This window comes from Cyprinodon tularosa, unplaced genomic scaffold (genome assembly GCF_016077235.1).
Source record: "Cyprinodon tularosa strain WSP-4 unplaced genomic scaffold, ASM1607723v1 ctg5, whole genome shotgun sequence".
Classification (NCBI taxonomy): Eukaryota; Metazoa; Chordata; class Actinopteri; order Cyprinodontiformes; family Cyprinodontidae; genus Cyprinodon; species Cyprinodon tularosa.
This window is the reverse complement of record NW_024039229.1, coordinates 66,685-210,863: the sequence shown is the minus strand read 5'-3', so window position 1 is coordinate 210,863 and position 144,179 is coordinate 66,685. Positions and strand designations below refer to the sequence as shown.

The following is a 144,179-nucleotide window of genomic DNA, read 5'->3' as shown; positions in this document are numbered from 1 at the left end:
AAGATACAAGGGACGTTCAATAAGTAATGTCCCTGGCCCACTTCCAGATATTTGATCGAGCTGAAATTCTGCATGTGAAATATTTTAAATCTCTATAGATTAAATAGCAAATTACAGCTCTGAAATAAATGTGGTTTCTGATTTACTGGTGTTAAAACTGAGTGAAGTCTGAGTTTTTGCATTTGAAATGACCCACACAATGGGAGACTTTTGATCAAATAAAAGTAACTTATAGTGATAATGTCCCATAATATAACCTTGTAAAACATTTTGCAAGGTCATATAACAGGCATCATGGGGGAGCCGTGGGTGAGCGGTTAGGGTGTCAGACTTGGATCCCAAAGGTTACCGGTTCGACTCCTGACCCGCCAGGTTGGTGGGGGGAGTAATTAATCAGCCCTCTCCCCCATCCTCCTCCATGACTGAGGTACCCTGAGCATGGTACCGTCCCGCCACACTGCTCCCTTGGGGCGCCATTGAGGGCTGCCCCCTTGCACGGGTGAGGCATAAATGCAATTTCATGGTGTGCAGTGTTCACTTGTGTGTGCTGTGTCACAATGACAATGGGAGTTGGAGGAGTTTCCCAAAGGGCTTTCACATCATCATCATTTTAAATTCATCAAAAGTCTCCCGTGGTGTGAGTCCTTTCCAATAGAAAAACCAGATCACTGCTCGACGCTCAACAGGCTACATTTCAGACTTTACTCAGTTCAAACACCTGCACGTCAGAAACCACAAATAGTTCAGAGTTGTAATTTGCTATTTAATCTATAAAGATTTAATTAACGTCACAGGCAAAATTTCAGCTCGATCAAACATCTAGAAGTGGGTCAGGGGCATTACTTATTGAACACACCTCGTAAAGAGGCTCCTGTATGCACCTTGATGCTCTATCTCTCCAGTTCTTTTCCCTGAAATGATATCACTCAGGACAAACTCTTTAAATAACACTTCAAAACTTATATGTATTAAATAACCAGGGGACATGACAACAGATTCTGAAATAAATTGTAATCTTACTCAGATCTCAAATTCAAACTATATTTCCCTACTTTTCAAAAGGAACTCTGCCACCTTTTCTTATCTCTAAAATTCACGGACAAAGAACAAGATGCAGAACTATATAATATGATAAACATTTTGGAACTGATGAGACATTTCTAATGAGTTTTTTTTATTTTTTTATTTTTTTCAGGTGTTTTTTTTTGTTCTGTTCTTCTTGTTTTGTTCTTTCATCCTTTCTGTAAATATGGAAGCAACCTGGGTCAGCTTTTCCAGGTTTTTCAGGTTTCTGATGCCGATACCATGTCTGTTGTATATGATGGTTGTTATAAAAAATAAAAAATTACAAAATATAAGGTCTGATGATTTGGTCTTTTCCTGGGAATTGAAAATCTGACTTTTCCATTTAAAAATTCAAACTTAAAGAGGTCAAAGGTCCCCTTAAGAAGGTCTTTATTCTTTAGCTCTACTTGGAAATATTAATGTCATCTACTTGTTTCTTATAATATGCACTGAGTCTTCATTTTTGCATTTTTTGGTTAGGGATTAAATCTTTAAATTGAGCGACTTCAAATCAAAGGGATAATGTCCATATTTCTGCAATAGATTTGTATTTTAAGTTAGAGCTAATATCATGTAGTGACACAACACTGAATATTTCAAATTGATTTCCTCAGTGTTCTGTGCTCTTTCTGCTTGTATGTAGGATATTCCAAGTTTATAGACAGAAATAGAACAGTAATGCCCCCTAAAGTTGGAAATTTGACACTCAATGTTGCATTCGGGCCCCTAGGTTCAGTGCGTAACGTGTTTTTATGTTTTACATAAAATATAAAAGCATCTTTATATGTTTGCATGTAATTCATTTATTATATATATTTTTTTCTTGAAACTCTGACACGTCATATTTGCATCTGTTCCTTTGGCAGATGAGCTCCTAAAAGTGAGGGAATTACCTTGTTAAAGGATGATAATTGTCACATCTCGCTGATTTTCCAGCTAGCTGCTGAAATGTTATCATATATATATCCCATGTGTCTTTTTCTTCCTTTGGCACATTCTTCTTCTTTGACTATTTGAGCTGATGTAACAAGTAAACTGTGAGATCAATAAATGCAATCAATCAATCACAGATCCAAACTCCAAAAAAAAAAAAAAAGAAAATTGTTTTTCTTTCTTGTTTACCTATGTATTTATTTTTAAATGAAACATTTATGTGCCCTAGTTAGAGTTCATTGTTATACTGCTATATTCCCTTATGTGTAGAAAGAGCGACCATTTGAGGTTTCAGAAGCACAACTGATCTTTTCTTTCTTTTTATTGGATCAAACGAACTGCAGTGGTGTAGGAAGCAAGATGTCATCCTGCAACCAGACCTTCACCGGTTGGTCTGTGTCTCTTGTTGTATCCTTGGGTGAGACACTTTATCCACATTGCCTACTAACTGGGGTCAGAGGGCCCCGTGGCACCTGTAAATTGCAGCCTTTTTCTGTTTCTGTCAGCATACCAGCATAGCAGACAATCTCCTGCAGTTCAAACCGAGCACCAGTATGGGGAAGAAAGGTGATTTGTAAAGTGCCTTGAGATGACATGTGTTGTGAATTTGGCGCTATATAAATAAACTGAATTGAATTGAATTTGAGTGACTTTGAACGTGGCATGATTGTTGGTGCCTGAAGGGCTGGTCTGAGTATTTCAGAAACTGCTTATCTACTGGGATTTTCACGCACAACCATCTCTAGGGTTTACAGAGAATGGTCCGAAAAAGAAAAAACATCCTGTGAGCGGCAGTTCTGTGGCCGGAAATGCCTTGTTGATGCCAGAGGTCAGAGGAGAATGGCCAGACTGGTTCGAGCTGATAGAAGGGCAACAGTGACTCAAATAACCACCCGTTACAACCAAGGTGGGCAGAAGAGCATCTCTGAACGCACAGTACGTCGAACTTTGAGGCAGATGGGCTACAGCAGCAGAAGACCACACCGGGTGCCACTCCTTTCAGCTAAGAACAGGAAACTGATGCTACAATTTGCACAAGCTCATCGAAATTGGACAATAGAAGATTGGAAAAACGTTGCCTGGTCTGATGAGTCTCGATTTCTGCTGCCACATTCGGATGGTAGGGTCAGAATTTGGCGTCTACAACATGAAAGCATGGATCCATCCTGCCTTGTATCAACGGTTCAGGCTGGTGGTGGTGGTATCATGGTGTGGCGAATATTTTCTTGGCACTCTTTGGGCCCCTTGGTACCAATTGAGCATCGTTGCAACGCCACAGCCTACTTGAGTATTGTTGCTGACCATGTCCATCCCTTTATGACCACAATGTACCCAACTTCTGACTTTCAGCAGGATAATGCGCCATGTCATAAAGCTGGAATCATCTCAGACTGGTTTCTTGAACATGACAATGAGTTCACTGTACTCAAATGGCCTCCACAGTCACCAGATCTCAATCCAATAGAGCATCTTTGGGATGTGGTGGAACTGGAGATTCGCACCATGGATGTGCAGCCAACAAATCTGCGGCAACTGTGTGATGCCATCATGTCAATATGGACCAAACTCCCTGAGGAATGCTTCCAGCACCTTGTTGAATCTATGCCACGAAGAATTGAGGCAGTTCTGAAGGCAAAAGGGGGTCCAACCCGTTACTGGCATGGGGTACCTAATAAAGTGGCCGGTGAGTGTAGTTTAAAACACTTTGAGGTCCTTGGACTTAATAAAGAGCTATACAAGTACCATTTACCATCTGCTTTAGCTAATAGCTAAATAAGCTGAAAGATAACATCCTAATGACTGAAGACAATGTGCGCCCAGTAAGGGTTAATATGTCTCAATATTTATTTTGAATCATTCTCATTAATTTCCTAGAAAATGTCTTCTTTCCTGATCTAAAAACATGCAATGAATCATCACAGACAAGGTTCAGTTGGATACATTTTTTATTGTTATCATTTAAACAGTATGATTTCTACAAATGCAAGAATTGATCACCAATAACAAAAGGGTTGCACATCTGTGAGACCTTTGTTGGGATATTCTTGGAAATAGACATATAAGGGAATGTTATAAATAATTTATCATACAGTTTGAGGTATGCAGAGTAGCTTTGAGAATACAAATATGCCCATGCCCCCCTCCCCAACCCTGGGTTAACACACTCACACATACATACAGGCACACAGCTTCATTAAGGGAACCATTAACTCAACATGGATTACAACAACAGTAAAAGACCTCTGAAGGGATGAGGAGACATGAGTTAGACTTCAAAAAATTTCATAAAGTTTCAACATCTTCTTTTTTTCTCCTCCTAGTTCATTAAAAACAAGTAAGGCAAGCAACAACATATTTTCAGCAACAACGTTTGTTGCGTCAAAACATGAAATCTATGTTTGATGCCCCCTGCAAGTACCACAACTTTTCCGACTTCTTTACCCCTAAAACTCTTTTCAAAATGAGCACAGATGAATAAGCTGCATTAAAAATCGAATCAAACATCAGCGACACAAACTGATGAACCATGCCATAAATCAATGCACTCAGTTCTTTAAAACTACTAAAACTTGTCACCATATAAGTCTTTAAAAATGTACAATTTGAAATGTTTAGAAAATTCCTTGCTTTGGTGAAAAAATTTCAAATTGAAGTGGCATGAGTTATAAACGTCCCTCCTAGAAAAATCGAAAAAATAAAAGTGGTAAAAGTGGAAGACAAAAAAACGAACTGGTTGATATGAACGATAATTGTAGCTTGGGTCGAAGTATCGCCTTCGATTTTAGTCAAAATAAAGGTTCAGCATTCCTATAATGAAGAAAGACCAGGATTTGAACACACAGGGACACAAATTTTAAACAGACTCATGTACAATAAGACACATACACGCCGTGACATCATAAGTCAGCATGACATCTCTAACACTGGCTTCTGACATCATCATGCGGCCTGTCTTTTCTTCATGATTGCATTAACTCTTTTTATTCCCATGAATAAATCGGTTTCCCATGTGTCTTTTTAATTATTTTTTTTATCTCCACTATAAAGTTGCAAAGTTGAAATTTCAGGCATATACATTAAAATTCACAGAGTTTAAAAAAATAAATGTTTAAATGAGGAGATCATGATAAGAGTGCTCACTGTGTCTCATTTGGGGCGGTCGGGTTTTTTCATCAAACCGATAACACAAGACTACACAAAATCAAATAAAAAAAACTACAAATGGCTGGCAGGAAGCATCACTCAATAATCAGTCATATCAGTCTTTATCAAACTGTACTATGAAAGAAAAAATCCAGCCAGCATGGCCAGGAGGTCCATCTCATCAGCAGAGAAACAAAAATTCCAAAAATATGACATCTTAGTGAAAACCTCCAAGCCCCACAACAATATTCAACAAAATTTGTATTTTTGCAGAATTCCCCTGCATTTTTCTTTTCTCTTTACACATAAAAAAAAGAATAAATCGGTGGAAATAAGCACTAGCATGCCTCCCAACAGATAAAAAAAATTAAAATGAGAAGCAGACACCGTGTAAAGCACAGACACACAAAGATAAATTCAGTATAGCCCTTAGTGTGATGTGTCCATTGTTCCCCCGGCTCAAACCCGTCTGCCTCCCTTCCCTTCGTGCGAGGTGAGCAGCTGAACTTGCAGGAAGCGTGTGGCGTCGTGGACGAACGGAACGCGAGGGTCTCTTCAATGCCAGTGTGCTGCAATAAGAAGCCCTAAACTTTACCAGGTACTCTTGAAAGGTCTGAAAAATTGCCGGGGGGGGTGTTTATTCACAGATTGGTTGCTTTTAATGAGAGAGGTCTAATTCCAAACATTCTCACTAATACGTTTGATAAATTTACACTCAGTAGAATCAACTGTACAAGGCTTTAAGTTTGCTTAAAAAGTGATTACGTACTGAAAGTTCATTTTATGGCCCAGCCACACAAGCGTCACCGAGTTTCTACTGATAAATATTAATTTAGATCATTGTTATTATTATCAGGCTCTATGCCACTGCAGATACCTAATTTGAAACAGTGGAAAAAAGTATTTTTTGTTTGTTTGTTTGTTTTTTTATATAGTCCACAAAATTTAACTTATCAAGGAAAATCCCAAAGTAGGCCAATAGGTGGCAGCATTGTTTACATAAAAAAACAAACATGTCAAAATGCAAATACAACAAAAAAAGATTAGTTCTGGTCATTTTGCAACCTTGCCATTTTTTATTTTTTGTCGTTTCATACCCGACCTTTTCATATTAAATAAATATATATGCCAGGATAATTTCATTACGAATTGGATTCATCATGCTGCAGAGGATAGACGCAGAACTGCATTAATGATGAATGTTCTACCGTCATTATGTCCTACCTTAGTTAAATATAAATGTTTTTCTTAGATGACTACCTGTAACTTTGGTTTGATCTCAGGTCGTGTTTAAAAAATATTTTTATAAAAGCAAGCTTGGTCAAATAGGTTTTTTTCTCCCCGTAATTCCTTAAGGCTCCCACATAATTACGAGAACACTTTAGCCTTTATAGTCAAGTGTGTCAATTTCTAAAGTTCTCAAGACAAATGCCTTTATTTTGCACATTTCCATGGTATCATTTGATGAGTTTAAACATTTAAGTGTAAATACTTGATCCTGGTGAGAAATACTGTGCACAAATTTGGCTTTGCACAGATGTATGTTGGGGCTTTTAAACTACAAATGAAAGAAAATATATAATTAGCTGTTACATGGATTTAAGCAATTAGAAAAGTGGCAAATCAACCATTGAGTTCAGCTTTGAGGTTGGCTGGACATTCTCCACTTCTCCAAGACATTTAAAGGCTCATTGCCTTAAACTTTTTCACCAATCAATTCTGCAGCCAGTTTTCCTCCTTGATTGTTTTCCTCATTGTTTTACCAGTGTTTAATTGTTTATATTTTAAAGAATACAAGCTTGTCTCATTTTTGGGTAATAACAGCAAAACTGAGAGCTCAAAAATAAACAGTATGTGTAATGCTGCTGTAAAGTTTATGTTTAGACCTTTTTCCTCTATAATTATTTTTTTCTAATATTTAGAATGTTTGTTATAGTTTACATTAAATTATTGATTATATTTCTGAAAAAGAACTGCTTGATTGTCAAGTCTGAGCTCAATGAAAACGGGGAATCGGCATCGGCCGGTCAAAGCCTGATCAGTGCATTTGAGAGAACAAGCCTAACATATGATAAAACACCACAGAAACAACTTCTTATTTTCCTCATATCTCCATCAAATATTAACACGATATATTTTATTTGGAAAACTACATCCAATTGTTTTTTTTTTGTGTTTAAGGCTTTGAGTAAATGGGTAAAAATGCCCTCCTTCATGCCAGAATTGGAAGAAATCTAACAAAATGGCGGTGGGTTATTTAATTGGACCTCTGACTTGGTTTTCTTGTGGAGTGCTGGTGTGACTGGGCCTTTATGGCAGCAGTATGAGGTGGCATTGGTGTTGTTTTCCTCCTAAATCTTTCATTTTAAATCTTTAATTATTGAAGCCGTAAAGCCAACAGATGACAGTTAACTGCACTTGGCTGGAGTGAATCAGCAGTTTGACATAAATAGTCCAATCACATCTACAGAAAGCGATGATCGTCTAATTCAGCCATTAAGTTACAAACCGGCTGGGTTTGAGGATAAATATGTTTTCAACTAAGTATACACGAAATCCTACAGGGCTCAGTCATGTTATAATCAATATCAAGTTATTTTCATACAAAAGTAACTTGTTTGGTTCTAAATATCATTATAAATACAACAACAAGCAAACCTGTCTCTCTCCAGGCTCGGTGCTCTTCACCATCCACAGTGGATTCAACGACAGATGAATTTCTGTCAGAGCACTCGAGGACTCAGAGGACAGTGCAATAAAACTCAAGGATGATTCAACAACTCAGCGGATATCCTTCAATAAAAGTCACAGCGAATACCCAGCAGCCTCTGAGCTGCATTCTTTTTTGCTCTTTTTATGAGGAATTTTTTTCTTCCTTTTGCAAAGAATGGCTGAATATTCTCTTTTTCAAAACATAAAGTGACAAGAATAGCATCGATTGGGTTTACTAACAAGACATAAATGTTGTATTCAACCACATTTTTTGTTGTTTTTCTTTAAAGGGGGAGCAGCCAGCTGGGGTAAAACTCGTTTCTCTTCTTTACGTTCCTTCTCCTCATTGTTTGACTGTGCGTCTCTCTTCCTCCCGCTCTCACACCGTCACCTCGTTCTTACTGCCAGTCCGCAACGTCTGCCCTCCTCCTCCAGGGATGAAGTGCAGCTGTTCGATGGTGTTCTGCCTTTTGGTGGCGAAGGCCATGCGTCGGGCACTGGGGTGGCCTCCGCCCGTCCCTGCTCCTCCTCCACCGTGGCCCCCGTGGGAGTCCCAGGCGTGCATCCCCATGACGGGCAGAGCTGCGGAGCTGCGCTCGTGATCATGGCCTGATGTCGGGTGGGAGTTCATCTTGATCATGTGGTGTCGGTCCATGGACGGCGTGGCGCATATGTTCTGCTGCGACTGGGCCTTCTGGTGGTGGCTCAGTCGGCCCATAGTGGGAACCATCCCGCTTACCGCCCCTCTCTCCATCGTTCCCATCGGCAGACCCATCGTCATCAAACGATCTTCCAGGCGGTCGGGTGAAACCAGGAGACGCTCATGAGACCTGAAAGCAGAAATGCATTTCCTCTGACTTCCTCTGCTTTATAAACATGCTCTGGACACAAACAGTTGGAGGGAATTTTACTTTCTAAATTGCAAAATATCAAAATAAAACCTGATTTTGGCATGAAAACATATCAAAGAAAATATTTGTAAAAACTGAGAGGTGACCTGTGATAGGATTTGATGTAATTACCCCTAGAACTCCAGACTGATATGAGATATTTGAAGGTTTCCTGTTATTTTTAGGTTTCAACAGTAAAAAATGGTTGTACACAGTGGTTCTGTGCTATTAAATGATCCATCCTGTTTATTCCACTTTTTCTTCAGACGGCACTTTATTTTGAAATTGAATATGGACAGTAAAACCTTAAAGACTGTTATCTTTGTGGTGTGCAGGTCCAAATTGTATGAATGGAAATCCAGAATTAACTACCGGTATTTTCATTTTGGTAAAAAAAAAAATTCTACAAAAATTCATACTAAAAAAACAAATGTTATCACAGAAACAAAAAAAAACTGCAACACAGGAAGTAAAAAGTAAAGTAAATCTAGAGTAAAAATAGGGGGGGAAGAATTATCAGTACTTGCATCAATGTCTGGCATCCTGTAGGTAAAACATAAACAAACTGAATATTTCCATCTTTTTCTGTTTCTGTAGGGTGGTGCACTGGAAAAACAATCTAGAAATAAGTAAAAAATTCTTAAATTAGGTGTATTTACCCTCAATTTGAGTAGGTAAATAATATAGTTTTCCAATGGAATGAGTATTTTTACTCTTGAAATAAGATAATTAGATAAAATGCACTTGAAATAAGACAATGCAATTCTGTTTTCTTATTTTAAGTGTAAATTGTCTTGTTCTATTGGCAAAATGTCTCTTACCTCCTCAATCCAAGAACAAATGCACTTGTTTTAAGAAAAATGGACTTATCTAGATTTTGTAGTGCGTATCTAGATTTTGATTTTTTTCTAGTGTGGGTGGCTTTTTTGTTTTGCATGGGACAGTTACTCTGAATGTTACACTAAATATTGGATTTTATTATTGCCACATATTTTAAGCTCTAGTTTCAAAGCATTATAACACCCTAATAGATGGCTTTCAAAAGCAAAAAAGCAGCCGGTGCAACATTACAAGTGAAACCACAGTGCAACTTTAATTATATTTCAAACTTCTGTGGTTAAAGTAATTATAGCTAAGTGAAAGATGTCAAAGGATGTATAAACAATTATTTCATCCTTTGTTATTAAATCAAAGAAATTTTACAGTCAAGATAAAAAGTATACAACTGGGAGGTTACATAAATGGGTTCTTTTAGTTTACAGCTGACATTATTTATATTTCCCATGTACCAAAGATGAAATTTGTTGTCTTTTGGTTTGGATAATATCCTTGTTTTTGATTGTGTTCCTTTGCCATATTAATTAATTTCTTTGTGTTTAGCTTCTTTTCTCCTTGATTTTTCTATTTTTTGTTATTTAGTTCAGCTTGATTCATCTTAATCAGCATCAGTCTCCTTACTGTCCTTCTGAATCAGCTGCTTCTCCTATTGCCCTGTTCAACATGTCTGCATCCATCATCATTCTCCACTCCTCCCTCAGTATGTAAGCTTACTGGTTATCATAGTGACAAAATTATTTTTAAATCAGAATTTTTCTTTTTCAAACACAGATGCAAATATTATTCATTGCTGATAAAACATTAAAGGAAACTGAGTAATACGAATACATATTATAAAGTGACTTGCTATCTGTAACCCTGGTGATCAGAAATATTTACTAATCAATCTTATGCCATTTTTTTTGCTGTGCACAGTGACATCTGAGTGCTTTCTTTATCTATGCTTGATAAAAATAGAGAAAACTTTTTATAAATTATTATTTTTTTAAACAGAACAGAAACTCTTTCACTAAAATTGAAAAGTTTTTTAACTTGTCAGACTTTTTTAAAACTTGAATGAAATTGTCTCAGTCCTGATTTATTTATGAACGACTGACTCCCTTTGCTTCCCTTCCTCAAGCTCTTTTGGATCACATGTTTTGATCCATTTTAATTCTTCTCTGACTTAATTTCTCTCCTTTTCCCATTCCTGCTAGTCATAACTAATTTTTCTTGATGTCATGGCTCTGGACTAACCTGCGGAGTGTCTGTGATGTGGAGCTCCTGCTGGTACTCATCATGGCTTTGTAGTACTGGTGCTGCTGGTTCTTGGACAAGCGGGACAGGGTGTTACCCTCCCCGAGGGCCAGCAGCTGGTCCTGGGAGCGAACGCGGCGAGGCGGCCTATCGAAGGTGGAGCTGGTGTACGGCGTCTGGGAGGGGAGTGGGTAGGGGTTTGGTGTGGAAGCCGGGATGTGGAGATGTGGGCGGGAGCCGTGGAGCGGCAGAGTGCCCTTGGATCCCAGTGTATAGTCACCCCCCCAGGGCAGGTGGTGCTGTGAGGAGTGGAAGGAGGGCGGGGCGTTGTTGGAACGTCGTTTGGAGGTGTAATAACCCGAGTATTCGTCAAGCTCTTTCTCTGTTTCACAAAAAAGAAAAGAGTGATTTTTAAAATATAAAAAGGAATACACAATAAGATAAGCTAATCAGATTAGTTAACTATCTTCTGAATATAGACCAGCTGAATAGAATTGCTTTACAACATGTGTCAAACTCCTGGGGGGAGGATTTAAACAGAGCATGCATGAGGAGAAATAGGCTTGTGCACGCTCCTGCACGCGTATAATAGGTATTCCCTCTCAGGTACAGGGTTGTGCATGTGCATTTTTTTTTTTTTAAGTGAAGAGTGCAGGTCTTTACAAAAATTTGCAAAAATCCTCAACTATACCTTTAAGAACTTCTCAGAAACAAAGTCATTAACAGCCATCAGTCTGAATTAAAAGGTAATTTTTAAAGCTTTAAAACCATAAATAGAAAGAAACATTAAACATGGAAGTGGACAACCCATCAGAATTACTCAGAGAGGGCTCAGTAATTCTGAACATCTTAAGTGCTGCAGGCTACAGTTAAGGTCCATAGTCATGATCAAAACTAGTAATCCCTGAAGACCTTTATGACGAAGAAAACCACCGCTGATTAACAGGAACAAAGTGATCTTCAATCAAATAAACAGAAACATCCTGATGGTCTCTGAGATTTCTGGGAAAGTATTCTCTTGACTAGTAAGACATGACTAAAACTTTCTGAAAGGTGTTTGCTGATTCATCTTTAATTAAAATTACCCTTAATATCACATCAAAAAATAGTGATTGTAGCTGCTTTTCTGTGTCTGATGCTGAAGGGTTCATTGTAACTGATGGAACAACGAATTTCTGCTGTCTTAAATAACATTTCAATGTCGGCCAACACTCCTTCCCATCGACATACAAAAAGGCCCCTTGCCAGTTATCTCAAATGCTTCATCATAGTTATTCTTGCCAAAAGTGGCACGGCAGTAATTAGGCTTAGAGAGCAATTATATTTTCAGGTTGGTTTGGATTGCTTTAATCATTAATGACTGAAAAAAAATGACTTTCTGCATTTACTCAGGTCAGATTAGTTTAATTTGAAATATGGTCTGAAATGTGTGTTTAACATCCAGCCAGCCTACTGTGAGAAAAGCAGCTAAAATGAAGTTTTCTTTCAAATAATTTATTCAGTGTGCAAGAAAGGACAACCTGACAGGAAATACAAAAAGTGGAAATTTAAACAAAGGGTAAACATTAAGAGCAGAAATTAAGATGGGGAAACAGAAGGGAAGACAATAAAAGCATAAAACATGAGAAAGGAAGATGTGGGAAAAACCCAAAGTAACAGAGACTGGATGAAGTAGGACAACAGAGAAGAAAGTGTTCATTAATTTTGAAAGAAACGGCATTTATGTGCTTTCTGCTCCATAGCCTCAGTCTGCTTTAATCTTCAAAGTATTTCCATGGAAGCAGCTCCCCATGAGCCAATTTAAAACCTGACCTTTAACCAGCCACCTCTCTACCTCTTCCGCCCCTCTTGTCTTTTTTTCCTCTCTCCTTCTCAGGTCTCTTCCTTTCCATTTCTTCTTCTTCCTTCACTGTTCTCCATCTTCCCTTAATTTCCGCCAAATCTAGATGTTTTCTATCAACCTCTCATTTTCCTCATTTCCCTTTTTATTCTCACTGAGCTCATGTCCTCACCTTGTCCTCCCTCTTTTCTCCACCATGGCTTTGTTTAAGGCCAAATTATCTCAAGGTTTTTGTTGTATTTTTTTTTCTGCCTGGCTGCAGACAAAGAAGCCTTTATCGATGGCATTTCTGCAGGGAAGCACATCAAAAGCAGCAGGTTTCATTCAGCAGCGGCTGAGAGAGCATTTTCTCCTTCGCTCTGTGTCATACTGACATTTCACTACCGCCTTGATACATTTGCTTCATAGAAACTGTTTTATGAAGGTATGTTTTTATTTATTTTCTTTTAAATAATGCTTTAATTCAAATAGTAAAAGAGTTGTTGGGGCAGCCAAGTGTATAGATCAAATAAATATTTATCCTCAATCCATTCTCATGTCCAATAGTACAAAAAAAAAGCTATTTATAATCACTTATAAAATAGAAAGTATAATAATAATACAATAACAAAACATTAAGCTGTATGGACAGATCGGCTGCTTTGGAACATTTGGACAAAGATAAGGCATTTACTTAAACTTCTGTAGATGTATAAATGGATGCAAATGTGGGTATTAAAACTCAAGAACTTTACAGTATGAACGCTTCTTAAGGAAATCCGAAAGAGCTCATAAATGAAACCATCTAAAATCGTTTTGCATTGGAATTAGGTTTATTTCTATAGCGCCAATTCAATGCATATCCTCTCCTGGCACTTTACAGAGACAATTCAATCCGATCATCCAGTCAGCTGATCATGTGCAGTCATTGACTTTGCAACAATTCCTCACACAGAGCATGCATGCAGTGACAGTGGAGAGGAAAACTCCCATTTTTACAGGAGGAAACCTCCAGCACCAGGCTTATTGTGAGCCCCATTCTGCCAGGGCTGAATAGCTGAGTAGGGGTTCAGATATCTGAGTTTCATTCAGAATTGTTAGACTGGAGCCATTTTGTTTAAAAAAAAGGGAAATTAGATTTAGGGAAAAAGTGGATAAAAGTGAAGCAGGAGCTTGATATTCATATGGGCTCAACCCAAATACCTCTAATCGGTGAGGACACTTAAGCCACTGCAGAAGTGCATCTGCAATCGCGATAAAAACTGCAATCTAAATAGTTATGGCAGTAAATAAGGAGGAAGCAGGCGCTTTATGGTTTCCCACAATCCTTTGTGTGACAGGACTCATAGACAGAGCCTACCTCACAGAGCTTTACATAAATACTTAATTTTTTCACATTTAGTCTTTATTTCATGTGACACATGCTAATCTACACACCTTAATAATATGGAGAATGTCAGCCGTTCATTGCGTTTGTATGACTTTGTTTTTATTTGTAGTACTATTCCAAAAAGTAGTCCATTCATGACATCCGTAATCTTTTTAAATACCTTCATATTAACGACCTCTATCAATATTTTTAGCTGTGACACGACAATGTAAGGGCCTCAATATCCCAAAATAAAGGCTCTTAGAAAATCAAACGGTAAAATTGCCCCTCAAAAGCCAGGTTGGAATAATTTGACAATTTTGTGTCATTTACAGTCCGAGTGGAGCGTGAGGTGCAATTTTTGTGGTTAGTTATAATGAAAAACAAAAACAGCTGTAAACAAATATAGTTTAAATTTAGTGAGAGATATTTAAGGGTAAATCAAGTCCACGTGACTAACCCCAGCACTGAAATATCACCAATATAACTTTACCTGTTCATATGCAGGTTTAATGACCTGAAGTCACAATTTGATCCAACCTCTACAGAGCTTCATCAGCAGTCATCAGAAAAGAGACAGCAACTTCAGCATAAACCAGCATACCCCCCCCATGAGAAACAACCCAACAGTGGCGTCGGATGTAGGAGTTTGCCCTGAAATCGAAGGATTGACGGTTCAATGTTTCATTGTCGTTGTGTCCTTGGGCAAGACACTTCACCTGCATTGTCTTCTGATGGTGGTCAGAGGGCCCGGTGGCGCCAGTGTACGGCAGTCCCGCTTCTGTCAGTGAGCCCCAGGGCAGCTGTGGTTACAATGTAGCTATCCGCAATCAGTGTGTGACTGTGTGAGTGAATGGGTGAATGACTGAATGTAGTGTAAAGCACTTTGGTCAAGTCTCCTGACTTGAAAAAGTGCTATATAAGTACAGGTTAGCAGCTTTTAGAATTAAAGTCGTAGGGAAGCGACTGTTCCAACGGTTGCATTTCCGAATTCTCCCGATTGGTGTCCGACTTTACATGAGTGAATAAAGTAAATGTGATTGGTCATTGCAAGCAAATTTGTTTGTGGCCGGTGTCTCTGAAGCATCTTGCTAACCAGTTAGCAACTTAGTGCTAGTAGGTTCCCAAATGGAAATTCCATTGGGACCAAGTAGCACTAAATTGGTGACTTAGAAACGACGCTGTCAAGGAACACTATGGACAGCGGAAACATGCAAGAGCAGGAGAGTTTTGTATCAGAGGTCGTGGATGAGTCTCCTACATCATACATTTTTTATTTAGAGGAGGAAAGTGGAGCCGAAGTTGTTGTGGAAGAGGACGCAAGGGCGGCAGAAGCTTTGTTTGGTGTAGAAGGCTTACAGCCGTACAAGTTTGAGCCCTTGCCTCGCAACGCTGCCAGTTCTGTTAGCTCTACGCCTGCCGAAGACACAGACGTCCATCCCCGTGAACACTGGGACGGAACTCAATGGGAAAGTAAATTATACTTATTTCTTATTTCGACAGTTGCGTATATTAGCTATGACATATGAATCAAGATGCTATGTTCGAAAACATTTGATTGACAGATGATCGTTGACATATGATTGGCCGAATTTAGGTGTGCAAGCTGACCTATAACTATCTGGCCTGCATAAAACAAAAAAAATCCCCCACAGATTTTAAGACAAGGTTTTTTTCTATAGAAATGTTCTACCTTTTGGGACAATATCATCTGATAAAGATTACATTTATATACATGTTTAAGCCAGAATTCCCTGTGACTTTAAGTCCTCATTCAAATTCTCATACCTCTCCTGATTGAGATCTCTGCTTGTTGGGATTAATTTGGGATTTCGGGATCCAAAATAAATATTTTTTGAATTAATGTGAACAGCAGGAAAAATGCATGACAGGAATCTTATTCTTTCTGTATTATTTAGCCAAGAGTCAGGTCTTCTGCTGCTTGACACAGAAGAGATCTTTTACCTTACTGAACTGCCGTATCTATACGAGATTTTCTCCTTTTGATTAATTTGAAATAATAAAGCGCCTCGTATGGATTCTGCCTGACAGTTTTCCCTCCATGCAGAGCCAAGATGGTTGCACACATCCTCCGCTGGTCTGCAGAGAACCTCCCCTCCCCCCGCAGTCCTCAGCCATCACAGAGTGAGTGAAGTAAAGGCAGCAGTCACTGCCTGGAAAATCATTTCCTCCTCATTGAAAGCAGCCAAGCCTCTGCAGACCTGCACCCCCCTTATCTCTTTCCACAAGTGCCTTCTTTCACTCTGCTTTTTCCCCGACTGGCTCCCTTGACCTCTGCATCAGCATCCTCCTTTATCTTCTACCTTCATGCCGGATCGTTATTCATCCTGTCAGCTCCTTTAACATTCCTCTCTGTCTTTCGATCAATCCTTCTCTTTAAATTCACTCGTTCATCCACTCCTATCCTGCTCATCTCTGCCACTCCCTGTCGTCCGCTTTATGCTGCTGCTTTTCTTTACCACTTTCAGTCAAGCTTTCTGTCACTTCTCCACACAAATCTCCCTCAAATGATCCACAATAAATGCAGCAGATTTTTTATCAGGATGATAAACACAGCTGCTGACCCAAGGTAAATGGGACTTTTATATAACCTGTTTTGCATCTATAAAACAGAAAATTTATAGTACAGATCTGCCCCCAGTCCTGCCAAATAATGCAGAACATTATACCAGCAAGCAAAAAATGAAGCAAAAGCGCCCACATAGCTCTTTTCCCCTTTCTCTGACAGGTTAAACTCAGCATTACGGTCAGTCTGACTGATTTTGACATTTCTGCTCCCGCATTCAAATCCTCTGCATGTCTAAAAGAAACAAAATCTCAGAACAACCGTCGTATACATTTCTGCCTGTCTGAATTCTAGGAGGTGATTCTGCGACTTTGCACTTTTTGTCACTAATCCTTCAACAGAGAGAATAATGAGGGGGGAAAAAGGCGTACATAAGGGTAAGGTATCTTTAACCCCCCAACAGAACCCAACACCTCAAATACTTTTTTTTTAATCTTTCATTTATTTTAAGTAAAAAAAAAATTAAAAAATCACAGAACACAACAGAATTTAGAGTGACAGAGAGCACCAGTAAAGCAAAAATAAATAAATAAAAATCAGTGTTTGTTGCGTTGGCCACTATTATCAAAAGTAAATGTACTATTCAAGGTAATGTCTTGATATTGCAGAACAAGACAACTTAGAGTACTTGAGTATTCCAGATCCAGATGCTTAAATCTCTAAATTCCATCATTGCATCAAAGGAAGGATATTGCAAATAACTTCAATGCCTCTAATTGTTTTCTGTCATGGAGGAGGAAAAAAGATTAAAATGACCTGCATATTAAAATATCTGAGCTTTGTCTGAATAAATGTTTGCAACAAGAGGGAAACGTTTAAGGGATGTTCAAAACATGCAGACAGAGAGACTTAATAATCACACATGAAACCTTGTGATGTTCAGAATAAAAGCAGCAGGTTTATGAACCAGGGAAACAACTTTTAGTTTTATCCACAGAGGATTTCCTGAATGGACAGAATAATGATAAATCTTCACCAACAGGTAAAAGTCATTGTTGGCCTAGCACTTTGACAGCGTACTCTGCATATAAATATCTCTACTACAATATTTCTGAATCATTTTTTATAGCAGACCGAGTTAAAAACAAGTAAAAACTAAACACTTTTTATAAAATGCAAATTTCTTTTATCAAGGATAGAAAAGAAAACCTGCAAACTTTTCTTCTATGAAAAATTAATCACCCCCAAAACCCAGAGCTGTGCCTCCCCTGGCCAGACACTTAAAGGTTTATACCAATACGTATCGGAGTCCCAGAGAGCGCCGGTTATCATTTGTGGAGGATAGCTCTCATGATGGTACATATTAATCCCAAAGCACTAGATGCACTGCAAAAACGATTTAGAAATTAGGCATTTCTAAAATTAAGTGTATTTACAATTAATTTCCGTAGGTAAATAAGATGATTTGCAAATGGAATTATAATTTTAATTTTTATTTTATTATTCTTAAAATAAGAAAATTAGATAATATGCACTTGAAATGAGACAATGCCAAAGTATTTAAGTGTTTCACTTACCACCTCAATTCAAGAACAAATGCACTTATTTGAAGAAAAAAAATAATATTAATTGATTATGAATATATATATCTATATATATATAGATATAGATATCTATATTGATACATATATCTATATATCAATATACCTATATATATCTATATGTCTCTGTCTGTCTGTCTCTCTCTCTCTCTATATATATATATATAGATATATACAGTATGTATCTATATCTATATATATATATATATATATATATATATATATATATATATTAGTGCTGTCAAAATTATCGCGTTATTATCGCGTTAACGCGAGGCCATTTTAATGGCGATAATTTTTTTAACGTGAGATTAACGCTATGTGGTTTTATGGTACAATTTTCCAAGTACATCCCGCTGCAGCCTGCGGGAAGGCGGGGCTATTTTCCCCCAGTCTATGCATTTTCCATAGGCTTCGAGAGCGGAGCTCCTCAAGGAAAAAAGACGCTCATACACTGGGTGACGCTAGTGCCTTTTCTTTAAGCCCCACCACCAACAAACAAGTTGAGTGTCTGGTAACTAGTAGCAACCTGAAATACGCTGAGAAAACTGATTACTGAGGTGAAATGGAATCTGCTACGGCACTCTTGCTGTCTGTGTACGCCACAGGTCAGTATCGTGTGTGTGTGTGTGTGTGTGTGTGTGTGGGTGGGTGTGTGTGTGTGTGTGTGTGTGTTCTCATTTTTGTTAAGAGGCTGAAAAGTAACTTTCTAGAGCATAGACTACCTCCATCTAGTGATGTCGGTCTATTGATTTTGATGTATTGATTGAAAATTGTTTATTATTACCTTGGTTAATTGACATCTAATGTTAACTCTACTACATTTTATAGCAGTAGGGTAAAATGCTTGTCTTTGTTCAAAAGACTGTATTAATTGTAAAGACTGTCTTTTACATCAGCCTGTTTTCAGGGCCTTTTTTTTGGCTACATATTTGTTATTTTTTGCTACATGCCTCCCCATCTTCTTGCCATATGTTTCTATGGCATAAATCAGTGTCTGTGACCTGTTTTCATTTAAAAAAAAGAACATTGGCACAAACCTTGCCTGTATGTATTTTTTGTATGTCATCGAGAGTATTTAAATGATTTTCAATCAGAAAAAAAATGTGTGATTAAAATGCGATTAATCGCGAATTAACTTAGACATTGATGCGATTAATCGCGATAAAAAAAATTAATCGATTGACAGCACTAATGACACACCAGTGCGTTGTTTTGTTACACAATGTTTAAATCAGGTCAGAATCCATTGCTTTTTAAGGTATTTTTGCCTACTTCGTCTTGTCATACAGGTTCAGTTTAATTGATTTCTTTATTCTGCAGAACAGGTCAGAGAGTGAGCAGGTATGAGTGTCACCATTAATACTGAACCAAATGTGCAGTGAATCAAATTGGACTAATTGTTATATTTAGGACGTAATTATACTTTCAGACAGATCAAAATATCATTTTTTTCCTTATCAAACTAAAAACGTTTTATATTTACTCTTTCTTTACTTCATATTCAAACAAAAAATTATGAAGAAATTTCCAAAAAACAGAGGAACTCTGTTGTTTTCAAACCCGTTTTATTTGGTAATAGATGTTGAGAACTAAAGTATGATTAGAAAAATGACAGCTCCTCTCCTGCTCTAGTTAAGGCTGCACTGAAACAGCTTATTATCTCACAGAAACTGACTGGGGGGAAAAGAAAAGATTTTACATTTTAAAGATCATCATTGCCGAGAGAAAGCTGACATTCTATGGAAAAAAAGTAGTTTTCATTTCATTTTAACACTAAGCCTCCATATCAGGAAATAAACGCTCTATTTTCTAATGTCTTGGACCGGAACATGTGAAAAAAGATCCTGACACTCCTAATATAAACATTTTCCACATTTGGGGCAACAGATGGTGCTGAAACAAACAGGTTTTAAGTCTGTCGGCATATGTTAACTGGTAGGACTAACTGGAATGATGCAGCTTTATGTCTGTGGAGGAGGTGATGGAACATGTCAGGTGAACAAGGACATGCAGCTTATGGCTCTGAGCAATATTCACTGCAAACAGTTGGCGTTTTAAAGAGTCTTAAAGAAAAAAGGATAAAATGCTGCCTTAAGGTATTTGACCCTTGGTTACATGTGCGATTTTTCTGATGATCTGTGAGCCTCAATAAAATCAGCGGAGCCTTACCCAGTTTTTTCAGGGAGCTGTAGCGGCTGAGCTCAGGTTTCATGGCCGCTTCGTAGGACGGCGGCAGCTGGGCCAGGTTGTGGAAGGAGTGGGAGAAAGACGGGTGGCTGCTGTTGTGCCTCATGCTCCCGCTTAGGATGCCACCGACGCCAACCCCTCCTGTGCCTTTACCGCTTCCTGAAATCAGGGTAGCTCCAGACGGCAGCTGGGAGGTGTTGTTCATACGGGGTCCACGCTCTGAGGATTGAGGAAGAAAAATGCAGCGAATTAGAAATTAAAAATGGAGGGACTGGATGTGAATAAAAAAAACATGAAAGATGTTGGTAACAGAAGGAGAAAAAATAAAAAGGAAGGTAGATCCTAAAAAAGTAAAACCATTGGAAGTAATTATGTTACAAACACAAACTCCTGAGTCTTTTATTGGGTTTTTAGATAAGAGAAACACAGATGTTCTCTATTCATCCTCTGACATGGGAGCTGCCTCAGAGCTCGCCTTTCTGGCAGTTTGTTTCCTGGACAGGGCCGCCTTTTACAGTTGCTTTTTGTATCTCTGCTTCTTTCTGTGTGTCTACTTCTGTCTCCTTGAACCCCAGTCGGCATCTGCAGATGGCCGCTCACCCTGAGCCTGGTTCTGCTGGAGGTTTCTTCCTGTTAAAAGGGAGTTTTTCCTCTCCACTGTCGCTACAAGCATGCTTAGTGTGAGGGATTGCCTTCGAGTCAATGAGTTGATGCAATCAACTGGTTTTCCTTAGAAAGAATGCTTTGAATCAATTTCACTGTATGACCTAGTCGAATTATCTCTGTTAAGTGCCTTGAGATTATATGTGTTGTGAATTAGCACTATATAAATAAACTGAATTGAATTACTGTCTAACTATGAAGCAGAGGGGAAAACACTCATTTTAGGAGGGCTATAATGTACTTTAATCCTATAAAATATCAATGCCTCATGGTTTGTTGTTTAATCAGCCAATCAGCTCTCAGCAGACAAGTTAGGCAAGCCAGTCCTTACTAAAAAGAAGCAAGTAGGAAATATTTTTTATAGTTGATCAGAAACCATGTAAGAGACGCAGCAAATATGAGAACAAAGACGCTCAAGCTACCGACTGGGAAATACCAGAAACAGCTAACATTCATGTTCAGAATGGCCCAAGTCAAAGTCCAGACGATTGATTATGATTATCTATGGAAAAATCCTCTGTTCTCCATCCAACAATAAATAAACAAATGTACAACTTCAATCTAAACTCATGCAAAGATTTTCCACACATACCTCAGACCTGCAGCTGCAACCGCAGCCAAAATTGGCTCTGAATCATTCACCTCAACAGGGAGGAAAACAAATACACAGCATACTTTATTTTATGAAACTCACATCATCTTTCTCCTTCACAATTACTACTTTGTGTTTGTCTTTCATAAAAGCCCAATAAAATTCACTGGTTGTAACGTGATCAAATTTCCAACTGATCAAACGGAAAAGGCGACGTCTAAAGGGAGAAGGTGAGGGCAAATAATATGTTTTAAAGGTAAAGAAAAGAAAACAGGAGGAAGTGAACGGGAGTAAAGAAAAAAAAATTTAGACAATGCAAAAAGGAAAGAAAAAGGCTGAACAAAGGAAGAATCAACAAGCTGGGTAACTATCAGTGAACACAGGAAGTGTCTCTTAGCTCCATGGCGACCATCTATAAATACAACCCAGTGTTGTTCATCTAAGGCTGGAACACCAACATATCAGCCACATATAAATACAGAAAAAACACGGAAAAATTGTGGAGGAATCTCAGCGCACATACAGTCACATATATGCAAAGTGCAAAAGCAGCACATGGATCAGAACACAGATGTGATTGTTTTTCTTTATATACTGTTAGCAAGGGAGGGAGGGGGGGGGGCACAGACACCTGCTTTGCAACATGTATACTGATATCAGTTACATCATAGGGTATACATACACACTGATAAATGCTGCAAAATGCAGAGAGACAGAGCTGTAAATGAGCCAGCATGTGGGTGCACTCAGCAGGGGCTCCACATGTGGATCAGAAAGGAGCTGTTTAGTCATGATCATCAGAAATGTTACGTCTATGAAAGCAAACAAAGAGCAGCTCCGCCTCTGTGAGTGAGAGCGGCTAAGAATCCAGAGCAACAATTAAAGGTTGTGTAACTGTGGCCATTTACTGTTTCCTGTCTTCAGCACAGACACCAGAAGAGTTCATCCAGGGTGGGAGCGGTTATGGGCTGCCATCTTGTTAAGATAACTGCAGGACATATACTGGTCATTGACCATTGACAGTAATGGGCTGTAATGGCCAATGATGTCTCTGTTAAGTGCCACCCAGGGAACACACACCACATCGACCTCTGTACTTTTAACACATACACACACAGTGGGGGGAAAAAAGCAATGCTAGTTCTGAGATAGTTTTGCTTTAACAGCTTGAAGCGATGAAGGCAGTTAGAAAAACACACACAGAGCATCAACAACTGAACATAAAGCCCTGAGTTTATCTACAAGCAAACACCTGGAATTGACTGGTGAGCATAATCAATGTGAAGAGAATCCGAATGGAGATGTTCTCAGAGATGTTCAATTATGTGATGATTTTACACTGTAAGAAAGAGTGTCACTGAACTCACATCCACCCAGCCTCCTTTTTAACTCTCATAGTTCCAATAAAGATGAACGGGATCAGGATCCCTGTTTTAGGGTTAACTATCAAAACATGTGCAAAAAAGGAGAGCGATCTCGTACAATGGTACAATGGCAAGACATATTTTTAAGCAACTATTCCAAAAGGACATTAGAGGATTCAGAGGTTGAATATGGGGCTTTTTCATCAATTACCTCAGAGGGACACCATGACTTTTTGTGTCAACATGTCTAATCATAACAGAGAAACACTCACAATTCTTAACAGATATCCTATCGTTATTTTTTATGTTCCAGATATGTTTACATGCTCACAGAGTCTCCTTCTATCCTCCTCCTTTGTTGCAAGAAGGGCAGTTTCCACCTGACTTTTAGAAAGGGGTGAGTGGGAAACCCCACATTCATATCTACAGGTAACACAGAGTACATGTCAGACTTAATAATATTACTTTAGCGATAGTTTCAAGGTGTTGCTTTATTGTATGTCTCGTACCATGTCTTTCAGTTGTGCTGTTCTTTTTTCATCTCGTTACAGGTGATGAAGCAGACTGAAAATGTTTTGTCATTGTCTCCTTTCTATCTCTTCTTTCTTTCATCTTTTCTTTTCTTTTTTCCTTTTCTTCTTCTGTTTTTCTGCACTATTTACATTGCAGTGTCCATATAAACTGTAAAACTCCCTGCATAACTATAATAAAGCAATTTATATGCATGAAACAAGTGGAGCAGTATGGCAATTGCCATACTGCTCCACTTGTGAAAGCAAAATCTGTTGGGCTCTTTTTGGCATCAAGAAAACTATTCTTATTGCCATATTGCCAGACAGGACACTTAAAAAAAAAAAAAAGAAAGGGGTGAGTATTTGCATGGGTGTTGCGATATCTGTCACGATACTTGTGTCAAGATACATTGCGATATCACTATATACTGCAATGTCGAGATTAAATCGGATTAAATCGGTATATTGCCAAAACGATATATATTAGAAGTACCAAAAAAAAGCAGCAGTACAATTTCTGATCTGCTGTGGATATCTGTGCATGTTTACAGTTGTTTATTCTCCATAAATTTGTGTTTAGTCATTAGAATGTGATGTGCATATTGCTGAAGGCACGCATAAAACAATGGTTTGCACACTGTTTGCAAAAGCAAATCACTATGCAGCTTCTTTCAGGATCTCGTATGTGCGTGCAAACACATCTGCACCTATTTAAGGATGCAAAACGTCTAAAGATCAGGTCCTAAGTGTTATAATATTAAACTTGATTACTTTACAAATATGTGTTAAAGCTTGGAATTAGTTGCATTTTATATAAAGATCACCGCCTATAAGGGATAACTTAATTAAAAGCTAATTTTTGAAAGTGAGTTATGTAATTACCTTTAATTACCTTAACTGTAATTTAAGTTAGAAAAATAATACTTCAATCATTAAAGTTTTAACTTCGTGAACGGTCTTACCAGGTTTGACATTCCTCACAGGTTGCCTAATGGCGAATTTGTAATTAAAACGTCAATCAAGGCCATTGCCTTTAGGTCAAATCACATCATACAATTAATTGAAATAGGGAAAAGGTTCAGTAAAAATGTGTCAGTTAAAATGGGAACATAAACATGAAGCCATTAAGCAGAAAAAAGAGAGTAGAGCACATGTGGTGGAAAATGGGAGAAACAGGAGAAAAGGTTCAATAAAAGTTTAAAAGCTCCGGAACCAAACATGGCCGCCGATCATTACAGGACATTAATGAGCTAAAATCAGGAATGTGAACATCTCTGAAAGATTTTTCTCTTAATCTCAGCATCCCTTCCTGTAATCCATTAGCCTAAATTAAAGCATGGAGAACAAATAAAGCTGTCCTGAAACCTCAATCTACAAACACTTGATGAAACATCTGGACTCTGAGGTGCTTCTAATCACTGCAGCTGTCTTCTTGTGTAATTCATTCCAGAGGAAACGCATGTAGGTGTAGATGCTCAGAATAACTCTCTAAAACTTAAAAAGTTCAGTGGAAATCACTCTGATCTCGTTATCATCAGATCTCCATGGTAACCACATCCTGCAGAACCTTCATCGGCATTACTTTACATTCAGGGGAGGTTTGCTGCACTTCATGGATGGAACATAGATAAACCTGTTTTTAGATAAATGACTAGCATTGCTTTTTGTTTTCTTGATGCAAAGCCTGGGAAAACGGACTGGGGTTAGAGAGCCGATCCGCTCACAGCGGGACCTTCTCTCTCGTCCGGCCTCAGCTGTAAGCGCACTCGCATGTCACTGTGACACAGAGGGATAAAATAGAGGAACAAGCAGGCTTGTGGTGCTGTGTGACGGGAGGAAGGGGGGCAGACAGACTTTAAGCTCAGGCTCTGATGAACAACCGGCCAATTTCAACACAGCTTCCACACAGAAGCTACAGACACACACAGTGTTGAGACTGGCGCAGCTGGTTTCAGAAAGCGTTCCGACAGGCCGAACACCGACAAAGACAGACGGACAGGGAGGTGGGGAGCCGGGGGTCCGGCAGGCAGCTCGCCAACGCCCGGGCTGGACTCGTGCTGCTAACCACGAGGCTTACCGATGGTAGCAGAGTGTTTGGGGCTGGAAGCAGACCCCTGCTGGTTAAAAGGGTGGTGGAAGTTCCCCGCTGCAAAGAGAGGAAAGCCAACAAACTGATGGACGACACCTCCAGAGACACAGAGACGTGTGTCGCGTAAGCATTTGTGTCAGCAGAGAGACAGAGAAGGGACAGCAGCAGAGAGAGAAATGGACAGGAAGACGAAAACAGGTTTCCCTCCAGGAATTCGATTTCTGTCCGTTTCATTGGTCACAATGTTTCACTGAATCGCATCAAACTGCTAAATCAGCAGAATATACAAACAAAATGACTTATAGGCTGTTTAGCTTCAGAGATAAAAGATACAGAGCTAATGTGAACAAGTGTTTTCTGGAGAACAAACCAAATCCTGGAGAGAAGGAAAGAAAATCAGCAGAAGAAGAAAAGAAGAAAATGTGTTTTCATTGTGAGCTTAGTTCACCTCCACTGATTCCCACCAGAAAACAAAATCACCAACCTGGTGAAGTTTACCTAATTCTAAAATCTGTGCATTTCCTTTAAAAACTGGTAAGAATGCATGGTCAATATGTCAAACTCACAACACAGAGTATTCTGATGATTTTCATGTTTTAATCTTTACAGCAAATAAGAGCTTTAAGAGAAAAAAGATTCAAGCAAAAATATTAACATGTCTATTTTGTAGCAAATTTTTATCTTATTTAAAGTCTTTTGCAAAATAGCTGTTTGTTTTTTATTATAATTCTTTAAAACAATAAATAAAAACTTGATGCAACAAAAATATTTATGGTTATTTACGAGGTTTTGGGAATGAAGTTCATATTTTTAGGTAGTAAAAGGAACTTTTTAACTTATCTTATTACCCAACTGCCACTTTAATTCAAAATCACTTGTGTTGTTTAGTCTTGAAATGAAATTATTTTTATTTTATTTTCCTGTCAAACGGCATATAAGCCCTAGCAAAATCGTTTCCACCTCAAGTGCAAATTGTGTGACTGCAGCTGAGTTTGAAGTGAGATCTTAGAAGCAGGAGAGCAGCAGTGATAATGAGCCTCCCTGTCAGCAGGGACACGGCGAGCAGGCCTGACTCCAAGGCTTGTGTAACCTGAATATGACACCGCTGCTTTGCGTTTTCACCTCCAGAAAGGTGTGAATACGTTCGGCTTGACTCGAACCGCTTTGTCACTTACTGCGGTTGTCTTTCATTTGCAGGACCGGGGTGTAGAGGTTTTTGGATGTGCGCCCGTCAGACGTGGTGGTGGTCAGCATGGCGGCGTTGTTCCTCTCTCCCTGTTGCCCGGGGCTCGATTGGTGACGTAAAATGTCCACCAGGGATCTGACACAGCAGAGGAAAGATGAGAAGATCAGAGCAGGGAGAGGTGAAGAGAGGCCATCATTTAACATATGCTTCTTTTTCTATTTAATTGCCTTATTTCAAGCTGTTTCATTTATTAATATAAAAAAAGTAAAAAAAAAAAGGATGTGTTTGTTTTCTGTTTTTTTAGACTACATTACAGCAGCTGCCCTCTTTCATATGTGACGTTAATGTTACCTCTCAATTACTAGTTTGGAATTCAAATATAAATATAGCCCTAAATGTAAGGAAATGAATTTCGTCTTTGTTTAAAATAAATGTTTCTCGTTTAACCAGCAGTGATATGTGTTATTCCCATGCACAATTTGACTAATCCACTCCGCCAATCCCACAGTCTTTAACCTAATTGGTGTTTATTAACTGAAATGTTATGTCTTTAGTTCTGTGGCTCTTTAATTTGCTATGGTACGGCAAGCATTGTTGGATTTAATCAGGCCTTTCCAGCCGCTCCTCTCCAAGAATTTGGAGATTTTCTTGGTAGTTGTAGTCATCAGTGTTGGACAGTAACTCTGTTAGTTTGGTCAAGTAATACTTTTAAAGCTTTTGTATTTACATTTTTAGGGGATGTTTTTTTTCCCCAGCCTATCACTGCTGTAACTGGCTAAGCTAAATTTGGCCTAAAGAGCAGTGATGGACGCCTCCTGGGTTCCTTGGAGCCCCAGGATGGACTGTGTGTGAATTTGTCTGAGATCTCTTTGGTAGAGAATTATTGAATTGCTGATATGAACTATATGTTAATATATTAATATTAATATGTTATTTTGATTTTTTTGTGCTATATATATATATATTCTTTATAAAATTGTAATTGCGACAGCGAGTCGCTACAAACACTAATGTTGCTCTTAAAAACACTTATTTTGAAAAACCAGGTAGTTAAACAATGTGTTTTTATCATTACTAAACTACTCAAAACTACTCAAAAGAACCACATGAAATATATATTTTTGTAAATATACTAACATTTATTGATGCTGTCATTAAACCAACAATGGAGTATATAATAGGCAGGGCAAAGCAATAACATTCTTTCCAAATATCGTTTTTTAGCAACCTATCCTCTTGAAAAATCAAGTATCATGTTGGGATATTTTTTTGCATTTGAGGTGTTTTCGTTATAAATGTGTGCAAACCTTCTTGATATTATAAAAAAACAACCCAATTTCACAATTGCTTTTTCCCCAATAAATTTGAATTGCAATTAAAATCACAGGCAAATAAGTTTGTTCATAATAATTACTGCCTCCTGATGTCTTCTTCACCTTTTTTGCAAGTCGTAAAATCTGGTAGTTGATCATGTTAATCGGGAAGTGAATTAAAGTGTTTTCCTGTTGCTCTTCTCTGCTCTCTACTCTCATTTGATTAGTGCCAAACTTAACGAAATCCAAGTGCAAATACTTTAATCAAAAACACACTTTTTTTTTTCCCCGCTGTGTTTTCGTAATTACAATTTTAGGATGAATGGAAACACAGCTAGTCAAGGAGCCTTCGGACCGTTTTTCCTGCGAGTCTTAAATGTAAATGTGTAGAAAACTACAGTTCTGAAGGGCTGACAGGGTGAGACCCCTGGTGTGACATCTGCCCTTTTTCTCCTCCGTTCTAGAGAACTGTTTAGTTTGGAGAAGGTACCAAGGGTTACTTTAGATAACCCTGCAATGTGGCTTTGTGGAACAGCAGTTTGAAGTTCCTCTAAGTCATAAATTGGAACAGGATATTATATGTAATATTAAAGAGTAAAAATTATTATAAAATGTTACAGCAAAGATATACAAAAAAAAAGAAACACCAAGTTTTATCATTCTAAGGTAATATTCTTTGTATAAGATAATTTAGGAGCATCAGTCCTGTCTGAAGGAGCTCAGACACCTAAACAAGCTGCTAGAGGAAAAATAAAGCTTAAAAATCATTGTTCAGAAAAAAAAAGAAACTATAAGAGCATGAAGAGGAAACCTGCTGACTGCTGCAAGTGAAGCTTATGTTTATGTAAATCAACAGCATAATAAACAGAGTGGGTTTTTTCCTGTCGTCAGTTATAGCCATTTCTTCCTCATTGTTAACTTTCCTTTAGGGCAAACTTTAATTAAATGAAATGTGATCGTAGTAAACAACAATTCCCTGATCCATCGCCTCAGTAATTACTACCACAAATCACCCACTCTGTTCTAAAAGCGGTGGGTGCTGGAAAACAAATTCAGTCCAGAACACGGGCTGAAAATTGTAATCCATCATTTTTTTTTTTTTTTTTATTTTGACTAGAAAAAGTCCCCAAACAAACTTTGAGGCAACTCTTTACGGGGACAGACTCACCTGGGCATGTTGACCTCTCTGTTGCGTGGTCGACGCGCCACCTTGCTGAAGGCGACCCTGACACCCACAGCCACCACCAGCGTGAAGGAGATGACCCCTCCGATCACATAACCAGTGCTGGGGACAAACAAACAGGAAGTCACTCAGAAAAGTAAACAGAGACACAGAGAGAAAAAGTGTTGCTTTTAGTTTAATGTTCTGAACTCTGTGCGTTAAAGAAGCAGCTTCAACGAAGCAGCAACACAAACGGCTCAGCTAAACACTTTAAATCACTGATTTCATACAAAACAAGAATCTGGGCCAGCCTACTATTAAAATATGACACATAAAGAGGGGATGTTAAACTTTTGACATCAGCTGTCAGAGGATAAAGATGTTACATTTATATGTTATTACAATGGACAGCAGAGGCTATATGACGGAGCCACTTAATAGCTAAAAATATTAAGTATTCAAGCTTTATCCAAACAGGTTGTAAAGTACTTTAGACATGCTTACCTGGACTAGATCAAGTTTAACAGAGCTAATATTTTGGATTGGAATAAGGGAGATTGTTTCCGCAGTGTTGAATGTGACTTTGGCTCAGTACTAGATCCTCTTTGTTAGTGGGAGCTCCATCCCTCCCCATGAGGTAAAGCGTACACCTCCCTACCCAGACAGGTGTTTGGTAAGACCACCAGGGTTCATTTGAATCCTAAAGTCAGTCTGACACATCAACATATTCTGTTTCTCTGGAGATCCTCTACAGTTTGTCTGTTTCTCTGGAGATTACCTCAGCAGTTGCCGGACATTACAGTTTCTCCACCAGTGACTGAATCACTAAAGCCTTTTGCTTCTGTTTTAGAGCAATCAGCTCTAAAAGCTCTAACAGATATTTTCATTCAAATGTTTCACACACCATCCCACTGTCTGTAACTGTTATTCTGAAGGCCATTTCTTACATTTCTATACCTTACACTGATAAACATGTTATTTGTTTGTATTTGATGTTCAGTAAGGCAGGCTTTCTAATCAGTTCTTATAGTGGGAGTTATTTATCAATTCTTTTTTTTATGTTACAAAAAAGAATTGATATTTTGATGGGAAAGACTTTTATCAGTGTAATAGTGGGTAAGTGCATTTGTTCTTGAATTGAGGCGATAAAAGAGACATTTTGCAAATGGAACAAGACAATTTAGATTTAGAATAAGTATGGATTGTCTTATTTCGAGTGCATATTGTCGAACTATCTTATTTTAAGAGTAAACGTACTAATTTACCAATTCAACTCAAGGGTAAATAGACTTAATTTAAGAAATTTTTACTTCTTTCTAGATAATTTTTCTAGTGTAGGTAATATATAATTCAAGGTCACGTCTAATTGGTCAAATACCAAAATAAGATGTACAGCCAAGTAGCAGTATCTTTGCTGAATGGCTGGATATAGATCTTGTGCTTCTAGACCTCACTGAGGGATGGGGGGACTCCATTTGTTAGTGGTATGCAAGTGATGAAAAACAGTAACTTTCCCTATAAAGGGTTAAATATAAAATTAAAAATTTTATTATAGGAAATACAAAATTGAAAAAGAAAAAACCTAAACAAAAAAAACGAAAGTTACCCTGAAAACTTTGTTTTATCATGACATTTTTAAAAATGTCATGCAATTCTTTTAATTTCTACTAACAGAATGTGCTTGTAACAATTATGGAACAAAATTCACTCCATACTGTTAGCCTAAAGAGTAGCATACAGTAGATGATGATCAACTACAGGGTACCTGTCTGGGTTTTCCTGGACATTTTGGCACCTGTCTGCAGTCCTGAAATTAATCTATTGTGCAAATCTTTATAAAGTTATTGAGGGTCTAAGAAGATTACAAAAATATATCAGTGATCTAAACTAATTAATAATATATATATATATATATTTTGGTTCCAGTTGGCAAACATGTTCCAACCCTGACCTGCTGCTCTGCTGCTGCAGAGTCTCAAAGTCGGGGTCGTGCTTGTTGCCAGAGGAAACAGTGACGGGGACCTGCGGGTCGGCCCACTGTGGGGAATTGTAGTTGGTGCAGGTTTCCTGGTCCAGTCGGTTCCTCCGGTGCTCGCAGCAGAACCGGTAATGGCAGGTACCGCAGCAGTAGACGTACGTATCCTTGGAGCAGTTGAATGTATTGTCAAAGTGCCCCATGACGTCGAAGTAGCCCCTGGGGAAAAAGTTTGAGATCATAAGATTCAATTAACAGAAATCCTGAAGAAAAAAAATGAAGAAGAGACAAGAAGTTGAAGCTAATGAATTCTTTATCTCTGTGATGGTCTTCTTCCCTCTTTCTCTGCTTCTGGCTGCCTGAATGTGGTCGCAGTGTGTGGCCTGCCAACAGACAACTGATTTAGAGCTGATTATGTGTTGCTCAGCAACAGCGAGACGCCTCTCAGTGCAGCATATGAGCTTTGGTGGGATCAAGATGAGAGCTGCAGGAGAATCATGATGTTCTTCTATTTTATGGCATTCAGTGAGATGAACACATTAAAGGCCGAAGGAGGAAGCTGGAGTCGCTCCAAGCGTCACTGCTGCAAACATGGCCTGTTTTAAACAGTTTTCTTCACTGTTTCAATAAAAAACAATAAATTTAAACAATAAAACAAATAAAATGTTTTTTAGATTAGATTTTTCTGCATTTTCAATCCCTACTGTTTTAGGATTAAGCTTTATTGGCTCTAATTTCTCAGTGTGAGGGATTGCTGCCGAGTCAATGCAGCTGTTTTTTCTACTGTGAACGAATCTGACTGGGTGATCTGGGTGGATTAAAGTGCCTTGAGCTGATGTGTTGTGAACTGGAGCTATATAATTGAACTACATTGAGTTGAATTTTTAAAAAGTACAATTTCTTGTGCATCTTTGCACTGTTGGCCAGCTGGCTGAAAGACAAAATGCCAGAATGTTTATGATTCATTCATAACTTTTCAAGTTTTCCTGCTAACATACAAACATAACCTCCTTAGCAGAGATATAGATATAATTAATTATAAATTAACGGTTATTTCTTCAAAAGGACATGACTATGTGTGGGCCAACCTAACTATGTGATCTCCTTTCCTTTGAGAATACTCAGGGAAATAGGTTCAAATTAGAGCTTAGAGGTCACTGGACTTTATTTGGATGCTTCAAATTGTTCATCAGCTTCACTCTGAGATGATGGTTAACAAACCCTAATAGGACTAACTAATTATTTTAGACCTTTCAACAGTTTTATTTTTGTCTATTAATTTACATGTGTTTGATATGTTTTTCAATGTGCAATGATATCAAATTTGACATCAATTAAAATAACTACACCACAGGACGTTTGTACCTGCAAACTTCCCCCTCCACCAGTGGGGGTGCCACCTGGGCCCCACTGAGCGGAGGCCTCAGTGGGTTCTCCGTCACGTCCCGTGGGTACATCCTCTGTGGGAGGGGCTTCGGAGGGAGTTCAGCCACCGCAGGCGGATCATCATCGTCCTCCATCTCGGCTGCTTTCAGTGCCCCTTCGGATCCTCCAGAGGGTGCGGCCTTGTAGCCCGTCAAAAGGAACAAGGTGCTGCTCGTTTTACCAGCGGACCCTTTGGTGCTATCGAGCGTACTTTGGTCGCCGTCGCCACCTCGTCGCTTCACGGTAATTGTTAGGGGGAAAACGGGGAGGCAGAGTAGAAGCAGCAGGATGACACAGGAGGAAATCCTCCTTTTTGACAGCGTGGGTTTCATTGTTCTGGGTTTAGGTTCTTCAGTCGGGATTCAGAAAAAAAAAATCAGAGTCCAACTCCAAGATGGCAGCCCTCTAAAGTGTTAAAACCTTTAAGATGAACAATTTTTCAGTTCAGATGCACAGCGTCGGGGTGCCGTTCAGCAGCTGATCCATGAATGTGTTTGGCATTTTACTCGTTCATCAGAATGTAAACATTTCTATGCAAACAAACCGATCCAATAGCAGCTTGTGTAAACATTGAGGTTCATCAGGGGTGTAGGCCCTGTAACCAGTCAACGTTAACAACACAATGCCACTTTGTCATTGGCACTGGGGTCTGGATAATCAGTTCGAGTCCCTCAGCTCTCAGAGTGGCATTTTCTTCCTCTTGGCCAAAACTCAGACTGTTTCAGAGTGGCAGTATTTACACGTTTACTGTAAACAAAAAAGAGTTTGAGGAAAACTGTAAACTCTGAACAGAATGACCGACGAGGACGCCGCTTCTAGAAGCTCTGTTTGGCACGTAAGAAGCTGCTATGGAAACAGTGGACTGTAAACATTTAGCGTCGTATGTAAACTTCAAATCGCTCCAACCAAATGATGCTGGATCTGTTCTTCCGAGAGTTTGGCACTTCTGTTATCCAACGAAAATATACTAATCAGACACGGAAAGAAAACAATGTAGCTTCAGGCTGTGAGTCTGTAAACAACAGTGGTGGCAGCTTCAGAGATCGAATTTGGCACAAGCTTCTTCAGTTTGTGGGTTTTCTACATCACTCTTTCAATCTCCATAGTAAGCTCTACTAAAGAACTTGGAGAATGAGGTTCAGTAAAGGTGTGTATGCTTAGAGGTTTGGTCTAAACACGGGATTTAAAAAGCAGTGAGCTCTGATGGTGCTAAATGAAAATAAGGTAAAGGAACAGCATTAAGCAGCTTCAAGACTTTCAGGAAAGACGTTCTGGAAGAAGCAGATCAGTCCGTTAAACTGACATGTCTAATCGTTCAGAATGGAAGCAGGTGACCACTTAGAGGGACCGAAGAAACAGAAAAAAAAAAACCGCAGATCTATGTGCGTTCAGTTCCTTTGCGCGAGTGTCTCTGCTCTGAGTTTAGCTTGGCCCAACAGAAGAGAACAAAGGAGGGCTTGGGCCCGGTTCTAGCAGGGCAGCGAGGTTCTGCCCACAGAACAGACATGAAACTGTCTGGATTCATCCGTCAATGCATAGGAACACGCCACGTAGAAGGGGAACTAGACGTGGTCACCGTGGCTGCCACGATTCAAAGCCGCAGACTAGAAAAAATGCCTTAGAAAAAAACACGAATCACAGAGGCTCCTCTTTCATCCCAACGGAGGAACCAACAGTTTCCTCATGGATTTCCTGAACGTGTGTCTGCGTGCACCAAGATGACGAAGATCACTTTGTTATAAAACGAAAAGCTAAAATGCTGTGAGGAGTTTTGCAAATGTTAAAGTTATCTGTATGGCTGGTGTTCTTCAGTATGGCTTCAGGTTTGGCTCTTTTTTTTTTTTTGCTTAAAAAATTGTTTTTCTTTTATCTAGAAAGACGAGTAGAGTGAAAGGTTTTAAATTGCATTATTTTCCTAAAGTAAACAGGAGAGTAGTCAAGAGCTCACTGGGACTTGATAAAGGGGGCTTAAACGTCGCTAATCGAGCTCAACATATGGAAGAAACAAGACGACAATGGCTGAGAGGCCTCTCTGATGTAAGCAACTGGAAGAAGGAGATAGGCAAAGTGTTTCACAGCGCAGACTGAGAGGACAGTGTACGTCTAAGCTTCTCAGATAGCAGCAGCGGCGATGATGATGGCGGTCGTGGATTTATCTGGTCAAACGTGGCTCGTGTTAAACGTCTGTCAAAACGCAGTTCTGATTAAAAATAAAATCTTCAGACGGAGTCAGAGAATTATCGCTGCTCAACACACGCTTCCTCTGTCACTGGGTTTATAAAGCACTTTGAACCAATAATGCACTGATTATGGTCTTGGCAGGAGAAATCACGCAGTTTTAGCACTAAGAGAAGCGAACACTGCGCAGTCAGAAGCAAATAAATATGATGTCAGAGGTTGTAAAGGGAGGATGACTTAAAGGTTTATGTTGGTAAATAAATCAGGAGCTGAGGCTGGTTTGACTAAATACTTGATTATGTAGAGAAAAGTTTTTCCATTAGATGTTTTTTTTTGCTTTCTCTTTCAACACAGTCAGTTTGGCATCTGCTTTTGGTCTTTTTGGCAAAGAAAGAGAGGAAGATAAAGAAAAAAAAACAGAAATCTTCATCCAGGCCATTAAAATAAAAGAAAAAAAATGAGCAATTAGTAAAAGGAAATGTGAAACAGGAGTGGGAGATTTGAAAGAAGGGAAGTTGGGAAAATTTCCCCCAATAGATGCGATGAGATGGTTCTGATCAGACGGTTCACTCTGGGTAGGCCGCAGCTTCAGCAGTTTTCATGCTGCAAAACAAGAAAAAATACATTATGTTAGAAATGAGACAGTTATCGCAGAGATGAATATAGATTTTGTGTTTCTTTTCAATAGGTTTGCTATGGTGGAAAAATTTATCCAACATGGGTCAGTTTGTAGATCAGTAGCAGATCACATTTAATAAGATATTTGATTTTTTATTTATTTATCATTAATGCTAAAATAACAAATTTAAGAAATGTGAACCAGACACTGATTCAGCATTATCGATTGAAAAACAAGGCAGTTGAAGGGGTTAAAAACAGTAATAATGAAGTAATAAAGTATTAATATTTAGATTTTCGTGTTCATGTTCATGTTGAAAATTATACCATTAGCAAACAAATGTTATCTCTAAAACATAAGATTTAAAGAAACTTAAGAGCATGATGGTCGACAAAAGGTCTGTTAAGCAGCTGATAACAGATCCCCAATATCTGGTTTTGAAATGTTCTTAAACCAACAAAACACCAGAAAGATTCAAATCAGGGAAAAGTTTTGTTTGGAAAAATCATACATTTTCTATCTGCCTACAGAACTGGATTAGCATGAGACAAAAAAAAATTAAGATATATAAATGTTATTATTATTATTTATTTATTATAAGTATTATTTATGATTGCAGATTCTTTGAAACACAGCTTGTTGCTCGTCTCCAGATCTCTGTCAAGCCAGTCAGCTTTGCTTCTGCTTGCTCCTCTGTCCATCCTATTTCTTTAGAGGAAACCCATCTTTTGGAAGGGCAATAAAAGTCATGGCATATTTTGTTTTACAGATTCACCTGATAAAATACACTGGCACTAAACCAGACAACACTGATTAATCTGCAACAATGTGCTTTAATTGTTACAGATGCACTGACCCCCGGTAAACAGGAAGCAATGCTGAAGAGAAAATTATGCCTACACACAGCTGGAGCTCAACAACTAAGAATGAAGTTCATCCCTCATGTAGCTAAACAGCTTAAACACATTTTCTGTGCATTAAATGTAGAAAATATGTTTCCCAAGCTCAAAATATCTAAACAAAACAAAAATAATTTTGATCGCATCAACTGTGGCGTTTTATTGCATAGCAACGCTACCGCCTTGATGGAGCGCATGAACTCCTTTCTCTGAACCCACTGACACCTGAAAAAATAAAAAATGAGCGGACAGATGAGACTGGATCTGACTAGGATAGAGGTAACAGGGGATGTAAGAGACTCATCTGATGGAGGGAGAAATGGATCACAGATGTGTGGATGTGTTCTGTTTGCAGAGAGAGGCCTTCAGTACCAGGAGCATGAATGCGCTCAAAAGACCTAATTATTCCTAAAACACAATTAATGTCACTAAAATTGTACTAAAGAATATGTCATTAGCCATCCATGACAGAGAGGAAATATTTAAGAAGAAAACCATCTGAGTATGTAAAGTAATAAAGAGATATTGCAGGATAAGGGTCAGGGTCTTTAAGCTTTGGGTTTAAAACAAACGTTTTGGATCAACTTCTTTTTTTTTTTTTTACTATAGGCCTGATGTAACTTCTCCACTCTGAGATCAATAAAGTCAATCAATCAAAATCAAAGATTTTTTCCTTCCACCCAAGATTCAAAATGAGATCACCATGAGGACAATATTCATCTCCTCAAGCAACCTTCCACCAGCTGAGAGCAGTCAGAGCAACACCTCCAAAAAAAAAAAAAAAACACACAACAAGGCAGCAAGGAAGGAAGCTCTTCACTTCTATCATGAAATAAATGATAGAAGTGAAGAGGAATCTGTTAGAACAGGATGTTCTGAGGTTAGGGTCAGAGCTGACGGGAACTATATGCTGAATCACAATAACCTAAATAGGCCGGTCCTCCGCTCTGCTGGAAAGTTCTGGGCGCTCTGCTGCCCTGACAGCTTGGCTTCACATCAGTGTGTCTCGACCCTCCGGGGGCTTTTCCGACCCGCTTCCTCAGATGTCGTAATTAAGAAGCCCCCGCTGACAAATAGCTGAACCTCCACTGGCTTTCTAGGCGGCAAGTGTAATGATTCAATAAAAACTGGGAAGATGTGCGCGTGTACAACAGTATGGCTTAAACAGATCAACTTTGAAGTTAAAACTATTAAGCTCTGCAGAAGGTTTTTCATTTATTATAAATGTTGGTATATTCTTTATCAAATAATCTGTGCAGTTTGGTAACATTTGTAGATCTTTAATGGCAAACGAAATCTAGATAAGTCCTTTTTTCTAAAAAATAAGTGCATTTGTTCTTGGATTCAGGAGGTAAAAGAGACATTTTGCCAATGGAACAAGACAATTTACACTTAAAGGCACACTATGCAACATTTTTCAGTTAATTAATGTGTTCCATATCGTTTTGGATGATTAAATGAGTCATTTCAGGTTGAACAAAGGTATTCTCGGCCGCCCTGGTGGTCTGTGGGGGAAATACCGCACTTGCAATTGCAGGAGCACCGACCCGCACCCACAGGCTCAGAAGTCTCACGAGAGTCGGTCTTGCTTTACGGCGAGAACTGCTACACACCCCCAGTTAAAAGCATTCTCGTTGCTAGCACAGTGGCGATCTTTGTGCAGTTATGCTACGTTCACGCAGCAAAAGCAGCAAAATCGCGTCTGCTGCTTCATTTTTGCTGCTTATACCAGTTAGTTCTGACGCGCAGCTGAAGCAGCTTTGCTGCTCTGGCTGCGCGGTGCAAAAGTGTGTCTGACGCGCGTTGGGCGGAGCTTCACTATCCTTTCTCTGCCTTGCAGCTATATTTGCTGTGATCAGTGGGAATAAAGTAGTTTTAATATGTGTTTAAGTGAGAAAATACACCTGAAAACGTAATCAGTGCCGTCAGTTCATTCAGATTATTATCCTGCCTTCAATATTTTTTCTGTCGGAGCCGCTCAGACCCCCACATACCAGCGGTGCGCGACAGTAGGAATTCCTTCATCAGCAGCCTCGGCAGCTGGTAGGTGTTTTTCATCTAAATAATCCAAACTGCATATTCTGCCGGCAGATTTCTGCATTTTAAGTCAATTTAGGCGTCAATAAACTGTTTAAGAGAAGTGATCATAGCCTCTGATCATCAGCGCTGTGTCTCTCTCCCTGTGTCAGATGATTAAACGCGCCCGACGCGCTGCTTCATGCTGAGTTCACACCGGGGGCAGCTGGCCGTCCGGTCTGAACGTGGCATCAGCTGCTCAGACGCGCTGCGCCTGCTGCTCAAAACGCGCCGCGGGACCTTTTGCTGGTCCCTTGACGCGCGTCAACCATTGACTTTGCATGTAAACTCGCTGCTTCTGTCGCGCCAGCTGCGGTGTGAACGCAGCATTAGTCATTTGTTGCGTTTGCCTGTCTGCTAAGCTCAAAACAACTGCGCCTGGCTTGACGGAGAAACCAGGAGAACAGCTGTGCATATTTACGACAGTGCACTTTTACTTTCGCCCTTTGGGGGGAGCCTCGCTGGAAAATCAACACCGGTTGCATAGTGTACCTTTAAAATAAGGAAACACAATCGCATTGTCTTATTTCAATTGCATATCATCTATATATCTTATTTTAAGGATAAAAATACTAATTACATAGGCAAATTATCTCATTTACCTACTCAAATTAAGGGTAAATACACATAATTTAAGAAATTTTTACTTATTTCTAGATAATTTTTCCAGTGAAAGGAAACCAGAATAATTTTGGGGGAGGAGTGAGAAGATAGCAGTGGTTTTTAAAGCATTACATTCATTTTATGATAGAATCTAAACGCTGATCTGTATTGCCATGACCTGGTGAACATGCCTGTGTGCCTGCATGTAAAGCCCTGCTATTATCCCTCTGTCTTCCTGCCTCTTCTTTCTTCCGGCTTGCTGTGATATGCGACACACAAGCATGAATTTGCCCTGCTGACTCCCCGCCAGCATCATGTACTGGGAAACTGGTCTACTTCACCCTGCTATCAGCAGCATGAGTGTGTATAAAGACTCTATTATTGTTTTATTATTACTATATTATATATAAGATAAGTGCTTGTTGCCTTAGCTTTGTCTTTTCCCAGATGAATAATTTCTTCCACCGCAGCTTCAGTCAAGAGAACAAAGATATTAAGGCACCTGAAAGATTAAAATTTTCTGAAAAACACTCATATTTTTCAAATATTTTGTAATTTGCAGAGAAAATGTAAAGGGATTTGAAAAATCACCATGTATTGCAAATGTTGTGTTTAAAAGTGTGATGAAGAGTCTGGATTTGTGACTTGACTAGAGTTTCAACAGTTCAACAGTCTTATGGCAGTGGGGGAAAAAGCTGTTCAGAACCTGCATCAAATGCTGTGAAGTCTCTTTCCAGAGGGGCCACTGATGATGTTACAGCCTTGAGACATGCAGGGTTTGATAGAGGGAAGAGGAGCCCAGATGATCCCCTCTACTGTTCTCAACACTGTTCTCAATTCCTTTCAGTCTGAGGCGCTGCAGCCTCCACACCAAACAGTGAGACGGCTGGTCAGAACACTCTCTATGGTGTTTCTGTAGAAGGTTGTGAGGATGAGCGGGAGCAGGTGAACTCTCCTCATTCTCTGCAGGAAGTACATGCACTTTTGTGCCCTTTTGACCAGTGAGGTGGTGTTTACAGTCCAGGTGAGGGTGTCTGCGATGTGCACCCCCAGGAATTTGGTGCTGTTGACCACCTCTATAGCTGAGCTGTTGATTAGCAGTGGAGCGTGGTTAGGCCGTTTCTTCCTGAAACTTGCCAAGATGATCTCCTTCATCTTCTCCACGTTCAGGATCAGGCTGTGATCTCTGCACCAGTCCACCAGCTGCTCCACCTCCTCTCTGTAGTCCTGGTCGTTGTCGTCTTTGATGAGGTCCACAACCGTGGTGTCGTCTGCAAACTGTGCAATGTGATTGGTGGTGAACTTGGGGGTGCAGTCATGTGTCATCAGAGTGAACAGCAGGGGCTCAGGACGCAGCCCTGAGGGGAGCCTGTGCTTAGACTGATGACATCAGAGGTGTTATGTCCGACCCGGACTGACTGCGGTCTCTTTGTGAGGAGGTTTAGCAGCCAAATGCAAAGGGTTGTATTGAAGGCCAGCTGTTCCAGTTTTCCTATCAAATGCTGTGGGATGATGGTGTTGACAGCTAAACTGAAGTCCAGGAACAGCATCCTCACATGGGTGTTTCTTTTCCTCCAAGTGTGCTAGGCTAAGGTGAAGAGCGGAGCAGATGGCGTGTTCAGTGGCACGGAGGTTTAAAAAAATACCTGACCAACATGAAAAAACACATTTCCTCCATCCATCCATCCATCCATCCATCTTAATCGATTTTAAATCCACCCATCCATCCATCATCCATCTTAATCCATCTATCCACCATCCATCCATCCATGGGTCTGCATGGGCTGAGGTGTTTCTTTAGGAAAAGCTCTGCAGCACAGAGGATGTAAAATAAACAAAAGAAAAACATAAATATGGAAATTACTCATTTTATGTTCATGGTCTTTATAAATGTGCCACGTATTTCTTTTACAGAAATACCAAACAGCATCAGTCAGCAGGAGTGCCTGCCATCCACATCAAAGCTGTCAGTCTGCTGTCTAAACCAGCCACTTTCAGAGAATCTACTCTCAGTTTACTCTTCCTCATTCACTCACTTCCTCCTCTAATGCCGCTTTCTTTCATCCACCTCCTCTCATTACATTTCTCTGATCTTTCCTTTTCACCCACAATCTCAATGCTTCTCTGCTTCCTCTCATCTCTATTCACCCCCTCCTCTCCACACCTCCCCTATGAAGCATGCTGGGATGAGAGCCAGTGCATAAGGGCATGCAGCAGCAGTAGCACTTGCAACAGTATGGCTCTGTATTCTAATATAGAGCAGGGCGAAGCTGCCAGTGCCTTCAGCATGATGAACTCTGTCCATAAAGGTCAATGCACTGTCCTTGTGGTGTCCACTGGTGCAGTAGTGAGGCAAAGTGGGTTTGGAATTAAAATCCATTAATGTTCCCTTGTTTTCAGATGACGACATATAAAGCAAAGTATTATAAGAGGTCCAGGCCTCCATTAACTGTCAGTGATTGCACGCAGTGCTGCAAAACGGTTTTTCATAGACGGCTAAACGATCTGCTTGCTGCAAGCCTGAACTGCCTTTGCACTGTTATGCCACAGAGAAACTGCCTCCTGACCTACTTGAAAACAGCCTTCAAAGGTGCTGGCAAACAATGGTTTGGACTTGTAGTGATGTAAATACTTGGTACTAAAATAATAAATGTCTGAAATATACAACAACAGGGATTGAAAAGGTAAACAATAATATAAAATGGGTGATACAGTGGATTTCCAACCATCTGACTTGTCCAGTAACAAAACAGTATTCATCCATCTTTCCTAAACAGGTGGTGGGGGACTGCTGCTGAGCTCCAGCAGGACAAAATCTGTGGGATGAACCACATTCATGCAGCCATGAAAACCATCAAACCAGCTCCTCTCTGCTGAACTGCAGCTTCTTCTTCCGATCAAACCCTGAGCTTGGTTTCCATAGAAGCACGTAGGACATACTGAGGAAGGTTAGCAGTATTAAATCAACAACAAGTGCTACTGAATAGTGATGCTGTTGAGAAAAAGAAAGAAAAAAAAAAACACTTTAGGAATCCTAATTGAATCTTAGTTACTAATTTAGCTGCTCACGTTTCTGAAGCAAGCTTTCCCACTGTGTAGCATACCCTCCGAAAGATTGTAGACTCGACTGATGGTTTTCAGTATTTATTTCCAGGCTCCATTAAAGTAACTTGTTGAAACCAACGTGAGAACTGACAGACAGAAAATGCATTTAATTACAATGATGTTCTTCATCTCTGTATGCGACACAGCACAGCTTTATCAAACATGTAAGAAACATTTAGCATAGCATTAGCTTTCTAAACAAATCTCTGAGGTGAGTACAGCCGTAATTTCTGCACATTACTACTAACCTTGTGCCTCCACGGGGGGTTACTCTTTATCTTGCAGATGTCTATTATTCATACTGTTACTTATCTCCCTTTTGTTTTCCTTAAACGTCTTACATTTACCAGTAGCTTGTTCCGTTTTTCCCTCCGTTTTTCCACAGTGTAATACTGACAGGAAGTAGTTAGCGGTTTTTCAAAATAAAGCTCATTATAACCAAAAACTCAAAACCTAGCAATTTGCATATCAGAACATTTCTTATGGTAAAAACAAATCATGAACTGTATTTTATACACTTAAATCATGAAAATAAATGCATTAAAAAATAGCTCCACTATATGGTAAAGGAATATTTTAATATTTTTAATAACCAAACAGGTGGTTTGCTACACTCCCACCAAAATTATTTGAGTCCCACACTAAATGCTCTGAGTGTGAACAAGAATAATTTTCTCAATAATGTCATTGTCCTTGTGTAGTCACAGCTTAAGAAGCTTCAAATAGCAGAACCAACTTCTGCACTGGGCGTTCTAATATTGAAGGTTTGCCAAGACGGACACCCTGCTTGCTCAGATTCTTATCTCCGACTGAGATTTTCACTCTCCTTACAAGTCCATCTTTGCTGCTGACAGTCTCAACGACTCTTGCGAGTCTCCACTCACCTCTAGGTAACAGTTCATCTTTGTCCATCACTACATCACCCACCCTTAGATTTCTCTTTGGTGTGTGCCAACGCTGCCTTGTGGTAATATTGTGTAGATATTCTCGTTTCCATCTGCTCCAAAATTGTTCCAATAAAAACTGTACACGACGCCATCTCTTTGCGCCATACAGATCCTCTCTGGAGAATGTGCCTGGTGGAGGGAGAGCTGTACTGGACTTCATGTTCAGGAGATGATTGGGGGTGAGTGGTTCAAGGCTGTCAGGGCTGTTCAAGTTTTCAACAGTAAGAGGCCGACTGTTGACTATGGCCATAGCTTCATACAGTACAGTTCTGAGTGAAGCATCGTTGATTCTGGCTTGAGAAAGAGACAGAGTAGAGCTCAGAACACTTTTTACAGTCTTTATCTGGCGTTCCCACACGCCCCCTGCGTGACTGGAGTGAGGTGCGTTCATGATGAAATCACACTGTTTTTGTGACAGGAATGTACTCAGTCTCTGGGTGTCAAGTTCTTGTAGAGCTGTTTTGAATTCATTTTTGGCACCAACAAAATTGGTGCCCTGGTCACACTGAATTTGACGGACTGCACCACGGACTGCAATGAAACATCGCAGGGAGTTGATGAAGGAGTCGGTGGACATGTCCTCTAGCATCTCGATGTGAATGGCTCGTGAGCAATAGCAGGTAAAGAGCAGGCCGTATCGTTTATATTGTTTTCTTCCGTGTGTAGTTGTGAAAGGGCCAAAACAATCCATGCCACAGTAGGTGAACGGAGGAGAGGGCTCAACGCGCTCTACAGGTAAGTCACTCATTCTTTGACCCTCTACAGCTCCCCTGAGTTTACGACATATGACACACTGATGAATGAATGATGTTAGTGCCCTGCTCATTCCTGGAATCCAATATCCACTGGCTCTGATTTCATTTATCGTGAATCCTTTTCCTTGATGTTTTGTCTTTTCATGGCTGTGAGCTATTATTAACTTTGTCACATGGTGCTCTTTTGGAATGACAGTTGGATGTTTAAAGCATTCCGAGAGTGATGAGTGGCGGAGTCGTCCTCCCACCTTGAGGAGACCGTCTGTGTCGAGGAAAGCATCAAGGTGTTGTAGTTTGTTGCAACGCTGCAGTAGACTACCTTTGCTTAATAATTTGATTTCCTCGCCATATGCTTGTCTTTGCAGATCCCGAATGATGACACGCTCGGCACTTTCTCTTTCGCTCACTGTTGAAAGAGCGTGGGATTTGATCCTTTTAGCTCGTCGAAGCAGACGGGCTACAGCTCTGATAGCACGGGACCATGACGAAAACTTGGACAGGCGGTCGACAAGACTGATTATTTCTGTGGTTTTCGTTTGCAGGACTTGTGCCTTTTTGACTTCCGGATCCCCTATGGACAGGTCTGGCACTGCATAATTTTCCATGGGTAACTCCCTTTTCCAGAGAAATGAGGGGCCGGTGAACCAGTCAGAGGTAAGTAGTTCATTTACAGTTTTACCTCGAGACGCTCCATCTGCTGGATTCTCATTCGTAGGTACAAAGTGCCATTGCTGTGGGTTTGTACAGTTGCGTATTTTCTGGACCCGATTGGCTACAAAGGTGTGAAATCTCCTTGCATCATTGTTTATGTAGCCTAACACCACCTTTGAATCAGTCCAAAAATATTCTTTACCATTAACAACTCTCAATTCTTCTCTGAGCATGTTACTGATGGAGACTGAAACCACTGCTGCAGTTAATTCGAGTCGTGGTATCGTTGTCAGTTTTGTTGGAGAAACACGGGCCTTTCCTATCACCAGTGAGCAGTGAATCGCTCCCTTCTTGTTCTTGACTCTGAGATAAGAGCATTGCCCATATCCACACGTGCTCGCATCTGAGAAGTGGTGTAATTCAGTCTCCACAACTTCTCCAAAATCAGCAGGTAAGTAACAGCGTGTGACGGTTATTTTCTGTAGGTTGCCGATATCACGTTGCCAACTCTCCCACCGTGGTTTTAGCCTCTCTGGCAGGGGTTCATCCCATCCAATGCCCTGATTGCACATCTCTTGGAGGATTCTCTTTCCATTGAGGACGTATGGCGCTAGAAAGCCGAGAGGGTCATATATGGAAGCGACTGTAGATAGTATGCCTCTACGTGTGGCAGGTTGGTCTTTTACAGTGCTGTTGAATTTAAAGCTGTCCTCTTTAACACTCCATTGAATTCCTAAAGCTCGTTCCAGTGTGTCTTTGAATGGTAAGTCCTTTGTTTTTGTCTCTGTTGCACACTCTGATGGGGGAAGGCTCTGTAACACAGCATGGTTATTTGACACAAATTTGTGGAGACGGAGGCCACCTTTGCTGCATATCTCCCTTGCTTCCTGTGCCAACTGAATGGCTCCTTCTACACTGTCTGCACTCGTAACCCCATCGTCTACATAAAAGTCCATTGCAATAAATTGTGCTCCTACAGGGTGTGAGAAACTGTGTTCTTTGGCCAAATATTTGAGTCCGTAGTTTGCACACCCCGGTGATGACACAGCACCAAAAAGGTGTACTTTCATGCGGTATTCTTGAGGTTGTGTGGTTGTGTCTCCGTCCTTCCACCAGAGGAACCGGAGATAGTTGCGGTCTTCCTCTTGGACATGAAACTGGTGGAACATTTTCTCTATGTCACATAAAACAGCAATGGGATGCCTTCTGAACCTTATGAGAATACCTGTTAGATTGTTTATCATGTCTGGCCCTGGGAGCAGGTGCTCATTTAAGCTTGTGCCACAGTATTTTGCCGAGCAGTCAAATACGATGCGTAGTTTGCCAGGTTTTAGAGGGTGATAAATGCCATGATGTGGAATGTACCATCGCTCACCTTTAATTCCATCTGTAGGCGCCTCTTCCACATCTCCTCTCTCTATGATTTCCTTCATGTATGTAGTGTAGTCCCTTTTGTAGTTTTCATCCTTGCTGAGCTTCCTTTGAAGATGACTGAGCCTGATTTCAGCAAGCCTTTTGTTGTCAGGCAGGGTGGGCCTTTTTCGGAATGGCAGAGGCATCTCGTAGTGTCCTTGGTTATTTTTCTTTATACCATCCTTGAGCATGCTCAAGAACATAAGGTCCTCTTGTGAGACGGTTTTGTCGTCAGCCTTTGTGTCTTTAAAGTCGGACTCCAAGGCGCTTATTACATCCATGGGCGTTACTGGCGGAAGTTCCTTTACCGTGATTCTGTGACACATGCTGAGTTGTCTTTCATTTTGGCCAGGTGCAGAGCAGCCCACAATGCTCCATCCCAAGTCTGTGAGGACGGCGTAGGGGTCATTGTCTGCTCCCTCAATCAGTTGTCTGGGTTTTATGGCTCTCGGACAGTTGTACCCAATGAGGAGTCCCACGTCACAGTTCAGGAGAGGTGGTATATGATCTGTGATCGCTGCAAGGTGAGGCCATTGTTTTGCTGTTTGATAGGTAGGTATGTTATCACGGTTCATGGGGATGCAGTCTTTTGTGTAAGTAGGAGGTAGATCAATGTAACTGCCTGAATTATAGCCTCTAACACGAAGTCCTTCTACTCTTTCACTTTTCATTGTCATGCTCTCTCCCAACATAGTAGTAAGTTTCAGTTGTACAGGTACAGCATTTGGTCTTAATTTATCGCTTACTTCTCTCTCTATGAAGGTGCTGTCACTCTGGGTGTCCAACAGAGCATAGACGAGCTGTTCTCTGGATGGTTGAGTGACAGATGAGACCCACACAGGGACAATCATGGAGGTGCTGTAAGACTGACCCTCTTTGGTAACACAAAGCGGGCTAGCTGTCACAATTTCTTTTGAACAGTTTAATGCTGTGCTTGCATTTGTTATGCATTTCCTTGGTTCCATGCTTACAGGTCTGTCTTTCTCCTCATGCCCTTTGTAGTTCTCGTCATGTAGACAGGTAGGATGCCTTCCTTTACACAGCTCACAACTGTGACGGTGACGACATTCTTTGACGCTGTGACCTGGTTTGACACATCCGTAGCACAGCTTACTGTCCCTTATGAATGTTCGTCGTTCTTCTATGGATTTTTCTTTGAATTTTGAACACCTGAACAGTTGATGCTGGTCATCTTTACACCACATGCAGGGAGGTTTTTCTTTCCCATAGTTTGACCTTGTGTTTTCAATGTTTGTATTTGCTTGAGTGCTGAAGACACTTACTTTGCTTCCTCTTGTTTCATTTGTGCTTCTTTTGCTGTAGGAGGAGCTAGATGAGTGTACAGCATGCAGGGAGGTGATTGGATTACATGCTATCTCCGCTTCTACTGACACAAATCTGGAGAACTCTTCAAAGTTAGGGAAGTCTTTTCCTTCCATAAGAGCTATTGAGACTTGACGATTCCAGCGTGCTGCTAACCAATCTGGGACTTTCTGAATCAACTTTTGATTTTCTTCACAGTCATTCAAAATTTCTAAGCCCTTCACATGAGGCATGGCTTGGAGACAGGCATTGAGGAAATCAGAAAAGGCTCTCAATCCTTCAGCGTCTTTGGTTTGTACTTTTGGCCATTTTGACAGCTTGTCCCTGAAGGCTCTTTGAATGGCAAATGGCTGCCCATAGCGTTGGTGGAGCTTACTCCATGCATCTCTGTATGCTTCGTCATCATCTCGATAAAAGGTGCCTTCAATACATTTGTGAGCAGGGCCGCTGATATATTTTTTCAAATAATAAAGTTTGTCAGCTGCTGAGATGCTCTTCCTGTCTATTAGTGACATAAATGAAGCTCTCCATTCAATGTAGTGGATGGGGTCTCCTCCAAATACTGTAGGCATTGGCATGGGGAGTCTGTTAATTGTTATGCTGTCTTGTATCGCTTGGGCTAAAGAAGAAATGTCAGCGTGGGAATTTGGTGGGACTATGGAAGGATTTTGGGGATGCATGGAAAGGATGGTAGGGTTCTGCCTGTAGTTTGTGCCTTCTCTTCGCTGTGTATGCGTACTATGAAGTCGCTGTAGGGGGTGGCTGTCAGTTTCCTGTCTTATCTCTCTGTCATAGCTTTCCAGTCTGACACGTGCTACTTCTCTGTCTCTCTCTGCTTGCAAACGCTCTAATTCTGATTCCATCATCCTTATTTTTTCCTTCTGTTTTCTTTCTTCCTCCAATAATTTGCATTGAGCTTCTTTTGCAGCGAGCTCTGCAACTGCTTCGGCCCTTTTGGCAGCCAGGATCGATGTTTCAGAAAGATAACTATTAGCGGACTGAGAAGCAGTCCCGTATATGGAATGAGCGTAGTTATGAGCATGGAGTTCCCTAAGTTTGTGCTTTTCACGCTCTGCATCAAAGACATCATCTATTCCAGATAAGCGTTCATTAATTATTTTCATAATGTCTTTAGTGACTGCTTCACAAGCATCTATTTTTCGTCTTAAGTCAGCAGTTGGGGTGGCGCCTCGTCTTATTTCGTAATACATTTTCATGATGTCATCCTTTCCATTTTCAACAGTGTCTGCCATTTTAGCCAGTTCCATATCTGATGTGTTTTGTTTCAGATTTTCTTTGATTGCTCTAATTTGGATTTTCCACTGTTCATAGAGATGAAGAAGTCTCCTTTCCCTTTTACTTTGTTCCTCTCTTTGATAGGCAAGAAACTTCTCTGTGGGTACACTTTTGCGTTCTGAGTGACGTGGTACTTTTATTTCCTCAGTTTCAGCTATTTTGTTTTGAAGCTCAACGACTTCACTTCTGGTGTTAGTTAGCTCCTTTAATTCTGTGTGCTCTGACAAGCCTTCTTCTTTCCTTTGATTTAGCAGTTCTCTATTTTGTTCTATTTCTCCTTGTAGCTCATTTATCTGTTCCTTTAAGCTATCCATTTTTACTGCATCTGTGGTCTGTGCCGTACCTTGAGCCATCGATGACCATATGATGCTGTGGCGTAGCTCTGTGCTGTGCTGTTTGACCGTGGAGTTCACAGACGGAGCAGTGATGCATGTGGTGAAGTTTAAACTGGTTGCTTGCTGGGTGAAGTTCTCACTGTAGCATACCCTCCGAAAGATTGTAGACTCGACTGATGGTTTTCAGTATTTATTTCCAGGCTCCATTAAAGTAACTTGTTGAAACCAACGTGAGAACTGACAGACAGAAAATGCATTTAATTACAATGATGTTCTTCATCTCTGTATGCGACACAGCACAGCTTTATCAAACATGTAAGAAACATTTAGCATAGCATTAGCTTTCTAAACAAATCTCTGAGGTGAGTACAGCCGTAATTTCTGCACATTACTACTAACCTTGTGCCTCCTCGGGGGGTTACTCTTTATCTTGCAGATGTCTATTATTCATACTGTTACTTATCTCCCTTTTGTTTTCCTTAAACGTCTTACATTTACCAGTAGCTTGTTCCGTTTTTCCCTCCGTTTTTCCACAGTGTAATACTGACAGGAAGTAGTTAGCGGTTTTTCAAAATAAAGCTCATTATAACCAAAAACTCAAAACCTAGCAATTTGCATATCAGAACATTTCTTATGGTAAAAACAAATCATGAACTGTATTTTATACACTTAAATCATGAAAATAAATGCATTAAAAAATAGCTCCACTATATGGTAAAGGAATATTTTAATATTTTTAATAACCAAACAGGTGGTTTGCTACACACTGCATAACCTTAGATTAAAAACAGCTCTTACTTCTTATGCTACACTAATCTGGAATAAACTCCTAGAAAAGTGTAATAGTGCTGAAACCTTAAATTGCTTAAAAACAAAGTCACAAACCCATTTGTTTAAAATAGCCTTTTTACTGTGCCATCTAAACATTATTAAAGTTTGTAGTCCGATTGTCTTTACCTGCATTTTTATTTTATTGTTAATTGTTTTAACTATATACCTTTCATAATCCCTTTATTGCCTTTAATTCTTCATATTTATTACTATTTAATTGCTTTATAACATTGCAATAAACTTTTCTCTGTGTTTTCCTATTATGCTTTGTGGTTTACGTAGAGCACTTTACATGATCTTGTTAATGAAATGTGCTGTTGAAATAAACTTGCCTTGCCTAGTTTATAATCCAATCTAAGGTTATAAAGTTGTTAGATCAACAGAAGCAGCTCATGGGCCCAATTTAAAACGGCACTTTATCATCTTTCAGGCTTCTTTTTATTTCTATAATGTGATTGTTCACTAAGCTGTTATATATTTTCACACACATTTAAAACAGTTTTTTTTTTAATAAGACATTATTTCCAGTATAACAAAAAGAGTTTTATTGTCCAGCAGGAGGGTTTATTAGAATGATGAGTAACATCTGGTGTCCATGGAGATAAAGTAAAGTTGACATCACGGTCAAAGTGATAATTACCATTTAATAATTCATTTCAATCTAACTCCTATTGCTTTTAGTTGTCATTTCTAACCTTCTATCTATCAACCCATTTTCCCATCATCCACAATAAATAATTTAGTCAGTGTGGGTCAGCAAGACTGATCTCTATTCTAACATTAGCTGCTGATTTAACTGTTCAGTCTGGAGTCGGTTTCAGAAATTAAGCTAAATCTTGTTTATGTCATAAGTAGAGAAAATTTAGGTTAACTATTGGTATCAGTAGTGAGGTGGTTGAAAGCAAGAATAAGAGCAGAATGTGTTGATGGAAAACTGTTATGGGAATAAAGGATTTGAGCTTAAAATGGGAAGGAAACATTGTTTTTGGTGGGAGGTCATTAATTCTACAGACTATAATAAGCCTATTGAAATATAAAAAAACAAAGATTTTTATAACGCGCATCATTTTATATTTTATATAACAGCAACAAGCTTCACCCCATTCTAATAGGATTTCATATATTACTTCATATATTTGTATAGCAAGGCAAGTAATCCATCCATCCATCCATCCATCCATCTGGGTCTCCATGGGGATGGTGTCTATCTCCACCAGTCTGTAGGCAAAAGGTGGGGTACACCCTGCACAGTTCACCTGTCTGTCGCTGCAAATAATGTTTTTTCTGTGTTTTTCCAAATAAAAAGCTGTACAGTCTAGTGTGCATTCAGGCCATTTCCTGTTTTATTCCCAAATTAAATCCTCAGAAGCCAGCTGCCGTCAAAATCACACCAATAAAAAAAGACTCACACTGTCAGTAATTAAATATCAGTAAAACACATCTGTTCTGCGAATGAGTCAAAATTATTAGTGAACAGACAGCCTAATGAAGAACAGAGACTAGAGCAAAAAGGGTCAAGGAGAAGGGTTCTTTCCATTGTCTGAAATCAGAGGAACAGCAGAAATGAAAGCTTAACAAGGTGTGAACAAGAGGAGCATCCAGAAGCAGGTAAGAGGGCCTGATGTAACTTTGCAGCAATCAACAGTTCAGGTCATCTGTTCATGAGACTAATATTGCCACTTTTTTTAAGAGCTGCATGATTGCTGAACCTCTCTGCAGTTTAACACTGGGCATGTAGGAGTGAAGGCAAACATATGGAAGACAAGGCAGCTTGATTTATCAAGCAGATTTTGAACAAACCTGGAAGTTCGTAAAAATTTGAGATATAAAAAACATCTATAAAACAGGAACAATGAGAACACACTCTACAAATGGATTGGTTGGGGAAAAAACAAACAATGTAGTTGGTTAAACACATTTTGCTTAGATTAACCAATATATTGATCAGAAAATGACCAACCCACTGGTTTTTTGATTTAACAATTTAATCGATTTACCGAACAACCAATAAAAATTAGGGATGTACGATATTGGGATTTTGGCCGATATCCGATATGCCGATATTTCAAAACTCATGTAGCCGATAACCGATATCGATACCGATGTTAAAGCTGGACAAAAATAAGTAGTCATTGAAAATAGCAGTTTTGTTATCCATTTCTGACACTTTGAAAAATAATATACTCATATATTTTTATATGCTGATATCAAATTGATTTTTAAAAACGCGGTATCGATCTATTTTACTTTCAAAATCTAGTGAAATTTAATCGTTCTGTTACAAACTCTTGTGATATTTTGAAAATTCTTGTGAGATTTTGTTAGTAAAATAGATCGATACCGTGTCAATATATCAACATATAAAAATATGGCAAAATTTTGTGAATTTTCAGGGGATTTCGTAGCATAATGATGACATATAGCAATATTTCATTAGTAAAAGAGATTGATATGGTGTTTTGAAATGGCAATATATCAGCATATGAAGATATTGTGATATTTTAATGTATCAATATTTTTTCCCTCGTCTTTAGTTTTTAAGTCTGTAAAAAAGAAGTTTTTGAGGAAGAAGAAGAAGAAGAATTAATTTTTTTTTTTTTACTCAGAAGCTGATCAAATATCGGGTTAAATATCGCTGGGGTGGCCGATGTCCGATATTCAGTTTTAAGGCCGATACAGGCCGATACCGATAGGGGGCCGATTATATCGTGCATCCCTAACGAGGACTAAAGGAAAATAGTGGCTGAGAACAGTTACTGAGCTTTTAATTGTGGTATGTGTCCAATTAATCATATAGACATTGATGTTAATGTGATAAATAGTTTCTATAGCAGACTTTACTTTACTGAGATGTAAAAAATATAAATAAAATATAATATAAGCAGCTCAGGGCTTTATAAATCCTGAAACCAGAAATGAGGATGTTTATTCCAGTGTTTAAAGATAAATATTAACATGGGTCCTCCTTTTAAAATATTTACCCTTAAACTGGGATTTCCAGATCCAATATTGAAAATTACCAACATCAGACAAAAAAAAGAAATGTTGGAATCCAGCGGTCTGCATCTATAGTGGAGCATAAAGTATTAAGTCAGCCACTAAATATGAATAAAAACACAAAAACACATACAATAAAAAAAAAAACTTTTCTTGGAAATTATGGTGGAAAAATAATTATTATGTCAATGAAAAAAGTTAATGTCAGTATTTTGTAACATAACCTTGTTGGAAATAACAGATGTCAAACATTTCCTGTAAGACTTCACAAGTCCAGCAACTTTAAACCTCCATAAGTCTGTTTTTTATCCGTGGTTACAACTTCCAGATGTGCAAGGATGCCCCTCTAATGATTTACAACTATTATACACAAGTATTAACATAATACGAATGTCCAGCAATCCTACAGTTCAGAGAGGGGACCAGAAATGATGTGAAATTTTTTCCACCTAAAGAGAAGCAAAAACTTCTGCTGATAAAAGAACGATTATCCACAGCGATATAATCCCGAACTGTGAAGGCCATTTCTCTCTTCATACAAGGCCTGAAAGAAGGAGTCTCAAAGCGTAGCATGCAATGCAGCAAAGTCAAAACATTGATTATATATCAGCACACTATCAAGTTTATGGAGTGGATTTTGTTTCATTATTGTTGCAACCAAAGAGCAGGTTTGTAAATGGAAATTTGGAAAAAAATGAAATTCAGAAAAAAAAAAAATACTCTTTAAAAAGATTTTGACAGGAACTTTGCTGTTTGTTTGTTTTCAGACATTTTATTATTTTTTTCATATTTCACTATTACTAAAAAATTTTTTTACATATTTTAGAATTTCATTGCATTCAATTTTCATACATTTCTCTGTTTCTGAACAAGTTTTACTAGATGCATTCTGTTTAAGAAATCACCTTCTCCTCACTTCAAGCCAAAACAAAAGATCGGTCTCTTGACCAATGAAAATGTTTTATCTTCACTCGTAACTCCAGAGGAAAGCCCGCCAAAAGAAGGAATATGATCCGTAAAAGGAATATGATCCGTAAAACTGAATATAAAAAATATTTAATTTGATAAACTCAATATAAACAAAAAACGATATATATATATGTTACAAATTTAAGGAATAAAAATCTGAGAAAACAAGGAAATTATTCTCAAAACCTTTTCTTGATTGATCAGTATTTCCAACTTTCATTCTTAGATAGCATTTTTTTTTTATTTACAAAATTTGCAGGTGCTTTTTTTCCCTAATTTTATTTACAACATGTGTTCTTATCTTGCAACAATAATGGAACAAAATTTACTCCATACAGGCTTGGCTCAGGTCAGGTAAAAAGCCACTCATTGATTCAGGTTTACTGGATGCATGCATGCAGGACGGGAGCTAGAGACCCATGCATTCAAGAGGACATCATCCAAACTATGAAGCATGGGGGTGGACCCATCATGCTGGTTACACGCTTTTTCACTCTTAACTTAAATTTACTTAAGTAATACTTGTATTACTTAAATTTAATTTAAGTAATACAAGTATGTCTTTCTGTTCAAAATTTTAAAAAATATTTACGGTGTAGATCTATTATCAAGCTTTAGTTTTGGTGTCAGTTTTCATCAAACTAACTGCAGCCTTTTCCGTTTGCTTTCAGTGTTTGTTGGTTTGTCTTGTTGATGCTGCCACTTTAGCAAAGCTGAGTGGCCACCAAGAGCCACTGCTCTAACTCCAATTATCTACTGAGAGGTTAGTCATAGCACCCAGGCCTGACGCTGTGGAGAGCAAGCAGGATGAGAAGATGAAAGTGCTCCCCATTGGACCGACACCTCCCGGTTGGCTGTGAGGGAGGAGCAGATGTGTGAGGCCAGTTTCTTTGCCAAGCTTATCCACCATCTTTAACAGATTGGACTGTGTGGCAAACATCCCACTGCTGCACATACATGACAGCAAAACAGGATGTTTCATTCTCACCCTCCGAAGCCGTCTCCAAGAAATGGCACCTCTTTTTTTCCCCGGGAAAGTGGAATAATTATCACATGGATGTTAGAGTAATTTTTCAGCTGATGGTCTTTTAGAAAGGAATGGTGGCTTCACAGGTCGGCAGCTTCGGGACTTAACAGCAAAGAAGAAAAAATAAAAGAAGCGTGAGATGTCTCACAATTGTCTTCATTTATGACGCTGTCAAGATCTGTTTCACAGTTATGAAGGGAGCATGTGGATTAATAACTGAGAAGCAATGATGTAATTAATTAAAACATTTACGCCCTGCATATTTACGCCTGACATTGATTCACCTCTCAGTATTTATTGAATCCTGCTTAACTCGGCACTCACACAGTTTCACAGCTTTTTTTTTTTTTTTTAGTGCTTCAGAGTTTCTGGCTTTTAAGAGGATAAAATTAATCCTTTCTCTCTTTGATAGTGTAAACCCCACATTTGATGTCAACATCCACGTTCTATTTGATACTCAGGGAATGTTTAAGGATGTTTTAAACAGAAAGGGCTGGTTATCTTGAAAAGAAAATAATGAGTGAAAGAGAATAAACAGAAAAGTTTGATTTGACATCAGGATACCTTGTGACTAAAAGGTCACATGAGTGCAGCCAGCACCAAATTATATGTAATGCATCAAGGCATGAAAATCACTTCCCATCTGCTTAGATGCTTTTCGGCCTTATTTATGACTGAACCCGATTTCTGGTTACATGACATTAGCCGCTGTGGCTATTTTTAATTATATCATATTTTGGATGATTTATTTGTCCTTACGCATCAGCTACTGACCTAAATTTTCCTTTCCTGACTAGAAACATCCATGCAGAAAGCTGGAGAAACTATAACTAATCAACTGCAGAATCACTTTGATTCTTCGAAAATTGCAACAATTGCTTTTATGCATTAAATAAAGCCAAAATTACATTTTTTCTTCTCTTACTTCTTTGTCACACACAATGGTTTTAGATAAATACAAAAAAACAGTTTTCAAATGATCATTTAATTCATTAGGGGAATAAATATACAAATAGACCAGAGAAAATTCAAACAGACGGGGATCCCTAATCTCCAATTTTTTTGTTTGACTTAACTGGCCACAACCTGGCCTGATTAACACCCCATTGTGGGACAATAAAGGGATTTCCTATTCTATTCTATATTATTCTATTCTATTCTATTCTATAACTAGAGCCTGTCTGATGAGAGCAGAAAAAAGGGTCAAGAACTGGGAAGAATCAGACTACCGTATTTTCACGACTATAAGGCGCACATAAACGTCTTTTTTTTCCCTCAAAATGTGCGGTGCGCCCTTTGGTGCGGTGCGCCCTATGTGTGTTGTAACTGCGACTTTTGAGACCACCTCATTGAGGAGATGATGAAAGAGTGGCTGAATGTAAGGAGACCAGGTGTTTTTTTTCCACTCATCACCACACCATCGCTGCTAATCTGACTCCATGCGTGCCCATCTCACAGCTGATGTGAAAAACATGGTGAAACAAATTAATGCGCTCGCTGTTAACCGGACACAGCAGGTGCAGCAGAAGCAGCGAGTTTACATGCAAAGTCAACGGTTGACGAGCGTACAGGCGCAGCAAAAGGTCCCGCTGCTGCTGCTCGAGATGGAAAAATTGAAGTTTTGCTGCTGGAAGCGCCACATCAACAAATCAGAGAAGCTGATCTGGGAGCTGACAGCGAGACAGACACAGCGCTCTGATGACATATTAAGGCAAATGGAAAGGGCTGGATGGATGAGGAGATGATGAAAGCGTGGCTGAGGCAGGTATGTGAGGAGAACAGGTGTTTTTTTCCACGCATCACCATCGCTGCGTGCCCATCTCACAGCCGATGTGAAAAACATGGTGAAAAAAAATAAACGCTGTGCTCGCCGTTATCCCGGGGGGTCTGACAAAGGAACTTCAACCGCCCGACATCGGTGTGAAGCGGCCGTTCAAAGGTTCAAAGTAAGGCTGCGAGCGGCGTGGGAGCGATGGATGACAGACTGAGACCAAAGTTTCACGATAAGTGGAAGGCAGCGCCGGGCAAGTTACGCCACCGTTTGCGGATGGATTGTAGATGCTTGGACTAACGTGTCTGCTGGCTCTGTTGTTCAAGCTTTCGCAAAAGCCGGCATTATTTCTGAGGAGCCGCGCTGCACGGAAAGTGACTCTTTCAGCGAAGAAGGGGAAATTGGCATGTCTGATTTAGTGCAGCTGTTTAATTCAGAAACAGAGGATGATGACTTTGATGGGTTTGATTAATACTTTGTAATAAATACATGAATAAAGCACAATCATACTCAGTTTTGCTCCCGCTCTATTTTTCTACCTGAAAACTTAATTCAACAGCAGCCTCTGGGTCGGGTCTCCTCCTCTTCACCACGGCGGCTGGCAGGTATTTTTTCATCTAAATAATCTAAATCTTGCAGCTATATTTGCTGTGATCAGTGGGAATAAAGTAGTTTTAATATGTTTTTAAGTGAGAAAGTCCACCTGAAAACTTAATAATTGCAGTCAGTTCATCCAGATTATCTATTTCTGTCGGAGGCGCTCAGACCCCCGACATACCAGCTGTGCACCGACAGCAGAAATCCTTTCATCAGCAGCCTCTAGGCTGAGTAGCCTCCGGGTTCACGCGGTGGCTGGCAGGTGTTTTTCATCTAAATAAATTACAGTGCAGGCACCAGGATACCGGTAATAAAAGCGAACATATTCCGTCGGCAGGTTTCAGGATTTTACGTTAATTTAGGAGTGATCACAGCGCTCTGTCATCTGCGATGTGTCTGTCTCACGGCCAGCTCCCAAGTTTGATTAATATTTTGTAATAAATACATGAGTAAAGCACAATCATACTCAGTTTTGCCCCCGCTGTATTTTTAAATACGCAGTAGAGGTATTTAAAGGTAGTAGAGGACATGTACCTGTATATAAAAAACGCGCCCTATAGTCCGGTGCGCCTTATGTGTGTGTTAAATACAGAAATGGCACACATAACTGAGACTGCGCCTTTTAGTACGGTGCGCCTTATGGTCGTGAAAATACGGGTAACTGAGTCCTTCTGGAGGCAAAACTGAAAGAACCTTTTTGAAGATCAGGACCGGAACAACAACAGAAAACTGAAGAGCCTGTCAGCCATCAGGTTGTGACCTTAATTAATGGTAAATGAAATAACCTCTACCTGAAAAGGTTTTGGGGTTTTGAAAGTAATCAGTTTTACTTGTTACATTTCAGAGACGCCCTGCGACAGTCTGGCAACCTGTCCAGGGTGTACCCCGCCTTTCGGCCAATGACTGCTGAAGATAGACACCAGCCATACGGTGACCCTGACAGATAAGTAGGAGAAGATAGATAGATATTCTGAAAAAAAAGGGAAAAGAGTCTTTGCTCCATCCTAGCAGAATAACAGCAGCCACCAGCCTTCATCAGCAGGTCTGCTCCAGGCCTTCATCATCATACCAGACTTTTTAATTCAATTTCCTCCATAATGTCTCCTAATTAGAATGCATGGAAGGAGGAGTTAAAAGAGATAAAGACTAGGGAAGCAACCATCAATTAATCTGAAGTGTTGGCTGCTATCTCTATATACCAGAAATTGATATAAGGCACCATGGAGGTAATCAATGAATGGAGAGGAATAAGAACATATCACTACTGGAACGGCACGTAGCAGACGTAGCAATATGAACACGCTGTAGTCAGAAGGAGACAAAGCCCTGCTCATGTGCTAAAATAATAGACTACAGTTTTGAAGTAATATGGACCCATCAGAGCCAGACCTGAGTCCACTGAGCACTAGCTCTCTTAATTTTTCAGCAGCAAAGGAGTCTTTGTCAATAACAAGGACTTTAAGGACTGTCATTGCCTCCCTTTGAGAAACAGGGAGGATAAACCAGCCAAAGTGATTAGATTCAAAAATAGAACGCACAATATCACAAGGTCACTGGCTAAAAGGATCTGATGTTTATGTGAAAGAGCATCTGGTGAACCGAGATATCTCTATATATTTAGGGGAGTGTTGGGCTAGTGATTAGAGCAGTGTGCTTGTGCTCTGAGAAGGTTGCAAGTACCCAGTTCTATCCCTACAGTCTGCACTTTGGGTCCCTGAGCAAGACCCTTAACCCCACACTGCTCCCCAGGCGCCGCACAGCGGCAGCCAACTGTTCCCAAAGGGCATGGGTTAAATGCAGAGGTAAATTTCTCCAATGTGAGATCAATAAAGTTCAATTATTGTTATATCAAAAGACAAACCCGCAAAAAACAGAAAATATTAAAAACAAATAATGCATTCCTACAGGGTGCAAAGTCTGTCCCAATCTAAGCAGGTGCCAAAACAAAACATTGTCCCTATCAACAAAAATTGTAATAATCTAAATAAGACATGTGGCTACTTCATGAAGAACAGTTTATGTCGAATGGAAAGTTTAACTTTGGTCGATCCGGTTTTTTATGTCGATAGAAGGAGCCTTTATACTGATTCTCAGAGAATCAAGGTGTATTTTGATCAATTTAATGGTTCATTCAGCTTTGTTGCGATTTTCAAAACTTGGTTCAGCTCTATAAAAGGAATTGATCATAAGTTAGTTACCAATTACACCATGTGAACAGGAGTGGGTTGAAAAAAAAGATGTGTTGGACGGTTGTATGAGCAGAACTCCAGGCAAATATGAAATAAATAAATGTAAGATAAAATAAATAAAATAAAAGAAAGCTCTTTTATTTTATTTTTTACCAAAACCAGGACATTAATTTAGCTTCTGATATATTCATGAATACATTCAAAAAATCATATGATCAGGACTGCCTGAATAAAAAAGCACTCTTTACAAACAATTAAACAACTATAGAGTTTGAATGTAAAATTTAAAGGATATAAAAATAAACTAACTGATATTATGAGGGCAAAAAAAGAGTATTATACCAGATTATTACACTGTAATAAAACTAAAACTAAAGGCCTATAGAAAAATGTTATTATATTATTATTATTGGAAAAGCTTCAACCCATGAAGGTATTTCTGAATACTTAATAGATGTTAACAGAACCCTAAATCATATCAAATATGTGGTTAATGGGTTTAATGACTTTTTCTCTAATATTGGTCTAAATTTAGCTGCAGGAATCATAAATGGTAAATGGGTTGAACTTAAATAGGTTCACACTACTCAGTCATTAAAGCACACAAACACACAATGATGTCACAATGACCGTTGCGAGGGTGCTGTACATTAGGCCTTGTGACCACAATCAGTATGCAGGGAGAAGGGTCTCACCCAAGGACACAATTACATTGTTCGAACCAGTGACCCTCCTTCTTCCTATTGCTGCAGGGGGGATTATAGATGGTGCCAGTCAGTGAAACAAATAAATCATCAACTAACTGGAGTAGTATAGACAGGGAATTGATCAACAGTGTAATCAAAAGTATGGCCCATACATCTGAGACAAATCTTATACATCTGATTTATTCCCTAAAAGATGAAAAATGCCAAATTCATCCCATTGTTTAAATCAGAAGATAAACAATTTTACTAATCACAGGCCAATTTCATTACTTTGTCAATCAAAATACTAAAAAAAAAAGTTTTATAGCTCGACTAAATAAATTCGTAGACAAGCACAATCTGCGATGGCACTGATGGAGTTAACTGAGGAGATGTATACATAAAAACAAACATACATTAACAATCTTAAACAGTAGAAAAGTATAACATCTGGGGGATCGTGTTGAACTGGGTAAAGATTTACATAAGGAACATGAAAGAGTTTGTTCAAACTGGTGAACAATACTCCAACTTTTCAAATATCCCCTGTGGTGTCCCTCAGGGGTCCTTGTTGGGCCCTGTCTTATTCACCCAATACATAAATTATAGATCTAAGATTTCAGAAAAGTAAAAATGTATCTCTTCTGCTGATGACGACATCATCATCTGTTCAGGTCAGTACACCTGAAGTTGATAAATAAAACATCTTATTTTAAAGTAAGACACTGAAAAGTCAGAAAAGTGACATAAAATTAAGATTAAGGTAGAAATTGAGAGAGAAAGTGAATCAAATCACTTTCATCACATAAACTGTGTAAAATCAAGAGCACTGCAATTGTTGGGAAGTGGAGGCACCTCAGTTTACACTTTGCTTCTCACATATACGTATGACGTAACACAGAGAAATAAACTACAGCTTTAATTAATTCTTCACCAAAAGTAAAATATTCGATACTGCAGAATACTTAGCTCACATAAACCTTGTGTTTTTGAAATCACATGTCAATGAAGTTCAGTTATTTAACCAACAAAAAACTGCAACAATGATGGCGAGAAATGAAGTGTAATCTGTAAAAATGATTCAGTGACAGAGAAGGTTTTGGTTTGAGAGTTTAACTCATCTATGCTTGCTTGATTTCAATAAAATATCTCAAGTACTGGGGTAACATTTTGGAGCAAATTAGATATAAGTTTAATTTAAACCAGTTATCAAAATACTTCAGCTCAGAGGTGCATTAAAAAAAAAAAACCTGTTCAATGATATTGTTTTGTAATATAAAAAAATTAAATAAAATGTTTATTAGTATGAGTTTATGTAGGCCTACCTATGTATACTGTATGTAGGGCATTATTATAATCTTTTTTCAGTAATAATGTACATTCCTCTAAATGGAACATAAATGTAGTTAATTAAATATATAGTCATAATATAGCAAAAAATTAATTAAAGAAGTTTTTTTTTTTTTTATGAAATCAAACCAAGTGAAACTCAAACTATCAACCTAAGGAGTTCTGGGTAGAATATATTGTCAGGCGGAAATGTTTAATTATCTTAAATGCAAAATGTTTCTTTTTTTTGAACAATTTTGGTATAATTGCTGCTCAAGGTGGGTTGCTCTGACAGCTAAAGATGTGTTTTAGAGTCTCTACGCTCCAGTTAACAATTAATCAATTACTAAATTAGACAATATTTCAATAATCGATTAATCGCAATTTATCAGATTAATTGTTTCAGCCCTAGTTTAGTTAAATAGTTTGATAGTTTAAAATAGTTTGAGTTTAAAAGTTTGCTGCGGTTTGATGAGTGTATATTGATGTACATTATATAAAAGTACTATATATAAGGACATATATTAATGCAGTAAATTAACTGTAATAAAGGGGAGTTAAGAAGTGTATATGTCTCCCTGCTTTTTTTCTGATTTTCTTTTCTTGGGTTTACATTTTTTTTCCTTTTTGATTAAAGTTGTCAATCGAAATAAATTTTCATATATTTATTCATTATATTTAATTCTTCAGTAAACTGTATAAACTGGGAAATAATTGTTGAAATTTAGGACTACTTTTGCTAAGTATGGTCTTTTGAATGAGCATCTTAAGATTGGAGAACTCTTTTAAATATTGATTTAAATAAAGAGAAAAGCTCAAATTCTTCACTAATTTTCATATTATGTGTGAATAATTTAACCTTTACTTAATTACTTGATGAATTGAATCCTAAACCAAATGAAAAGACAAAATAACGAATTGTACACTGAAGGAAAATTATGAGATTCACATTCTGTCCCTTCTACCGGAAATTGTTCAGCTGGAAAATAAAATGAATGGTTAAGATTAGCTGTTTTAAAATTCATAGTCTGAAGCGAACGCCCACAGATGTTGAATCAGGTGGAATAGTCACTGACCAGCGCGCTAATGTTTGTTCCTGAAGGAGTTCTTGTGCTGAGTACACCAGCAGCCATGTTCCCACATGTCCGGCTATGACGTGCGCACCTGAGACTCTCTAAAAGTCGAAAGCATAAAGCACAGCATCCAGGGCCGTTTATCTCAGCACATAAGCCCGTTTCTGGTTTACTCTCTGGGGGACACAGAGCCTGAACACCACCAATCAGATTAATCACCACTGACTCACAAAACAGCCATGATGAATGGTGAAGGCTGCAGACGATCCACCTCCTCCAGCTCACTGGGAATGAGCTCCTAGGCCAAACAATCTATAGGAGAGCTGAAGTCACCCATCAGAGAAGAAAGCACAGCAATTTAAAATCTTTGGCAGCGCCGCTTTTTAGGAAATTAAAGATTGTAGGAGAATAATAAAGCCCAGAGTAGAATACATTTTACACAACATCTTTTACTGCGCTTTTATCACCAATTTATGATCCGAAAACATGTCATCAGCGGGTTTAGAAGCTCTCTCACCTGCTTACACTCCTGTCAGTGTTTCCCTGCATTTCCAAGAATGCCTTCCAACAGCCTGCACAGAGTGGGTGAGAACTTGCTGATTTCACCCGAAGGTAGGCGTCTAGAGGCTTACAAACAGCTTGAAAGTGTGATCGTTCAGCTGTAGTGTTGTACAAATCTATAATTGCAGCAACACCCCTCACTCAAAGCCAACATGTCCTCTGGTTGCCCTGCAGCTGGGTCCATCAGGGCTTTTTGTTCTGGCCTCATGCAGGACGCTGGCGTGATTCAGCTGCTCTCCGAAAGAGCACATGATGGTTGTTTTAACTATTCCCCTTTATGGTCAAAAACAAACAAACCAACCAACTGGGATTTTATCATGCTTTACCAAATCAGCTGTTAGAGCTGACAACAAAGAACATTGTTAATCAGAAAGATTAGAAATGTTTAATTAATGGTTTCATGTTCCCAATAATTCTTCATCAGGGTGGTTAAAATGTAGATGTTGACGCTGGACAGCAGCCAATCATTAAGCCTCCATATGTAGGGCGTGTCCTCTGATTCAGGATACAAAGAGGACCCTTTTCACACCCATCCCTTCGAGATTTGTTGTTTGTCAAGCTTTATACACTCAAATGTGAAAAAAGAGGAAAAAAAATCCAGTTTGAATAGAAAATAATGTTGGTTCCTTATTTGGTCACTATGGGCTGTAGATCTGTTGCTTGTTTGTTATCAAATATCTGCATTCGCTCAATGATTATGTCAATAAAATCCTTAAAAAGTGACCTCATTGCAACTGACTGAGAACCTTTAGTAGGACATGGCGGGGGGGGGGATTCTTTCTGGGTCCTCTCTGTAGCAGCAGCAATATGCATTAAAAGAGAGAATAAATAAATGAATAATTTTGTTGAATGCATGGATGCTGTATTATAATGTCACACAAACAGAAAAAAAAAACGGATATGGTCTTCAGTAGGAATAAATCAGAATAGAAATAACATTATCCTGTTGAAATGGACCTAAATAAATGCATCTTTTGCCATTTCACATTTTTATAGGTTTAGTTATTTCATTTTGATCGTTGTCTATCAGTGAAGAGTTCTGAAATAATGAGAAACACAGGGATGAAGGAAAATTTTTAAATGGAATCAAAATCATGTGCAACATATCGACACAGGTCTGTGGTTTATTTAGACCAGGGGTCTTCAACGTTTTCCAGGCTAAAGACCCCTGAACTGATGGCGAGATGGAGCGGGGATCCCCTAATTATATATATTGTATGAAATTGTGGTATATCAAACTGGTCCTATAGTCACTCTATCACTCTATTACAGATGGAGGAATGTAACGGAAGTAATTTCGCCCTAGGATTATTAAAGAATTTCTAATTCTGATTCCTCATTGATGGGTCAGGTGTTGTGAATGAAAGCTCAACTCAAACTACAGATGAAAACAAACCAGTCATGTAACCACTAAACTCTTAAAATTTCCTTGTGATGCTTGTATTGTATGTTATATGTTCTTTCTTATGTATTTGCCTGCCTAGGGACTACGGATGAAAACTAGCTTTGTAGCTATAATCCGGCATATTTACCTTTGTTTTTATACTGATGTTCATTAATGTGCATTGTCCCTATTCAAATAAATAAATAAAAAAAAAATAAATAAAAAAATAAATAAATAAACGGTGCCCAGCTTGAAAGAGCTCCTGTGTGTCGCTGAATGTGTGCGTTTATGACTGAAAGTTATCTTCTGCCTCCATTTATCTGTTTACTACAGTGTGTTGAATTCAAGTTAATGTGTATTTAAAGACATTTCAATTAGTGGAAAAACTTGCAGGGGGGATATAAAAAAAAGAAAAAAATTTTAATTAACCAAAACTTTCGCGACCCTCATGCAGTACCTCCTTGGACCCCCTAGGGGTCGCGGGCCACCTGTTGAAGACCTCCAATTTAGACCATGTGTGTCCAACTTAAGGCCCACAGGCCAAATCCAGCCACCATGGCAATTTATCCAGCCAGCAATAGCATATCATTTTACAAAATACAGTAGTCATGTTTCTTTTTAAAGCTACAGTGTGTAATTTTCAGCGACATCTAACATCCAGACTGCAGACCGCAGCAACATGAACATCTCCCCCCCACCGCTTCTCCCCCCCAACAGTACGGCGAGCGTTACGGGACAAAATGTCTTCCACGACGTCCGCATCACCTACCTTCTCAAGTGATGAGGTTTGTTTACATAGATAATTTTACAGATAGTATTTCATTAGTCTGTGTAGGGTATAGATTTCATGTAGACTTAAACAACTTGCCGTAGTTACTTTCGAGCGTAATGGGCGATCTCGCAATCGCTAGTTTGTTGGCTCTGCGCTGGCGTAGTGCAAAGATGTCTGCCTCCATGGCTGCGAGACCCGCTCCTATGTAATTATAAATAACGAATTCTAAGGCAACGCAAATATTAAGGTTAAGAGGCTGAGCTCGTAGATGATGATAAATAACATAGTTATGTATAATATATTACATTTCTGACTGTATATCCCTGTAATTATTACACACTGTAGCTTTAAGTGAACAAAGTATTTAAAAATACAAAATCAACAGAAGTTTTAATACCAGAGCAATTCTCTTTGTAAACAAAATGATGAAATCGAACGTTCACTTTTAAACAGGTGCAAACGGCCCTTAAGACTAGAAAATTACGAAAGAGTCTAGCATAAATGTGAGTTTGAAACTCCTGATTTAGATGGAGAGAGAGCAAGACTTGGAGCAGATAACAAGAAGACAGAACAAAGTTCACCACATGTGCTCAGTTTTTATCCACTGGAGCAAGAGAGACCAAAGTGTGGCCCATGGGTCCATTTGGAGCTGAATCAATTGTAGATTTCCCAACTATAATTCAAATGTGGCTTAAACCTGAGTTAAGACCAGCAGTTGGTGCAGATGGACACCATTTGTATCATTTGAAGTTATCACTGACAAGTCAAAAATCTCCTTCTAATAAAAAATATCCCATAAAGCACGAAGGATTTTACTCAAAAGCCAACTTGGGTATATTAACTAATTAAACCTAGAAAAACTCAACAAGTAGTATATCATAAAATTGAAAAAAGAAATCACAATATCACAATAACATTTATCACGTTTATCAGGTCAGTTAAACGAGACCACTATTATATTACAGATATAGAAAAGTTTACAGGTTAGACAGGTTAATTCAATTCCAAAATACTCTATTAATTCCAAAGGGAAATTAAATGCTGCAGTAGCTCATGTTTTTTTTTATTATACATTAATATGAACATTTATTATAACTATTTATTATTTTTAACCAGGTGTTGTAGGTGTTGATACTAGCTGTAGCCAGGAAGGATCTCCTGTAGTGGTCTGTCTTGCACCATATCTGGTAAGCCCTCTGTTGTTGTTTATAAATCTTCTGAAGAGTATGCTTTCTGTTGTCCATAATCTTATTCACTTTGTGAATAAATGTTCTTTGCTAAATAATCTCCAGAGGTTCTAGAGGAGTTCCTAGAACAGAGTTGAACTTATTAATTAGCTTGTTGAGCTTTTTTAAGTAATTAGCTCTAATAATGTTACTCCTGAGGATAGAAGAAGAGATCACACTTTCCAAAACAGACTTATACAAGATATGCTGCATATTTCTGCCAACGCCAAAGAACCTAAGCTTCCTTAGGAAGTAATCTTCACTGTCCCTTATCAGTTGTATTTCCATCTTGCTTATTGTCCAGGTGAACACCACAGTATTTATACTCCTAAACTACATCTACATCTTCACCTCACATGTTAATAGGTTTCAACTTGTTAATGTTTCTTCTGAAATCTACAATCATCTCCATTGTTTTGTTGACATTCAGGATCAGATGTTTGTTTCCACAGCATGCCAGTATTTCTGCAGATGACAGGACTCTGCCTGGTACTGGAAGTCAGAGGTATACAGAGTAAAAAGAAATGGTGAGAGTAACGGCCCCTGTGGTGCTCCTGTTCTGCTGACTAACTTGATTAGACAGCTGACCCTTCATTCTAGCAAACTGTGGTCTGTTTGTCAGGTAGTCTTTTATCCAGGTGATTGTTGATGCCTCCATCTGAGTCTGATAGAGTTTCTCACAAAGTGAATCAGGATGAATTATTTTAAATGCCCTGGAGAAATCAAAGAAGGTGATCCTCATGGGGCTCTCTACCTTGTCTAAATGGCAGTGGGTTTGTTAAAGCAGGTGTATGATGGCTTCGTCAACCTCGACTCCACGACAATGAGCAAACGGCAGGGATTCCTGATAGATGCTTGTTTGCTTGCTGAGGTGAACCAACAGAAGTCTCTCTATAAACAATTACCTGTAATCAATTTGCATTTGTTATAAAATAATGGTATTGAACAGGAAGTGTTGACTGTTGAACCCGGATAGAGCGTAATCTACTATAATCCTCATAAAAATAATCCATGATTCTAAACAGTTTGAAAGGAGAGATGAAATATTCAGAATAATTTTTTTAATATCTACTTATGTTTTAGCCACTAGGGGGCACTGGACCTGTAAGTTCCAGGTTTGGTTCACCTGAATGGCCACAGACAACACAACACTGCCGCAAAATTAAACAACCTTTCTCTTTACAATCTAATAGCAGACCACTTTGGACCAGCACATTGAGAAGTGATATATTTAATTGTAAAGACAAGGCCACATCTACCTGCTTAGATTTAATTCTACTTCACAGAACCAGAAATATGTCTGAGCAGGTAAGTGTTATAATTATGTTGCTGCCTTTGGTGTTTAAGAGAACTCAGATTGTCTTAAAGAGCTGCTCTGGGTCACATGATTCATTCGGTGACAAATTTCAACCCTATCAAGCTACATATGCTTGGTTATTTTTGTAACAGCAACCCATATGGAGCATTGATGTGCTCAAAGTGCTCCATATTAGTCAGACAAATCATTTAATATATCTCAAATTAAGCAACTCTTTGGTCAGAAGTTACACAGTGTACATTTAAAAAAGAAACGATACAATTATTATGAACTGGTCAGAATTCAAAATAAAATTCTTAGCTGAATGAATTCAAATTTAGATTCAATTTGACACAAACTGACCATGATATCTTTGCCAAAATACAACCAAGAGAAATATAAAATAATCCGGACACAAAAGATTGTTTTTCAGTTTTAGGTATTTGATCAATAAGTTGACCTATCATCCAAAATATTCATTTAGTTTGCAGGTTTGCTCTTTCTAAAATCAAAATCAATGTGAGTTTTTCAAAAGGCAGTTATAACGTGAGCATAAATGAGCAAATTTGAACGATCTATTTGGCTTTGTGACATTTGTGTGTGTGTGATTGGAGAAATGCACTACAGCGCAGAGGTCAGGTCTCCTCCCTCACTGCAATGAGATCCTGGGTTAAGAAAAAAACCTGTAGAATTTGCATCTTCTTCTCTGATGCATGTTATCTTTATGTTTTCCTTCAGGTATTCAAGGTTCCCTGAACAGCAGAAAAGATGAAGCATGTTAGAAGATAAATTGCCGTGAACTAGGAGCATGTTGTAAGGTCATAGCTATTTGTCTATCAGCCCTGCAACAGACCGATGACCTGTCCAGGATGTATTCCTCCTCTTTCCCAGTGGGGGCTGGGATAAACTCAAACTATTCCACAGCACTGAGCAGAATGCAGCAGATATTAACAGATGTAGTTACTCTTGCTAGACTCATTATTTAAAAGAAACATGCAACTTTGTGCATGCATACTTTAAAAAAGAGATCGTAGAGATTCAAAGGCAGAGTATTTTAAAATTCACCTAAAACAACGTTTGTTTTAGGTGAATTTCAAAATACTCTGCCTTTGTTTCTGCTCTGCGGTTACCACATCAACAATTTGAAGTGAACTCTTAAAAGCCTAAATTACAGAGGATAGGAAGCACTCCCCTAATGTACCCTCACTTCAGGATGAGACAGGTGTAGGTGTGCTGCTCTAATGATCCTGGTTAAAACACATCCGCAAACCACACATGGCCCTGCAACAATATCCAGGGTGATATCATCCACAAACATGCACCTACACATACACCTACATGGATGAATACCCAAACACAGAAGCGTATGCACACCTACAAATTCACACAGGCACAGCAGAAGTCAGGTAAGGCTAGGCAGCACCGGTGAGGTCCATGAGGGAGTAAAAAAAAAAAGAAGGGGGGGGGGGGTAGTTCATGAGGCAATTACGCTCCCCTTAGAGCCAGTCATGAGTGTCTGTACCAGTGTCCCTGCAAATGTGTTAACAATTGTTTCCCCTAAAACTCCTAAACACACAAAAAACACACTTTAAGGATGAGGGGGGTGGGGGGAACAACACAATCTCCTAATTTTAGGCATCCAGATGAGTCAATGTATGGATGCTGCTGCTGCATTCAGAGCAACACAGAAGGAACAAAATGGGAGGGAGGGTTCTGTTGCATTATGTTGAGGCGTTACTGTATTGTATGCATGCATGGCATCAGATGAGAGTGAACACCCCCGTGATAAACCCAGTCTACCCCACTGCAGCACAAACAACACTGGCATAATGAAAGCGCCTGAAATGCCTCATTCACCCCCCCCCCACCCCCCGTTTTTACGCAAAGAGGGTGCTGATCCTAGAGATGCGGCACCAGTCACCATTTTCCCCCTTAAAGAGGCGGAGAGGCAGACAATAGCTGGTATGAAATGATCAACAATGCGGAGGGTTTTTCTTTTTTTTTTTTTCTTAATCATCTCAATAAATAAACAGAAGCTCAGCAGTAAAGCGCAGACATTGCAGTGCCACACATGCGCCTTAGCAGCGCAAATGTGGAATCACTGAAAGCCTCAACATGCACCTGTTAATAACTGTTATACATGCAGTGAACGTTGGCATCATTTTAATGGGATTTACAACCTGAAAATAAGTCAATTAATTACCAGGAGACGATATTATAAGCTTTCCATCCAATTTAACATTTCCCTTAACTAACAAGACAAAGATAGGTGTTTGTTTGTTTGTTTTTACCTTGGTTTTCTTCTCCCAGTTCCCAGTGATCCCACACCAAATGTGTCACCTTACATGTTTCATTGTAATTCCCAGTTCTGGAGAAGGGGGAATTGATAAGCCGCAGTGACGCGTCTCCTCCAGGATAATAAACAGAAACAAAGCGTAGTGGTGGAGCGCATAAAAAAAAAAAAGCGGCTCGGCGCAGTAATCCTTCACGTTAGTTCAGATCGGGGAACGTGTGACCCGCACCGAGGCTCCTGGTGCGTGGCTGATGTTGCTTCCTCGCCTGCCTCACTGGAAGATGTTCCACTACTGAGCGCTGCTCTGCTCCGTGGCCAACTCATTGATTGGTTAATGTGGCATTTCCTTACGTTCGCATTCCCGAACTGCTGGGGACGATTAACCAATCAGACGGCGGATAGATCCAATGATCATGTCTGATTGGTTGAGGCGCCTTCGAAGCCTTTGCTCCCGGTAAACGCGCCCTTGTGAGCGCTCACAGCCATGTAAATATTAATGCACTGATGGGAAATGTTGAGCTGTGCTCATTAACTTATGGATTAGACTTCCAGCTTTATGAACCCAATGATCGGCAGCCATACATCACCTCACTTCTATGAACAAACTGCAGTCCTTATAGAGTTTTTGGGAAGTTTAAACTCATTTATCCACTTCTAGGTCCTGACTGTAAATGATGACCTCATGTTTTAACTGTAATTATAATGATACATATGATATATACTGTGAATATCAGATGACTTCTGGTAAATTTTTGAGCACAGGCGGTTCTAGACAGGGGGCCGAAAGGACCAGTGCCCCTGTAAATCCTGTCCTGGCCCCTGTTATGGCTCTTCCGCTGAAATCTTACACTGGGAAATTGTAGTATAAGAACTAGAATCTATATTAATATAAGTTTTATTTTCCTTGATTTAAGTAATTTTATATTTAAAATAAGAAAAACGACTCCATTATCATATTTGAAGTGCATAATATCTTAATATCTTATGTTAAGGGCAACATACTGAATTCCTTTGGCAGAGCATCTTATCAACCTGATCAAATTAAAGGCAAATACAGTTATAAATTTTTTTTATTTTTAAGATCAGTTTTTGCAGAGTAATACTAAATAATTTCCCTATGACGATCATAGAGACCGTGGTCTCTTATGGTGAAGGGACCATAACTGATGTGTCCCAATTGGACAAATTTTGTATTTTGCCTTTAAAACTTCAACAGTTATTTAAAAATTATAATCATATAATTCAAGCTTCAGTCATGTTGAAAATAGGATCACAGTTTCTATCTGTTGGATGAAATGGGTCTGTAAGCTTGGCTTTGTGGCTCACCTACTATACTAAATGATGAATTCTTGCCTGTTTTTTTATTGTTTTTTTGTGTTTTGTTTTATTGTTTTGTTTTGAGAGTGTGATGTAGTTCTTTAGTTCTGTGCCCCTAAGAAGGAAACACTTGCCCGAGTCTGGCCCCCTTGTAAGGTTAGTCTAAAACCATCACTGTGTTTGAGCCAAATAAGTCAAATTCCTACCTCCACAAACTAAAAAAATTGCTGTAATGTTCCCTTAAGTTAAATTATCTTAAAGCTGTGACACGGATTTAAGTAACTGTGGAGCAGTTTCTCATCAGAATTTTTTGTATGCATGAGAAACATTCATCTTAAACACCTGAAACCATCTTGGAACATGTTACAGAATTCATCACACCAAGAAAGCTGTAAAATAACGAGTCTGATATAATGATTGGGTTTGCTGTAGCTGATCTCAAGGCTCTAAGGAGGTTGACAGAAGCCTAGGGGAATTAATGAAGAAACCACCCACATCTACCTCTGTTCCCAATGTAAGAGTTGGAGTAACAGCCTCTATAGGCCTTTTCCAATGGAAGACCTCTCATTCTTAAACTGGTTTGGTTCGGTTGCCTTACTACCTCGGTGCTTTGTTTCAAGCAGACACCTTTCGAAGACTTTGTGAACATAGAAGATATACAGCTAAATGTCTTTTTGCAATCTGTTAGCGAAGAAGTGGAAAGGGAGAGTGCTGAAGCGAGATGGTGGATCCATGCCCTGTATGCCTTTCTATGCAGCAGAAGAGCATCAAAGCTCTCCGGTTGATGTGGAAAGGGAGACAGTGACGCCATGACAACAGGAGACAGAATCATGCTATAAGAATGATTTGTCCAGAAGGCTATGAGGATGCAACGCAGTAGAGATGGATTTATATGTTTTATCAATATATATACATACATCTCTATTGGGGGTTGTTGCTCATTAAGTGGAAAGTTAATCTCCTTTTTTTTTAAAGAAATGGTTTTTCCATATATTGAGATATGGCACCATAATAATTTTATGCTGTGTGGCAACTCTAGCCTTCTGTATGGTTGTTGTATTCCAGGGCCATACTTTTCCATATCTAATTGTAAATACTGTTATTTAGATTCTGAATGTATAAAAGATGGGAATGTACATTCATTTTAGTTTGTTTTACTAACAGAAAAATAAGACTGGTTGCTTAGCAGAATGTTAGCAAGTCCATTGCTTTCAAGTTAAAACCTCTGCAGCAAACTGTATATGACATACCATACTGATAGTTAATGAATCAATATATTCATAAGGTAAATTGAAATAGTTTATATTTATTTATCATCTCGGTACTACCTTGTCGCGGTTGGTGTGGTCTTGACTACAACACCACTGGATATATATATAATTTAATATAAACATTTAAGACACAATTTTGTATAATCAGAGTCATATCTACATCAGTTGGACGAACTGTTAAGGAATATCAGTGCTTTATCAATATCAATGACTGCTGGAACGAACCAGAGCTGCAGTCAACCATTTCTTTTGAAGCAACTTTCAGTAATTTTTTTGTCTTTAGTAAATGTCCTCAGTTTGTTTAGTGGAGTTATAAACAGATTTTTGATACTTCTGGGAAAAGAAACAGTTGCAAAAAGCCATTTAAAGACTAATAGTCCTCTGTTGAACCCTTTCTCTTTTCAATTCACCAGAGTGAAGCTTTATTTCCAGGAATGTACCCAAATGTCGGTCTGGCTTCTCTAATGTTCCTGCTATGTGTCAGATGAATTTCTTTTTATGCCGCCCATGGCCAGCCTGTTTTATCAGCATCAACAGTTTTCTGTGACCTTGCACAAATTGTGGCTTTGTAGTACAAATAAAGAGAGTTATGAGGTATTTTTTTCACACTGTTGTATCTCAATGCTCCATTCAGTTCAATGACACTTTATGTTATTAAGAAACTTACGTGAAATCGATCTATTTCTGATTTTCTTACTTAACTTTTTCGGGAAAACGATCAGTTATAAATAGTAAAGAAAGACGTTTTAATACCTGGTATGTTGGTGGGTTACCTGAATATTTATTCATCTTTTTATTTTTACCTTTGTGTAATAACTGCAATGCAAAAATAAACTTCCCTTTGGTCTGATTATTGGTCATAAATCTTCTGCTCTGAATTAAGACTCTCTGAAAACAGCCTCTGAGGAGGAACACCACATCTATAGATTTAGGGGTTTACTTATAGCTCCACTGCTGACTTTCCCTGTGAAGAGTCACCATGAAGGAGGAGTCGGAAGTTTCTTGCTCTGGATAATGCTTTTTTTTTACAGAAGGATGATTCATTTCAGGGGTGTAATAAACATCCACGTCAAACCTTTATTGCTTGACTTGAGTCAAGACAAGGCAGTAGGTGTACCTTCAATAGATCTGCTTGTCATAAAATCTAACTTCATTGTATACTAACAAGTTTTCCATGCAAGCTTTCACAGATTGAGCTAACACTGTCTGTCTGGGTGGCTCCATTGAAGCTAAATAGACAGACTTTAATTTGAGTGGATATTTCAGAATGAATCAAAGCCCTGGTAAACAAAGGAGTTATCTCCCACGGAGCGGTCTGCCTCTCTGCTGCCTGCAGTGTCTCATTTGTAGTCCAGGCTTTTGCTGCTGGACTTGGCAGCATCAGCATGAAACACATTGTTCTGCTTGGGACTTTTTATTGGGAACATTATGAGCATTACTCTCACACTTTGCGGTTATTGTCAAATCATTGCAGACCAGGCTATTCTGGAAGAGGACATCATGGAAGACAAACTTAAAATACAGACCTTTGATTGTTTTTTTATGGAAAGCGCTTCATCTCACTTTGTATCTTGAAAAACAAACCAAAATGGCATCACTATTCCTTCATTTGAAATAATCCCTGGTGGACGGCTCACAGTTTAGCAAAAAAATGTCTAAACCCTGAAAGTTGTTTTGGATTTAATTTCAGGGATTTTATGTTTTTTTCTTTCCTTTTAGGTATTTTATAACATGCTTGTGGCTTTAGTTTGTTGTTAGTGACACTTCCAGGTTTCCATTATGTTTACCAGTATAAAAAACCAAGCTAACATTTCACAGTTTTAGATAAAGACAGAAATTAAACATCGAAAATATGGATCAGCAAACAATAAAACAACAATAGTTAAATCTGGTGGTTAACTGGTCCATATTTTAAATGTTTTCGCAGAGTAAGAACCTTTTGCAAAAAAAATTTAAATTAAATTCGCAATACATGCCATCCTAAGAAACTTTGCAGAGACAATTCAGCCAGATCATACGGTCGGATTGGTTCTATCTAAAGAAAACCAGCTGATTGCACCGACTCACTGACTTGAAAATATGTCATTTTGACAAGCGGTTGCACTGGACTCTGCGTTAACAGTTTTGAAAAAAAAAAAAACACTTTGGACCTGTACCTCCTTTCTGATTAAGGAGATAGGTGCTGTATGTTACCACACCACGGTGATGCTAGTTGTGTTCAGGAGCTACCTTGGGATGTAAATGTCCTCCAGGGTTGGGAGATGTGTGCTGGTGATGAATCTGGCAGCCTTTATGACTTGTTGAAGGAATTTTTTTGGTTCTGTGCTGCTGTTGACGCAGATGATAGACCTAAAGGTTATGACAACCTCTATGGAACAGCAGTAGTGTTGTTCCATATGGGTGCTGTACAGTCAAATATTTCTCAGTGTTCTCACTATGACTTTTTTGATCAATGAGATGGTGTTGATCGTGCATGTGAGGTCCTCTGAAATGTTTGTTTTAGGAATGTGAAGCTGGAGACTCACTCCACCTTGTCTTTGTTGGTGGGAAGTGAAAACTTTAGTATTTGTGTTGTTGTCTGAATTGCAGTACATCCATCTCTATACCTCCTCTCTATAGGGGTGTTCATTTTGATCTGTTATCTGCCTCATTGCTGTGGTGTCATCTGCAAATCTGATTATTGCATTAGTGTTGTGGGCTGGTAGACATTGTGTGTACATTGTGAAGAGGAAGGGGCTCAGCACTCAGCCTTGTGGGGATGCAATGCAGCAAAGTAGAGAAGAGAAATTGTTGGTCCACTTCTGACTCACTGTGACCAGTTTTTAAAAAAGCAATGAGTCCACAAACAGACCCTGTGTTCAAGGTCAAGGTCAAACACTTTGGAAAACAGTCTGCTGGGAAAGATGGTGTTAAAGGCACTGCTGAAGTCCACAAACAGCAGCCATGTATGTAGACCCAACTTTTTTCAGACAGTGCATTATGTGGATTCCTTTGAACTACCAGATGAATTCACTTCCGACGCTCTTTTCAGTCTGAACAAACGGATGAGGAAAGGCTGGAACATGAAGCACCATTTGAACCATTGCTGTATTCCTTTTCCCCTGTGATGGCAGTGATGGGGTTCTCCATCATCTTTGCCCATTGGGGCTATATAATGCCTGGCAGGAACCCTGCATAAGAGAAGCTCTCCTCAAGGTCATTGAAATGGCCTGTAATGATAGCAGTGCTGATGTCTGGCCAGGGAGAATATGCTCTGGGAGGAGGCCCCGGTGGTGAACAAAGACATACCGTAGAGACTATAGCCCCATTTACATTATCATGCCGAGATCGGTCCGGGCATGGAACTGAACCAGACCCTGCCAGACACAACCCGAAACATGGTAACATGGTACTAGTTCATCAGTAGGTCTCAGCGCAGTTCAGTTCTGGTGCGGTTCTATGATAACAGAGAGCGCATGAGCAGACCTTGTTATCTCATTATTTGTCATTATTGTAAAATACTAGCTTCCATACCTTGCCACACAATTTCCAAGTGTTGATCCTGCTAAGCAGTGTGATGAACCTAAGCATCTGTCGTTGTTTCTTGCATCTGTAAGGCCTGCTTAGACTATCGTCTGTTGTATCCACTTCCGACTCTGGTAAATTCACCAAAGGCTGCCTTTTTTGCCTGACTCTCCACAAACTTCCTGAATGTTACAGGCACATGTTGATTTGCTTGTTTACCTCTAGAGAGCAGTAGTACCGTAGATCGTCACTAGTGATAATGTGGTGTGTAAACAGCCTAAGGAACAGAGCTTGGCACTGTTAAATGATCCAAGTTCAGCACGGATCAGTTTTCAGAGGTTAGTGTAAATGGCGCTTATGTATCTCGGCATGGCCTGGGAGAGCCTCCGATTCCCCGAGCGGAGCTTGAGGAAGTGTCTTGAGAGAGGGAATTCTGGGAGTCTCTGCAAAGAATGCTCAGTTGAACCCTGTCCTGTATAGGATGAAAGATGAGGTCTACAAGTACGAGTACTATAACATCATAATTCGTTATATGCCTGTGCAAATCAGGCTTAAATCTGAGGTTATCAGACTTTAAAAAAAAAAAAATTTCTAAATGTTTCGACACCTCTTCAGAAGTCTCTGTCACGTCTGTGAGCTTGCACAAGAGCAACCTGTAGCTGGAGCACTGAATTATTTAAGCACCTGGAGGCCCATCCTCCTAAGGACATAGCAAATGAGCAGATGAAGTCAATGACCAACTAGTGGTTCTCCTTTAATTCATTACAATTTATGACTTACTGGATCCTGGACTCTCTATTGTGCTTTATTATAATTTTCTTGCACTAACCAACTTTTCTGGTTTCATACTAGTTTAATAAGGGAGCAAACTTGTCTTATAGAGTCAACAAGAGCTCTGGAACCAGTTTAGGTGGGGTTGCCCTCCCCCTTTTCCTCCCCGCTTGAGCTGTTCAATGGCAGCTTGATGAATGGGAGGAAAAAGGGAGGATGGAGAGTGCAGCAGTGCCAAGTGATAATGCGGTGTCATCAGTTACCTTGACAACTGCAGCCTCTGCATTGAACATGTTAATTATGAATTTTTGGTTGAGGAAATTAGCTAAGTCTTGTTCCCTGTTCTTGGCCCGGCCTTTTTAGCTCAGTGTATTTATATATTTATTTCCTCTCTGCTTACTTCAACAACAAGAGAGGAGATATAATATGCTAATTTCTACAGCACTCTGCCTTGGGCAGCAGCTTTTATTCCTCAGCAAAGAAAGGTAATCTGGATGCAAAAGCTAAAAACAGCATGAAAACAATATTGCAATAAAAAAAAAGGAAAAACTTTTTTTGTCATGTGTATCTTTCTAGTTAATTGTTTAGAGTCGATTAAGAAAACAATTCAGCGCTTTGAAATCTTCCCAGCAGCAGGTAGGTCAGCTTTGCAGCAAGATCAGAGGCATAATGATGGAAAATTACTGATTGAATAAGTGACCCTCCAGGTCAGCAGGCAGTGAACAAAGCAGCAGAATATTTTATGTTAGTGCGTCAACCTTTTACGCGCTCAGATGTCAATGTTAAGTGGGTTCCTGCGCTTACAAAGCTTGGAGTGAATGAGTTGCCCTTTGCAAACAAATTTTCTACATTAGATCATACGAACACATACATAAGGCTGATGCCCTGCTTTACATTTAAATAGAAAAAAATCTGATATTTTTAGGATTTAGTCTCAAGCTTTATTATTTTTGCATTGAATATAACATCTACGCACCTAACACTGGTTTCTCTTTATGTTGAGTACATCTCAAAGTTCATGCTGGCCCAATGTGCTGTTCTTTTTGAATGATTAAATTGCATTAAATTAAACTCTGAAGATATTTTCTTAATATGTTTTTAGTTATTCATGTTTATGCAAATGGTTGATATTTTTTAAAGGCAAACTGCAAAGAGTCGCTCAAAGCTTCTCCTCAGGTTGCATGAGTGCAGTGAGGGAAGAAGTCAGGAACAAATGAATATTTTAGTAATGAATACTTTAATACATTTAGGGCTAGCTTTGTAAAAAAAAAAAAGCTAAGACAGCTGAGTGTAATTGGATATTCATAGGAACCCTCCATTTAAAACAGGTTCATCTATTCCCATTTTTTATTTGATAAGATTGTCATTGTAAGAAAGAAACATTCTATTTTCATATAAATAATATTTTTCTGTTTCGAATATTCAGTTGATTTTGAAATGTTTAAATTCTTGCTGTAATTCTGCAGCTTGACATATTAGTAGTTTCCATCTGTTGTGGAAAAAAACGCTGCCAATATGTAAAGATTTTCATTTTCAAATATGTGATAAAATGCTCTACATCTAAATCTGTGCTGTAGAAAGAACGTTCACTTCACAGAAAACTAATGTTTATGGATGGTTGTAGAATGTTATTTTACATTTTATATCAACAAGAGTAAATGTAGTAATTACCACCAACTAAATCAGCCTCCATTTAAAAAAAATAAATCGACAAAAATGTAATCTTATAAATGCAGTGATATATTTATATATTTTTTCAAGGTTAATTCTCAATTCTAGTAATATGATACTAACAGATTTTCCTAAAAACCCATATATCATTATCACTTCTAGAAACCACACAGATGAGACCAGTTGTTTACACATACTCCATCAAAAGGCCAGTATCATTTTCTTTCTTATTATCTGTTGTCTGACATGAAATAAATTTTTTGCTTAGTAAAAACAAATTACAAAAACACACACATTTTTTATTTCCATTCATATTAAGACTGTCATTTATTTTAGTTACTGCATTTATGCCTAATGGTGACATTTACCCTCAGCGTGAGGGATTGCTGCAGAGCCAACATCACAATATTAGAGAATGTCTACTGTCCACACATGCTCATCTAGGAAGAGCAGATCCTGCAAAATCATTGACTGGATGCATTTAGCTGGGTTTTTTAACTAGAAAACATTTTAGCAATCTGTCTGAATGATTTGATTAAATTGTGTCTGTAAAGTGCCTTAATATTGTATGTGTTATGAATTAGCGCTATATTAATAAAATGAATTAACCATTCAGCTGGACCTGTTCCATTTAACCTTAAAGGTGCAATAGGAGATCTTTTCTAATGCATTTTTTTACCATGTAGCTTAAAGATCTCCCCACAGCTGCTTAGCAAGCAGTAAAATAGAAGGTCTGAAGGTGAAACGAAAATAAACGGTCCCCGCTACAGTGAGAAATCAATGAATAATCTCAACCAATCACAAAAGACGGTCTATTGTACATGATTGGTTCCATGACACATCAATCATAGTCGTCTACTTGTCCCTCCCCCCTGTAAACGTACTCTGACACATGAACGAATCAGCCCCCCAATGGTCGTGCAGTACGCCATGGCTGGAAGCTAGCCACTGTTATGCTACTTTCACACCTATGGTGACCATAGGTGTGATGGGGGGGAGTTGCTGCTGGGGCCTCTGACTGGACAGGACCGGGAACCCTGACGGCCGGGGACAGAGCGACTGAACTCGACCCGGTGACGTCTGCCTTATAGGGCAGGTGGGGGGAAGGACGGTAAGGAAGGCGGGGGGAAGCATACCGTCACCGGGTCGGGTTCGGTCCAGGGGGAATTTCAAAATCGTCCGGGATTTTGGTCGACTACACTGCAGCAGAACCGAGCCGTCAGCTCAGATTTTGAAATTCACCCCTAAAATTTTTTTAGGTATGAAAAGGACATGTCAGGGAGAAAGAGAACGTCTGCTCACCTTATACCACCAGCTATATTTGCTGTGATCAGTGGGTAAAAAGTACTTTGAATCTATTTTGAAGTGAGAAACTGGAGATGCTAGAGATCGGCCGGTTTTCCAGTGTAATCCTGTTTCTCTGACTGTGACTTGCTGGATGTGCTCTCTTCATCCTCTTACATGGGAGCTGCCTTGGAGCTCGTCTGCCTGGCTTAGTGTTTCCTGGACGGGGCCGCCTTTTATAGCTGCTTTTTGTATCTCTGCTTTTGTCACCTTGAACCCCAGTCGGTCTCTGCAGATGGCCGTTCACACTGAGCCTGGTTCTGCTGGAGGTTTCTTCCTGTTAAAAGGGAGTTTTTCCTCTCCACTGTCGCTACCTTTGAGTCATTGAGTCAATGCAATCAACTGGTTTTCCTTAGATAGAAAACTTTGAATCAATTTTACTGTATGATATGGTTGAACTGTAAAGTGCCTTGAGATGACATGTGTTGTGAATTGGTGCTATATAAATAAACTGAATTCAATTGAAACTCCAAGTGAAAATTAGCGTCAGTGCAGTCAGTTCATCCAGATTACCATCCTGCCTTCAAATATTATTTCTGTCGGAGCCGCTCAGACCCCGTGCATGGACGTTGCGTTGTCACTAGGAAACCCATTCAACAGCAATCTCCTCCTCACGGTTTGCCGTGGTGGCAGGAAGGCGTTTTTTATGTATTTAATCCAAACTACAGGCACCAGGATGATAAAAGCGAACATGTTTTGCCAGCAGATGTCAACATTTTAAGTTAATTGAGGCGTTAATAAACTGTTTCAGAGGAGTGATCATAGCGCTCTGCATCATCAGAGCTGTCTGTCTCCCTGCCAGCTCAGTGCAACGCGCCGCTTCAGCTTCTCAGAAGCACTGCAGACAGCATGCGCGTTCATGTATTTTGAAGGCGTGGTTTCTTGGGCTGGTCTCAAAGGAGAGGCATGGTTGTGTATGTTCAAGCTATAGCTTGCTGGAACCGTTTTTCCAAGATATCCTACAGCACCTTTAACAACCTCCATTTTTGCTGAGCACATGGTCAACCAAAAAGTTGACCAGGAACATGGACAACTGAATGTGAATAACAACAGACCATAGAGATAAGATTACAGCCAAATGAAGAAACCCTCATCCATGACACTGGCTAGTGAAGTGAGGTGAAGGGCCTCCAGGAAATCTCTGAGACCAGAGCTCAGCAACCCAAACTATTCAAAGGGCCATTTGGACCAAAAAAGCAAAAAATGATTGGCTCTGAGCCACAAAAATGTAAAAGTAACCAACATGTAACCAACAGAATAGAGAAGTAGCCCCAAAAAGTTACCTGGAGAAACATCTTACAACTCTGTCCAGAAAAGTCCTAGGAACAGTTAAGATACCACAAAGAACTCTCAGTCCTCTGGTAAAGGACCCGAGCTTAAGATGAAGAGTTACCCACTCCACCATTCAGGTCCACCATTCAGGTGGACTCTATTAACCAGTATAATCACTTCTGAAAGCAAGTGCACTGATTTAACTTGGGAACTATAAAAAGGAAAGGGTTAAATACAGAAGTATTGTCTGAAAAGTAATCCACAGCCATAGTATCTCCATGCGCTTAGAGTACATTATGTAATAATCTCACATTTATAACTATGTTAGTAGAGGCATTTTTAAAGTGTATCAACAATTAACAAAGAAAAAAACATGAGAAAATAGTTTTATATTTACTTTGAGGCCAGAATAAGCCTCACTCAAAATACATTCTAACATGACCTTGCCATTCCAAGATGAAGCCATCATATCATTATCATGGATGTTTCCCATTAACTAATGCACCTCTGGAGAGTTTCTTTTCAGCAAATTGTGATTTTTTTTTGGAATTTAAACTTCAATGATAATCCATAATATATTACTCTTCAATATTTATACCACACCATCAACTTCAGAAAAGCATGAGTTAAGAAGGGAACGACCTCATTTACACTGTTTAAATCTCTGCATCTTGACTAGATGAAATCATGTTCCTCCAATCTGTGTTTTTGTCCCCAGAACGACTCCTGCCAGCTGCTTTCAAGTGTGTCATCGTTTTCTTGCAGATTAATATTTGATGTGCGAGGCTGTAGGTCTGAGGAGAGAGTGGCGCTGAACTGGGGTCAGCAGAGGGAGGCAATGGAGGAACCGCAGATGGACCGGCTGTAGAAATAGCCAGAGGAGTTGGCGCGTATCGACCCAACGGTTCGCCAGCTGTTCCCTCACTAAAGCCAGCTCTGATGATCTTCTAATTTAGATCTTCACAGCGCATATCACAGCCTGCAAATGAGAACTACACATGGGCACATGAAGATTCTATTGAAGTTGCTGCTCAACAGAGATCATAAGTGACAGTCGTTTATGTTTACCATGCATGCTGCGCATTTTAAAGCCACCCTATAGCATCAATGGATAAATGGTGGCATTAAACTGAGCGAGATCTTGGCAGCAGATGATTTTTGTGAAACAAACTGAATTAAAGATGACATTGGAGAGTTCCTAGGCCCCATAAGAAGGTTTTGATTTAACCCTCATTTGCAATCATGTGTCATAATTAATCATTTAAAGCATTCATCAATAATCAACGCATGATATTTAATGATCAAATTAGAAAAATCATTTTGGTTTGAGGGTTTACATTAGGGTTAATTCCACAACAATGATAGTCCATTTACTTCCAGCTGGTATAGCAGAAGCATTTTACAGCCATTCCCGTGGAAAATGCTTAAGTGATCAGTGACAAGTCCTTTCCATTGAAATGTCTTTGCTTTACACATCCCATCTATTGATGTTTTCCAAAATACAGACATCCAGCTTTAAAATGTCTAAAGCTCATGTGAAAAGACTTGAATTTCATTTCTACCTCTTCCCTGCAGCAATTGGAACATGTTTATTTCACTATCTAATGCAATGCTGAACACTATTACTCAGAAAGGATTAGTGTAACTTTTCAGAGCCGGCCTAAAGTACAGGCAATGTTTGTGACCGCTTGGGGCCTCTGCCAGTCGAAAGGCATTTCAGCATTGTGATTTACACAAATGTACTTTTATGAAAACGAAAGCTGAATAACCAACAGGGAAAACATTTTAACATGAAATGTAAGCTTACAAACACATTTTTTAATGCTTATCTAATACTTTTTGCTAATTGTGTGTAAATCGGTGTCCCGTATAGATTCTGTTTGTAAGTTGATCAACAAATAAACATTAGTTCAGTCATTGGTTGAGAATTAAACATTCAACTTGGAGGCGATAGCTGCATGTTTATCTCATCCCTGCCAGTAGGTGGCGCACTTGCAGATGCCCTCTCTCCTGTACTGTCTGCTAGATCCACTTTTCGTTCAGAAGAAAAGTGGATCTAGCAGACAGAAAAGTGGCCTGTTTGTGACCCATTTGCTTCCTTAAGTGCAGACTTAAGGAAGCAAATGGGTCTTTGCTTCCTTAAATCTTTGTTTGCTCTTTTTTTTTTGCTTTAATCTGAGAAATGAAACACAGAGAATAATCTTTCACAGATCTACTGAAATCTATTCCTTCTATACCTGTTGGTGCAGAATGCTTTAGTGTTAACATCGAGTCACAACTTGGAGTAAATATTTATGTATTTTAGACCTGTCACATTTTTATTATTATTTATATACCATAAATATGTATTTTTTTGTAAAACTAATACTTTTAGTCTTACTGCTCTAGACATTCTATGGAGGTATTCTTTTTTTGTGATAAATTAAGAATTATAATAAAAAGCTGCAGCTGTTACCTAAGGATAAAGAATGAAATATTAACTTTTTAGTGTGTTAGTAAAGAGATACATAAAATGCTCAAAGGGGTTACTTGTAAAAAAGAACATATTAAATAAAAGAAAGCTTACCTTTGCTTTTTTCCCTCCAGATGTCCTCTGGATGGTGTCCTGTTTATGTTTTGCTAAAGATCTTGTCTATAGACATTTATTTAATGTCTATGATCTTATCCCATATAAGTTGATTTGCAAGTGTTTTGTGTGTGTTGTATTATACTCCACCTCCTTAGGAGGCTGAGCTCCTTTGGAGTGAGCAGGCCCCTGCTTAAAACCTTCTATGACTCTGTGGTGGCATCAGCCCCACTGTACGCTGTTTTCTGCTGGGCCCCTGGCAGTGCAGAGCAGGACAAGAACAGACTGAACAAACTAGTGAGAATTGCCGCTTATGTCCTAGGCTGTACCACTGGATTTAGTGGAGGAAGTGGCTTAGAGGAAGGTGCTGTCCAAGCTTACATGCATCATGGACAACACCCCTGCACCAGACTGTGGAAGAGCTTAGCAGCTCCTTTAGTGAAAGACATTGACACCCTGTTTGAAAAAAGGAGCGCTATCGCATTCATCCCTGCTGCATCCAGACTATACAATACGACACTATAACAGCAATAACTTGTTCAATGTATAATGTGCAGTTTACTATTTGATACCCTGTGCAATAACTATATCTAAAAATATAAATATCCATCTATATAAATATCCATGTTAACACCCTGTGCAATAACTCTGTATAATAATCCTGCCATAAAAAAAAGCTTTCGTATGTGAATGCACTGTACATACTGTATATATTCCATGCAACATTTTCTTCCCTTGGCACATTCTTCTTCTCCTTTGACTATTTGAGCTGATGTAATGAGTAAATTCTTCCACTCGGAGATTAATAAAGTCAATCAATCAATTCATTATTTTTGTCTCTACCGTATGTTTTTTGCAGCATGTTTGAATCCCTCAGCCACTGTAGTTTTTTTTTTTCCCTTGTTGTTCTACTTTAAAAGATTTCAGCAATGTTTTTATAAGTCTTAAATAGAGATAAAATGGATATTTGGATATGAAAAGATGCTAACCCCTAAAACTGAAAAAAATTACCTACTTCATGTTTTTGGTTTCAAAAATGAAACGACATTCATCCATTTAGCCAAAAAAATAAAAAAAAAATAGCTGGCTGGTTTCCAAATGTTTCATTTCATTACTGCCACCTTCTGTTTATGCTGTCAGCATTGGAAAAAAAAATAAATGAGAGATGATAAAAACGTTACTAATTTCAAAGATCATGTTTTTTTAAATCTTAACACCCTCAGTTCCAATGATTAGAAATTAACATAACATTAATAACTTATATCTCTGCAACTTTTCCGTTGCAGCATTTCTAGACTGAACAAAAGGGTTGACCTGATGTATTACATGCAGAGGTTTCAGAGGTTAAAGTATTAATGTTTCTTACTCAAGTAGAAGTATAAAACCTACTATTTAAAATAAGAAAGAACAGAAGTTACAGTATGAACTTATGCCTTTTACTCAGGTAACAGTGTAAAAGTACAATTTTAAAATTTCTCAAAGTATGAAATTAAAAGTAATGCAGGAAAAAAACATTAAAACAGATTATTTAAGCCTTATACTACTGCTCTACCCTATTAAAGGAACATACTTTTTTACAATTCTGAAAGATAACTTCTTTATATTTATTCTGTTTGATAACTAACGGCAAGAGTTTCAAATATAACTTTGCATCATCTTTAAAAACGATTTATTTTGGTATGTGGCGAACAACAAGTTGGTGCAGCACCAACTCCAACCACAAAGAAATTAATTCTCTGGATGAAACAAATTATTTTGGTGCTTCAAATTGTTTTAAATACCAACAGGCCAGAACGAAAATGAGCTTAAATGAAACAAAACTAAAGAGTCAATTTTTAAGATGTAAGGAGTAGAAAGTAGAGATTATAACAGAAATGAGTAGAAGCAAAAGTTGTCTAAAAAATTATTATTTCAGTAAAGTATAGATTTCTACGTAAGTTAATGAGGTTTTTGTACTTTGTTACTTGACACCCCTGATTAGATGTGCTCTGCATGACAAGTTGTACAACCTGTCTGATGCTGTATTCAATTGCCCTGGAAGCTGAAACACAAATGTGAGATTTACATCTTAGCAGTGTTGTGCTAGTGGCTATTTATTTGATGTGATCAGTGACCTTGCTTACTGACACTAGTAATTTAAGCTGACTACATATTTAATTATAATTTTTAATATCTATTTTAAGCATTTTTACGGTGAATAAACATGTTTATAAATATATTTTTTATGTCACTGGTTTAATGAGAAACAAGCAAATGAAACTTGTTTTAGTGGAGTGTTTTTTTTTCCTGTGAAGCAGCCATGTTGGTTAAGAACTTGAGGAATTCAAAGCACCATTGCTCTACAGGTTTTCACTTGAGAACACTCTGGAAATACTCTCAGATTCTTCCCTCGTAGAACCTGGAATTTCATCTGCTGGGTACAAACTGAACAAAGGATACCACATTGTTTGAGCTAATAGTTATGTCAAGTTTAGACATTCAACTTACCCTGGAGCTAGTTAGGTTTTTTCATACCCTGGTTGGTTTATATGGAAGCAAATCGTTACCATATTTCAAATGAAAAAGCATTTCCAGAAATGAAGAATGTGGCTGCATTATTTGTCTCATAAATGAAATTAGTAATCAATAATCCTGTTTGCATTTTCATTTTCTTCTTCAACACCGCTCATCCTTTTACTTATTAAAATGAAAATGACATTTGAGATTTATTTTTCAAAATACACCCCAGCAAATACATACCAAAATTCTATTCGAAATGTAAAATTTGAAAATGAAAAAATGAAAATGAAAGAGTATTTCTGGAAATGCTTTTTCATATTCAAATGTAACATTTCAAATAGAATTTTGGTATGTATTTGCTGGGGTGCATTTTGAAAAATAAATCTCAAATGTCTTTTTCATTTTAATTAAGTAAAAGGATGAGCGGTGTTGAAGAAGAAAATGAAAATGCAAACAGGATTATTGATTACTAATTTCATTTATGAGTCAAAAAATGCAGCCACATTCTTAAAATGAAAAAGCATTTCTGGAAATAGTTTTTCATTTGAAATATGGTAACGATTTGCTTCCATACAAACCAACCGGGGTATGAAAAAACCTAACTAGCTCCAGGGTAAGTTGAATGTCTGAACTTGACATAACTATTAGCTCATACAATGTGGTATCCTTTGTTCAGTTTGTACCCAGTAGATGAAATTCCAGGTTCTACCAGGGAAGAACCTGAGAGTATTTCCAGAGTGTTCTCAAGTGAAAACCTGGAGAGCAATGGTGCTTTGAATTCCTCAAGTTCTTAACCAATATGGCTGCTTCACAGAAAAAAAACACTCCACTAAAACAAGTTTCATTTGCTTGTTTCTCATATATGGAAATATGGTAACGATTTGCTTCCATAGGTTTGGGAATCTCATGAGTTACATAAATAAATAAAAAAATAATAATAAAAAAAACAGCAGCAGATCTTTGATTCCTAAGATTATGAAATCTTAGGAATAAATAATTAGAAAATCTATAGTTCTTTTCAATGATCTTTTCTAAAAATAACTTTGGAAATATCTTCATCTGATATAAAGAACAAGGAAGCTAAATTACTAACAGTTCTTTTTTATTCAGGGATGATCTACAACAAATAGCTCCGATCTGACAGCGTTTTCAAGCAGATTGGTGTCGGTAACCTGCCACACTTGTTAAATTTCAGTTCTCTTTGGATGAAACTGCAATAAGAGAGAGCTGAAAAAGAGAAACAAAAAAGATCAGGAGAGTGAGAGAGTTTTTTTTTCCAAGCGCAAAATTAGAGCATGTGGAGGAGGAAAATGTTGCACAGAAGATATGATTCAGAGGGGGCAGCATGATGGGAGGCACATCTAGAAGAAATGAACCTTTAATGATCCCCCAGGGGATTCAGTCAGCTGACAGAAGGAGAGGAGCGATTCTGTTTTCCCTGCTAAGATGAGAAAGATCAAGCTAACAGGAATCATCCAGCCAACAATGTTGTATCAGGAGACACCTAAACGGTCCTCTCTGGCATTTCTGGAACCCCACCACTTCCAAAAGCTTATCCTCTAGACAGGAAGTTGGTAACGCCTCACAGTCCTTCTACATGTTAGGAGCGTGGGAGGGAGAACTCTGTCATATGTCAAGGATTTTAACAGTAAATAAGGAAACCAACTAATTTTCAGCTTTAATTAAATAAACAACTAATCCATATTTATTCAGAATGGTATCATATTTAATAATTAATTTGTAAGATTAGTAAGTTGGAAAGATTTTATGATTTTTTTTTAAGTGATCAAAGCAAAAATGAAAATCATCCAGGAGAACTGCTGCTAGGCTTACAGTTGAACATCTAAACAGGTTTTAAGCTTATCTATTTAATCCTTTTGATGAGGAAAAAAAAACAAAGCAACATCTTTTGGCCACAACAAACAAAGTGATAAAATGTTGGTAGGCAGAAAAAAAATAAACTGAAATCATTCCATCTTCTACTAGAATGCAGAAAGATTTACGTTTGGGATTTCAACCGAGGACTTTGCTAAAACTGCTCCACTATCAGCTGTGCATTTAATTCCTGGACTGAAATCATTCCAAGTTATTTCATCAGGCAAAATGTAGAAAAAAAACTGATGTGTTATCAATGTTGCTTAAGGGGAAGAATAAAACTGTCATCAAGGAAATAAAGTTTGGTTAGACCTGCTCCAGCAAAATTGTCACCCGAAGCTCATGTTTGAACCGATCTGACTGCATTATCTCAGCAAAGTGCCTTGAGATTGTGTTTTTCTGACAGATGGATTGTTTGATTATACTGATGATGGGTCATAACCTTCTGAACTGAAACTGTGCTTCTGTAGTTGAATCAACATTTTTAAAAATCCAGCAAATGGGTGTCCGTTTATTCAGCTGTGTGAGTGAAACTTAGATGCTTTTACTGATGTTGCTGCAGGAATCAGTTCAGTTTCCCTTAGAAAATTCTTTGAAAGCTGAATTCATGAATGATGACAGAATAGATTTCGTTTCCCTTCTCTTCTCATGGTCTGACAGCATGAATCTGTATTAAGCCATATTTTCCATTTTGTACTTCAGACATTATTAAAAATGAAACTTCCTGAATTACTGATTACAGTTGGATCCTGTTGAGGTTCTGATCCTCTGTGACTGAATCCTAGTTTACATGACCCTGCAGGCTGTTTGCATGTCAGGGGTCGGACACTGGTGTCATATTGAGCAGACTAACTCTGGACCGTGTCCTGACCCGTCTCTGCCGCCTCAGAAAGATTCTGAGTCTTCCTCTGAAGCAGCTGCTCCACAGCCTGCAGCGCTGCAGACTTTGCTAATGTGGCACAGAAACTTTCTCAGGCCCTGATTTATTTTCCAGTCTTCGCTTCACCACCTCCACTGTGCATCTCTGTAGCACCACATTTGAAAGGATAAGACAGTAGAATGTAGGTCAAAGCAAAACATGGCGTCTTCCTGAGCTCTGGTTGGCTGTAAGGTATTTATGCCCAGGAACATGAGAGGAATGTTCGCTTGGCAAATGAAGCAGGCTCTTTGAGCACGAAGTGGGATGGATCTATTTACATTATTAAAATATGGAATGAGCTAAGAACTAGTTCATCTTTATCCTAAATCTACGAAGAGTGAGTGAAAACCTCGTTTTGCTCTCATTTTCATCATGTTCAGCCTTTGCATCATGTTCTGCAGGGCAGGAGGGAGGGGTGCAGGGTTGACGCTGCAGCCGTCGCAGCGCCGCTCTCAGTGGTCGCCTTGCCAGACCTCCGGACAGTCAACAAACAGGGATGAGTCAAAATGTCCTCTGGGCTGCAGAGATTACGTCACTCATAACACACACAGAGACACACCGACATGCAGAAGTCATGTGAGGTGGGAATGCATGCTGAAAATGTAAACCCATCAAGGTTTAAAATCCAAATCTAAGCTAAAAGTCTGAGCTTTTTTTATTCTGGCAGAAATGTAACAACCAGTTTTCACAGTAAGCATATGGCGTGCAGACGTCAGCATGCTCTTTTCTGTGTAAACCTTCTGTGGTGTTTCAGAACAGCTCTAATCAAACTTCTCCAGATTTTCTAAAGGTTCAGAGAAGCCTTTTCTGTTCAGTACCAGAACACAATCAAATAAACATGCTTAAAGCCTTTAAAATCTGATATCAAACCATTTGGATAGAAAAGGGCTCCGACACTTCAAGGATGAAGGTGTCAAAAAGTACTGATTTGATCGATTAATCAATTTGGTCTTTTCAGCTTCACCAGCAGCCTGTCCCAAACACAGTCAGTTCAGTTTGTATTTGCAAAATATATGTATGAAAAAAACTTTTACTGACATAAAGTAGGAAGTTTTTCTACAGCAATGCCATCCTCAGAGAGCTGTCAGCTGAAACAGAGGGATGCATGAAATCAGGGATTCCCAGTTTACAGTAGGCGTCAGGACCCCCCCAGAGACTTTTAGTTGGGGGTTGGATGATTTTCACAATCACTGTGATATGATCCCTGGGGTAAACGGGGGTCCATATTTTTTTTATTTGTACCAATAAATTGTGAAATGCACAATCAAATGATTAAATGAAGATTATTCTATTGAATACTTAAAGATCCATTCAAAATATTGAACTGAATAATTAAATATTATAAAAAACAATATTAGTTCCAAAATCAAAATTACTTTACTTAATAGGTATTAATAAATATCATATTGAAAGCTTTAATGTATTAGATCTAAAACTTTCATTATAGAAAGTAAAACTTTTATGAAGCTCAGTTTTGAACCATTTCCTGTTTGGTTTCAGGGGATGTTCAGCCTGAGCGGAGCGTTCTTGGAGACTCTAGATGTTCTAAACGGCAACTATTTGATGTTTACACTGAGAGGAGAACCTTTTCCTGTACAATCCCAAAGCAGCAGGCAAGCAGATGAACAACTGCAGCATGATGCGTCTCTCAGGGGCTCAGGCGGGTTTTTTTTATCAGAACTTTTTTTATTTTATTTTTTTTTTAAGAACAATTTCTAAACCTGTCAATTGATCTTTTCTTCCTCCATCCATGAGGAGCCAGGAGGGGCTGAGCTTTTAATCAAGGTCATTTTTCTTTAAAGGAGTTTGTTGAAAAGGGTGATTCAAAAAGAACATTTCTGCACAGACTAAAAAAAGCAGCTAAAGCACAAAACCTGCAAGAAAAGCCTTTCTGTTGTACATATCAAGGTGCTCATTTTGAGCCTGGATCCATATTTATTTTTGATTATGTTCATGGAGAATCCTGCTTCACAGCAGTAGGTTGAGCCAAACATACTCAGAATGTGCAGGGTCATCTTTGAGCACGCTATTATACTTTTCTTCCACCAGTTCACCGCAGTTCTTCCAGCAGTCCACACTTTCTCTGATTTCTTTTTCTCTCCGTCTTCTCCTTCTTCACCATCGCCCGGCTTGCCATGGGGTTTGCCTGCTGTGTCTAAACGTAGCAAGCAGCAGCAACCCAGACTGACAGCTCATTGGCTAATTTGTATCACGTGCAGCCTGGTGCCGGACGCTCCGGAGGGCTTTACCGTACAAACAGGAGAAGCTGCGCAAGTGAAGTTAGACACTGTAGTCTGACAACATGTTGTAATTTATAATCGTTTTAAATCAGGTTGGGTCCAGATTAGCCAGCAGGGGGGCCTGGATCTGGGCCGCGTTCTGCTAATCCATGACCTCTGTTCTAATGGATAAAAGACTGCATAATCTCTGAGAATCAGAATAATGAATCCTTATTATATATTTATTTTTTCAGCTTTTTTATTGGCATTACACTGTCACAAGTACAGAGAAATAAAATGAATTCTGCATTCAACCCATCCCCTTGGGGAGCAGTGGGCTGCCATTGTGTGGCGCCCGGGCAGCAGTGTGGGGTTAAGGTAGAAAGCCACAGTGGCAGTCTATGGGAAGGAGTGCGACTTGAACTCAGAACCTTTGGATTCCAAGCACAATGCCCTAACCAATAGGCCACCACTCCCCCAGATTTAACCTTGCAATGTGTTTTAAACTAGAAAAGCCAGGAAAGATATATATATTTAAAATTTTTTAAGATGTAAACCATTTTAAATGGGGAAAAAACCCTAAAAGAATATGAAGAATAATCAAACATACAGCATACTTCTCTGGTTTTCACACAGTACACACTATGCATTCAGGACAGGTTCAGAAAAGGGTTTAATTGAATAAGCATCATGTCTGCAGGCAGCACTGATGGTCTGTGGATGCAGTCAGTCATCCAAAAAGCAGAATGACAGAGCAGTTTAATGCAGCCTGACTCTGGAAAACTGCAAAACATGAGCATATGGCTGGATGTGTCCATATGTCTCACTGAGGCTCATAACCGAGTCAAAACCACAAGAGAAGTAAACAAACATCACTGCAGACACACGCACATGAAAGCAGGCAGAGCGTAAATAAGTGGGGCGGCGGTAGCCCAGAGGTGAAGGACAGGATGTAGGGGGGCGTGCATGCATACTGCAGAGGTATGTTCCAGCTGCAGCGAGAAGCTGATGTGTCTGAGAGGCAGCTGCTGGTGTTAATGTATGTAACCATGCGAAAAACAACCAGAGGGGCTCAGAGGATATTTAACTCAGTCACTTTTAGACTTTTTATACCAAATACAAAAACCTGACAGATTAAATGAGAACATGAACTCTGGAAGCTGCAGATGTCCAACTATCCTCTTTAAAGTAAAAGTCCGGTCAGCAAGGAATAATAAATGGATCATTATCTATACCAAAAACAAATATGTTCACTGTGATTTATTGAATTTAGATTTAATCATAAAAAAATTTGAAATAATAATTTTCATTGTGATCACTGAGTCCAGGACCGGCTATAGTCACAGTGCGGTAAGCCTAGCGCCATTCTCCCCGCTTTACAAGCAAAATCAATTGGAACTACTAGACACATCTACAAACAGCAACAATTATTTAAGATTTCCAGAGGACTTCACCATTGAAATTCGCGAGAGCTATAGTTAAACTGACAATGCCCACCTGCATGGGAATTGGATGTTGCAATACATCGGGTAAAAGTGAATTTTTTTTCACTTATTTCACCTTTCCGATTCATTAGATTAGATTAGATGAGCTTTATTGATCTCACAGCAGAGAAATTCAGTCGTCACATATTGGCATGATAGTTAAAGAAGGTGCAAACAAGGAGGAAAAAGGTGCATTAAGAAGAATAAACAATATATATATATATATATATATACAGTATATCCAGTTGTATACAGTATATCAAGATAAATAAGGATTAAGGTGCAAGTGTACATGTATTGCACACAATGAATAGTAAAATACAATAAAAATAAGTGATAAAAAATAAAAAAGATAAAAAAAAATACAAGGTAGTAGCACAGAGTTTTGAGGTGTCATATGTACAATCTGGATGGCTTATATACAGGTGGATTTACTTTAACGTTAAAGTGTAGTAGGTAAGGAACAACGGTGAGGTAGTGGTATGACTATGCTATTCACATCTATTGCACATTCAGCATATTGCAAAGAATATAGGACAGTCAATAAATAAAAAACTATAATATATATTCATGATCCACCACGGGTTGGTTGTTGGATCGCCAACTTGAAGAGGTAGGATCTGCCATTGAACTTCTGGCCAGAGTAAAAACACGTAATATGTGGGCAACATTTCGAAGAAGAATTTTTTCAAGATGACTTGGATAATAGCGCGTTGTGACAAACACCAGATACAGCACTGGGACTTGATCAACAGCCGATACCGCACCGTGACGTCACAAAACGGTAGATAGCAGTAGTGTTCTTTGACAAACATGGATGCCTCCAGTAAAGCACATTCAAATGAAATAACTCTTAATTAAAAACACTTATCATTTATTGAACAGTATGTAATAATTTCACATTTAAAACACTTTCAGAAGTTCTGAATATGACCAGACTTTTCTGTTAAAGCCTCAGTTGGGAAATCTGCCATTGAACCAGAATCCATTGTCATTAGAACAGTTTCATGACTGATCGACCTTCAGTGACCAAAGGCACTAAAGCGGAAAAGGTTTCAAATTTTATGTTTTTTAAATCTCTAATCTGGGTATTGAAAGAGGCATTATTTTTTAAATCAAATTTGTGGAAAAGGAGAAGCGCATATCTAAAGCTGCAGTGTGCCATAATGTAATTTTTTAAAAATAAGTATATTATTATCAATGAGCTGAAAGACACAATCTTTACGTCTGCGTTCCTTAGAAATTGCCGTTTATTATCACATAGAGGCAGGTCTCCCAATTATGGAGGCAGACATCTTTGCTGTACGGCAGCTCAGAGCTGACAAACTAGTGACTACAAAGATCACAATCACGCTCAAAAAAGGACTGCAGCAAGTTAGGCCTGTGGAAAATCTATATTCTATAGATTAATAAAATTATCTATGCAAACAAGTATCGACATCCCTTGATTAGATGGGTGATGCAGACGTTGCGGCAGCCATTTTGTGCCATAATGGCCTCTGTGCAGTCTGAAAAGATGTTGCTGAAAATTACATATTTTAGCTTTAAGTCTAATTTACTGGAATAAATAAAGCTCTTTAATTAAGAGAAAAATAACATAAGATTCAGAAACGTTTTTACAGTTAAATGAAAACTAAAACAATTTTAAGCAGCTGGTTTTAAAATTCATGAATAAAACACATTCTACCCAACCAGGAGCGTATGAAAACGTTGTTTCCACCATCCTTACGTTATTGTAGCTGGGACTATGAATTTATGGACATATGTTGTAAAATGATTGTATCTGAATTCCAGAAAAGATAAAAAACAATCCACTGGACTTTGTTTCCAGCTTTGAAGACGTTTTCCTTCCCATCCAGGAAGCTTTTTCAATTCGCAGTAAGTTTGAAGCTTCATATAGTAGCCCGAAAACTTGTTTTGGCTTAGAAAACATGCAAATTGAATCAGAAGAATGGGTCCGACTCGTTCCCTAGGGAAGGGGAGTCGTTCGGGTTCTTAGTTAGCGTACAATACTCGATACTGGTCTATGCCTCTAAAAGGGTGGTCATTAAGGAGATTGTTAGCCTGGCTGCCCTGGTGAGATGTTTTGTCCCCTGCATGGGAGCGGGGGGTGAAAGTAATAGCGGGAAGGAATCAACTCTATCGCTGCATTGTAAGTTTTTGAAGGCTTAAACCCGAGTCCACCCCCTTATCAAAAATGGCTTCCTTTACCCCCCTTTCAAACCACCTGTCTCCTTTGCCCAAAATGTGAATATTCTGGGCCTCAAATGTAGCATTTTATCTGAATACCATATTAAAATATTTTCAAAATTAATCAGAAAATAAAACTCCAGGATCTATTCTATACATATGAAATTCCTGAAAATTGTGAACATCTTAAATGGTTTCTAAACACTTATTTTACTACAAAAAAATAAAGTCCCACTTAGTTAACTTATTTCCAGTTTTCCGTAGCATTTTGTGTAATTAGTCTATCCAGTGAACTTTTGACATTTTCTACCAGGTCTTGGACTCTGGGCTTTTGGGCACCTCACTAAACCATGGGCTAATCACCTCCGTGTAGCATGGGGGAAAGAATTAATGGAAAATTAACAAAAAGCAAACTAAAAGAGTTTTTAGAGAGCTAAAACATCCATATGAATTGTAGCTTTTATTGGCTATAATCCTCAAAATGCAGAGATATGATTCAAATTGATTCCACTAGAGCTCAATTAGAAATTAAACAAAACAAACAGCCAGAAACTTCTGAAAAGTTATTCTTTTATTTATATTTTACAATCCTTTTATCATGGTTATGTCAATATTTACTTTTTCCACACTTTGAAAGTGTCATTATTTCATGCTGTCTGACGACAACAACAACAAACAGAGAAACAAAAATGAACAAAACAAAAAGGAGAAGTTTAAAGAATGAGAGTCTATTCAACACTTTTTGACAAGAAGCAGAGAGAGAGATTCACATTTGGGCTCGAGCTCTCATCCCGTCCACTCGTCAAAAATCAGTAAACAAAAGAGGTTTAAAAGCAGGACTGTCAGTCAAGTGAACAGGTGTCGGGGTTTTGTGTCTGGTCTTCTAGTTTTGGCCTTTAAAAATGACCCAAACTCCCGTCCAGAAGAAAGCGAACTTTAAAAAGTTTCCCGGTTTTTTTTTCTCTTCAATCCTTAAAATGATTTTCTTACTTCGGGACAAAGAAAATGTAATAAACAATCTACCACAAGGAATACAAAATAAAACAATGGTTTCTCTTTCAACAGCTGCTCCAAACATTGGAGAATATTTGTTTTGTTTGTCTATTTTTTATTTCAATAAAAAAAAAGTTTATTTCTTGAAATGAAAAAGGGAGTACAAATACAAGCAAATGCTTCCCAAATGAGGCCCTAATGAAAACGGATGTACTGCTGCTGAAAGGTTACTTGCTTGTTGTGCTGGCTGATACATTTCCTCAAAAAAATCGGTCGACTGAATACTTCCTGAGAAATAAAGGAAATATCTACCTGGCATGAAGAGGACGAGAGGAGCAGTGTGACAGAGAAGGAGGGAATTGGACTAAAAGGAGCCGGAGGACAGAGCGTCGGGGATGTATCATGAGGGAGAGTTTATTTTCAATTAAAATGGATGGATCAGAGTGTAAACATGAAACCTGTAGGACAGAGGAGGAGTGGGCAGCACTGCTGGTGTTTGTGCTCTTTGGCACAGAGAAGAGGAAGAGGAGGAAGAGGAGGAGGAGGAGGAGGAAGGGAGCCGGGCTTGTATGAGCAAAGCAAATCTGGCTGCTGATAACATCCAACACCTGCACCACTCTTCACACCTGGAGCTTTTAGGCTGAATATGATCTAGTCCAGCTAACAGGTTCTCTTTTTGCTGTTTGGAATCATCAGAAAGGAGAAAACATGTCTGAAAATGTTCCCGCAAAGAGGGAAACGTCCCATTTGGCTCTTAACTCACCATTTCCTTATTGGGATTCATTGCAAAAGGCTAAAATGTTCCTCCTGAAACCTCTACAGGGTGGAGTTCAGAGCAGAGTGGGTAAAGCCTGCTCTAAATGTAACATCTCAAACCCACAGTCCATCAAGGAAGCTGCAGGTTTACAGCAAAGACGGATTAATTGCTGCTCTGTAAACATGATCTCTTTCGCCGAAACACCCACAACAAAAGCAGGTGAATAAACCAAACGATGGGGAGAGAAAACAGGGTCTGGGGTTTTAGTCTTTGCATGTAAAAGACGACATACATCTGGGCTCAGCAGCATAAAAAGTTGACTTTTTGGTTCTGATGGATCAGTTTGTCTTCCTGGATCAGTAATGATGCCATTTTTGTTTTATATGCATTTTATTTTTTTTTTTTAGATTTGAAGCACGTGTGTAGGTTGGATGAAAATCTTTGATTTTGTGTTTTTAATTTTATTAAAGCAGGCGGGTTGCTCTGATTCACCGTCTGACTCCACCAAGAAGAGGAACAAAGGTCTGAGACCAACAAACTCATTTCCAGATAAGTTTATCTGCCTTAAAACTGAAAAAAGTGAGTTAAGTTCAGGAAGGACATTTTTTCTTTCACTGTTTTGTTTCAGCTTCTCCATCCTGCAGTGAATAAATCCACATAAACGGATCCGCCAGAGGAAAGAGACCTGAAGTTTGTTCTATTTCTGTCAGACGGTTTGGCGGCTGTGAAGTAACGCTGCCCACCACCTAACAGTCGGCTACCGGCAACTCTCCACCACAGGCCTGACGGAAGTAAAGCAGGGCAGGATAAATTTGGACCTCACAAAATGCTCTTTGGGCTTTTAAAAAGGAACACGACCAGGCGAGCGAGCGAGCGAGGCCTGTGGTGCCACCTACCATAAGTGGTTCCCCACACCGGAGCGGCGCTGAGATTAACGGAAAGGTGAAGGCAGGTTGTTAAAGCGAAAACAAACACTCCGGGAAGCAACAGGGTGGAACCTCAATGTTTTCTGTTTAAATTTAACAAGTGAAAACCTCTTCAATCACTGATGAGGATGTAAATTCAGATTGTTTGTGGAAAATGGTTTGTTTTTGTTAAGTTGCTTATTCTGATCCTGCTGTGTAACAACAGCGCAGCAATCTGCTGCACCTCATGTAGGTGACTTCCTCAGCTGCTTTTAGAACCAAGCATCTGAGGGAATTTAGCTCATTCTGTGATTCACCAAACCTCTGTGGTCCTCATGGGACCGAGGGAGAGTAAAGTCGGCGTTAGAGGATGAAAAAAGCCGAACTGATTACAAAATGTGTTTCATGTCTGACTGCTGATGAAGAAGGCAAATAAAATATGAAAGAGGTATAGAGGAGAAGGAGATGATAGGGTTTGATGGACTGTCAGTGTGAGGATGGTAAGGCAGGGTTGGAGGGTCAGGTGGGAGGAAGGGGGCTAGCAAACCTGGCAGCCCCCCCTTCCTCACCCCGACTCCGGCCATTCGGTCTCCTTTCCCCAGGAGAGCTGAGGTCAAATCCAGGAATATCAGCAGGCGGATCACCAGTCTTCATTGGTTTGTTTCTGTTCATCTCTTAAGTCCCAGCTGTCTGTCTGTCTGTCCGCCGTGTCACTGGAGGTCTCGGTCCTCTAGGTACCGGTACTCAAAGGTAAAGCCCTCTTTTTTCCGCTGGCCCCACTTCTCATAGTCAAAATAAATGTATGTTCCCTAAAGGGAAGAAAACAGTAGGAAAAATATCATGATCTGCACAGAGTGGTGCTCAACACATCTACAGTCTATTACTATTACAACAGATGACACACAATGGCTTTGCAGAGACATCCAGGGTCAGATATCACCATTTCCTTCATACTTTAATCTAAATTCATGCTTTTCTAAAGTTCAAAGACTGAGCTAAATGATTAACCAAATTTACTCTGCCTGGTCTTTAATTACCTCATTTTGCTGGTTTTAAGTCCTGTGAGGTTTTCTGATAATGTTTGACTGATTGTTGACTAATTTACCCTCTGACTGTTGACTGTGACTCCAGACCTACCTGCTCATACTCATCAGTGATGGTCTTGGGCTCTTCGTGCCTCTGAAACCACATCATGTACTTTGTATGGAACCTCCATGACTGCTTCTTCAGGGCCTTGGCTGCAAGATACTGGGCCTTAGTGCCCTGCACAGAGAGGAGGAAAGTAATGAGGGAAAGGATGCTACGTGTTAAGAGTTTATTTTTAGGTAACCCAAGTTTCTCTGCTGTTAATTAAAAAGGTCTGAAAAATCTAAGATGAAGAGAAATTTACTCTGGTGTCCAGGATGTTCTTTAGCTAAATTAAACAAACAAATAAGATGGTAATTAGAAGAGGCTTACCTCCAGGTAGTAGAAAATGAAGAACAGCGTTTCTGTGGAAAGCCTCTGGTAAAACTCTACAGTGTCGGAATGGGGCGGAGGCATCTGGTGGTGGACGGGTGGGGTGGGGCAGGGGTTCCTCATGAGGTACTGCCTGGAGTGGCAACACAACATTAAATCCATCAGGAGGGGAAAGTTTGAACATATCAGAACAGATTGGAAATAAAAACTGGAATCAAATGACATATTTTAAAATGTGAACATCTTTGAAAACAAAAGAAAATGCTTGTTAAGTACAAAGTCAGGTTCAGTCTGTACTCACAACACTAATGGGGTGAGAAAAAAAATGTAGGAGGAATTAAGAAAGTGTTGGAATCTGTTTGGATGAATCTGGTGATGAAAACTCTGGCTGGATTTGATCTAAAGGTGTTTATTAGCTTTTTTTAACCCTTACTGTTTTCACACCTGATCTGGTGCTGCAGGATTGTTTCTGCTCCTGACAAAGGGCTGCTGTTCAGTCTAATATAGAAATAGTTTTTTTCTTATTAATCAATTTCTTTTCTGTCCCTTTGCTATTTTTCTTTCTGCTCCCTCTTGCCGATCCAGTTATTAAGTGTTTAAGTTGTTTGTAAAATAAAAAAAGTTTCAATAAAGAAAAACAAAACACATTTCTACAAACTGAAATGTCTTTAAATAAATGCTTAGTTACATGAAAGTAGAAGAAACAAAATATAAAAATGATAAAACTAAAACATTTTACAAAAACTATGATAAAATAATTAACTCCATAAATCAGTAAATAAACCCTATGCCCCAATGTGGAGGTACAATGCATCATTATCTAAGGTTTAATTTAATGTCTGATGTTCTTGGTTCTACAGTGCATCATAAAATCATCTGAACTACAAATTCAGCTTTAGAAACAGATTGAAAAGGTTAATTTTTGCTTCAGTTTTTTGCTCCCAGTGGACAGTTTGAAAAAAAAACTGTAGTGTTTTATTTTCTAAAATGTTTTTTTCTTCTTTTTTTGTGCTGATTTCCTTGAAACTTTTATTGTTTTACATATTTTGGGGGGTATTTTGTGAATCTGAATGCTTTTATATGCTGATTTGCCTTTAAAAACTGACACACCTGGACGCACTAACACCCGTGGGGAAATATGCTCTGTTCGATGTAAAAGTGCAGATTGGTCACCTGGTGGTGACCCAAGTGAACTGCAGCACATATCTAAATGATCAAAATTAAGGTTATTTATTTATTTAATTAATTGAATAAAAAAAAAAAAAATCAAAAAAAAAAAAAAAAAATTGAATTAATGAATTGAATTTTATTTAATTGAATTTAAAAAAAAAATTTATTCTAAATATTAACCTTATTTTTACATGTTATTCACTACCTGGCAATGTTTGCAATTCGTTCTGCTGTTCCTCCTTTCCAACCACAGATGAATCCCTGTTTGTACTCTAAATATCCCTGCACCAACATAATAATGAAGGTAAATTGAAATATATATATATTTAAATTATTTTTCCAAAATTATTTCTCTTTTTTCACTGAAAATTAAAACACTGTGGAAGCAGAGAAATGTTGAGTTTGAACCTGTAACACCTTTAATAAATGATAACTGACTGCTGTGAGCAGTTTACTGCACCTGATTCTCTCCGAGTCGGACGGGTGGGGCATGTGCGTCCACGTCGCTTCCTGCATGGCCTGTTGGTAGAGCTGGTCTTTGGAGAGGGGAACCGGCCCCAGCGGACAGACGCCCAGCGATGGCAGGATGCTGACCTCTGACAGGGAGGACTGAGGTGCTGACGGGGGCCCTGACGGGGCCGTAGTGCTGCTTGGGAAGTTGTCTGAGAACAGATGGAGGAAGAATGAGGGAATGAAAGGGTGGGGGTGGAGGGAAGAGGCAATGCAGCGGGAGGAGAAACAACGAGACATAAAGTTGAGTCAGGGGTGATTATATCGGCTGCAGTCTTTGTTCAGAAGAGGCTGAGAGTGGGAAGGGAGATGACATTTAGTTCCATTAAATCTGCTGCTCTTCGGTGTGAATCCTACCGGAAGTAAGGTGCAGGGAGGACACGTCTCCCTCAATCCCTGAGCTTGGTGCTGCTCGCTCGGCCATGGATCTGCTCAGAGGCTCCTAAGGATGACGAGGACAGACAAGGACATTCATGAGAACACGGATCTCCTGCATGTCTGTGCCGAGTTGGTTATCATTAACCTCTTCACTGATCAGGTTATCAAAATGTGTTTAGATTCAAGTTTTATGGTGTTTTTATTTTACTTTACTTTTCTTATTATGGATGTTTTTGTCCTTTAAATCTAAACATTTCACAGTCTCTCCTTTTTTACTGAATTAGAAACAAAACCATCAGCCCGCCACTCTAGTCAAAGACCCAAGGCCACAAAACAAGCCCTCATTATCACCCCCCACCCACCATGCTGGACAGTTTGTTGTGATATGATCACTCTGACACCGTTCCTAAAGTGCTGTGGTTCATTTGCAGTCCTTTTATGGAACCTGAAGCTGTGCTTCCATTGTCCACATTTATACAGAAACTCTCCCAGACGAACACGTCTTACAACCATCATACTGTCCTCCTAATATTTTAAATTCTGAGGCCTGTGGAGAGAAATTATGCTTTAACTTGAATAACTATTTCAGGCTGTTCTCGATCAGGGAAATCTGAAGATGGGACGTATGTGAATGCAGGAGTGGACACAGATTAGCCAATGAAGGAGATGAAGAGATTTCTGGCTATGATAAATTTAATAGTTTACAGTCACACCGTTAAAATCCCACCATGATCAAACTGGTTTGGCTGCAGTCTGATACTGTTTTCTCACCTTGATGCTTTCAGATGACAGCGAATAGGACAGCGGCCCATTCTGAAGGCTTCCGCCACTCGCTTTAGCTTCGCTGTAGGCAGCAGGCGACGGGGAGGTGGACGACAAACCCATGGAGCTAAGCAAACTGGGACCAGTGTCCTTACTGGGAAGGAGGAACAGTGATGTAATCAACTGTTTGAATTAGCTTAGCTACAATTTAATAAAAATGCAAGTAAAAAAAAAAAATTAACTAAAGAATGAAAACATGAAAGAATTTAAAGATGAAGAGAAAACAGCCAAAAGTTTTTTTTTTGCTTCTGGCAGTGAAAGAACTTACAGCTGATTGGCTGTGGAGGTCAAAGATGAGGACTGGCTGCTTTGTGATTGGCTGGCACTGTTCAGGGTGGAGTCTGTTATGCTATCTGGTACCAAAGCACTGTGACCTGCTAGAAACAGAGTTAATGGTACAAATAAATAAATGTAGAAATCTTGACAAGGCGCCGATTAAAGACAACAGATGTCAGAGCAAAAGAAGATCTGATTAGGGATTAAAATAATCCATGATTAGCGATTAAAAAAATAAAAATCATAAAACCATTTCAGATGACATGTTACTGCTTTATGCAGCATACAGGCTGGAGGTAAATTACACTTTTAGGGTTTGTGTATTAATGAGGTAATTTCTATATGCTGTGGTGTCGCTGTTCAAAGCTATCCTGATTTTTTTTAACCTCTTCACACCGCCTTTTTAAGTAAACCTTTAAGAAATACACACAATAGTTGGTTAGACAAATATTCAAACTGCTATATTTTGTTTAAAAAATGACTTTATCTTTGTTTTGGTCTTGTATTTTAAGTTTTGGATAAAACTATGTAAAATCAGCACCATTCATTACATGCTAACTCGCAGGCTAACACACATTATTACACAGGTTACAATGTGAGTGACTGAAAAACTGTCTTAAACAAACTTTCTTAATGACATTATAATCTATTGAAATAATATTGAGATATGCAAAGCATTTTACTTTTTTTGAGGAAAAAAAAGAACTATATTAATTGAAAATTTAATCTGAAAGACCAATAAAAAAGCTCTGAATGTCAGCTCTAAACATTTCTGCATGTCACTCCAGAGCCTTTATTGTAATGATTCTTAAGGCAAAACAATGTAAATCTCTGCCACTAGGGGCGCTAGTCCTGTAACCTCCAGGTTTCTCTGCTTGAGAGCAACTGGCAACGCTGCACAGTGGAAAAATGAACCAGTCTGACCCCAGTAGACCAGTTTGGAAAAGTAGACTGGCAATTTATCAAGTTGCCGATAAATAAAACGCTATATTCGCCTCTCTAGATGTATGTCTGATGAGGTTAGTGTCGTGTCTGGCTTGTTGCCTTAAAACATTTTAGCTAACTTTAGGTGTATAAGGAGAGCTCAGACTGCTTTAAACCGGCGCTGTGAGTCACATGACTCATTCAGCGACGGGGACGGCCCCTGCAAGTTACACAGGTGACTTTTTTTAAGGGTAGCCACACTAAGTGTCATAAGAATGAGCTGAATCTTCCCTGTGGTGAGGCTAATGAGCCTAATCTCCCGAACCCATTTATCTATTTTTGCATATTTATTTATTTTTGCACTGCTCTGAACCAAATCAATGCCTTTTGCACCATGTCTCTCCTACACTGTTTACAATTTGAAAACTACTGCATTTTATTATAAATGCTCATTGACTGTAGAAAAGCTGTATGTATCGGAATTTGGTTTTGCATACACTGTGTATACAAAATGACAATAAAGTTTGTCTAAGTCTGTGTCAGTTTGAATTTCATGTAATGGATTTCTTTCTCCCGATTATTCAGAGCAGATGGTGAACCATGGCAGATTATCAAATAAAATATATATCAGTGGAATATGTGCACATGTCAGAGGATCAGGGAATATCCATCACTCGACCTTTAGATGAATGTGTTTGGGTGGGGGTCAGATACTCACCTGTGCTATTGCTCTGCTTCTGCCGGCTTGGCGGTTGAATGGACAGAGATGAGCTTCCTCCTCCGACTCCACTTCCTATGGATCCTAAGCTGCCTCCGTTGCTGCCGATAACTCCTAGTCCGCCTCCAGGAGCTAAGCTCCCAACGGGGCTCTGCGACCCTATAGAAGACCCCTGTCCCACTGATTGACCCGAACCCAAACCCAGAATCCCTGAGCCGACACTGCCCACAACAGGTGCCGTGCCGAGCACGCCTCCCTGCGAGGACGTCGGCCCGCCGACTGCCATGCTGCCGCTACCGATGACACCCACCCCGCTGTTGGTCGATGTGGAGCTGATTCCGCCCAGAGAGCCTGGCAAGCTGGAGCTGCCGGTGCCTGCGGCGGCCGCCTGAGCGTAGGGGGCTGGGGTGGGGCTCGACAGAAGGCCCACCACTGTGCTCAGAGATGCCGGCATCCCTGACAAGCCGGGGCTGCTGGAGATGGAGCCTTTCCCCAGAGAGGACCCCAGGTTGAGGCCGAGGCTGTTTGAGGTCGCCGTAGAACCCGACGGCGTGAAAGGCTGGGAGTTCGAGGGGAAGAGCATCTGTGTGCTGGGTGGAGAGGACGCTGAGGAGGTGCTGTGGCTGTTGGTGGAGGAGCTGGAGTTTGAGATGGGAGCAGAAGAGCTCGCTGCGTTTTTGGCCTGCTGCTGCTGCTGCACAGAGGGGTGAGGCAGCTGCTGCGTGGCGTTACTGTAGCTGCCAGCTGAAGTGTTGGAGAAAGGACCCCCTACGGCGCTTTGATGACCGCCGCCCGCGCTGCCGATACCTCCGCCAGCAACAGAGACCAGAGAGGACGAGGTGAGCCCCGAGGCGGAGGAAGACGAGGAGGAGGAAGAGGAGGAGGAAGATAAAGACAAGGAGGGATTTCCATTCTTCACTGGAGACTGAAAAATAAAAAAAAGGTTTCATACAGCTTACTAAGTAGAAGACTTTCACAAACGGTGATTAACACTCCAATAAAAAACTAGAACAAAAACAGGCACAGAAGTCAGAGGTCATAACACAAAAATACAGATTATGTCCATAAGTTAGCATCAATTTATCTGAAATGCAGCCATTTAACTTAAATGGGTTATTTGCAGGGTCCAGTTATTCTAATATTTAGACCGAAAACCTCAACAAATGAAAAATGGCCTGTACTTACAGAATGCTTTTTTAAGTCAGGGGACACAACCAAAGCGCTTTACAACACATTCAGTCATTCACCCATTAACACACACACACTGATGGTAGCAAGCTATACTGGAGCCACAGCTGCCCTGGGGCTCACAACAAGCCATTAAATACCTAAAATTTGTCAAAGATAACACACCCTTAGAGTAGACTACATAAATCGAAGTGTCTATAAACTAACCTGACTGACTTCACTGTCTGTTGAACGTCCCCTCTTCTTGTCATCTTCTGAGTTCTCCTGGAAAAGGCATCAAAATCAGGTTTCAGAGCAGAACTGATTTCAGAAACAAGCCGCACAGTAAATTATGCCAAATAAAGAAAAAAACAGCATCAAACATTCAAACAAAGAGAACATTAATCAAAGAGTTAATAAAACCTGAAAGCTATTTTGGTCTTTTTAACTCAAAAGAGAGATATTCATAAAAACAACATCTTTGAAAGAAGTGAATATTTTACATCTCCATATGGTAGAACCAATTATCTATTCAAATGTATTAAAATCAACATTTCTGGTAAGTATACCAATAGAAAAAAAAAAGGTTTTAATGGTTTGTTTCCATTTAACATAATACAAAAATTAGAATTTTTTTTATCAAATGTAAAGATTACAAGTAATTAGAAAGAGAAAAAATTTATTTTGTTTACAAATCGTATTAATTGGAACTCAAAAGACAAATATATATTTTAGCTTTAGGGCAAAAAACCTACAGACTCAAATGAGAAATTATGCTTGTTTAGTTACCTTCATTGAAGAACTAGTGATATACAATCATTCTATCATCTACAAAGAAAATCAAAGAGAGATAACGCAGACGCTGTACTGTGAGTATTGGTTGTATAGTAAACTGGAGGCTATGGATATAGCTGTGTAGTGAGAAGACAACACAAATAGTAGTAGTGTCCTGATAAGACTTAGTTGTTTCAAATACGATACTGATATTCCAGCTTTAAGTACTGACCAATATAATATTTGACTAATACAATATCAGCATTAATACATACTTTAATACTTTAAATGCTGATTTCATTGTGTGGATTACTAGAAAAGGCTTGATCGAGTGATTATTCTTTTTAAAAATAACAATTCTAAACAACATCAGGTATGAGAAACAACTGACTCATTTCTTATTCACTAAAGAGTTCCATAAATTTTAAACAAAAGTGGATAGAAGCAAAGTGTCTTCATACGCTTTCTAATATTTACAAGCAGGCCGATATATTCTGATATACATTTTTTGGCTGATATCTGACCAATATTAATGTCAAAAAGAAGGGTACCGAGCATAAAGCCTTGTGGAACCCCAGGGAGAATTGGTGAACTTTTCATTGCATGGTTTCTACACACTTCTTAATCTAGGTTTACTGGATGTCTTTTTAATATGTTTTAATCCATATATGTGGAAAGTAGTTAAATTATTATGAGAAATGCTTTAGTGTTTGGTTGAAAATGTAAAAAATTCACTTTTGAATCATGTAACATAGCATGAGTCACTGTTTGTAATAAACATTCATGTTACCCAAACCTGTCAAAGCAAATAAAAGTGAAACTGTTGAAATGTTAACGTAACATCTTGGACACAGTCTCTTTCACATCTCCCTTAGTCCCAGATTTAAAAAAAAAAATCTCTCCTCATCAGCAGTGAACAATACCACAACTCCTACACTTAAACACAGAGCTATAATAGCTACTTATGCTACACACTGAATGAGGGTGGAGAAGCAGAAGAGATGATATGGAGCCAAAACAAGAGAACAGAAGGAGCAGATGGTAAGGCACTACAATAGCAACAAAGGCAATTATCTTTGCATGTACTTTAGATGTTGATGTGCCTTGACTTTAGGTTAATGTAATAATTAACTTCATTTTCCATGAATAGCACTCTCACTTTAAAAAATCTTCCAGGTCGATGACCAGATAAGCCCTTATTTGGTGTCAAAAAACTTCTTAGTAACAGGTTGAAATATAATTTTTAACCTCATATCGCTGAAGGATCAAAGAATCACAGGAAGTAGGAAGGAAATAAACATATTAGTGATCATTTCCATGAGTATAAAATAAAATCAGGAAACTGAAAATTGCTCTCACTGTAGTGCAAGTGGCAGGTGAAGGAGGAATAGGTGAGGATGAGGTGGTGGAGGTCGGTGTGCTGCTGGAGTTGTGGAAGATCTCGTCCTCCAAGTGCGAGGGTCCTGGTGGGGAGGTGGCCAGCAAAGGTTGAGCTGTAGGCAGTAGAGAACCAGAAGGTTTCAGCATTAATCGTGAACTCTTTGCTTCTGTTGTTGTAATATTTTGAAGTAAGTCCAGGTTTCATCAGGACCACTTTAACACAGTAGCTCATAGTTTTATCCCAGGGTTTAAACAGGAATGCTTTTTAATGCTCTTCTAATGCATTTTCCACATTCTCTAGCTTTTTCTACGCCTCAAGCTTCCGAACATACAAAATTTACAAACACTGGGAACCAGTTATATCTGATAAATCCGACCATATTGTTTCTATGTGTGTGTTTTTTTTTTAATAAAGCATTTTAAATGCCACGATAATCAAATTGAATGAATTTTAATGTCAATTAAGGCCTTAATTAAAAAAAAAAAAATTTATGACTTAATAATTTTTAATGACCCGCGTAAACCCTGTATCCATCGCTTACTGCAGAGTTCAAGGTTTTAAGAATATATATAAAGTTACATTTCACCGAGACAGCCCTAAATAACATAACATACAAATAAAATAATAAAAGAAGGAGGAGCATCCTTAGAAGAAAAAAATGAAACAATCATGGAGAAGAATTAGGAGAAAAACTCTTGGAAGAACAATATGTAAACATAAATATGGTATTTAAATATAGAGCAGCTGATCCTGATTGGCCTATGAAATCGAGAATCGATCCGAACCGGAACATTTAATTTCCCCCAGATTATTAAATTAATTTATTTTTTATTTCTAATTTTGATGCCCGGTCCAATGATCAGAAATCGAAGCTGCCTAATATCAGCGAAGAAAGTGCAGCCAGCTGTATGTGCTGCAGTGTGTTGGCTTTAAGTTAAATAAAGAAATAAGCAGTCTGCTACTTGTGATACTGGTGATTAAATTTTATTATGTAAATGATGGCGCGCGGCCGACGTAATTAAACAGCACCTAACACATCTTTGACCTGCTGCACCACTGCTATGGTAAAGTACAGTAGGTCTCCTGAGGGGATTTCCTTCTCTCAATTCGCAGCGCACCTTCTGCGGGGAGGGTCGAGCCTTTTTATACATTTTTCCTCTTAGTTTCCCTTTTAACATATACCTAATTTCCTATGTGCTCTGATTAGAATAAAAAGCACAGACTTCGGAATAATTTTAGGATATAAACTCTGTCAGGATGACTTCCCGCTGCGGTGCTTTTTCCTTCACCTCCGACACTCAGCCCAGACCTGCACCGCAGTCAGAATCAGTTAATAAATGAAATTGTCGTATACGACATAAGTACCTGAAGCAGTTAAAACTGGGTATGTTTAAATGTGTGTTAATTATGTAACAATAAGCCTCTTTCCCACTGAAAATAGTGCATTAAACCAGATTTTTCAAACATGGATCGATGCGCTAACAATCAGCATTTGGCTCTCTTCCCATTGGCTATAGAAGCTGGGTCTAACCCCTTGCTGTCAGCTGCGTGGCCTCTGTCCCACCACAGCTGTTAGTCTGATGATGATCACGCTGGGTTAGTGTTGATGATGTCACCAGTGCGGCAGAAATCAAGAAAGTAAACAATGAAGGGCAATACGTAAGAAGTCAGGGCGTGTTTCGCTGTGTTGTCCGTCTGATTCCCTCCCACCATTGCTGCGCCATGTTTATCAAATGTAAACAGAGTTGTTTTGGCTTCAGATCAGAGGCACCTGGTGAGGTGTGTTAATATCCGTACGTTGCGTTTAATGGTGTCATGTAATTTAGCAGGTCGACCCGGCTCTGGTGTTCCCACAGCATGCTGATCAGAGCCGAGGCGATTTGAACCTGGGTAGACACGCGTCAATAAGCTGTTCCCACTGCCACTAAAAGCCAATTGTTCCCGGGTTTAAAAGTTTTTTTTCCACTAGTGGAAAAGGAGTATATGTGATAAGGAAATTCACAACATTATATTTGAGTTCTTGGGTTTAATATTTAGATACTGGTTGAAAATAACTACGTGATCATTCATAATAAAATTCACAAAGTTTAGGAAATTAAATTACTATTTCATCCAGACAGAACTCTGGTTATCCAGCTAATGATTTGGTAATGGAGCTGTGCTGCAAAACCCGATTTGCACAGCAGGATTTTTCACTAGTTCATTTCTTTATTTGAGAGGGGAAACAAATGGAAAATGTTTGTGTAACTATTGGCTGCATGTACCAACAGACTCCCTAATAATTTCTGTACGTACGGAATTCATCCAGGTCGAGGTCATCGTATATATAATCGTTCTCCTCGAAGTCTGGATCCTGCGATGAGTCGATGTAGTACTCGACATCATCCTTAAAAAGAAAGAATAAATGAGCGACTGATGGCTCTGTGTCGATTAAACATCAAATATCTGTGTCCCTCAGTGCAGAGAAAGAAGGAAAGCATTTAGCAGAACTCCCCGACAAACCTTGATCTTCCTTATGGCTTCGACCTGCAGTGAATCATTGTCCAGCATTCTTAGTATCGTCTCCAGCATTCGGATGTGGTACCGATGCTTCTCAATAAACTTCTTTAGCTCCTCGATCCGATCCTGCTTCTGCAGGAAAACAACAGGCCGACCTCATCGCATGCAGGACACAACTTGCTTTTAACCCTCTGCTATAAGGTGATTTTTTTCTTCTTTACATTGTGCAACAAAAGCTGCATTAATAATTTAACCCCCCAACAGGAGAAAACAAACCACCATATGAGGAAAAAAACATTTCATAAACAAGTGAACTGTGCAGAGGCGAGAACACATGAGTGATTTAAAGCTGTGAGAGCATTAGTGACTGCTGTGAGCACTTCACAGCCTAATGCATCAGAAAGCAGGCAGAGGGCCACTTCCTGATTTCAATATTTCATTCTTCAAGTGATTCACTGTTAATTCATACATGCTCTGATGGTTGGAGAACACGCACAGCTTTAATTGTCCTACTTTGGACAGAACACGACACACGTGGTCAAGTGTGGAAAGCATGCAACTTTATTTCTAAAGGAGCAAAACAAACAGCTGACCAAAGTGCTGTATCAAACATGTAAGATAGAGATGAGGAAAATAAACTATAAAACAGCCATAAGCTGTTTCATAGCAGCAATAAAAACGTGAAATATTGTAGTCAGGTAGTAAGAAAGGGTAAACGATAAAGACTGGGATGTTAACTGACTCTGGTTTACAAGCTCAGGAGATTAATTGTTGTTTTAATTGAAATTTAAAACAATGACTGAACCCGCTGGACCTCCAGCAGCACCTTGGCTCAGGTCTTAGGAGCCGGAACTTTAAAGGCTCCGTCTTTCCTGGATTTATAAAACGTCTTTAACCCCTAAAACCCGACGGACCCACCGGCGGGTCCAGCCGCCACATGACCTCGTAATTTTAACAAACCCCCAGTATTGATGTAAAAAACACATTTGGCCCAGTTTGGTGACATTTTTGGATAAATGTGCCAAAATGGCCTCTCCGCCTAAGAAATTTCTCACTAAAACCATTCTAAAATAAATATGATTCATCTGATTGAGTCCAAATTTGGTATATTTTTACACAACATTTAGATTTAAAAGTCTGTACTACTATTTTTTTTATGCTATAAATAATATTTTGGTAGTGTTTTGCAATGTTTATTTCAAAGAAAATTTTGGCGAGGTTCAAAAAATGCAAAATATTTTGTATTTTGTCCCTAATATTTCAGGCAGGGTCAAAGCTACAATGGTGTTGACACCAGAAAACCATTCTATGACATCTTACCTTTACAGAGGTACCAAAAGTTTCTTCTTAAATCTAATAGCTTTGAGGCTATAAGTTATTTACTTTTGTGTGTTTTTGTCAGGCAGAAATTTATTTATACCCCCTGAGGGTGTAAGAGGTTAAGGATTGCATGTTGGGGTCGTTTAGACATTAATAACAAATAAAAGCCTTGTGCTCTCATAAAGAGTTCAGCACCTTGAGGTAGTGCACAATGTTTCCGGCTCAAAGTTAGGACCAAGTTTTAGCAGCTAATCTGCACAGAGCAGCTTTTCTTTTTAACTAATTTGCTGGAAATCTCTCAAGGTCATGAAATGGGAAGACAACATGGATGGGAAGAGGTGGCTTTGTTTTGAAGACAAGTGTTTTTCTTTAAGGTTAGATGAAAACAACTATACTTTAACAGAAATGCATTTCTAAAGGCATTGTTTTGGTATTTATTTGTGTATAATTGACATTAAAGGTTTTTAAAAAAAAGCAGGATAAAGGAGCTTTAACTATAATCTAAAAAGAGCTTTAATCATCCAGTCATGGTGATAGAAAGCATGACGTTTGACATCTGCCCTAATGTAAAGAAAAAGGATTTAACGATTTAACCCAAGCACTGACAGGAGAGAGAAAGTTAAGGATGGGATCCATTTGCATCTAACAAACTGGCTAAATGGATGATAATAAAACAGGATAGGTGTGTCTGTTACTGGGCAGCTCTTGGAGGAGTTCAGCATAACCAAACTTTCTAATTAGTTTTATCTCATACAGCAGGTCACTGCCATCAATCCGTTTGAGACAGACTAAAGCACTGAGTTTGTTCGTTAGATCATCTAGTTTGCTGCACAAATTTTTTAATCAAGGACAAAATTTAAAAAATGATAAAAATGATGAGACAAAGGCTTAAAGTTAAGAAATGCGTATTTTCCCCCTCAGATTACTACTGTACTGGGAAAATTTTTTTAATTTCATACACTTCTAAAATGTAGATGAACCCTGGAAATCAGAACCAGACCAGAACCATAATAAAGCGTTTCAGAAAGGAAAGTTTAAACCATTAAAATGTCCTTGAAGCTTAAAACCTTCAAACACAAAATAGTTTAAGGTAAACCTGCTAAAAATGATACAAATAAAATGAATACATTGTATTTGAAGAGGTGCTAGAGGACAGAAAGAGACCATCACTGCAAAAATGATCTAAAAATGAGTAAAACATTTCTTAAAATGAATGTTTAACCTTAATTTGAGTAGGTAATTAAGATGATCTGCCAATGGAATTAGCATTTCTACCCTTAAAATAAGATAATTAGATATTATGCACTTGAAAGAAGAGACCGTGTTTGTTTTTTCTTATTATTTAAAATGTAAATTATCTTATTCCATTGGCAAAGTGTCTCATGTACATCCACAGTTCAAGAAAAATGTGCTTATTTTAAGAAAAATTTGATTTATATTTTTTGCAGCGTAATAGTTTACTCAATGTTGTTTCATTCGAACCTTTAGAAACCCAATTATAACCCAAATAAAAGACAAGAAAAAAGAAGACGCCACCTTGAAAATCCCCCAAACCCAAAATAAAAAAGCTTCCAGACTGAATCACAAACTTTAAACTGTAGACCTTGAGGGCCGACGCCCTTTAACCTGCAGATGTTTCTCTGTTCCAACACCTGAATCAAACAATCAGGCCTGATCAGAACCATCTGGAATTTGGCTCCAAGCTGTTAATGTAGTTTATCCTTTGGATTTAACTGGTTTGGATCGCATTGAAACCTGATGGACTCCAGCCTGGAGGCCCGGAGTCTGACACCTGATGTCTACCAGCCGAACAAAGTCAGCCTTTGGTTTTATTTACAGAAAAACTTGGATGGAATTGAAGGATTTATAGTTAGAAAGTTTAAACTGTCATGAGCAGATGTTTATTTACAAGATCCAGGGTGATTTATGAAAGTTGATGTACTTCTATATACGAGGGATTTTACACATTACTTTATTTAAATCACTTATTGTCTGTCCAAATCTTTAACACTAAACAGAAGAGTATGCTGAAATATAAAACTAGGCATAATAGATGTGTTACAGCTCTGTAGAGTGATGATCATCGTCTTTTAACCCTTTAAAACATCGACGGCACAGATGGACGCACCAGCAGTTACTATTAACACCATTTTAACAACAATAATAGGACAATTACTCATTACTAAAATAATCACAGCAACTAAAGCTAAGGGAGCCTGGCATTTAGATTCATTCATTAGTTTCACATTTCATGAAAACATACTTTGGTATCTGCTGTTTTCTTATTCATACCTTTAATCATCAACACTAACGTTGAAGCTAACCATCTGTCTGTTTGCTTCTTATATTACAAGCTAAAGATTAATAGACTTTAATTGTTGTTTATCTGACAGGTTTTGGTTAAGAAATTGGAGATGTGCAGCTTAAAGATCCTTCATTAAGAAGCGTTGATGTTTATTTTCCTTCTGTGTCTTTAAAACGTGGATGTCATTGAACTGTTGTTCAGTAAAGGATCAATTCTAATCCGAACAGAAGAACTCATTGACTTCATCCTTTGTCTTCTAGCCAACTGCACAAGAAAAAAAAAAAGATAAATCCTTCTGGTTCTCCTTTTTTAAACTATCTCTGCACAAACTTTCCTCACAGGAAAAAGGAGGAAGAACTTTTAAAGAACCTCATGTCTGTGGCACTTTTTCCATCTCACTGTCATGACAAATCAACTCTATTATGGAGAAGACGCATTAAATCTTAATTCAGAACCTGTAAGTTCTCAGAAATGACTGCAGAAGGTTTTCTATAAATGACGTCCTTGGAAAAGCTTGGTCAATGAGGTTATCCTCGTTGGCCAGAAACAGAAGATGAAAGCAGGGCTCACTATCTGACCTCTCTGCCAATGAAGACAGAGAGATGAAAGCGGAGGAGCTGTAGGGATGACAAGCCAACAGATCTGGGAGCAGAAATGTGAGGAAGAAAACAAACGGATTCAGAAAGCAGAGCGGACTGACCTCCTTGTCTCCTTTCTTCTTCCTGGTCTGGACTGAAAGAGACTCCACCTCGCTCTCAAACTGGTCCACCTGCATGTTCAACGTGTCTATCGTGTTCTGAGATAAAAGAGGAGGAAAAAGATCGAATAAGAGCAAAGTTCACACACAAAAAACAAAAAATTCAAAAAGTGGAAAATTATTTTAAAGTCTGGCCACTTTATGCCTTCAAATTTATCATTAAAGTTTATATTATTAGTTGTCTTTTATCTAAAAAAAAAAAATCATAAAATGGTATATAGTATTATATAGCACATGAATGCATTATAAATTTAAAAAATAAATTTCAATACAAACATTAATCAAATCAATCCTTAACTAGGATGTAAACAAGGGATTTTGTTAATTTATTTCATAATAAGCTGCTTTGTTTTTGACTTGTTTTGTTCGATTTTACTAAAAGCTTTTTGTTTAAATTTCTTCCAGTGTTGATTTTCTCAACCTCATTTTTATCCTCATGTTTTATTCAGACACATTGGTGGTAAAAATGTTCCCTAATGAGCAAAGTTGGACTATTTATCTGATGCTGAGGAGATATTAAAATGTCAATTGTTAAACTTCAACTCCTGTTCTTTACTCCAGCAGTTTGGAGGAGAGAAATCATACATCGCTCCGGTCTCTTCCTCTGGAAGCTCACCGTTAGCCACGTGCCGACCTCCTCCTTCTCCTTCTGCGCCGGGTCCACCTTCTGGATCAGGCCGAGTCCTTCTTTCGAGTACGCTTTCGTCTTGGTTTCTCTTTCAACTATTTTAAAGCGCTCCATTTGCTGCAAGTAGATTCAAACAGAAAGTATAAGATATAACTTTTAAAGGAAAAGACTGAAGGTTACACCTTAAAAAACTGTATTGAAGCTTGTTTTGGATGAAGTCGCTTCATAATAATGATGCTATGATTTGCATTTCATCTAAAAACACCTGAAACCAGCCTTTATTATATATAAAGTTGTTCTTTATGTTTTTCAACATCTTTGGATTCTTTGTCTTTTTTGTCTGATTTGTTGCTGAACTTAAATATGAGGAACATGTTCTTTAAGCCTCTGTAAGCTGGATATGATAGCAGCTCAAATTAATTATTATTACTTTTTTAGGCAGCTCATTAAAACCAGATGGACACAGATATCTTATTCTGTTTAAATCAAATAGGTGAATAAATAATATTTTTATACCGGAAAGGTGATTCCTAAAGTGATATTGGTTATAAACTTGTTGATTTGGCATGGTTTGGAAAGCATCCCAGGTACACCACCTTGTGCAGCTCGTATATCAGTGACCATACAGTAACAGGTTTTTACTCAATAAAGTCACTGTTAATAAATTCATCATGTGTCAGTTTTAGCCAATGAAACCATCAGCGTACTAATCTAGCAGCTCTGGGTCAAACGGGACAGATGGATCCTCGCTGAGCTGTTGTTTTCCCTCAGTGTGTTTCTTAGCAGCAGGTGTCTCACATGTTCTGAATAGTTCTAATTAAAAGGCAAATGAGACCCTGATGCCTGATGGGCATCAAAGCAGTGACAAAAAAAAACGTCCCCGTGTTAAAATAAACATATTTATGGAGCGGATTTTTAATCCAAATAGGGCTGCAACTGACAAACTTTTTGCATATTGATGAATCTGTCTATTTTATGTTATTTTGATTAATCAATTATTAATCTGATAGCCAATCGGATTGCTTAAAGTTGATTCTTTTATGAGATTAAACCAGGTGAAAGGAGCTCTGGATAGAGCATGACAGATGAAAACATTTTTATCTTGAATGCAAAATGTTAATTTTTTTTATTTTGATATAATTATTGCTCCAAGTGTGTGCTCTGTCACACTCTCTATACTCCAGTTAACAATTAATTGATTATTGATTTAGTTGATTTAGATTATTATGTTCATAATTGATTAATCACGATTAAACCTTTTAATTGTTTTAGTCCTAAATCAAATTTATATTGTTTAGGTGAATTAGTCACATGTCTGTTTCTAAGGAGTTAAGGTCAATAAAAATGATCCATTAGATCCCAAATGATTAGCTTAAAATTAATAAACAGATGCATTTAAAAAATCCCAACTAATATTTTAAGTCGGCATCAGCTCTGCTTTAACTGCAACCTGATTATAGTGAAAAAAGTTTTTTTCTTCTAGGAAGAGCTGTGATCAGTTCATGATCCTCTGAAAACAAAGCTTTCCATCTCATTTGATCAAAATACGAAACATTAACAGTGACTCTAAGCTCCTGAAACTATCCCGGGTTATTAATGTAGCAGTGCTGAGGAGTTTCAGATCTTTGTTTGTCTTACAAGACGTTGATCTGAGCTGAAGCATCAATCAGAAGCAGAGGATGTGGCCCTCAGCCACGAAAACAGCTGCTTGTAAAACGTTGAGATAATGGAGAGATTTTCCAATCATGGAAGGAATGAAGCGTTTGGTATCTGAAGGCTTCAGCTGCAAAACAAATATCAACTCCAGCCCTCTTCACAAAAAGATAGAATATGAAGCAGGAGCGAATTACATTTAATTATATATTGCAGTTAGAAAAATAAAGATTCCCTATAAGCAAAATCATATATTTAACTTAAAACACAGAAGATTAAATACCAGAAAGGTGCAGCTTTCATTTACAAATCTAATCATTTTAATACTGGCTACACTTGCAAGGGGAATTTAATGACATCTTATATTCTAACATCATATTAATGTGTTGATCAACTTTAGTTTTATTCTTCACTGCAACAAAAGTGGAGGAGTCATCATCCTCGCCTCGCTCTTGTCGGTTCCTACTCACCGTTTCTATGAGTTTGCGGTTCTCTATTAGCTGCCTTTTGTCTTTGATCTCGTTGGATGCCACCCACGTTTTAATCTGGTCTCGAAGGCGCTGCGGGACCAGAGAGGAAGAAGATGAAGGGGAGGAAGGGGGAGATACAAACACATCAGTGAACTTGGTAATACATGCTGGGACTCGTCTTTGACAGTCATGGATGGTGAGGCTGATGCCGGCTTGGCTTGAAATTTGGTCCTCATGACAACGGCGACTTACATGACACGCAGAAAATCTATATTTTATGCTGCGGGAAATGAAATTGGACCCAGTTAAACACCCGTATCCCTGAGTAAGTCAGCGAAACTTCTCAGCCTGGTCGTCTGGTTTTTATGGTGGCAAGTTAATCACCTTTGTTTGGATTCAAATTATGACCTTTTATACCAAGTTTAGTTTCATGACAGAATATAGAGGACAAATAACTTTGATTTTTTTATTTTTTTTTTCAGTTAGTGATTTTTGTTAACAAAAACATTAGAACCAATGTATTTGGTGTCATTTATTGACATTCTATGTCACTGACAACAATGAGCTTTTATAGCCATGAGTGCTTTTTAGAGGAAAAGCACTCATGGCTCTCATAGCTTTACAAAAATGTTAAAAGTTTGTCTAAATCCAACTTTTCAGAGACTGAAAATTTAAAGCAAACGAAGCTCAGTCAAGTAGAATAGACAGTCTGGAAACAGAAAAGCTGAAGATGGGAAACAATCCCAGCACATCGTCAAAAGAACTGATTTATGGTGATCATAGAGCAGAAGTCCTGGATTAATGGACCAGGGTCCGGATCCAGACCCACCTGCTGGCTAATCTAGACCCAACCAGATTTAAAACATTTAAAAATTACTGCATGCTGTCCAACAACATTGTCTAACTTAAATTGTGCCGCTTCTCCTGTTAATATGTTAAAGCACCAGGCTGCACGTCATATAAATTAGCCAATGAGCTGTGTCTGTCAGGGCTGCTGTTGCTACCTACTTTAATACACAGCAGGCAAACCTGTGGCAAGCCGGGCGATGGGAAAGAAGGAGAAGACGATGAAAGAAAGAGAGCAGAGAAAGTGTGGACTGCTGGAAGAACTGTGGTGGACTGGTGAAAGAAAAGTGTAATGACATCTTTAAAGGAATAGTACACCCAAAACATGATTAGCCTTTATTTTCTACTCACCCCCATGCTGAACAACACTCTGGAGTATTTATTTGATATCTCAAATGCATCTGGAGATCTGGGAGGCTTCTTGCTGTCTGCTGACATTCAAATAATGGAGGTCTATGGCGCCCGAGGCAGAAAGGTCCATTAAAGTCCACAAAAAACGTGTCAATATTCCTCCATACTGCTCATCCAATGTATTCCAAGTGTCCTGAGTGGGTAGCGTCCATAATTTACTCGAAACGAAGTCATTTAGAATGTTTTTAGAGCATAAACAGTAGTGTATAGGATTTCCTAAAAGCGCGTTCACGAGTCTACGGAAACCGCGGCAGACCAAACCAGATGAAAGTGCGCATTCAGCTCGGTAAAGAACTCATGCTCTTCCTCAGCACTGAAGTCCTCAGACATTTTTCTTTCGTTGTTTCTTTCTTTGCACAGGTAAACAGCACATTTCTTCTTCTACGCTTGCATTATTGGCAGAGCAGATGCTGAATGCGCACTTTCATCTGGTTTGGTCTGCCGCGGTTTCCGTAGCGTCGTGAACGCGCTTTTAGGAAATCCTATACACTACTGTTTATGCTCTAAAAACATTCTAAATGACTTCGTTTCGAGTAAATTATGGACGCTACCCACTCAGGACACTTGGAATACATTGGACGAGCAGTATGGAGGAATATTGAAACGTTTTTTGTGGACTTTTATGGACCTTTCTGCCTCGGGCGCTGTGGACCTCCATTATTTGAATGTCAGCAGACAGCAAGAAGCCTCCCAGATCTCCAGATGCATTTGAGATATCAAAAAAGTACTCCAGAGTGTTGTTCAGCATGGGGGTGAGTAGAAAATGAAGGCTAATCATGTTTTGGGTGTATTATTCCTTTAAAGATGGCCCTGCACATTTTAGGTATTGGCTCAACCTACTGCTGTAAAGCAAGATTCTCCACAATGAACAGAATCTATATGGATCCAGGCTCAAAATGAGCACCTTGATATGTGCTTGACAATGGCTTTGTCTCCATTCAAACCCAGGTTTAAAGCCTTGCAGGGTAGCCTAAAGCCCACTGCTCTCATTAAGCCATAAAATAAATAAATAAATGAAAACGGTCAGTTCGGTTGTTTTATAAAAGGTGTGAAAGTCAGGAAATTGTCTATATACTAAACTGTCAAAGATTATCTTCTCCATTTCAAAAAGCACTTTAGATTTTAAAATGGAAAAACCTTATTTTTTTTTATTTAAAAAGTCAATGCATAACATGGATGCATAAACACCTGCATTTTAATTCAGCGTTAAATGCTTTTTAAAGTAATGTATTATAATTAAAAATGTCTCTGGACCTTAACTGGTTGTTGATTTTCTTTATTCGGACCACGCAGATTTTTAATTAGTGACCCCTGACATGGAGGGTACATGCAGATGATGTCATCAACCAAAGCTTCAGCTAAGATAACCAACTCCTCAACTTTTTGTATTATGACAGCAGAACTGAATAATATGTTTAAAATATGATGAAATGGATCGACTGCTGAGATGTTCACCTCTGCTGCTCTTTCAGAGCCACCAAAGCCCTTTGGATGGTCACCATCATTAAAGCTCCACTTGTTTCAGAAAAATCACCATGTCTTGGTATATTTACAGTTGATCTTCATTATTACCTTCCTTAACCCTCCAGCTTTAACTCAGGTCTGACTGCTGTCTTCTTCAGTCTTCATCAAGCTCTTTGCTCACTAATGTCTTCCAAATAAACCTTCCAGGGCTTTTCCTCAACAAATATATTCATACTGAAGGTAAATAACCGTCTAATGACTAAACAGGAGACCTGTGAAGGAAAACGGTTGGACAGTATTTTTATTTTATGGTATGGGATTAAAGAGGTTGCTTTTTTCTATAAAAGAAGCTAAAACCAGGACATTTGTTTTTGAAAAACATGACATTTTCTTTTATGATGATGATACAACGATAAAATGATTATGGAGAGCACAAAAACAAGTTATCGCCAGCTGCTAGATGTTTGCATTCCAGGCTGATAATGGAAACTGAGCACAAAATCCTGAAAAGCAGATTTTTATAGCGAGGGAAGCAGCAGACGACGTATTGACACAGGTGTCCAGAATAGCTTCCGTCTCTCGTTGCTAGCGGGACGGACTCACATTAAAGTGACATAATGAGAAAAATGAAGACAAAAAAAAAACAAAACAGTAGGATAAATGAAAACAGAAATGAAGTCAGAATCATGTTTTACATAATATGTTCCTAAAAAATGCGACCAGCGCCCAGCTTATTTCATACAGGTGAAAGTGTGGTGATTCTATCACTGACTAACAGTGTTTGTTTGTTTGTACACATGACCGCGCCGGACCTTTTGGAGCTGTGATGACAAAGCTTATGACAACATGTGGGCGGCTGTGAAAGCAGAGAGATGCTGCAGTTTCCGTATGCCAGCATGTGCAGCTTGCAGGACATTTGGAAACAAAACCAGTGGAGCACAAGTTTCCAGAGCCAGGCTGTCCTCTGATGCCACGTTTTACTTTCCTGCAGGCTGAGCGCCTCCCAGGTACCCTTCAATTACTAAACTAATTCAACAGACAAAACAAACAACTCCACAAAAGGTTGAAGTTTCAATTAATGTGAGGAAAAACCCAACATTTAAGAACTGAGAGGAAAAAGGTGAATGTTTCAGTCAAAAAGAGAATCTGAATTCTGGTGTTAAAAGAATTTTTGGTTTGCTCATACATCAAGATTTTAAAAACCTTTACCAACTAAACCTTCAGAAACTACGGAAGAGGATTAGGGCCACTGAAAAAAGAAAAAAAAAAGTTAACTGATTTTTAAATTTTATTTCAGTTTAATATGGGAAAAAAGTCAGAATTCTGACTTAAAATCTCAGAATTCTGACTTTTAATCTCAGAATTTTGACTTTTTTCTCAGAATTCTTTGCCTAATTCCGTCATTTTCCACCAATGTGTCACTGGCCACCTCAAACAACTCACATCTTTGTCAGTGAAGCTGAGTGCTCCACATCTCTTCCTTCATGGTGCCCATCTACATTAAGATCCAAAATTCTGAGATTAAAGTCGGAATTCTGAGATTAAAGTCAGAATTCTGAGATTAAAGTCAGAATTGAGAAAAAAGTCAGAATTCTGAGATTAAAGTCAGAATTATGAGATTAAAGTCAGAATTATGAGATTAAAGTCAGAATTATGAGAAAAAAGTCAGAATTATGAGATTAAAGTCAGAATTCTGAGAAAAGAGTCAGAATTATGAGATTAAAGTTAGAATTTTGAGATTAAAGTCAGAATTCTGAGATTAAAGTCAGAATTATGAGATTAAAGTCAGAATTATGAGATTAAAGTCAGAATTATGAGAAAAAAGTCAGAATTATGAGATTAAAGTCAGAATTCTGAGAAAAGAGTCAGAATTATGAGATCAAAGTCAGAATTATGAGAAAAAAGTCAGAATTATGAGATTAAAGTCAGAATTATGAGAAAAAAGTCAGAATTATGAGATTAAGGTCAGAATTCTGAAAAAAAAGTCAGAATTCTGACTTTTTTTCCCATGTTAAACTGAAATAAAAGGTAAAAATCAGTTAACTGTTTTCTTTTTTTTTTTTTCAGTGGCCCTAATCCTCTTCCGTAAGAAACATTCTTGCTCTTACCTGGAGCTTTTTAATCTCTTTCTTGAGGTCTGCTTCATATTTCTCCTTCTGGTTTGCATTGGCTGCATTGTGAAGCTGCAGAAACAGAAGAGAAAGCAGGTTAAAGCAAGTAGCTGCTTAGAGGAATTCAAAATAAAAGTAATGTTATTCAAATCGATATAAGATGAAGGGTTGAAAATGTTTGTAGCAGGTCTCAGAAGTCACTGCAGAGGAATAAAGAAGTACCTCAAACATTTCGATCTGGAAAACTGCATTTTGTAAAATACTTTGATTTTTAGCCCCAACAGTAACAGGATTCAGCTAAGATATAAAATGAACTGGGTAAGGGTTTCCAAATTTTATTAAAGAGAAAAAAGACCCATTAGTGTTGCAAAAAAAGCTTCTTTGATGCCAAATGAGAATCGAAGACCATTAAAGCAAAAATAACTGCAGGATATAATGAAGGCAAAAAGGCAAACTGGGATCTTTGTTACCAAACAAATCCAACTAATGACTCGATGCTTTCTTATCTACAGAAATGATCTAGTCTCTCTGCACATCTTCATTATTCCTCTGCAGGACTACAGAGCATCTCTTAAATAGTAAGACTGAATGTTATTTCCAAACCTTAAATCAGTGACATGAAACATAAGAAACATTCAGTAAACTAATCATCCTGCCGTACGGTATAAAGGTCAAATAAGTTATTAGTGATTATTTGAATCATTTATTTTTAGAGAAATAGTCTACTTGTAAATCTTTAAGATGTTTACCAAATTTATAAAGACATTGATAAGAAAAAAAAAATCTCTGGATTTCACAAAGTAATGATTTTATCGAACTAAACTAAAGGATCAGGAAAATGTTGACAAAATGTTTGGATTATTTAGGTTTTCATCTTATTTCACTATTTTTGAGATAAATAAGGCAGAAATATTTATTTCTGACTATTTTCTGTTTTTCCAAACCTGATGATGGATCCATTTTTTGGGGGGGAAATGCTTAAAATATGTTACCTTTTGCCAAATGTCTTCAAACTGCTCCACTCCCTCCGCTACTTTTTTCAGACATCGATCTATTTCCCCTGAAAGAGACAATAATGAATACAATATAACTAAAAACACAACTTCTTAAGTAGAAAAAAAATATATACTTCTGTGTTAGCAAAGAACAGCTGACAAAAAAAAAAAAAAAAAAAAACACACATGCCAGTTTGATGAACACCAACAGATAATACAGCCAAATAAAATGTGTCCTCTGAAACTGAACTCATCCTTTAGGAAGCAGTGGGCTGCTGTGCAGAACCTTGGCCCCATTCGGCCCAACCCAAAGTTCACACAGCATTCTTCATCTGTGCAATTTGCTCTCTGTGATAAATCAAAGCCAGTCTAGTCAATGTGGTAATTCACACGGGCAGCATGATGCTGGATGACAGACAGCCTTCCTCTGTCAGAGACAAGGTTAGGGTCCATTTTTAAAGGAGGATGGAACAAAACACAGAGCTTTCTAAAAACCTGAAGAGCCAAAGAGGGAGGCGGATAAGGCAGGGTTTTTGCTTTTGACTGATGCAGGAACGGATCCTGCACGCATCCAGTATGAATCACCGTAAGAAACAATATGTGATCAGTAGCCCTGGTTCCATCCAAATGTGATGCCAAATTTAGCAAACTTTTAAGAAAAAAAGTAAAATAAAATGCGGATTAGACGCATTTCCATCCACTTGAGCAAATGTCTATGGTGATTATATTTAATATTTCACTTGGCTGTAGTAAACAGGAAGTAGAGTTGGTAAGCTGGCGTGGACAACAGATTAGTGAAGGACTGATGTTTGAATTAATGCGTTGCAATCGGGAAAATTGACCGTATGGTTTGTGCCATCCAAGACTTAGAGAGAGAAACGTGATTCTGATGCTGCGTACAGGATGCCAGCGGCAGCAGAAACAGCTGATGAGTAATGTGAGGTAAATATTATTATTAGAACTTATTTAAAAAATATATATATTTACATCTCCTCTTCAGCACATTTATTCCTATTTAAAAAGTCCAAAACAGCCTTTGCACAAGCATCAAAATGTTTTTTTTGCGTAATTTAGCACATTATTCAAATTTGGCTGTTTGCATCAAGCTCTTCAAATACAATTCTTCAAAATGTGCAAAAGGAAAAAAAAAGGTTGATGGAAAGTGTCTATTGTAGTTGTGGTGGAAGGGTATAGACCGTGGAATGGGAGTGCCAGTTTAGAGAATTCAAACCAGGAAGCTAATGTTGTAATCATGACAAAGTTTGAAACGTCTGGAAGAGATGAGCCAAAACGCCATCGCTTTAAATATTAGTGTCAGGAAAGAGACCAATGAGGGCATTCTGGTCCAAGTTCTCCGATCTAGATCAGCTTCCCCATCGTGAAGCTCTTCTACTTTGATACAAATGAACACAGGAAACTGTTAATCAGTTGAAAGCTCAGTCAGCTCCAATGCAGTGAAGCAACAAAACAAGGCTAAAGCCATTTACCCCGCTGCTGTGCTGGATCACTGAAGAAAATATCATGCAAAATTACCAGAAAGACAGAAAATGCACCTTGTTTTTGCTTAATACGTTTGTATGTTTCTTTTTTAAAGAGGCCAATAAATAAATGACATAAAATACAACAATAAAGGCAGCACACTGACAAACTACAGCTGACATCTCATGAAATATGCATATCATGAAAGGTTTCCACTAAAGGTGACATATAAACATATTACTACGCTAAGCGTCTCCCAGAATCTGAACGTGAAGATAAAGAGCCAGTAATTTAAAGACGGCAAGAAATAATAAATGGTTTATATTAAATGAGTCTTTAGGCTCAACAAAAGCTTGAATAATCTTTAATGTCATGTTTCGTCATGAGGGGGGAGATCAATTCACTAACAGGAAAATGTTTAGGTGTAGCATTTAGGTATTTTAGCCCTGTGGTATGCAGAGGAAGGCTATTTCAAATAATAACTTCCCCACAAACGACTAAATCAGGCTAAAATATCTAAGCCATTCATGTCGCAAATATTTTGAAAACATAGTGAAGTTCAATTTTTTAATCTAAGAGACCTTCACATCCGTCGAAGGTTGCTCTGCTGTAAGTTATCAACTTAATCTATTACTAATTTTATGTTTGGCTCACTTACCCAAAACTCAAAGGTTGAAGTGGGGAAACATTTGAAAGTTAGGAGAACATAAACAGCTACTTTGGTTTTCCAAAAGCTTTTATGCAAGTGTGATGCATGAGCAGTTGAACACAGCCAGAGGCAACAGATCGCAGCTGCCTGACATGGTCTATTAACTCGGACAGGTTGTCTGTTTGCTCTTCTACTCTGAATAAATATGCATGGAAACATTTAGATGAGGGTTTCATTTATTTAGGTTTGAAACAATTAATCGGATTAATTGATTATTAAAATAATCGTCAATGAATTTAGTAATCGATTAATCAAGAACTGGAGTGTAAAGACTCTAAAACCTGCTTTTAACTGACAGAGAAGTCATTATATCAACAGTGTAAAAAAAAAAAGTAAACATTTTGCATTTAAGATGAAAATCTTTTTCATCTGTCAATATGCTCTATCCAGAACAAATTTTAGTTTCACCTGGTTTAATTTCGCAAAAAGTCTACTTTAAGGAACCTTTGGCTATGTGATTATTAATCAATTATTCAAAAAAATTATTGACAGAGTAATCTATTTGCAAAATAATCATTAGTTGCAGCGCTAGATTTATTGATTTTCTGCATTTACTTTCTAATAAGCTGACTTATTTCATCCTAGTTCAACCACATATAATGGTATAGCTCAGTGATTTCTGGGTATATGTGTTCAAGCAAGGCTGGGTCTGGAGATCTGGTCCGCAAATAGAATAGAAATGCCCTTTGTTGTACGTTTCGGAGGAAATTCACATGTCCACTCAGCAAAGAGAAAAAAAAATGGAGGCATGCAGATATGCTCAAGGGTAAAAACTTAAAAACAAACAAAAAAAAAAGGTTGGACCTCAAGAAATGTGAAAATGAGTATAAATATTTATGCATAATAACAGACTGTATACAAGTTCTTTATAAGGCGCTTCTGAACCAAACTACACCAGAGATCAACTAATCAACAAAGATGGGAAATGCAGAAAGAATATTTATTTTCTGTGAGCTCTGTTTATATTATTAGAAAAAAATCTGTGTCAAAAGTCTTGATCTGTTCAGAAGCGAAAATCCTTGTGAACCAAAATAAACCAACCACCAAACTCATTAACAATAAACAAACTTAATGAATACAAGTCATTTCTAAGAAACATGGAAACATTACAGACACAATTATCATAAATGGAGCAAAGGCTGAGATTTTGTTTTCTTTTAAAGAAATTCCCAGCGTTCCCTGTGAGAGAACTGATTCCTAACCTGGTTTATTTCAGGGCTGCAACTAACCACTATTTTGCAAATCAATTAATCTCTAAATAATTTAATTAATAATAGATAGCAAAAAGTTCTTGAAACAAGACTTTTTAGGATATTAAACGAGCTGAAACTAAGACTTGTTTAGAACATATTGACAATTTTTTTTTATTATTATTTTAAATGCTAAATGTTAGAATTTTTCTTTTTTTAATTTTGGTATAATTGATGCTCTAAGTGGGTTGCTCTGTCAGCTAAAGTTATGTTTTAGAGTCTCAACACTCCAGTTAATAATTAATCGATTACTAAATTAGTTAACAATTATTTCCATTATTGATTAATCCCGATTAATCTGATTGTTTCAGTCCTAGTTTATTCCTAGTTTACTCTCATCATCATATTTGACATTTTGAATCAATGGGTTATACATATATAATATGGGTGGAACAGTTCACAAAATCCACGGTTCGGTTCACGGTTTCGTGGTCACGGTTTTTTTGGCTCGGTATATGTTGATTGTTAGCCTGACATGTTGGTCGTGTTGCTATTAGCATAAACAAATGTTGCACAATGCTTGCACACTGTTGCACTTTTATCCACAACTTTCTTTCCGCCGTCATCGTAGGTCACTCTAAATGCAAAGTGGTCCCATACAGCAGACCTATAAAGTGCTGCTGGCGCGTCTTCCAACTCCTGTTCTTTCCCACTCGCCATACCCACACAATTTTCCACAACAACTGATTTTTTTCTGCTACACCCGGCTAAGCTGCTTCGCTTCTTTTTCTTGTTTACTATTGGTGGTTGGCTTTGGTCGCAGTACCGCCACCTTCTGCTCTGGAGTGTAAACGCTTCGCCTATGAGAAAAAGGAGCAGCGCATGAACCGAACGCAACACACGCGAACCGAGACAGTCGAAGCGAACGGTTCGGACGGTTCTCATAAACCGTTCCATCCCTAATATATAACATTTGTGCTGATTTCTTTTTTCCAACTAACATTTACAGATTTAGTTCATACTTAGAGTGTGGATCTTTGCTTTCTTTTTATTGTTAATCTGTGTGATTAGAATCATGCCACAGTCATGAGGAAGTAATGCCAACCCTTTTTGTTTGATTTGAAATGATTTCTCACGTTTGTCACACTGCATTCATCAACCAGTGTCTGTGAAAAAAACGGCTCAACCAGTGGGTGCACCATATTATGCAATCTTAACGTTCAAAAAGGTTGGTGCGGGTCCAGCAGGAAACAGAATAAATGTTTAATGGGTCTGAATCCCAGACTTTAGCGGATTATCGTTATCTAAACTCTGAACGGACGCCGTTTTAACTGAATCAACAATGAGTGGCGTTTATCTCAGCGACCCAATCCAGATTCTTTATCGCATTTAAGAGTAAAGAGCAGAATAAAGAAGGAGGACATTAAAGATGGACGGATGTGACAGAGGATCTAATAAAACTGAAGAGCCTGTGCAAATAGAAAAAAAAGCAGCGTCTCTGACATACATTTCTATGTTTTATATCAAATAATGATATTCTGATATGTTTTTGGAGGAGGGGAGGTACTTTTACCTAAAAGGTCACCTCAATCTCAGGAGGCCAGAGCAGCTCTGCAAGAAGATCATCGCTCCTTCAGGAAGATATTTCTGCATAGATGCATGTTTGTGCTTTTCTTTTTAATATGACAGCTGCTCTTTAGGGGAAGGCCCAGTGACACGCGTGAAAGGTTGAGTGATGCTGATTCCTGTCAAAAAGGCTGCAAACGGTTAGCCTGCGGTGACAGCCATCAATGGAGGATGACATCAAAGTACGTTTTTCTGCAGGGCAAAGCCAAGCCTGCGGTTCTACCGTCTGATCCACACAAAGGTTCAGGTTGGATTATGACGCTTGTTGTTTCATCTCGAACAACAAGGGTCAACATTAGCCTCTTCTGGGCAGCTTTAGGGTTTGAATTTTCAGCATTGAATGTGCAGAGAAGAAGGAGAGCAGCAGTAAGGAGAATTTCCCTAGAAAAAAAAAAACATTTACATCTAAAAGAATGGGATGTTTTTGGTAAAAATGTCTGGAAATATCGCCAAACTATCCAGAAACCAGGCTATTTATTCCCTGAACAAAAGAAGAGAAATAAAAAATAAAAACCATCCAAATGTCTTTGAAAAACACCTGGTTTTTCTTTAACATAGTAAAAATATCAACGACAACCCATCAGAGGAAACTACCACAACCAACCTTTGTCTTTGAAACAGTGAGGTTAACATCCCCCCCAGCAGCAGCACGCATTTTCCTTTGATGGCAACACCTGCTCATCCAGGAACATAACCGCTCCAGTTGTCTGGTACATCACAGTAACTCAGAACATTTCTGTGCCGTGGTTCAGCATGATGAGCCGTTTACGCTGTCTGGTCTGTTAAAGGACCGAGCTCTGGCTTTTGTTTTGGTCTCTGGTTTAATCTGTGACCTGAACGCAGCCGTCTTTAGCAGGATGCTCATTGGCTGACATCTGGGAGGGTCTGATCCTGCTTTCTTCTACAGACCCTATGCGACCGCCAACTAAGTCAGCTGTAAAGCTTTCTACTTAGTGTTTATTTTGCAAATCAATTAATCTGTCGATTATTATATTTCAATTAACAGATTAACAATCGGATAGCCGACGGTTCCTTAAAGAAGAATTTTTACAAAATGTAACCAGGTGAAACAAACTTTTCCTCTTGAGGAGTTCTGGACAGAGCATATATTAACATACCATTTTTTTTTTTAAGATATATTTATTTTTTACAATTGTGGTATAATTACTGCTCCAAGTGGGTTCCTCTGTCAGCTCAAGGCATGGTTTACAGCAGAGGTCACGGATTAGCGGACCGTTGTCTGGACCCACCTGCTGTTTAAACCGGAACCAACCTGATTTAAAACATTTATAAATTACTGCATGTTGTCTAACAACAATGTCTAACTTCGCTTGCGCCGTTTCTCCTGTTCGTTCGGTAAAGCCCTCCGGAGTGTCCGGGACCAGGCTACACGTGATTCAAATTAGCCAATGAGCTGCTGTCAGTCTGGGCTGCTGCTGCTTGCTACTTTTAGATACAGAAGGAAGCCTGTGGCAAGCTGGGCGATGGGAAAGAAGGAGAAGACGATGAGGAAAAAAGAGAAAGAAAGTGTTTGGACAGCTAGAAGAAGCGCAGTGAACTGGTGACAGAAAAGTGAAATGGTGTGCTTAAAGATGGCCCTGCACATTTAGAGGATGTTTGGCTCAACCTGCTGCTGTGAAGCAGGAATCTTCACCATGAACAGAATCAAAAATATCAATCCAGGCTCAAAATGAGCAGCTTGATATGTGCTTGAGAATGGCTTAGTCTCCATTCAAACCCAGGTTTAAAGCCATTAAGGGCAGCATAAAGCCCACTGCTCTCATTAAGCCAAAAAAATAAATAAATAAATACAATAACAAACGGTCAGTTCAGGTGTTTCATAAAATATGTGAATCAGGAAATTGTCTATTTACCAAATTGTTGTTCTCTATTTAAAAAAAACGTTAGATTTTAAAATGTTAAAATAAATTCTAGTTTTTTTATACTTTTTATTGAAATAAATCAATGTATAACATGGATGCATAAACACCTCATTTTATTTCAGTGTTAAATTCTGTTTAAAGTAACAGATTATAATTAAAAATGTCTCCAAACCTTTACTGGTTATTGATTTTCTTTATTTGGACCCCAGTGATTTTTAATTGGTTACCCGATTTTAAAGTCTCTACACTCCAGTTGACAATCTATTACTAAATTAGTTGACAAATATTTCAATAATGAATTACTAACGATTAATCCGATTCATTGTTTCAGGCCTAGTTTCTATGACTGTGTCAGCTTGGAAGTGTGAGAATGTCAACGTAAAGGTGCAAAGAAAAAAATCAGAAGACAGCTGATTCTAATGGCAAAAAGAAAATGGCTGGCCTGCGACAGCCGCTACCAGCACTGCCTCAGCCAGCGACCAAAATGTAGTTTCTGATGGAAAATAAATTAAAAAAAACACAGAAGTGTTGGATCGATCGGCAAAAAGAGGAGACGTCCAATGGGAGGAAGTCACTCTCCAAGAAGGCCCTTACTGTGGGTTAGCTAGGAGACCGCCTACCACCACAGTTTCTTCTTCTCGTCTGAAGAATAAATCTGAAAATGTGCATTATATAAGCTTTGATAACTGAGATATAAAATGTATATAGTTGTCGCTCTCAAATAAATTACTAAATTTGATCATTTTCTTAAGATCAATAAAATCAGTCTGAAGCTTAGAGATAAAAGCTTAGGTTTCAATCTCTAATCTATAACTCCGTGTTATCATCTGCAGGACAATGAAAGGGAAACAACCCAGCTGGATCTCAAAGAAAACCATCAACTAGTATCAGCCCAGGAAGGCCTGACCCACGGACCTCTAATTTGTATCATCAACCCAGACTTTCCATGATGCTACCGCTTTGCTAATGAGCCATGTGCGACGCTGAGCTCTCAGTTTGATGCGGTCTTCGTGGATCCAAACCAAACAAACCCACCTTCCTTGGGACAATGATCCATTTCTAATGAGGACCATCAAACACACGGGATTCCTCAGGAAGCCAAACATAAACCTGAAGATTTAACCGATAGCCCTAATTACTCTCAAAAATACTGAAACCTGCCAAGCGAGAGACAACACAGGATAATCAAAAACATTTATCCTCTTTGTTTATATATTTTCTTATTCTTTGTGTATAAAATGTGTAAAACGTGTGACCACTGCCTTACATAACTCAGTAAACAACTTACTTATGAGGACATGTGATTTTTGTTTACATGGCCCGTTTCTCTTTTGCCAAAGCGGTGCAGCAGTAGGTGTGATCATCCACAGATGAGTCTCATTTGCTTCCACATACTCACAGCAACGACACACAGAGGTGCCGTTTTAAGGTTATCAAATCACCACAAATTCAAACCCTGCAGCCGGTGAAGAGCTTCAGGGACACATGATGCCCGCTGCAGGGGCGCTTGTGGTTCACCTCGCCCAGCAGACACTCGATGACATCACTACAAATCCTGGCATTTACCCAGAGACAACTACGGGGTTTTAAAGGACGGACAAGCAGGGATGAGAGCTCGGTCCGAAGGTCTCACCTTGAAGTTTCCTTTTATCGGCCATGGCTGATCACTAAGATGATGTCTTCATGCCGTCTTTCACTGCGGGGGAAAAATAAAGGGAGATATATTAACCAGGAGAAATACCTCATTTTATTTTCAAGGACATTTCTGTGAATGTAGGTTATTTCTCTGGCTTTTCGTTTCGTAAACAGCAGTGAGTATAGTGTGTTGATATTAAAGCATCTTTTTGTGTAGCCTAACTGGTTGCACAGACTACAATCCTTCACCAAAACATACAACAAAACAGGAGAATCTACCATTAGAAGGATGAGATTTTTAAATAACGACGAGGATCTGACCTTTCACAGAGAGAACTGGTTTAATCAGAAGCTCTGGTTTGGATCTGGAACCACTTTGTTGGAAAAGTTCAACTGGAACCTTTAGATGAACTATCAAACTGACACCAATGTGGAAATAAAGCAACAATAAAAGTTCCTCCAAGAAATTGAAAATCAAACGCCAAGAATCCACCAAACAACTTCCTCCTCCATGGAGAGGCGACACGTTAACCTGTGGGGATGAAATGAGCTGAAGAGGCTCGTCTGCGCTGCCCGTGTCTCCATGCTGACTGGAGGATGAAAATGCAACGCTGCAGATTTTATATAGATACATCAGTCTAGCATTTACAGCACATCTAAAAAAAAAGTCTAATAATCTTAAATGAGTTCCAGACAGCAGAGTGCAGCACTAGGCCAGCAACTAACGATTATTTTGCTAATCGATTAATCTGTTTATAATTCTTTTTAATGTATTGATTAATAATCAGATAGCAAAGGGCTCCTTGAAGAAGATTTTTTTTACAGAATTAAACCAGGTGAAACTAAAAGTTTTCCACTTGTGTAGCTCTGGATATTGACAGATGAAAAAGCTTTTTTTTGTATCAAATGCAAAAACTTTTTTTTACAGTTCTGGTATAATTGCTCCTCTTAATGGATTTCTCTGCCAGCTAGATGCATGTTTTAAAGTCTGCATTCAATGATTAATAAATTGCTAAATTCATTGATGATTATTATAATTGATTAATCACTTTTAATTGTTTCAGCTCTAGACAGCCCATAACAATGAAAGGGTCAAAATATAATGTTTCACCTTTGTAGCAAATCTAAAACTAAAAGGTTTTGGTATGCATGTGTTCTGCATCATTGGTCTGATACCTCTAAATTAAATCCTGTTCAATTTACCAAATACACAAGCAGAACCTACCAAGTATTGTTTTGCATATTGACATATGAGGAGAGAAAAAATGAGTATAAGCAGACACAAACTAAAACTAATCATCCCTGCATGGGAGTGGAAGCATTATGATGTGGGGATTGATTGATTCCTCAGTGAGGACAGGAAAGTTGCTCAGATTTAACAGGGACCAAGAGGCCGACCCTGAAAACAAATATAAAACTTTTCAGCTACAGCTGGGCGATTTATGGGTGAAAAATCTAATCTCAGATTTTCCTCTACAAAATCTGATTAATCTTTTTTATTTTTCTCCCGTACATTTTTTCTAATAAAAAATGATAAATTGTATTTAATCATCAGCAAGGTGACTTCAAGCAGATTCAAGCAGTAAAGCCTGCTTTGACACAATCATTCTTCACTACAAACAGTGAAAATACAACAAAAAAAAGGTTTGCAGCTGATTTATAAGTTACTAGGCAGCATCTAAGAACAGAGCACGATGAACTGATGTCCCTCTGAGCTATGGAAGCCCAAATAGTGCATTGGTAAGAAAAAAAAAGAAGAAAAGTCTGATTTTCCAAAGGTTAAATCTTCATAAATAGAAAATTTGATTAATCGCTAAAACTGATTAACCTCCCAGCCCTCGTTTCAGCAGAAACATGCAGCCATAGCTGCAACTGGATGCTTTAGATCAAAGCTGCAGATGTGTGAAGACCTGCAGCAGAAACTGCAACAACAGACGCTTGTACAAGTTATTGACTGAGTGAGAATGAGAATGACTGCAGGTTAAATGGTTTAAACCTAATGTGAGAACATCTGTAAAGCGGGAAGCTTTTATCTTCACTCCTTTATGACACAAAGCTGCGATGTTCAATAACAAAAGAAAAACAACAGATAAATGAAACAAGCTTGCTGTTTTGATTTGACAAATTATTAGATGTGCAGCGATAGATCCCCCCCAGGATTTATAGGCCTAATGGAGGCGTTAAGCTGACAGAAATAAGCATTGTTACATGCATCATCAGGGGTGATCATTACGGTTTAAAGTCCTTTGATGAGCAACAACTGTCCCATTAAAGAGCCACTTTCCTCTCTAAATCTGGAAGTTTGTGATTCATGCAGCAGCTGCAGAAATAGACTCTAAATGAACAGCTTCTCTGGAAGCCTGTCTTCAAGATTTCCATTCAGTCAATCAAGCAGAAGCTGGAGTCAGAATCCCAGACAGAATTAGACTTCAGTGGACTGGACACACATCCAACTAACTGGACAGACATCTTGAAAACCTAAAGAGTGTTCAACCATTTCACAGATTCTAACTAACAATACATGGAGATGAACGTTCCCAGAAGCAGCAGGTTATCAGATTCCATTAAAGGCTTCAATCAGGAAATTCATTTTCCTGTCCTGTTTTAAAATCTGCTCTTCAACATCCAGTCAGACACAGAGCGGCAGAAATATCCCCCTCGGCTCCATGATTCTGATTTAAGCCTCAAATCCATCGCTTTAAAACATCCGACACTTGGAGAAAGGAGCGAGGCAGCCTGCTGAAGGAGATACAATCTTTCATACTTAACAGAAATTTTCTGCCATCCGGGACCAATGAAGGAAGCCGCTAAAAGACATCTCAGAACGTAAAGAGTCTGTCCTTTTATGCTCTGTTCTCACTTCTGATAGGAGAGAGAACGAAATGAGGAATCAAGAAGAGGAATACATCGACATGTAATAGGAAGAAACATTGCATTGAACAAAAAACCTTCACAGAGGAAACTGGTTTTAACAGCAGCTCTGGTTTAGATCTGGAACCATTTTGTTAACAAAGTTCAATTAGAACCTTGAGATGAACTATTAAACTGACAACAATGATACCAAAGTGGAAATAAAGCAACAATAAAAGATCCTCCAAGAAATTGTAAATTAAACACACAGAATCTGCCAAACAACTTCCTCCTCCATGAAGAGGCGACACGTTAACCTGTGGGAATGAGTTGAGCTGAAGTGGCTCGTCTGCGCTGCCCGTGGCATGAAGTGGGTTGTCTGCCCTGATCTTCTATAGATATATCAGTCAAGCATTTATAGCTCATCTAAAAACTTTTAATGATCTTAAATTAATCTGTTCATACGTTTTTTTGATGGATCAATTAATAATCGGATAGCAAAGGGTTCCTTAAATAAGATTTTTTGCAGAATTAAACCAGGTGAAACTAAAAGTTTTCTACTTCTGTAGCTCGAGATAAAACATATTGACAACATTTTATTTATTTTTTATTTTTTTTTACAATTCTGGTATAATTACTGCTCTAAATGGATTGCTCTGTCAGCTAAAGGCATGTTTAAAAGTCTCCATTTTCTGTTTTGCAATTAATCAATCACTAAATGAATTAATGATTATTATAGTTGATTAATTCTTCCTCCAAGGAGAGGCGACATATTGACCTGTGGGAATGATTTCAATGAAGAGCTGGGGGTTGCTAAATTCCTGAGGTTTAAATGTTGTGAGAGAAAAAACAAACAACAAGAAAACAAAAAGACCTGGAGCAGAGTGAATTCAGGAAGAAAGTATCCCTGAGTCAGGCTGGGCGATAAACCCGATTTTTACCTTTACCGTCATTCATAAGTTAATGTCGTCTGAAGAAATAAACATAATTCTGCCAAGAGCTTTGAATTAAACAAAAAGCTTTCAGACTGAAAAGCCTCAATTATTTGTTTACAGTAGGGTTATAATTACATTAAAATTGAAAAATTTACATTGATACTCAGGAAAATAGTACCCTACATATTACAGGAATAAAAAATACCAAATCATTATATATGTAAAAAAAAAACATGAAGAAATGCACCTTTTTCAACATGGAACGTTCTTTCTCAACAGAAACACAGATTCTATTAGTTAAAAGTAAAATAAACAACACTACAATTGCCCAATTAAAAATACCATATGGTTGTTTTAGGTGTTATTATGTTTATGTGTAGAATGTCTAGAAATCTAAAATTAAAGATAGAAAAATATGCAAACAACACTTGAATTAAGTATCGATATCGCTCTGTATCCGGATACAGTGTTTAATTATCGATACTTTTGACAACCCTAGATTAAAGAAATCTAAAAAGATATAAACTGCTTTAGCAATGACCAAATAATCCTTAAGTTAGCAAAGGGAACTTAATGAAAAATATCTACTTCCAAACAAAGAAAATGTTTCCATTTCTTTAAAGGAGGAGTTACAGAAAGAGTTGGGTGCTTCTCTGGCTGCAAGAAGCAAAGACTCCTCAATCTAAGGCTGCACACTGCCAACCAGCTGGCCAAAAGGAGGCTAATAAACGTTTTCTTAGACACAGTCAACACAGTAAAACTGAAGAGACTCCAACAACCTGAAAACATCCTTGTTTATCTCGGGACAACTTTGTTTTTCTGACAGGTGCACTACAAACCCACTGTCCTGGAAACACACATTCACTGTAGCCTGCTGAGTTTGAACCCGATCATCTCCAAAAATACTCTAAAGCTGAAAGTCCTGCATGATTTTACAGAAAAGCAGATGAGGGGAAAAAGTGCAGCGCGGATTTTACAACCGGGGGACGAGTGTTTGCTAGTCCGGGATGTTTATAAACAATGCGGGCATCAGCAGCAGCTAAAAAGGGGATCATAACAGAGCAAACACACTTCCAAAACAAACCCAAGTTCGTTTTTCACCGCCGCGCTTCAGGGATAAGTTTTAGTTTGCTGCTTTAAAAGCAAAAAACACTGGGTGTAAGTAGTTGTTGGTCAGAGAGCTGCAGCTTCCCACCGGCTGCGCTGTTTGATGTGGGAGACCCAGTTTGGAAACGGGAAAGAGGGGCAGAAGCACCTTAATCCAAACCCTTTCACTTCTGCTGCTAATTTACCTCCGTTTATCCGTGTTGAGATCTAGTTCCTCTGTCAGTTATCTCCAACAGATCCTCAGCACTTCAACAGTAAGGCTTATTTTTCGAAATAAATTTGTCAGTTCTTCTCGCTAAACAATCACCCTGCACATCCAAGATGGCTACCAGGAACACCTCCTCCTCGTCGGATGCCCTGTCGGCCACGATTCCGCCTATCTCGCCTGTGATTGGGCAACTTCCACCAAAACAGTTCTTCTATTGGTCAAACCCAGCCGTCCGTCACGACACCTGATCCAAGTACTTCCTGGCTAACTTGGATTATGATTGGACAGTTTAGAAAGGTTAAAAGTTGACTTGCCGCGGGTTTATCTGGGAAATTGAGTTTTGTTATTGTGTTAACTCATCCTGTTCAGAGCTGGATAGTAATGGTTATTGCAGATCCATAATCACCCTGTTCCAAAAATAAAGTTTTTTTGTTTTATTTTAGTCTGTCTAATATACAACTTCTGCACACTCTAAGCTTTATTTTAATTCAATGTTATATTTTTATGCAAATTTTTTTCATGTTCTATTATAGTATGAGTTGAATTAACATTGTTTACACTTGTGTGTACAAAATTACAAAATAAAATCTCTCTAAGTGTAAGTCTAAAGTCTATTTCTCCCCAAGGTTATAAACCCCAATTAAAAGTGATTTATCTCAAACCGCGACACTTCCATTGCCCTTTAAAAATAGCTTGTAAATTTATAGAAACACTTCATATATAATATTTGCCAGTTAAGGGGTGACCTTTTATTCCCATCTTTAGGATTTTCATAAATTAATGTTATTTATGGACTTTAAAAGGGATCATTTTTTTATGTCCTTAAATAAAGAAGCCTGCAAGAAAAACAGGCTTCTCTGTATCTTTAATTTTATTATTTGATCTTTTTTTTAGATATTGCATGAACTCAGCTGAAGTTAACTGTGTATAACTGTGAATAATGTTTTATTTTTATAGCAGTGGCACTATATCTGCAGCTAAAGCTGTTTAAACAGGAGCAGAGAGCAAGTTTTGGTATTGACCGTGTTCTAATATCTCCTGTTACTGCAACATGGGTTTTAAACCACTTCATATATACTGTATATAGCTAATTGTGACCAAGGATCAAGTTATTTTACCAACATTTGCTTTTCATCCTTTACAGCAGCATCCAGTTGATTTCCCAATCAATAACAATATAAATTTTATTTTTTGTCTTTTTTTTTGTATCTCTCAAATTCAATTACAATCTTTTTGCACATGTTTCACGATTATTTGAATCTCTTTTGACCTTTTCCAATAATTGAACACCTTTAATGTACATATAACACCTTTTTGTTAATACACATTACCTAAAACTGTAGGTGAAAGCTCAGCGACTGGTGAAATTTATTTAATATTTATTTACTGGGGAATTCGATCAGGAGAAAATCTTGCGCATCTCCACAGTGCTTTATTTACACCCATCAAATGTCCCTCGTTGACTCCAATGGTAAATATATGGATGTTTTATGTTTTTGTTGTCATACTGATCACTAAAAGCCTTTACATTAGCTGCCTTCATTCATTCAAACTCACAAATGTGAATGGATTTGTAGACCGATTAGTAGTCAGCTTAGGGTTAAGTGCCTTGCCCAGAGGCACATCAGTGTGTGAAAGGAGGAAGTTGGAGTTTCCATTGACCCATAGTCTAAGAGAGTTTTTATTTCCACCAGAAACACAGAATAAAACAAAAATAATATGCTTTTAATTGGATAATTTTGTTTATGTTTCCTCAGTTAAGAGACATTGGCTTTTTATGCTTGTGTTCCGTTTTAAAGGTACAGCCAAAGTTTGCACATATTTTGTTGTTTTATTGTTGAATAGTTTCATTTCAATGACTGAACCCAGGTTTTTCACCTTTTTTTTGTCCCGTTCGTGATCACCATAATTCAACTGGCTTTATTGAGCAGACTGTCTTAATCAGTTTATTCACTTTTACCTTTTAATACTGTGGGGAAAAAACACATTTATAAGACCCGTGTTAAAAACATTTTTCACATCCTTATACCTTTTTACTGTTGCTCTGAAAAATAATACCATTCTAGTGATTTGTAAAGTGAATATTTAGTTAAAACAATGAACATAATTTCTCTCTTTCTTATAATGCAGTTTAAACTATTCATTCAACAGAAAAATGTTGGTGTACTCTCTCCCTCTGCTGGTTGGATTTTATTGTGATCAATGAAAAAAAGTCATTCATTGATTGGACTTTTAAAGGCTTTCAAATGCTGCAGGCTACTCTGTTGCTGACGTCCTTCCTTTGTGAATGTTGAACTTTTGAACTTCTACATATTTACCCTGTCCTGCTTTTAAATGGATCGAGTCCTAAAGTCTGTACATCACATCCCTATAAAAAGAAGAAAGCCTAAGTTGAAACTGTTGGAACTAATGACATTTTTTCCCCCTGCTTCTAGAAAGATTTTTGTGCTCCAGAGATGAACTTATGGAAATAATAAAATTGATTTCTTATATTACAGAATTAGAACAACAAGGCTAATATGAAGAATATCTTTCTCTCAAAAAGGAAAACTAGATTAAATAGTCGGTATAATAACTCTTCTGTTTTATTGCATTACAGTAAAACAAAAGTCCTTCAGGCAGTATCAATGGAAAGATGCACAGAAACTTAAGACAAATTACTTTTGCAGAGTTCCATTCTGTCTCAGGCTACAGCTGAACTTTAAGCCAGTCTAATGCACTTTATCTTCTGCAAAATGTACATGTTGGAAATTGTATTTCCTGAAAATGTTAATAAGCTGACAGATAGTTTTAATTAAAATGTAAGGTTCCTGGTTCTGCTACTCAATGTTTCCAAACAGGTAAAATTTGCACATTTGTTGTTTTTGATGTTTTTTTTTTTTACATTGACTAAAATATTATATAACATCCTTTTCAGATCAATTAGATGAAAAACTATGAAATCCTCACTGTTGGTTATTTTAGACATTACTGACGAAACCCTTCAGCATCACTTCCTTTGGCTGAGACAGCTCCAGGAACATTTGATTCCTGCTTTCATCCAATCTTTATTGCATGACTGCTTCTATTTAGTAGTCTGATTTTCTTTCTTTTCATGTGAATTAATCTACTTTTCTTTTTTTTCCTCTGGATTAAAATCTAATTTCTCTTGGAAGAATTACATGAATTTCATTTTGAACAGTTATGCCATCTTTTTTTTTTATTCTGCACATTAATCTTAGAAATTAAATTAAATAGTTGACATTCTGCTGGTCTCTTCAAGCATCATTCAGATTTAATCTGCATTTAGATTTTGTGCAGCAAAGAGGAAAGTCTGTTACAAATTTAAAAAGGCTTTCAGATTGTGTTTAGATGTAATAAACCATAAATTGTGGTCAGAATTGTTAATTGATAAACATTCTGTCAGAGATTATTCAACATTTCATCAAGAATTCATAATTGCAACAAAGTGGAACTTACCCAACATGAAAATATCTAACTTCATTCAGGCTAGAGTAGCTAGTTTGGGCATCAGACTTTTACAAAAATAGTCACATGCATACCAGCTCATGGTTTGGAGAAATGTAAATCTTTCCTTAATATTTGTCAAGTCCAACAAAGCAGTTTAGCACTACTTTGATTATAGCTATGGTACAAGGTTTTATCATTACGGAATTGAGCTTTCACTTTGGTACCGATAGAAACTGGAATTATGGTAACGGAAGTTAGCTTGACGAATGGAGAAAAAAGATGAAAGAAAAGTATGAAAAGGTTCAGTGTTAAAAACGCAAAACGCCATGGAAAAATGCTTAAAACTTCAAGGTTTAGCTTCGGTCAATTGGGGAACAAAGTTTGTAAATTTAAAAAGAGGCATTTTTTACACCATATATCAGTCAGATGCCATAAATGCAGAAGGAAAATTTAACAAAGAAGCTGATGCGTGCAACAAAATAAATAATATAACAAAAGATGCAATTTAAACATTTATTTTTCAATAAACCACAGATTCTTGTGTGTATACATTCAGGGCCAAACAACTTAAAATATATTTTCAATCCTTTTATGAACAAAAGCAAAAGTACAAAAAAAAAAGGCTCAGACAGTGAAGACCACTGTGTTACATAAAGTGCCGCAGGTGAACGTCAAAGAAAAGATTCCCTCACAGTAAAAGCTCCCAGAAATGTGAAACAAAAATTTCATCTGATTGATTTGTTGTATTTAAAGCAGATTAAGGTTCGATTACTGGAACCTTTCCCATGACCTTCTAATGAAGGATTCAGTTCCTGAACCTGTAGGAAATAGGGAGTAACTTGTTGGTCTTCTTCATGCTCTGGACTTTAGCATGAGTCTCCTCATCCATGGCCTTGTAGCATCGCCGGGCATAATCCAGAAGCTTCTCCTTGGAGGCCTCAAACTCTCCTACTTCAGTCACCTGCAGAGAGGGAAAAATAAAATCCATCTGTGTCCACACTGGTGAAAGGTTTTTTCAAGCTCTGATCAGAGAAAATGACAGTAAGATGAAAAATGATTAAACAAGTATAGTTTAGGAGTAGAGAGTGGCTGTGCAGATGTTTTAAACAATGTTTATTTCTTTATTTTATGTTTAGGCAGCAGACATTCCTCTAGCCCGGTGTCCCTAAAACTGGGGTCTCCGGACCTCCAGGTGTCAGCAAACCACAGGTTAGGTGTCCATGAAACACATTGCTTAGTAGAGCCTGAGGAGACACAACTCGTCCACTTCACCAAGTAAGGCAAAAGCCAAATCAGCTAATATATATATATATATATATATATATATATATATATATATATATATGTAATTCCTAAAGTATTTAAGAGTACAAAAGGCTGTATAATAAATACTGTCAGCATGAGGAATCTAAAGGGCTCCTTGTGAAAAAAAATTAATTCCTGTTGCTAAGGGGTCACTGGCCACAAAAAGTTTCAGAACCCCTGCTCTAGCCTATTACTGTTGACATTTTTAATAATCAAATGTGCCCCAGGAAGCACATTTATAGTTCAGATCTCGTTATTAACCAAATCACACATTGTGCAATTAGAGCTTATAGCATAAGGAAACTTAACTCAGAACACAAAAATTGGCTGTTAGGGCTATCAGCTGTCAGCCGTCTCAGATAATTAGGCCTCCACTTCACCTTGCACCGCAAACAGGGTTACATCCACATCTGACTGGAATGCAGTCTCAGCTAACTGAGCCTCCACCTCAACTATCCCAGCTGATATGGCTAATAGAGACACAGCCACAGCCAACTAGGCCTCCACCTGGGCTAACATAGCCACAGCCACAGCAAATTGATCTACAGACTATATGTAACAAGACCACTGCCACTTCAGCTGACTGGGCTTTTAACCTCAGCTGACCGGGCTGTGGAACAGACCTTCATAAAGCTTCGAACTTAACACTAATTCTGACATTTTAAATTGAAAAAGCTTCCTGGTTGGGAAGCGAAATGTCTTCAAACTTGAAAACAAAGTCCAGTGGATTGTTTTTTTAAACAATCTATGACCTGGATGACGGAGAATCATCACCAGCATCTGGAACATTATCCCTCTCAAAAAACAGGTTAAAATCAAATCAACAATGTGCTTATCGATCTCCTGGTGCATGACAGCCAAATGTCAGTATCAGCAATAATTTGTGAATATTTGTACATATTTATGCTGATGTCTCTGTTTGAACTGTATGACCTGCCCTTGTAATTATGTAGCCTCGATTTTTTAAATGATCTAAGTTTGTTTTCTAATTTTAAGTTGTTGTTGGCATTATACACCTTGCCCAGGGACAAAAGTTAAAAACTTCATAGCGAATACTAACATATTTACAGCAATGTTGATTAATGTGTACTGTCCCTGACATTCATAAAAATAAATAAATAATATAAATAAAAATTGTATTTGTGTCTATCCTGCTATTTAAATGAATTTGAAACGAGTTGAAATGTGGAAAAAAAAAAGTGAACAATCAAAAGCTCAGGGAAGCTTGGATCATGATTTGAATAGTTGGTTTGGATCCTAAAACATTCAGATGTTTCTGCCTCTTTAGCCTGAAAGTTCAAACCTTTTCTGGAGCCACAAGCAGCAGCTCTGCGATCGGGGAGGTAGAGGCCATGGTGTTTCGATCCACCCCGTGGATCTGGAAGGCTCGGGACATGCTCCTCACCCGCTGGTAGGTGTACAGGATCTTCTTATAACGAATCAACACCCCGTCTGGGTCTTTAACTGGAAATAAAGAGTATAAAAAACAGAATTTTAAAGCCAACAATGTTTTTTGTTGCAGAAGTATTGTTGTTTTATTTTTTACTGGTACCCGAAACAATAGATTTTAAAAATAGCAGATGTTGATTTTAGAAGTGTTGAAGTACAGTTTCAATACTTTTATGAAAAAAATGTCCTCAGAGCCAACCTGAGGCTAAGTTAGGAGAGCTTTGAATAAGACATGACCTATAAACAAATGATCCTCACCTCTCTGTCTCTCCCTCCCGTGTGTGATCCTGAAGATCCTCCTCATCTTCATCCTCGGCTCTCCACCGCCCCGCCCCCGCCCCTTCTTCTTTGTCCCATTCTCCACAGATGAGTCTGCATCTTCCTCCACCTCTTCCTCCTCCTCTTCTTCAACAAACTCTTCCTCAGTGTAATATTTGTCTTCTTCAAGATGAAACTCCTGTTTTACTGTGAACAATAGAGGGTAATAAATACTTATATATTCTTGTCTGCAGTACTTAACATCTGCTTTTCATCATACTCATTACCTGGGACAGCGATGTTAAGGCGGCTCCGAGCTTCTGAGGTCTGGAGACGTTTGAGGGTCATTCCAGACCGGGTGGTCATTGGAGAAGGAGGAGTTGGAGAGCTAGCAGGCTGGACCTTCACAGCACGCTGGGCGTCTCCACACCACTCAGTCACTGAAGAGAGAAACAATAATAATATTGAATCATTTTACCAGTATCAACATTAAAATGCACCTCCCTCACCATCTGGGCTCCTCATGTTAACGATGAAGCGGTCCAGCTGACAGCGCAAGAAGTTACGCTCCTCTTCCAGCTCCTCGATGCGTTTCTGCAGCCAGGCATTCTTCTCCAGAGAGACGTAGAGGTGAGCCCGCAGGTTAGAAATCAGAATGAAAGGGCTGTACTGGGAGTGAAGAGACTCCTGTGCCACTGGCTCTGATTTCAAAGGAAACATGAACATAAAAACAATTAAGCAGGTGAAAATAAATAAATAAATCAAAATACAGGCCGTCTGTTTCTGGGTGTCAACCTAATGATCTAATATTCCTGCAGAAAAAAAAGCCTTACAGTTTATAATGCTGCCAGCTTCATTTTTAATACCCAGGATGGAGTTAAAGTTGATATGTTCACTCTGCACAAATAATATTGCTATAAAGAAATTGTTTTGGTCTCATCCTTAGAAAGAAGGATCTTCTAGATGTTTGATGTGTCTCTTCATAAAGACCAGATTTGGAGACAGCATGGCTGAAAGTGAAGCTGTCAACAGGTTCTTCCATCTTAGCTGGAAACCTCTGCAGCTCCTCCAAAGTTAGCATGAGCTTGTTCCCTGCTTCTTTGATAGATGTTCTCCTTGCATACCCTGACAGTTTAGTAAGGCAGCCATGTCTGGTTGGTCTGCAGTTTTCAAACACAATTCACATTTTTTAGCACATGTTTAACACTCTTTGTTTATTTAATACAAACTGGTGTTTTGTTGTTTAGCATAACAAGATGATGTGACAAGAGAAACAATATTACTCATGCATGCAATGAGTAAGCAAGGAGGTATTTCCACAGCAGAGGGGAGAAAAGAAAGAGGAAACATGCAAGATTAAGTGTGAAAAAGAGCAAAACAATAGTGGATGGGAACAGAGATATGAGGTTGATAGCTCTCAGAAAACAACAGGAACATTGTTCATGGAAGTGGGAGCTAAAGCTAGGTTTTTATGCAACACATAGAACAGAACAAGAAGGCATGCATGCATCATTCCTGCCCCATTGTGCTTTATATCCTTTACAAAGTAGTTTGTTTTCATTATTTTTTATGTTTGTTTAACATTATTATTAATCATTAAATACATATTTGACTGTATGGCTGTGCACCAAATACATTATAAATTAATTTTATTTCCCAGCCTTAAAAATCATTTCATTCTTACTAACAGAAAGT

The 144,179-nt window shown here is 38.5% G+C and overlaps 3 protein-coding genes across 6 annotated transcripts in view; all 3 read right to left on the bottom strand.

Annotated features, from left to right (window-relative positions):
- Nucleotides 1-7,298: 7,298 nt before the first annotated feature.
- Nucleotides 7,299-70,013, bottom strand: shisa7b (shisa family member 7). 2 transcript variants are annotated; one of them, XM_038302818.1, is made up of 9 exons: nt 69,805-70,013; nt 32,545-35,385; nt 31,156-31,398; nt 29,211-29,327; nt 26,719-26,864; nt 25,532-25,600; nt 20,306-20,542; nt 10,818-11,199; nt 7,299-8,684 (listed from the first exon to the last, which is right to left on the bottom strand). In XM_038302818.1, exons 2-9 carry the CDS (start codon nt 32,934-32,936, stop codon nt 8,234-8,236), a joined length of 2,037 nt encoding a protein of 678 aa, XP_038158746.1. In that variant the 5' UTR covers nt 32,937-35,385; nt 69,805-70,013; the 3' UTR covers nt 7,299-8,233. The 2 variants fall into 2 exon arrangements, with proteins under 2 accessions (XP_038158746.1, XP_038158747.1); XM_038302819.1 differs by lacking the exon at nt 25,532-25,600.
- Nucleotides 70,014-95,261: 25,248 nt separating this feature from the next.
- On the bottom strand, nt 95,262-136,166 carry LOC119795004 (CCR4-NOT transcription complex subunit 3-like). Of its 3 annotated transcripts, none has more exons than XM_038302797.1 (19): nt 136,000-136,166; nt 130,921-130,983; nt 122,398-122,465; nt 121,403-121,477; nt 116,574-116,663; nt 114,439-114,567; nt 113,766-113,861; nt 109,444-109,572; nt 109,237-109,327; nt 106,920-107,053; nt 105,015-105,071; nt 103,620-104,544; nt 101,970-102,078; nt 101,651-101,795; nt 100,859-100,943; nt 100,452-100,653; nt 98,822-98,954; nt 98,501-98,626; nt 95,262-98,172 (listed from the first exon to the last, which is right to left on the bottom strand). In XM_038302797.1, exons 2-19 carry the CDS (start codon nt 130,943-130,945, stop codon nt 98,074-98,076), a joined length of 2,718 nt encoding a protein of 905 aa, XP_038158725.1. In that variant the 5' UTR covers nt 130,946-130,983; nt 136,000-136,166; the 3' UTR covers nt 95,262-98,073. The 3 variants fall into 3 exon arrangements, with proteins under 3 accessions (XP_038158725.1, XP_038158726.1, XP_038158727.1); XM_038302798.1 differs by having other exon boundaries at nt 101,970-102,075; XM_038302799.1 differs by having other exon boundaries at nt 109,444-109,566.
- A 3,937-nt stretch (nt 136,167-140,103) lies between these two features.
- LOC119794981 (coiled-coil domain-containing protein 106-like) overlaps nt 140,104-144,179 on the bottom strand; it is a 7,589-nt gene continuing 3,513 nt past the window's right edge. Inside the window, exons 3-7 of the mRNA XM_038302774.1 lie at nt 142,994-143,185; nt 142,772-142,924; nt 142,485-142,691; nt 142,081-142,241; nt 140,104-140,433 (exon numbers count right to left, since the gene is read on the bottom strand). Coding sequence (XP_038158702.1) covers nt 140,278-140,433; nt 142,081-142,241; nt 142,485-142,691; nt 142,772-142,924; nt 142,994-143,185 — 869 coding nt within the window. The 3' untranslated portion in view covers nt 140,104-140,277. The remainder of the gene's footprint in view (nt 140,434-142,080; nt 142,242-142,484; nt 142,692-142,771; nt 142,925-142,993; nt 143,186-144,179) is intronic.

Excerpts from the sequence above, each read along its gene's own strand:
- shisa7b (XM_038302818.1), bottom strand. The coding sequence starts at position 32,936 with ATGAAACCCACGCTGTCAAAAAGGAGGATTTCCTCCTGTGTCATCCTG. Across the intron at positions 25,601-26,718 it reads GCAAATGAAAGACAACCGCA|CGGGGAACTTCCACCACCCT; the intron begins GTAAGTGACAAA and ends CTCTCTTTGCAG. Across the intron at positions 8,685-10,817 it reads ACATCACAGACACTCCGCAG|GTCTCATGAGCGTCTCCTGG; the intron begins GTTAGTCCAGAG and ends TTCTGCTTTCAG.
- LOC119795004 (XM_038302797.1), bottom strand. The coding sequence starts at position 130,945 with ATGGCCGATAAAAGGAAACTTCAAG. Across the intron at positions 122,466-130,920 it reads CGATAAAAGGAAACTTCAAG|GGGAAATAGATCGATGTCTG; the intron begins GTGAGACCTTCG and ends TGTCTCTTTCAG. Across the intron at positions 113,862-114,438 it reads AGGTCGGCACGTGGCTAACG|AACACGATAGACACGTTGAA; the intron begins GTGAGCTTCCAG and ends CTTTTATCTCAG.